Here is a 123,354-nt window from a genome sequence, read left to right as displayed (position 1 = left end):
TGTGTGTGTTGGTAGTATGTGTGTACACGTGTATGTGTGAGTGTGGTAGTATGTGTGTGTTGGTAGTATGTGTGTACACGTGTATGTGTGAGTGTTGGTAGTATGTGTGTGTTGGTAGTGTGTGTGTACACCTGTATGTGTGTGTTGGTCGTATGTGTGTGTTGGTAGTATGTGTGTACACCTGTATGTGTGTGTTGGTAGTATGTGTGTACACCTGTATATGTGAGTGTTGGTAGTATGTGTGTGTGTTGGTAGTATGTGTACACGTGTATGTTTGAGTGTTGGTAGTATGTGTGTGTGTTGGTAGTATGTGTACACGTGTATGTTTGAGTGTTGGTAGTATGAGTGTGTGTTGGTAGTATGTGTGTACACGTGTATGTGTGAGTGTTGGTAGTATGTGTGTGTTGGTAGTGTGTGTGTACACCTGTATGTGTGTGTTGGTAGTATGTGTGTACACCTGTATGTGTGTGTTGGTAGTATGTGTGTACACCTGTATATGTGAGTGTTTGTAGTATGTGTGTGTGTTGGTATGTGTACACGTGTATGTTTGAGTGTTGGTAGTATGTGTGTGTTGGTAGTATGTGTGTACACCTGTATGTTTGAGTGTTGGTAGTATGTGTGTGTGTTGGTAGTATGTGTACATGTGTATGTGTGAGTGTTGGTAGTATGTGTGTGTGTTGGTAGTATGTGTACATGTGTATGTGTGAGTGTTGGTAGTATGTGTGTACACCTGTATGTGTGAGTGTTGGTAGTATGTATGTGTGTGTGTTGGTAGTATGTGTGTGTTGGTAGTATGTGTACACGTGTATGTGTGTGTGTTGGTAGTATGTGTACACGTGTATGTGTGTGTGTGTGTACACTAGGGGGCTTGGAGCTTCCATTCCAGGCCTCTAAAATAAATCTCCCCGTGTTCCTGGTGCACATTCTGTCCTGGTGCTGCGCTGTCCCACACGGCAGGTGCTGCTCTCTGCGTCTCTCACGTGGCGGCCCAGGGCACATAGTTTTCTACCATAAATTGGGGGGGAAAAAGAGAGATAAAACATTCTGACTTTTAGTTATGGACTCATCTTTTACTGGAGGCATTCTTTCCAGCAGCGTAAACCAGGGCGGCCAACTCCAGTCCTCAAGGGCCACCAACAGGTCAGGTTTTCAGGATTAACCTGCTTCAGCACAGGTGGCTCAGTTGAAGACTTCACCACTTGTGCTGAAGCAGGGATAGCCTGAAAACCTGACCTGTTGGTGGCCACCCTCCCCCCAGCATACTGTCTTTTCTTCACTCTCCACTCCAGCGGTGTCTGCACGCTATTCCTACTTTCACAATAAGAGTATTAATATATAGTGCAGCGGGTGTAGGCAGCGCTTGTATATTATTACATAGCACTAGGAAAAAAACCCATGCCCTGAAGCGCTAATCTCATTTTCAGTAACAGTGACAACTTGACCAAGGTTCTCAAAGTTGGCAAAGGTTTCCACATTCCCACTTCAGAGGCCAGCGCCTTAAACCCTTGACTGACAGAGAGGCCAGCAACGTGCTAGGCAATGCCCCGCTGGCTCCTCTGGCAACCAAGGGGTTAATCCAACTCCATCTGGAATGAGCCTCTCGGACTTCAATAGAGAGTTTCATTCTTTGAAGCCAGAAGTCTGTCATTTTTAAACCCAAAACCCTGCCCCACTAATGAAGGCCCCTGGTCCCGGACAGTGATGGATCGAGCCCTTTGTAACGGAACGCCCTGCAAACATTGTCTGAGCATTTACATGCTCCTTGGGTAGTCAAAGTGTAAATATGTGCCATGCTAATGGTGGCAGCGGTAGGTGTTATGTTCAGGAGGGGTGGGCTGTTATTATCCGGTTTCTATGCGCAGGAATTGCCACCCGTAGGAGGGTATTTACCTCCAGAACAGCAATGTGACCATTACCAAGCCTTGGCTTCATCGTCCCATTTCCTGGTCTGTGGGCAACTTTAATATAACTTATTAGGGTCCGAAGAATGGACTGTCCGGCGTCTCTGTCAGTTGTGAGGTATTTGGCTGCATTTAACTTTCATTGCGGGTGTAGTTCCCTCACTGCTACAGGTGCCTGAGCGACGCTGGGGTTGCTCAAGGACCAGGGCCAGGCCCCTGATTGAGCCTCCTGTACTGAAGCAGGGATATCCTGTACACCTGACATGTTGGTGGCCCTTGAGGACCGGAGGACATTGCACGTACAGATGGCCATTCTGACTCCCTGGTCGGCCCCCCAGAGCAACATCTCAGCCGCAGTCACAATCACCCCTAGAAATCAGCCACTGGGACCACCAGACTCTGGTCCCAACCTTGAGGATGTTCCTTGAGTGTCACCACGCACCTAAAGGACGATTATAACAGCTGTAACAATGCACTAGTCCGTGACACCGTCATCTGCTAAACTGCCCGCTAACACTGTACAATTGAACAATGTTAGGGGGCGCTGAAATGGAATTAAAGCCCCGGTTCAACGCAGTGAGAAATGAGGTAATATAGTTTACTTAGCAGTAACATCTATTAGAACTCATAGAGGTTGGTTGTCATTAACTGTGTGTTACCCAATGATCCCCACATTAAATAGTTGGTAAGAGTACTTTCGTTGATTCTGCTTGGTTGCACGGGTGGGTCAGGCGGTGCTGGTCCATTGACCACTGTTTGCTCCTTGAAAATGTTGTTTGCCTATGAAGAGCTTCTCGGGTGATGTGTGTCTGTGTATTTATCCACCTCGGCTCTTCTCCCGCCTTCCCTCCCCACTGACAAAGCAGACTTAACCCCTCCACTTACACTGGCACTTACACACATGCAGCTAGGGCCTGTGGCATGAGCCAGTCTCTCCTTTCCCAGATGTGCAAACAGAATCTCCCTGTTATTTTGGGAGTTGCCAAACCAGTTCTGTGTTTGTTAGCAGAGACATGTCTGCAGGGATTGGGAGACGGTGGGAGGGGGGTAGGAGGCGTGTGAGTGGGACCAGGCAGGGCATGTCAGCACAGCTCTGGGATCCAGCTCTCCCTCCCTCCCGCACTGTGTCCCCAGTGTGCAAACAGAAAGGATATTAGAATCTCACAGACACACACAGACTGTACACACACACACACTGGGCACAAACACATAGCTGGTAGCAATGCTCAACAGATGCTAATGATGACATAACTAGAAAGAGGGGGATAGAGAGAGAGAAGAATGAGGCAGAGCAGGGGACGGAAGGAAAAGTGAGGAGTAAGAGGGGCGGAGAGACAGGAAAAGAAGCCAGAAGACATCTTAAAAAGTTGGTGGAAAGAGAGAGTGTGCGGGGATAGAGGGAAAGGGAGTGAGAGCGAGGGATGGAGAGAAGGGAAGAAAGAGCAGGATAGGGACATAGAGATAGAGAGAGAACGGGGGAAGGGAAGGAAAGAAAGTAGCATCAGACAAAAGGGAGAATGTGAAAGGGGTTTTACATGGAGAACAGAGAAAGAGACTTTACCAAACACCTGCCAGGACACAAAGAGGGAAGGAGGGAGGGACAGAGCCAGACAAAGAGTGAGGGCCAGATAGCCCGGCAGAGAGGCTGCATGAGACAGATACTGTGGGCTTGGAGTTTGCCTGGAATCTCGGGGCACACTGCTGCTCTCTCTGTGTCCCACATCTGATGCAGGCAGAGCTGTGCCTGGGGCCCCCGCAGCGATGCCACGTTCTGCCTGGAGAGAGAGGAGCGTGATGTTGAAAGATTCACTAAATGAGGTATTGTAACTTTTCTGTGGTGCTCTCCCTGCTGGGCGGGGGACATCAGGAGTCACATTAAGGGGGATATCCTTTAAACGGCGATAGTGCCGAACGCACAGAAACTCCTATTGAAGTCAAAGGGAGCTCCCGTGGGATGGTGGTCCCCGATCGGCACTGTTGCAGTTTTAATGAATAGCCCCTTAAGAATCTCAAGTTGGTGCTGTGTCTATATGCGCGAATGGCGACTATTGTAGTATTAAAGCAGGGGTGGGCAACTCCAGTCCTCAGGGGGCCACCAACAGGTCAGGTTTTCCGGATATCTCGTGACTCAATCAGTGGCTCAGTCGAAGCAGTGACTGATAGAAGCAGGGATATCCTGAAAACCTGACCTGTTGGTGGCCCTTGAGGACTGGCGTTTCCCACCCCAGTATGCAAAACGGGGGGCCACGAAACTGCATTCAACGTATCAAAGAAAACGGTCCTACAGGATACAATGGGATTCTGTGCTGTGCTAAACATGGGGCATTTTCCTGGCTCCAGTTTCGCAGCCACGTGAATGGAATACACAACTCCCGATGCATCAGCACGCTGCTTCACGTGTGTGGCGCTGATCCTGGTAGGGATTGGAGCAGCCCGCGCAGGAGTTACTCAGTGAAAGTTTGACGGTGCCATTTTCCTTTCACCCTGCATTGTCTCGGGCGGCCAGTTGGCATTTTCTCCTTTGCCCAAGAAATCAGCATCAAAAAATAACAAACTCAAGTAACGAGTTTCATGCGTGAAAAATACCCCCCCCCCCATCCCAACCCCCAAATATTGTTTGCTCAGCTATATATAGCTAATTGCGTCACCCGGAGTGACATCTCCCAGTGTATATATAACTCACACCGTGTGGCAGGTTATCACATGTGCACCAGACACTTTATTGTTGCATTGTAAATATTACAGAAGGGCCAGCAGTTGTGGGGTTAATATATGATGGTTTGCGGTTTCTTTGCTGATTGCGCTAAGCGTGCGCACTGCAGTGAATGGCGGGTTTCATGGAAATACAGCCCACCTTTCTACCAATCTGGGGTACGTCGCACTTGTTCCCCCGTCTCCGGGCACCAGATTTAAAGCTGCAATCGCGCCCAAATAACCGTTTTCTTTTGGAGGGGGTTGCGTTGGGCCCGGCAGAGATAGACCCCGTGCTATTTTTAGCTCAGGGGACACCCTCCCCCGTTCCCGGGGTGCTTACCGGTTTAGTTAGCGGTGTTTAAACGGCTGTACAATAGGAAGCCACAAGCGGTGACGCTGCAGCTCTCTCTTGGCCCCCAGGACACGCAGGATCTGGCAGCCGGGTTCGTGTCCTGAAGGAGAAGGGGCCCCGCGGTGCGGCTGCAGGGGGTCCCCCGGCCCCTCTGCTGCAAAAATAAATGTTATTGCTTTAAGAGTTGTGCTGTTACATGAAGAAGTGGCACAGAGCCATACAGTCCTAGAGGTGACACGTCTGTATGTATCCCTGTGCCATACAGTCCTAGAGGTGACAGTCTGTGTATGTATCCCTGTGCCATGCAGTCCTAGAGGTGACACGTCTGTATGTATCCCTGTGCCATGCAGTCCTAGAGGTGACACGTCTGTGTATGTATCCCTGTGCCATGCAGTCCTAGAGGTGACACGTCTGTGTATGTATCCCTGTGCCATGCAGTCCTAGAGGTGACACGTCTGTATGTATCCCTGTGCCATACAGTCCTAGAGGTGACACGTCTGTGTATGTATCCCTGTGCCATGCAGTCCTAGAGGTGACAGTCTGTGTATGTATCTCTATGCCATACAGTCCTAGAGGTGACAGTCTGTGTATGTATCTCTATGCCATACAGTCCTAGAGGTGACAGTCTGTGTATGTATCCCTGTGCCATACAGTCCTAGAGGTGACACTGTGTATGTATCTCTATGCCATACAGCCCTAGAGGTGACACGTCTGTATGTATCCCTGTGCCATGCAGTCCTAGAGGTGACATTGTGTATGTATCTCTGTGCCATACAGTCCTAGAGGTGACATTATGTGTATGTATCTCTGTGCCATACAGTCCTAGAGGTGACATTATGTGTATGTATCTCTGTGCCATACAGTCCTAGAGGTGACAGTCTGTGTATGTATCCCTGTGCCACACAGTCCTAGAGGTGACAGTCTGTATGTATCCCTGTGCCATACAGTCCTAGAGGTGACACGTCTGTATGTATCCCTGTGCCATGCAGTCCTAGAGGTGACACGTCTGTATGTATCCCTGTGCCATACAGTCCTAGAGGTGACAGTCTGTGTATGTATCTCTGTGCCATGCAGTCCTAGAGGTGACAGTCTGTGTATGTATCTCTGTGCCATACAGTCCTAGAGGTGACACGTCTGTATGTATCCCTGTGCCATGCAGTCCTAGAGGTGACAGTCTGTGTATGTATCTCTGTGCCATACAGTCCTAGAGGTGACACGTCTGTATGTATCCCTGTGCCATGCAGTCCTAGAGGTGACACGTCTGTATGTATCTCTGTGCCATGCAGTCCTAGAGGTGACAGTCTGTGTATGTATCTCTGTGCCATGCAGTCCTAGAGGTGACAGTCTGTGTATGTATCCCTGTGCCATACAGTCCTAGAGGTGACAGTCTGTGTATGTATCCCTGTGCCATACAGTCCTAGAGGTGACAGTCTGTGTATGTATCCCTGTGCCATACAGTCCTAGAGGTGACACGTCTGTATGTATCCCTGTGCCATACAGTCCTAGAGGTGACAGTCTGTGTATGTATCCCTGTGCCATACAGTCCTAGAGGTGACACGTCTGTATGTATCCCTGTGCCATACAGCCCTAGAGGTGACAGTCTGTGTATGTATCCCTATGCCATACAGTCCTAGAGGTGACAGTCTGTGTATGTATCCCTATGCCATACAGTCCTAGAGGTGACAGTCTGTGTATGTATCCCTATGCCATACAGTCCTAGAGGTGACAGTCTGTGTATGTATCCCTATGCCATACAGTCCTAGAGGTGACACGTCTGTATGTATCCCTGTGCCATACAGCCCTAGAGGTGACAGTCTGTGTATGTATCCCTATGCCATACAGTCCTAGAGGTGACAGTCTGTGTATGTATCCCTATGCCATACAGTCCTAGAGGTGACAGTCTGTGTATGTATCCCTATGCCATACAGTCCTAGAGGTGACACGTCTGTATGTATCCCTGTGCCATACAGCCCTAGAGGTGACAGTCTGTGTATGTATCCCTATGCCATACAGTCCTAGAGGTGACAGTCTGTGTATGTATCCCTATGCCATACAGTCCTAGAGGTGACAGTCTGTGTATGTATCCCTATGCCATACAGTCCTAGAGGTGACAGTCTGTGTATGTATGTATCCCTGTGCCATACAGTCCTAGAGGTGACAGTCTGTGTATGTATCCCTATGCCATACAGTCCTAGAGGTGACAATGTGTATGTATCCCTGTGCCATACAGCCCTAGAAGTGACATTGTGTATGTATCCCTGTGCCATACAGCACTAGAGGTGACATTATGTGTATGTATCTCTGTGCCATACAGTCCTAGAGGTGACAATGTGTATGTATCCCTGTGCCATACAGCCCTAGAGGTGACATTATGTGTATGTATCCCTGTGCCATACAGCCCTAGAGGTGACATTATGTGTATGTATCCCTGTGCCATACAGCCCTAGAGGTGACATTATGTGTATGTATCCCTGTGCCATACAGCACTAGAGGTGACATTGTGTATGTATCTCTATGCTATACAGCACTAGAGGTGACAGTCTGTGTATGTATCCCTGTGCCATACAGCCCTAGAGGTGACATTGTGTATGTATCCCTGTGCCATACAGCACTAGAGGTGACATTATATGTATGTATCTCTGTGCCATACAATCCTAGAGGTGACATTATGTGTATGTATCCCTGTGCCATACAGCCCTAGAGGTGACAATGTGTATGTATCCCTGTACCATACAGCCCTAGAGGTGACATTGTGTATGTATCTCTATGCCATACAGCCCTAGAGGTGACATTATGTGTATGTATCCCTGTGCCATACAGTCCTACAGGTGAAAGTCTGTGTATGTACAGTATGTATCCCTGTGCCATACAGCCCTAAAGGTGACATTATGTGTATGTATCTCTGTGCCATACAGTCCTAGAGGTGACATTATGTGTATGTATCTCTGTGCCATACAGTCCTAGAGGTGACATTATGTGTATGTATGTCTATGCCATACAGTCCTAGAGGTGACAGTCTGTGTATGTATTCCTATGCCATACAGTCCTAGAGGTGACAGTCTGTGTATGTATTCCTATGCCATACAGTCCTAGAGGTGACATTATGTGTATGTATGTCTATGCCATACAGTCCTAGAGGTGACATTATGTGTATGTATGTCTATGCCATACAGTCCTAGAGGTGACAGTCTGTGTATGTATGTCTATGCCATACAGCCCTAAAGGTGACATTATGTGTATGTATCTCTGTGCCATACAGTCCTAGAGGTGACAGTCTGTGTATGTATCTATATGCCATACAGGCCTTGAGGTGGAAGATACTGCACAATTACAGACTCTACAACCCGGTTGCATTGTGAGATACAATAACACATATGTGCATCTTTCTGTCAGAGGGGCGACACTTTGCACCTGTTTGCGGCTCTATAATTGTATGTGACCCCTGTGTCGTATCCTTGCATTGCTTTGCATGCACACGTAGTGGGGCAGAGAGGGGAGGGAGTCCTAGAGGTGACAGGCTCTGTAGCCCTGCACCTTCCTATCCTTGAGGTTGCAATGTGCTTTCCCCCTGTCCCATGCTGTATCACAGCCCTTAGTTCTTTTGATCTCCTCCTTCACATGTTGCTCTCCCTTCCCTCTGACTCCCCCACCATGCTTCTCTCCACACATCACCAGACATGGCCCGGGGGGGAGCTTTCTCTAACCTGCCAGTCAGAGGGAAGGGCAGGGGAGCGTGCCAGGGGCGGGCTGCGGGTAGAACAGGAGATACCCACTCTGAGGGAGCAGGACAAAGAGCTCGGAAACTCATTACCTTCTAAACCTGCGGGAGGTGGAACAGAACAAGCACGTTTTGGGGACCTGTGGAGGACCTCAACATCCATTCAAGTCACTTGTTTTAATGTCGTTAGCATCAAAAATCTCCTCCAAGTCGGGCCTGAGATAAATTCAGCCTGCGTTAAAAAAGACAGTCGTTCAACACATTGTTGATATTTGGCACATCTGCAGAAAAGAATAAATATATATTTTCTGAGCTGTGGAACTAATCACTTATTTGGACACTTGGGCCCATATTTACTACACACAGTGTTCTGCCACAGGATCCCTTCTAGGGTTGCCAGGTGGCGTCTCCAAAAATACTGGAAACAATGGTGAATGGTGCAACACGCATGAGGCATGCATATACACATATACACACACACCCCGCTGCTCCATACTGCTTCCTCCTCTCCTTGGCCACACTCCTGGCTCCTGATTGGCAGCATTACCCAGCAACAGTCAATCCGGATTGTGGAAGCTGCCCAGCCCCCTAGCAACAGCCCGGCTCTCTCCTTGCTCTGGGAAATCCTGTGGCACCCCCCAAGCCAGTCAGGTCACTATGTCCAGAGAGGTAATACCGGTATACACATAAATGTCCAGATAGATAATACCGGTATATGCATACACGTCCAGAGAGGTAATATCGGTATACACATACACGTCCAGAGAGGTAATACCGGTATACACATACACGTCCAGAGAGGTAATACCGGTATACACATACATGTCCAGATAGATAATACCGGTATATGCATACACGTCCAGAGAGGTAATATCGGTATACACATACACGTCCAGAGAGGTAATACCGGTATACACATACATGTCCAGAGAGGTAATACCGGTATACACATACACGCCCAGAGAGGTAATACCGGTATACACATACACGTCCAGAGAGGTAATACCGGTATACACATACATGTCCAGATAGATAATACCGGTATATGCATACACGTCCAGAGAGGTAATATCGGTATACACATACACGTCCAGAGAGGTAATATCGGTATACACATACACGTCCAGAGAGGTAATACCGGTATACACATACATGTCCAGAGAGGTAATACCGGTATACACATACACGCCCAGAGAGGTAATACCGGTATACACATACATGTCCAGAGAGGTAATACCGGTATACACATACATGTCCAGAGAGGTAATACCGGTATACACATACATGTCCAGAGAGGTAATACCGGTATACACATACATGTCCAGAGAGGTAATACCGGTATACACATACATGTCCAGAGAGGTAATACCGGTATACACATACACACCCAGAGAGGTAATACCGGTATACACATACACGTCCAGAGAGGTAATATCGGTATACACATACACGTCCAGAGAGGTAATACCGGTATACACATACATGTCCAGAGAGGTAATACCGGTATACACATACATGTCCAGAGAGGTAATACCGGTATACACATACATGTCCAGAGAGGTAATACCGGTATACACATACATGTCCAGAGAGGTAATACCGGTATACACATACATGTCCAGAGAGGTGATACCGGTATACACGTACATGTCCAGAGAGGTAATACCGGTGTATACACATACACGCCCAGAGAGGTAATACCGGTATAAATATACATGTCCAGAGAGGTAATACTGGTATACACATACACACATACATGTCCAGAGAGGAAATACCGGTATAAATATACATGTCCAGAGAGGTAATACTGGTATACACATACACACCCAGAGAGGTAATACCGGTATACACATACATGTCCAAAGAGGTAATACCGGTATACACATACATGGCCAGAGAGGTAATACCGGTATACACATACATGTCCAAAGAGGTAATACCGGTATACACATACATGTCCAGAGAGGTAATACCGGTGTATACACATACACGCCCAGAGAGGTAATACCGGTGTATACACATACATGTGCAGAGAGGTAATACCGGTATACACATACATGGCCAGAGAGGTAATACCGGTATACACATACATGTGCAGAGAGGTAATACCGGTATACGCATACATGTCCAGAGAGGTAATACCTGTATACACATACATGTGCAGAGAGGTAATACCGGTATACACATACATGGCCAGAGAGGTAATACGGTATACGCATACATGGCCAGAGAGGTAATACCGGTATACACATACATGTCCAGAGAGTTAATACCGGTATACACATACATGTGCAGAGAGGTAATACCGGTATACGCATACATGTCCAGAGAGGTAATACCTGTATACACATACATGTGCAGAGAGGTAATACGGTATACACATACATGGCCAGAGAGGTAATACGGTATACGCATACATGGCCAGAGAGGTAATACGGTATACACATACATGGCCAGAGAGGTAATACCGGTATACACATACATGTGCAGAGAGGTAATACCTGTATACACATACATGTGCAGAGAGGTAATACCGGAATACACATACATGTCCAGAGAGGTAATACCGGTATACACATACATGTACAGAGAGGTAATACCGGTATACACATACATGGCCAGAGAGGTAATACGGTATACGCATACATGGCCAGAGAGGTAATACCGGTATACACATACATGTGCAGAGAGGTAATACCGGTATACACATACATGGCCAGAGAGGTAATACCGGTATACACATACATGTACAGAGAGGTAATACCGGTATACGCATACATGGCCAGAGAGGTAATACGGTATACACATACATGTACAGAGAGGTAATACCGGTATACGCATACATGGCCAGAGAGGTAATACCGGTTTACGCATACACGCCCAGAGAGGTAATACCGGTATACACATACATGCCCAGAGAGGTAATACCGGTATACGCATACATGGCCAGAGAGGTAGTACCGGATACATACATGTCCAGTATTATCGCTCATTTTTCACTGGACAAGTGTCCAATTACAGGACAGTCTCGTTCAATACTGGACCCCTGACAACCCTCCCTTCTGGTGCTGGGAGATCCCTCATTGACTTACGGCAGAAAACTGCTTAGCAGATGTGGCCCTTAATGTTTTGAAATGCTGGCACTGGACCCCTTATTGAGACTGTTCAATACCTACACCTCCTTGAAAAAGCGCCATAGGGGGCGTGAAACGCGTGGGAGGAGGGTTTTTTTTCTTTCTGTCTATGGTTTTTCTGTAGTTCAATAAATTGATTTGAGTTCATTTTGCTGGCGAGTTTCCCGATTTGTCCACGGAGCGGCAGTGCCTTTGATCTACCTACCTCTTCAATATCAGCCTGGCGTGTCCTCCCCGTCTCTCCTGGGTAGAGAATGATGGAAAAACATTCATTCTTCTGATGGAGAGAAATTAAACGTAATGCAGGCAGACATATTAAATATGACCCTCGGAAATAGGCACAGTGTTCCTTGTTGGGCCAGATTTCAGTTAAAATTACAGCCATTTAAATTCTGGAACCAGCACCAGTATTTGGTATTACTTTTTGATTTTCTTTTCCAGGAGTAAATGTGAATTCTTCCCTAAAGGTGCAGTTCCACTTATCAGCATATAACGGTGTGGCAGCAAAGTGAAAACACTCAGCTTTGTAACCTTCTTTATCATTTTAATACAAGGTGATAATTGCCCCAAAAAGGTGTTTTGTAAACTAGTTTCAGGGATTTCACCAGAAAAAATGCCAATGCACATAGGGGTGCCAGGCGGCTTCTCCAAAAATACGAGACAATGGTGAAAGGTGCGACGCGCTCGACACACACACACACCTCTCTGGTCCATGCAGTTTCCTTCTCCCCTTAGCCCTCCCCAGCCTCCGGACACCTCCTCCTGATTTGCTGCATTAGGCCGCGCTTATAGTGCTGGCGACAGCGACATCGCGGCAAAACAAATACATTGCCGCCGTCGCGTGCGCTTATAGTAAAACGCGACGGAGCGGTCACAATCGCTGGAAGTTATCTCTATTTGATTTTCCAGCGACCGTCGCCGGCACTATAAGCGTAGCCTTACCCGTGAGGCTGGAGGAAGCTGCCCAGCCCCCTAGCAACAGTCCTACTCTCTCCCTGCTCGTTGAAATCCCGCAGCCTCCCAAGCCGGTCAGGTCACTATGACTTCCTAGGGGTGTCCAGATGTCCCGGTTTAGCCGGACAGTCCCGTTTTTTCAGGCTCTGTCCCGGTTTTGTATCCCCCTGGCGAGCGCCGACTGTGCATCCACGAAGAGCACTTACCGACCGGGCATGCACAATCGTGCGCATGCGCGACCGGCTTGCTCTGATCGCTCATGCGCATGAGTGATCGGCAAACGCCGTTCGCACATACGCAGTCGGCAAACGCCATTTGCACACGCGCAGCCGGCAAGTGCCGATTGCGCATGCATGGTCAACAAGCACTCTTCGCGCAATCTGCGCTCGCCGTTCACGCAGTCGGCGAGCGCCAACTGCATGCGCGACATTTTTCACGGTTTTTGCCAGGACAAATATGATCACTAATAATACCGGTATACACATACGTGTCCAGTATTACCTCTCATTTTTTTTACTGGACAGTGTCCAAACACAGGACAGTCCTGTTCAATACTGGACACCTGGCAGCCCTTGCAGCTGAGCGCTTCCACCAAACGCCTCCAGATGTACTGCAATGCATTGCCATTTAATTGCATTCAGTTGCTTTATTTGTGTAAGTGACACCTCTGTCAGTAAAGCCATTAGCATCTCGGTAACACAGTCTGCATGTGAATGTGACACCTCTCACCATCAGCCCGGCTCGGTCAGTGAAAGAGTTAAATCACTGTGCACGGGTAGGAGTGCTGGCACAACCAGGGAACCGGCCTGCTTAGAATAACAGACCTCAGGTTCCCAGCTATCTGTACAGGTCAGTAACATAAAAGCACATGATGGCATAATAACCCAGTCACCTGTAATGGGATTTTATATCCAAGTGAAAGGTGCCACGTTTAGAGCATGTGTTTAGTAAGTATGTGACACCCCTATCCCACCCGGCTGTGTACAGATAGGGTGTGCATGTATAACAGTCTCATACTCTCCCTGACAGGGTTTAGACCTGCCCATAGAGTGTCAGCTCAGTTGGTTACCTCTTATCTCAGGGTCTACTCTCCTTGAGGTCAGGCCAAGGCTGTAGAGGAGAGGGGTGTAGGTGCAGGACAAATGGAAAGGGCGCCAGGAACTTTTAACTTGGTGGTGTTTGTTGTCAGCAGGATTAGCATACAAAACAGCAGTAATCAGGACAGGCTTTAGTGAACGTAACAGTAACCTTTACTCCTCCAGACAGGAGTTCCCTGTAGGCATTGCAGAACCAGAACGTCACGCTATTCATTGAACGTGGAGGCTGGCTTCACCACCTAACACACAAGAGCAGCCTCTCTTGGTCACCTAGCTCAAGGACCCCACACTCAGGAATCTCATCCCCATCTGTTGAACCAAGCAGAACGGCTTCCCTTTATCTCCCGGCCTGAGTATAGAATAGCAGCTTTGGGTGCATCCCCTGGAGACTGGAGCTCACACCTTACCTAAGGGTAAAAAGAAGGGCCCCCCACCTTATATACCACCCAGGGGGTGTGAACATTCTGCCCCCGAGTCTGTCACCCCCCCACCAACCACATGACCTCCTACAGTAGCACGTTCCAGGCCTTGCCAGACAGGGCATGTGCCTGAAACTGCAACATTATAACATACACAGGAGATAACTCACATGCACAGCCTCGTGCTAGTTGTTAACTGTGGCACTGCCAGCAACGGCCATAGGGTTACATGTAAACAGGGGCCTAATTTAGCAAGGGGGCTACAAGTAGCTCGCCTGAGGAAGAGAAATTGTACCAGGGTGATCTTTATGGTTTTGTTACGCTCTAGCTCAGGGGCGGGCAACTCCAGGCCTCAAGGGCCACCAACAGGTCAGGTTTTAAGGATATCCCTGTTTCAGCACAGGTGGCTAAATCAGTGGCTTTGACAGTGACTTTATTGAGCCACCTGTGCTGAAGAAGGGACTCTCCCTGCCCCTTTCCCCTTATCAAGTACTTTCAGGATATCCCTGCTTCAGCACAGGTGGCTCAATCTGTGGCTCAGTCGAAGATTTGAAAGGGAAAAGGTGATTTTGACTAACTATTCTTGCACAGGATATATATATATTTTCCTTTTTATTAATTTGTCCATATGATTAAATGATTAACTTGTCAGCGTGTGCTCCTGTCTGCCATTGAAATAATAAAAAGATAAAATCACGTTTCGGGACTGTCTTTGGAGTGGTGTGTTTCCTTCCGTTTCCAGGGACTGGTTTTTTTTCCCTCTCCTTTTTTTGCTTTCATGAAACAATCTATGGAGTTGAATAAATGAAAAACAATAGCAGAAATAGGAAAGGCATCGGGATGCAGAGAAAAGACGGGAAGGGCAAGGGTAACCATGATACAGGTTTATACAATAATATGTAGGTGTAATTTAGACATAATAATAGCAATAATAATAATAATAATACAGTATGTAACTCTCTCGCTGTATATATAGGAAGGTAGGTTACTGGCGTGAATGATCTATGGCAAGATAAATTAGGATTTGATCTAGTTGATGCCCTGGAGTTTTGATAGTACTTAGACAAGGGAGCTCAACTCCAGTTATCAAGACCCCCCCCCCCTAACAGGTCAGGTTTTCAGGATATCCCAGGTTCAGCACAGACGGCTCAATCAGAGGCTGAGTCAAAGACAGCCTCTAATTGTGCCACCTATGCTGAAGCAGGGTGGATGAGGGAAACAAGTCCCTAATTGGGGGCTTTAATGCTGGTAATTGGCTGTGGAAAATAAAGTCCTGATACATTTATAATAAGAGATGGACCACACTCCCCTTCTTCTCTAGGAAACAATCTTCTGACCACAACGTAACTCCAGCCCTGGTATAACCCAACACCATAATATAATAAATGCGGGGAGGAGCTCCAATATTCAGGAGACTGGAGACCTCTGACCTGTCCGACGAGTAGTGTACTCTCCTTGGGTAGTCCCTCTCTGGGTGGGTCCGCTGTCATCCCGTGGCTCCGTGTCATCTCCCAGGGTTCGGCATACCACATTGGCTAGGAAGTAGTCAAGTAGGAAGGAAATCACTATGAGTATACTCACAATGCCGGTACTAGTCCCTCTCCCCGGTGTGTGATTGTTGGGGGAGGATCCTTCCCTATCGCGTGCTTCAGTCCCGAAGGGGACGAAACGCGTCAGAGGATCCTCCTTTGTGCGTTTTTAATTTTTGGCATATATGCCGTAATAACGTTTTTTGCGATGCACACGCCTGCAGCCTGATTCGTTTTCGCAGTGCTCACTCACACACCCCTCCTATGTTGAAGCAGGGACTTATTGAGCCACCTGTGCTGAACAGGGATATCTTGAATACCTGACCTTTTTGGGGGGGGTGGGTTGGTTTGGGGGGGACTGGAGTTGAGCACCCCTGACATGGCGATCTGGTACATCCCATTGATAAAGTCTGGAGTGAGTGTTCCCTGTTTTTCATTAAACAAAGTGATGGTGGGTAGAGGTCCATGTTATAATGGATGAGGAGTAAAGAGTGACACACAGTGTGCTCATTTGGTTGTCATTACCCACAATCCCTGGCTGCAGTGGAAGCATTGCATGCTGGGAGATCATAGGGAAAAGCGTGGCCGCAGACCTGTCTGAGACGTGTGAGTCCTCACAAGTGCACAGGAACAGTTTGCCACTCACATTATACTGTATGAGAACGGTAGATAGTAATCTATCCCCTGAGGTAACAGTTTAAACTTTAAAGCATTAGTCTCCCCACCTCTAGATCATAAACTCTCTCACGAGCAGGGCCCTCATTACCTCTTTGCATCTGTTTGTGCATGTCTGTCCTCACCTGTATGTAACTGTTTATGTTTTTCTAATATACATATATAGCGCTGCAGAATATGTTGGCGCTGCACAAATAAACGGTAATAACAATAATAATTCTTAATTTTTTTCCCCCCCTCATAATTTGAATGAAGCTATTTATACGCCAGGGAATCCCCCAGTTGCAGAGATACCAGAAGAACATAAATATTGTGGCCGGCTCACTCAACCACCACAACAAAGCTTCTCTATTGACCTGCCAGAGTGTCTGACCTGGTGGCCGCCATCTTGTTTCATTTGAACTAGAAAAAAAAGTCCAGCAGGGAGGGGATTACTAAAATGGCGGGAATTAAAAGTAGCATGGTGTATAATAAATCAATAAAAACTGCGGTTATTGCTTTCTTTCGGCCGATTGCGGCGCCCATACTTTCCTCCTGGACAGCTGGTCTTGTCTGGGAGATTCAGGACGTAACCCTTGCGGTGGCAGAGGGTCGTGCCACCTTCCGCTGCCACGGACCCTCCGGCACTTCCTGATCACGTGACCGCGCTTCGCAGCGTTCGCGTGATCGGTTCTGGGTTCCCGGCTGTCGGATTCGGATGTGATGGGGACGCGGGCAGGTCCTCCCCCTTTCAGTGTGCATCGCATACGGCCCTCTACAAAACTAGCAACGGGTAATGGCGTACGGCAGGAGTGGGCCAACTCCGGGCCACCAACAGGTCAGGTTTTAAGGATATCCCTGCTTCAGCATATGTGGCTCAATCATTGACTGAGCCACTGATTGAGCCGCCTGTGCTTAAGCAGGGATATCCCTAAATCCTGACCTGTTGGTGGCTCTTGAGGACTGGAGTTAGCCACTCCTGACATTCACCCAGTAGCCCAAGCACGCTGCCTAGGGGTCACACTTGACTCCTCTCAAATTCAAAAGGTAGCAAAAAGCTATAGTTTCCCCCCCGCAACATAACAAAGATACGCCCTTTCCTCTGCTGCTCGACTGCAAAAACTCTGACTCAGGCCCTCATTCTCTCCCGTCTCGACTACTGTATCCTCCTGCTGTCCGGCCTTCCTGCCTCTCACCTGTCTCCCCTACAATCTATCCTAAACGCTGCTGCCAGAATCACTCTACTCTTTCCTAAATCTGACTCAGCGTCTCCCTACCGAAATCACTCTCCTGTCTTCCTATCAAAAGCTGTATCACACACTCAATTCTCCTCCTCACTTTTAAAGCTTTACACTCTTCTGTTCCTCCTTACATCTCAGCCCTAATTTCTCGTTATACACCATCCCGGCACTTGCGTTCTGCTCAAGGATGTCTTCTCTCTACCCCCTTTGTTTCCAAAGCCCTCTCCCGCCTTTAACCTTTCTCACTGACTGCCCCACACCTCTGGAATGCCCTTCCCCTCAATACCCGACTAGCACCCTCTCCATCCACCTTTAAAACTCACCTTAAAACGCACCTGCTTAAGGAAGCATATGAGTAGCTCGATGGCTTATAATTAACACCTCATACATAAACTTTGGCCCCCCGCATACGCACTTACCAGAACGCCCTCCTACTGTCTCTGTACGTTCTTCCTACCTACCAATTAGATTGTAAGCTCTTCGGAGCAGAGACGCCTTTTCCTAGATGTTACTTATGTCTGAAACACTTCTCCCCTTTATGTGTTATTTGTATTATTTGTTATTTATATGATTGTCACGTATATTACTTCTGTGAAGCGCTATGTACGTTAATGGCTCCATTTAAATAAAGACATATGTAACGGTGTTTCCCCCACCTGATGGGAGATTCTCTCATTACAGCGTGTGTGGTGCATGCTACCTGTTGGTAAGCAGGAGGGCTGAGTTGTTCGCCGATGTTTGTGGCGACACAGGACAGATTTCTGGGTTACATACCCAGCATGGTTCTCTAGCAGTGCAGCGCCTCCATCTGCCGCAGGCTCCAGATGTATGGAGGCGATCTCCTATGATAGAAATGGCTACCTCTTCCCCCAGTAAGATCACACACCAGGCAGGAGGTATATGAAACTGGAACGGTTTATTCTGTTCAGCTCAATGCAGTCACAGCAGGCCTCTGCCCGATGCAGTCTCTGGTGTTGTATCCAGCTGTAGGATGGTCCCTGGACCTGCAATACGGGTCAAGGGTCCACACAGCAGTCCTTGCTCTTCCCTGATCCTCTATCAGGGAAAAGGTGCACACTCACTCTCCCCCAAAGGGAAGAGGAACAGAGAAGACCAGTCTTCAGGCATGCTGTGTGTGACCTTCCTCTCTCAAGTGGGGAGAGGCACTGACTCAATTTGGGCGGAACTCACCCCTTAAGGGCACCAGGTCTGACCCAGGATTGGGAGAACCCAGGCCTGGTTCCATCCCCCTCCCTCCCTGTCACTCAAGGGCACTGCTGGGAGTGGGGAAAACCCATGATAAGTACTGACAGTCCTGCTCTTACCAGGCCATACTTGTAGCCAAGAACCAGTCCTGGCTACACATACAATACAGTGTGCGTCATAAGGGCCCCTGGGGCGGCACTGTTGAAGTACACGGTACGTCAATACGGCACTGAAGGGGTTAAAGCAGGAATCCCACAATCCCCTCCCCCCTTGTAAATCTGTGGGAGGTTGAACCACCCTGGGACCCCCCCAGGTCCAGGAGAAACGTACCTTTGAGAACGCAGAAGCAAAGAGCATATAAGCAAAATAATCTCACTGGAGTTATTCTTACAGTTACATCTCAATGACGAAACGTTAATAGCACAAACATTGGTTTGAGGACAGATGCGTTAATGCCGCATTAAATGATGATTGTACAGGCATTGATTGTTTTTTTGCTGTTTATAGATAAAAATAAAAGGAAGACCTGTAACTTGTGCACTAAAGTCCTTAAAAGAACAAAGGGAAAGAAATGAAAGCCTTCTCTGTGTGTTGTAATAATAATAATAATAATAATAATAATAATAATAATAACAGCTTTATTGCTTAAAGGAGCAATTCCGGCACTTTTTTTTAATGATTATTTCTTAACATTGCACTGAAGCAGGGGGTCTCTGGAGCTGAACCCGTTCATTTCAGCTCTGAGGACCCCCTGCTTTGTGAGATACAGACCCCCAGAGGGGGTGCCGGTATCTCAGCAAAGTTAAAAGCCCCCGCGTCTCGTGGGCCAATAGGAAGCCGAACCTGATGATGTCGCGGCTTCCTATTGGCCCGCAAGGCGCGGGAGCTTTGAAACTCCGCCATTAAGTCAGATCTGCTAGCCGAGCAGAGCAGCTACCGGCACTCCCTATAAGAAGCAGTGGTCCCCGGAGGTGAGATTAGCGAAGCTCCGCTCCAAAGACCCCCTGCTTCAATGCGATGTTAAAAAACAAAAAAAAATGTGCCTGCTTGTATTGCCTCTTTAAGTGCGGTAGCAAAGGGTTAATCATTTCTGCTCTGACGGCCTATAGTACTTCAACCTCTTTTGTGCAAGATGGGGCTGTACAGCATTGCTTGGCTTTGTTTGCAATGCGGTATCCCTCTGGCATAGGGGTTAATTCCCATGTTTCCATTCTAGCCGGTTACTGCACCGCATTCAGCACCAGTGCGGTTACTGCACCGCATTCAGCACCAGTGCGGTTACTGCACCGCATTCAGCACCAGTGCGGTTACTGCACCGCATTCAGCACCAGTGCGGTTACTGCACCTCACTCAGCACCAGTGCGGTTACTGCACCGCATTCAGCACCAGTGCGGTTACTGCACCGCATTCAGCACCAGTGCGGTTACTGCACCGCATTCAGCACCAGTGCGGTTACTGCACCGCATTCAGCACCAGTGCGGTTACTGCACCGCATTCAGCACCAGCGCGGTTACTGCACCGCATTCAGCACCAGTGCGGTTACTGCACCGCATTCAGCACCAGCGCGGTTACTGCACCGCATTCAGCATCAGTGCGGTTACTGCACCGCATTCAGCACCAGCGCGGTTACTGCACCGCATTCAGCACCAGTGCGGTTACTGCACCGCATTCAGCACCAGCGCGGTTACTGCACCGCATTCAGCACCAGTGCGGTTACTGCACCGCATTCAGCACCAGCGCGGTTACTGCACCGCATTCAGCACCAGCGCGGTTACTGCACCGCATTCAGCACCAGCGCGGTTACTGCACCGCATTCAGCACCAGCGCGGTTACTGCACCGCATTCAGCACCAGCGCGGTTACTGCACCGCATTCAGCACCAGCGCGGTTACTGCACCGCATTCAGCACCAGCGCGGTTACTGCACCGCATTCAGCACCAGTGCGATTACTGCACCGCATTCAGCACCAGCGCGGTTACTGCACCGCATTCAGCACCAGTGCGGTTACTGCACCGCATTCAGCACCAGCGCGATTACTGCACCGCATTCAGCACCAGTGCGGTTACTGCACCGCATTCAGCACCAGCGCGGTTACTGCACCGCATTCAGCACCAGTGCGGTTACTGCACCGCATTCAGCACCAGCGCGGTTACTGCACCGCATTCAGCACCAGCGCGGTTACTGCACCGCATTCAGCACCAGCGCGGTTACTGCACCGCATTCAGCACCAGCGCGATTACTGCACCGCATTCAGCACCAGCGCGGTTACTGCACCGCATTCAGCACCAGTGCGGTTACTGCACCGCATTCAGCACCAGCGCGGTTACTGCACCGCATTCAGCACCAGCGCGGTTACTGCACCGCATTCAGCACCAGCGCGATTACTGCACCGCATTCAGCACCAGCGCGGTTACTGCACCGCATTCAGCACCAGTGCGGTTACTGCACCGCATTCAGCACCAGTGCGATTACTGCACCGCATTCAGCACCAGTGCGGTTACTGCACCGCATTCAGCACCAGTGCGATTACTGCACCGCATTCAGCACCAGTGCGGTTACTGCACCGCATTCAGCACCAGTGCGGTTACTGCACCGCATTCAGCACCAGTGCGGTTACTGCACCGCATTCAGCACCAGTGCGGTTACTGCACCGCATTCAGCACCAGTGCGGTTACTGCACCGCATTCAGCACCAGTGCGGTTACTGCACCGCATTCAGCACCAGTGCGGTTACTGCACCGCATTCAGCACCAGTGCGGTTACTGCACCGCATTCAGCACCAGTGCGGTTATTGCACCGCATTAAGCACCAGTGCGATTACTGCACCGCATTCAGCACCAGTGCGATTACTGCACCGCATTCAGCACCAGTGCGGTTACTGCACCGCATTCAGCACCAGTGCGATTACTGCACCGCATTCAGCACCAGTGCGGTTACTGCACCGCATTCAGCACCAGTGCGGTTACTGCACCGCATTCAGCACCAGTGCGATTACTGCACCGCATTCAGCACCAGTGCGGTTACTGCACCGCATTCAGCACCAGTGCGATTACTGCACCGCATTCAGCACCAGTGCGGTTACTGCACCGCATTCAGCACCAGTGCGGTTACTGCACCGCATTCAGCACCAGTGCGGTTACTGCACCGCATTCAGCACCAGTGCGGTTACTGCACCGCATTCAGCACCAGTGCGGTTACTGCACCGCATTCAGCACCAGTGCGGTTACTGCACCGCATTCAGCACCAGTGAGGTTACTGCACCGCATTCAGCACCAGTGAGGTTACTGCACCGCATTCAGCACCAGTGCGATTACTGCACCGCATTCAGCACCAGTGCGGTTACTGCACCGCATTCAGCACCAGTGCGGTTACTGCACCGCATTCAGCACCAGTGCGGTTACTGCACCGCATTCAGCACCAGTGCGGTTACTGCACCGCATTCAGCACCAGTGCGGTTACTGCACCGCATTCAGCACCAGTGCGGTTACTGCACCGCATTCAGCACCAGTGCGGTTACTGCACCGCATTCAGCACCAGTGCGGTTACTGCACAGCATTCAGCACCAGTGCGGTTACTGCACCGCATTCAGCACCAGTGCGGTTACTGCACCGCATTCAGCACCAGTGCGGTTACTGCACCGCATTCAGCACCAGTGCGGTTACTGCACAGCATTCAGCACCAGTGCGGTTACTGCACCGCATTCAGCACCAGTGAGGTTACTGCACCGCATTCAGCACCAGTGAGGTTACTGCACCGCATTCAGCACCAGTGAGGTTACTGCACCGCATTCAGCACCAGTGCGATTACTGCACCGCATTCAGCACCAGTGCGGTTACTGCACCGCATTCAGCACCAGTGCGGTTACTGCACCGCATTCAGCACCAGTGCGGTTACTGCACCGCATTCAGCACCAGTGCGGTTACTGCACCGCATTCAGCACCAGTGCGGTTACTGCACCGCATTCAGCACCAGTGCGGTTACTGCACAGCATTCAGCACCAGTGCGGTTACTGCACCGCATTCAGCACCAGTGCGGTTACTGCACCGCATTCAGCACCAGTGCGGTTACTGCACCGCATTCAGCACCAGTGCGGTTACTGCACAGCATTCAGCACCAGTGCGGTTACTGCACCGCATTCAGCACCAGTGCGGTTACTGCACCGCATTCAGCACCAGTGCGGTTACTGCACAGCATTCAGCACCAGTGCGGTTACTGCACCGCATTCAGCACCAGTGCGGTTACTGCACAGCATTCAGCACCAGTGCGGTTACTGCACCGCATTCAGCACCAGTGCGGTTACTGCACCGCATTCAGCACCAGTGCGGTTACTGCACTTCTGTCATTTATCTTCACTTAGTAAGGCATTGTTTCTCTTTTAAGGAGAAAACGAGTTTGGTTGTAATTATAGGGTCTGTGAATGAGGTCTGGAAGCCGACAAAACGCACAGAAAGTCGGGAGAGAATGAGCTCCGGTGCGAAGAGCTGTTACTGAGATTACAGCGTCCAGGCGGTGGGGAGGTGTGTAAGAGCGCTGCTGGTGGTGGGGAGGTGTGTAAGAGCGCTGCTGGTGGTGTGGAGGTGTGTAAGAGCGCTGCTGGCGGTGGGGAGGTGTGTAAGAGCGCTGACAGTAAAAACAAAAAACAAAAACTGTGCGCTACTACCTAACTACCTATAAAGTGTAAATGTATAAATATATACAGTGCAGTGACTATACCATCAATTTAGTGATAATTTTTTTTTTTTTAAATTAAACCACAACTCCCACAGTGAGATAATTATACATTAAATAATAAGTGCCACATAACCGTGTTGGGGATAATGGCGTCTGCAGCTGTAAACGCAGGGGTGGCTCAGCACCCCACACACACTAAGAGAATGGAAACAAAAGAAAACAGCGCACAACGCCAAATAGTGAAGCAAATTCAACAATATATTATAGAATTAAAAAGGGGGTAATATATCTGCGTACATGAAAAAAGTTGGTAAAAGGCATGTAGTGTGTATCACACTGTTTACCACTCGGCAGCTGTTAACTGTAGAATCGGGTGCTTGCTTCCCTCTGCTGATGCAGCTCAGTTGATTCTGGGGCAGGACGTCAGTCTTTCACTCCCAAGGGGATTTCCCTTCATGCAGCCAGGTTCAGCAGCTGGTACTGGGGCTCGGTGAAATCGCTCCTGCTTCCTGGCCGATATGAAGCTGCTCCTGTACCTCGGCAGGTGTATCCTCTGCACAGAGGTTAAAACGCAGCTTGCTGGGGTGCCCTCAGCGTGCCACGATGCCGCTCCGTCGCGGGACGCTGTGTAGTGACGTCACTGTCTACACAGCAGTGGTGGATTCAATAGGGAAGTTTGAACAGTCTTACAAAGTCTCTCACAAGTGTCCAAAACAGCACACAGGATGAAATAAAAACAGGACAGGCCAATACATAGACAAAGGCCAATGTAGGCAGATATAAGGCAATAGAATGTTACATCCAACTAGTTTCGTAGAATTAACTACTTGTTCAGTGTAAGAGCGCTGCTGGCGGTGGGGAGGTGTGTAAGAGCGCTGCTGGCGGTGGGGAGGTGTGTAAGAGCGCTGCTGGCGGTGGGGAGGTGTGTAAAAGAGCTGCTGGTGGTGGGGAGGTGTGTAAGAGCGCTGCTGGCGGTGGGGAGGTGTGTAAGAGCGCTGCTGGTGGTGGGGAGGTGTGTAAGAGCGCTGCTGGCGGTGGGGAGGTGTGTAAGAGCGCTGCTGGCGGTGGTGAGGTGTGTAAGAGCGCTGCTGGTGGTGGGGAGGTGTGTAAGAGCGCTGCTGGCGGTGGGGAGGTGTGTAAGAGCGCTGCTGGCGGTGGGAAGGTGTGTAAGAGCGCTGCTGGTGGTGGGGAGGTGTGTAAGAGCGCTGCTGGTGGTGGGGAGGTGTGTAAGAGTGCTACTGGTGGTGGGAGGTGTGTAAGAGCGCTGCTGGCGGTGGGAGGTGTGTAAGAGCGCTGCTGGTGGTGGGGAGGTGTGTAAGAGCGCTGCTGGTGGTGGGGAGGTGTGTAAGAGCGCTGCTGGTGGTGGGGAGGTGTGTAAGAGCACTGGTGGTGGTGGGGAGGTGTGTAAGAGCGCTAAAAAACAGAGAAAATACTGTGCGCTACTATCTAACCCAGAATTTAGAATATAAATATAGTGCAGTGACTAAACCACATAAATAAGTGACCAAGAAATAAATCACAATAACCACAGTGAGGGTGTATATATGAAGAAAATTATATCACATAACCGTGTATTTGTAGAGGCGTCTGCTGCTATAAACACAGGGGGTGGCTCAGCACCCCCCACACTCTAAGAAATGGAAACAAAAGAAACAGCGCACAACGCCAAGTAGTGAAGCAAGAAATGCTATGTATTGGTAATTACAGGGTAATAAATCTGCGTACATCAAAACAGTGGAATAGGTGCATTTAGTGTGTTTCACACAAGTTACCACTCAGCAACTGTTGTCAGAAGAGTCTGCAGCTTGCTTCTCTCAGCGGGGGCGCTACGTTGGTTCAGGAGCAGGATTAATGTCCAAAACCCCTCATCCAGCAGTACATCGCTCCCAAGGGGATTTCCCTTTACAGCAACCACGCTCCGTTGCAGGTATTGGTGCTTGGTGGGACCGCTCGCGCTTCCAAGCCGTCTGGTGCAGCTCGTGTTTCTGGGTTAGATAGTAGCGCACAGTATTTTCTCTGTTTTTAACACGAGCTGCACCAGACGGCTTGGAAGCGCGAGCGGTCCCACCAAGCACCAATACCTGCAACGGAGCGTGGTTGCTGTAAAGGGAAATCCCCTTGGGAGCGATGTACTGCTGGATGAGGGGTTTTGGACATTAATCCTGCTCCTGAACCAACGTAGCGCCCCCGCTGAGAGAAGCAAGCTGCAGACTCTTCTGACAACAGTTGCTGAGTGGTAACTTGTGTGAAACACACTAAATGCACCTATTCCACTGTTTTGATGTACGGTGGGGAGGTGTGTAAGAGCGCTGCTGGCGGTGGGGAGGTGTGTAAGAGCGCTGGTGGTGGTGGGGAGGTGTGTAAGAGTGCTGCTGGCGGTGAGGAGGTGTGTAAGAGCGCTGCTGGCGGTGAGGAGGTGTGTAAGAGCGCTGCTGGTGGTGGGGAGGTGTGTAAGAGCGCTGCTGGTGGTGGGAGGTGTGTAAGAGCGCTGCTGGTGGTGGGGAGGTGTGTAAGAGCGCTGCTGGCGGTGGGGAGGTGTGTAAGAGCGCTGCTGGCGGTGGGGAGGTGTGTAAGAGCGCTGCTGGCGGTGGGAGGTGTGTAAGAGCGCTGCTGGTGGTGGGGAGGTGTGTAAGAGCGCTGCTGGTGGTGGGGAGGTGTGTAAGAGCGCTGCTGGTGGTGGGGAGGTGTGTAAGAGCGCTGCTGGTGGTGGGAGGTGTGTAAGAGCACTGCTGGTGGTGAGAGGTGTGTAAGAGCGCTGCTGGCGGTGGGGAGGTGTGTAAGAGCGCTGCTGGCGGTGGGGAGGTGTGTAAGAGCGCTGCTGGCGGTGGGGAGGTGTGTAAGAGCGCTGCTGGCGGTGGGGAGGTGTGTAAGAGCGCTGCTGGCGGTGGGGAGGTGTGTAAGAGCGCTGCTGGTGGTGGGAGGTGTGTAAGAGCGCTGCTGGTGGTGGGAGGTGTGTAAGAGCGCTGCTGGCGGTGTGGAGGTGTTTAAGAGCACTGTTGGCGGTGGGGAGGTGTGTAAGAGCGCTGCTGGCGGTGGGGAGGTGTGTAAGAGCGCTGCTGGCGGTGGGGAGGTGTGTAAGAGCGCTGCTGGCGGTGGGGAGGTGTGTAAGAGTGTAAGAGTGCTGCTGGCGGTGGGGAGGTGTGTAACATTGATTAATAACTTATAACAACTTGTGCCAAGCTCCAGCAGTAAAAGAGTGAGCACGCATAGGGGATAATTCAGTAGGTTATGCCAATTCTGCACTACTGCACGCAATCTCAGGTCATTGGGAGTTTTTGTGCAGTACTGCTTAATTGGCTCTATCACACCTTACTTAAATACCCCCCATATTCTGTAACTAAACAAGGTATGAAAATGTGGAATTCACTCAATGTTCCGTGTCTGTTTAATGAGTCTCTCTGCAGTATTAGTAATTCCTGGCTGAAAATCTCAATATATAGGCAAACAGACAAAATAAATATATATCCAATAAAACCTGCTGAGCAATTCTGTCTCTGCCAGAAATTAGGGGGAAGGGAGACCAGGAGTTCTGTTGATCAAAGTCACGAGTGCAAAACCAGGCAAAACAACTGTGCACAAATGATCAAGGAAAGCCATTCCCACTGAAATCAATGGGATATTTTCCTTTGATTAATCTGGTGCAGTATTTTTTAGCACCACGTTTTCTCCAGTTTTGCAGCTGGGAGACTTTAAGATCTAAAAGTGAAGCTCCGAATAATAGTTTGGTAACAGCAGAAGGTGGCATCCCTCACAATCTATGGAAGATGCATTAAAAATACAAAAGACTACGGTAGATATAGTATAGCAATGGCTTAAGTCCTCAGTAAGCTTCATTACCTTGTCAAACAGCTACACCAGGAGTGGCCAACTCCAGTCCTCAATGGCCACCAACAGGTCAGATTTTAAGGATATCCCTGCTTCAGCACAGGTGGCTCATTCAGTGGCTTAGTCAACGAGTCTAATGAGCTACTGCCTCCATATATAACATATATGGTACATTCATTTAGAATGAAAAAGTCCACTGTCGTGTGCTCTGGAGAAGGCCTAGTACTAGTATTTTCATATAATATTGAATATCACATAAGGATAGTTAATTCAAGGTCCATCCACCTCTCAGACATCTGCATGGGTTTTGGTGGTAGATATGCAATGATCTTACCTCCTATTGTCTTCGTAATTCCCTGATTGCATGCCTCCAGGATGAAATGATGACGTAAACAAACAATGGAGAAACTCCGGAGCAACAGCGGCGTGAATCACGCCAAAATTAGCGCTAGAACTCAGGTACGTGAAAAAATATATAGCTTTATTAGGACATACACAGAATAGTGGTCTTAGGTGCGAAACGCGTGGACGTTTCTTTCTCTAAGTGGCGCTTTCTCAAGGAGTTCTCTAAGACCACTATTTTGTGTATGTTCTAATAAAGCTAAATATTTTTTCACTTACCTGGGTTCCTGTGCTAATTTTGGAGTGATTCGCATTGTCTGAATTCATTTAGAAACCTACAGAATTCTCCTCCAGAAACAGAACACATATAAATCACGCAAATTACAGGTTCAAGGTGGCACTGTATATCTCTCCTGTAACAGCAATCTCTGGACTTCTTGTGCTTGGGCACACGTTTGCATGCTGCCCTGGGGTCCAGGGAGGCAGGAAGTAGTCACAATGAATAAAACATTCACACTAACAAACACACTCACGTATCTAAATGTAGCAAGCAAAATTGGTTGGAGAATAAATTCCCTGAGGGAAACCATTGCTTAAAATAAAGCATGAGGAGACCAAGTTACCAAGAAATGAGAAGACTTGGGAATTGGCAACGAGACATGTAGAGCAGGAAGGATCACGCCATTTAACAACAGCAAGAGAAACAGAGAGGTAACGAGAGGTAACGCTCAATGTATTCTTCCTGGTAAAACATTTTATAAATAAATAAATCAAATCCAACTGGTCACAGCAAAACAACCTCAGGGTGGGGATCCAGTGACGGGCCAGATTAGGGACTTGGATATACTGTATCGGCAGCATTCTGCTGGTTCCTGCTCTTCATGGTCAGGCTAATAAACTATGGTGTCATCTTCACTGCGTGCAGAGGACCATCGGTCTCAGCTGTAGAGCCTGAGGTTATGCATATCTGTGCAATAGATAGAGAAAATAAAACCATTGATTGGTCTCCCTTCAGCTTGCCGATGCCAATATATGCCAGTCAAAAACAATATTGTGGCTGCAGATTGTTTTTGGAGGGCAAAGAATTTTATTAGAGATTCCAAAATATACCAGAACCGAACACCACACTGATACTGGGCATCGATTTTGTTTTTGTTTTAGAAAGAGGAACGATTGTTATTCATGCCAGTTCCAGGAAATGTATGTATGTACTGTATTTATTTATGTGGAGGAGCAGTTGAATTTAAATTCTAGGAAACAGATAAAGGTAGAGAAACCAACCTGATGACACAGAATAACTTGTTGAATTTTGTGTATTACATATCTATCTCAGCCAGTACTGTCAATACAAGAAAAAGTCCTGTCTTCTGATCTTAGTCCATAGAAATGTGAGCACAGTACAGAACTTTTAACATTAATTCAGTGGTAAGATCAGTATGACCAATGTTGTGGTCATGGACATGGTGAGATAGACCTTCTGCTGGACCCCCATCTCAAGTTTCACATGCCAAATAATGAATTTCAGAGGAAAACAGTGAGTCCATAAAGAGCCCATGGGTTACTCATTTTAAAACCAGGAGCAGACCCCAGGTTCTGTGTGAGCTACAGACATTTCAATAGTGTAACAATGCATGACTCATATCTATTGCAAAGAGTTGATGGCTCTGTAATGTTCTTGCATGTGCACACTACATATCTACATTAGATATGGCACAAGGTAATTGGCTGGTGGAAGTTGCCAGTGCAAAGACAGCTTTCATTTGCCACTGTGGTCTGTACCAGTTCAGAGTAATGGCATTATGATGTGCACCGGCAACAACCCTGCGTCTGATTATTACTGTGTCAGCAGGGTTAGTCTACCGGTCTTGTATGCTAGTCCACAATAATACTGTGTTTGCATCACATACATTTCAGCAACTTTCCAAGACCTATAAGAAGTCTTACTACACCTTTCAGAGGCTGGTCTTACCACTAAAATTGCCAAGTTTCACTTTTGCCAAAAAGCGGCACTTGGGACATGGAGTGGCACAGTCAGGTATACAGTTTGTGACATGGAGTGACACAGTCATGTATAAAGTTTGTGACATGGAGTGACACAGTCAGGTATACAGTTTGTGACATGGAGTGACAGTCGGGTATAAAGTTTGTGACATGGAGTGGCACAGTCAGGTATACAGTTTGTGACATGGAGTGGCACAGTCAGGTATACAGTTTGTGACATGGAGTGACACAGTCAGGTATACAGTTTGTGACATGGAGTGGCACAGTCAGGTATACAGTTTGTGACATGGAGTGGCACAGTCAGGTATAAAGTTTGTGACATGGAGTGGCACAGTCAGGTATAAAGTTTGTGACATGGAGTGGCACAGTCAGGTATAAAGTTTGTGACATGGAGTGACACAGTCAGGTATACAGTTTGTGACATGGAGTGACACAGTCAGGTATACAGTTTGTGACATGGAGTGACACAGTCAGGTATAAAGTTTGTGACATGAAGTGGCACAGTCAGGTATACAGTTTGTGACATGGAGTGACACAGTCAGGTATAAAGTTTGTGACATGGAGTGGCACAGTGAGGTATAAAGTTTGTGACATGGAGTGACACAGTCAGGTATACAGTTTGTGACATGGAGTGACACAGTCAGGTATAAAGTTTGTGACATGGAGTGACACAGTCAGGTATACAGTTTGTGACATGGAGTGACACAGTCAGGTATAAAGTTTGTGACATGGAGTGGCACAGTCAGGTATAAAGTTTGTGACATGGAGTGGCACAGTCAGGTATAAAGTTTGTGACATGGAGTGGCACAGTCAGGTATAAAGTTTGTGACATGGAGTGACAGTCGGGTATAAAGTTTGTGACATGGAGTGACAGTCGGGTATAAAGTTTGTGACATGGAGTGGCACAGTCAGGTATAAAGTTTGTGACATGGAGTGACAGTCGGGTATAAAGTTTGTGACATGGAGTGACAGTCGGGTATAAAGTTTGTGACATGGAGTGACACACTCAGGTATAAAGTTTGCGACATGGAGTGACACAGTCAGGTATACAGTTTGTGACATGGAGTGACAGTCGGGTATAAAGTTTGTGACATGGAGTGACAGTCGGGTATAAAGTTTGTGACATGGAGTGACACACTCAGGTATAAAGTTTGTGACATGGAGTGGCACAGTCAGGTATAAAGTTTGTGACATGGAGTGACAGTCGGGTATAAAGTTTGTGACATGGAGTGACACACTCAGGTATAAAGTTTGCGACATGGAGTGACACAGTCAGGTATAAAGTTTGTGACATGGAGTGGCACAGTCAGGTATACAGTTTGTGACATGGAGTGGCACAGTCAGGTATAAAGTTTGTGACATGGAGTGGCACAGTCAGGTATAAAGTTTGTGACATGGAGTGACACAGTCAGGTATAAAGTTTGTGACATGAAGTGACACAGGTATAAAAAAATTGAAGCAGTGGCCATATTTTGCCCGTCCCAAAATGTGCATCAGATACATCCGTTTCTTAAACTAACTGCTTACTACAGGAAATGTATAACAATGATGCTATGATCGTTGACCCATTCACCTACTGTATCTCACTCATCCCAATGTCAGATGGCTGTTCCACAGCCTTTCACCTGCTAAATAACTGCATATTATGAGCTTCTGTATTAATCTTGCCAGATCTTGAAAGACCTTTTACTGGACCTACAGGCATTAGAGCAGTGTTGATGCCGAAAGAATGATCGGCAATCTGATATCTTGGTGGCCTAGGCCAGTCGTACATTGTGCCGGTCAGAACGCTGGTACTTTACCAGTGACAAGGAAATGCCTGGCAGTGATCTGGGCAATTGAACATTTACGAACTCACTTGGAAGGAGGACAGACCGCCATGCATTATAATGGCTGAGCCGTCCAGATCCTTACCCCATGGAGTTTACGTCTGCAAGAATTTGACTTTGAAATTGTCCAAAGACCAGGCAAAAAGAATATGGTTTCAGATTCACTCTCCCAGAATCTAATACAGATTTGCAAAGGAACCAGCCATTTTATCTCTCTCCAGTGTACAAATAGAGGCACTCAACCCCGAGAGGCACAAAAGACCGACAGCAAGTTGTCTAAATTGTTCTATATTATGGCGATGCAGAAGTACAGTATCCTCTCCTCGTACAAGGTGTATACAGTATGCCACAGGCAATAAGAGATACTATCTTGAGATATGACCATGATCACTTTAAGGCTGAGTTTATAGTGGAGAGTGGCTGTGCTCTCCAGCGCTGATGCTTGCTGATGCTCATCTCAAGCAGCTGCTTTTCATGTTCTTGCCCATCAGACAGAGCGTGTGCTCTGGTAGGCGGGGCTTGTGGGCGGAGGCGGGACAGGGATCTGTGTGATAGATATGTAAGTATGCTATGTATGTATGTGTATATATATAGGATATATATAGATAGTGTTCGACAAACCTATACATTTGCTCGCCCCGGGCGAGTGGATTTAACATCGTGGCGAGCTCCTATTGGCCCAAGCAGCACACGTGTGGTACTAGGTGGCGAGTAGATTTTTTTGTTTGGCGAGTAGATTTTTTGGTGATTTGTCAACCACTGTATATAGATATATCCAAAATATATATATCATATATATATAAAATATATATATCTCATTTAATATATATCCCCTATATCCATGGATATAATGGATATTTATATATATATATATATATATATATATATATATATATATATATATATATATATATATATTTTTTTTTTTATATATATATGGACCCCGAATTAAAAAAAAAAAATTATTAAAAAAAAATTGTACACTGCATACACTGCACACACACAGCACACTGCACACACTCACTACACACATCACAGCACACACAGCAGCAGCACACAGCACTCTCACAGCACACAGCACACTGCACACACTCACTACACACACTCACAGAACACACAGCACCAGCACACAGCACTCACAGCACACTGCACACACTCACTGCATACACTGCACTAGCACACTGCATACACTGCACCAGCACACAGCACACTGCACACACTCACAGAACACATAGCACCAGCACACAGCACTCACAGCACACTGCACACATTCACTGCACCAGCACACAGCACACTGCACACACTCACTACACACACTCACAGAACACACAGCACCAGCACACAGCACTCACAGCACACTGCACACACTCACTTCACACACTCACAGAACACACAGCACCAGCACACAGCACTCACAGCACACTGCACACACTCACTGCATACACTGCACCAGCACACACACGCACTTTCCCATACATACACACACACACACACTCTTTCACACACACACACAAAGTGGGGGTGGGGGGGGGAGGGAAAGAGAGAAGAGTGGCCGGCTCCTCGCCTCCATCGCCCGCCCGCACACCACCCCGCTCCCACGATGCTCCGGGCACCCCACCCCCCATGACCCGCCCGGGCAGGCAGCCACGGGGATCGGGGCTGAAGGGGGACAACGATCCTGCTCCCACCACTGCTCCGGGACCCCCCCGTGGCCGAAACCCCCCCACCCCCTTCCATCACCCGCCCTGGGCAGGCAGGCAGCCACGGGAACCGGGGCAGAGGGGGGACACACTGTTTACCCCCCCCCTCCATCACCCGCCCCGCAGCTCCTCTCCAGCAAGCACAGAAACACAGATTTGCCTGTAGCTTGAAGCTGAGCGAGCTTCAGCAAGCGTGAGCAAGCAAGCGGAAGCTTTCACTCAGAATGGCACCATAACATATAATGGGTCTCTGAATGTATGCTAAGCGAGCCTCAGCGAGCATGAGCAAGCACTACGCCACTATAAACTCAGCCTAAGGCCTCGGCCAGGGTTCCCGCTGGCGTGCTGAGGCGCGCTGAGGCTCAGGGAAAGCGGGTGCTTTCCCTGGCCTTGCGGTTGCTTTCTCTGCGCGCCGTCAGGGGGCGGGCTTGGGGCGGGCGTGTCAGTGACGTCACAGAGCTGGTTCGCCCTCATTGGGCGAACCGCCCACATGACCGGCCCTGCGCGCCAGCAAGCGGGAAAATGTTAAATTCTGGTAAGACCTACGCTTCCGCACGCTTGCGGAAGCGTAGGCGAGCCCCTACTAAAGCCGCTCTAATTGCGGCTGTAGGGGCTCAGTGCTGAGCGGGAGCGAGCGTCAGCACGGTTCAGCAAGTAAGCGCTTACCATGGCCGAGGCCTAAGGCCTCGACCAAGCTCCCCGCTGGCGTGCAGAGGCGCGCTGAGGCTCAGGGAAAGCGGGTGCTTTCCCTGGCCTTGCGGGTGCCTTCCCTGCGCGCCGTCAGGGGGCGGGATGGGGGCGGGCCAGTGACGTCACGGAGCTGGTTCGCCCTCATTGGGCGAACCGCTCACGTGACCGGCCCTGCGCTCCAGCAAGCAGGGAAATGTTAAATTTCCCTAAGACCTACGCTTCCGCGCGCTTGCGGAAGCGTAGGCGAGCCCCTACTAAAGCCGCTCTAATTGCGGCTGTAGGGGCTCAGTGCTGAGCGGAAGCGCGCCTCAGTGCGCCTCCGCCAGCAAGCAAGTACCTTGGCCGAGGCCTAAGTCTAAGTGGTCATTTACAGGCAGCAAAGATACCCCAGCGATGCTAAGAACCCAAGCTTCTTGAACAAGGAAGTGCAAATAAATGAAACCTATGTGAAATCTTTCCGAGTCTGACAAACATGTAAACCAAGTCAGCAGTGTTCAGCAGGATACATGGTACCTATGGGAATGAATGTCGTGGTCTGGATTGCATTTGGCCTCTGCCTAGAACACCACGAGGAGACCTCCTTGTATTGCTTGATGTTTCGCAAAATGGGTGGAGATCTTTGCTGTAAAAACAGTAACTGCACAAGTAGCAGCTTCAACATTTGTCAAAGATATCATCTGTCAGCATGGAGAGGCAAGGTGTCTTAGAGGACCTCCTTTCATAAGCAATCTTTTTTTGCAACAGCTCTGCAGATTTTGAGAACAGAGCAACCACTAACCATAGCATACTACCCACACACGTTGTGTATTTTATTATTGTACCCTTGGTGGGAAGCAGGGGGTCTCCGGAGCCAAGCCGCGTTAATTTCCCCTCTGCGGACCACCTGGTTCCTGAGATACATACCTGTGAAGGGGCTGCTGGTAGTAGCCCTGGCTGGGCGAGGAATATAGATGATTAAAGGTCCTGCATGACGCCGGCAAATATGTCGCAACGTCATCTGCCGCGACTTCCTATTGGCCCGCGTGACACAGGGCTTTTAAACAGGATTGAGCTACTGGCAGCACTTTTAAGGGTATGTACCTCGGGGACCAGTGGGTCCCCAGAGCTGAAATTAACACGGTTCAGCTGTAGAGACGCCATTCTACACACCTAGGAGAGTGGGGTTAAACAAATTAGATGCTCCAACATTAAAGCTCGCAATTGGAACATGGTGGTGGTGACTGGCGCATCAACTGTGGTTTGTATATTCTATTCTGGATCCAGGGTCATGTCTGGGGTATGAATGAACCCAGCTAGCTTCAACTCAGCCCTCTTTCTAAAGCACAACAAGTCCTGTATATTTTCTTCACTTTATTTAGGAAAACAGCAATAAAAACCGCCACTTGTGGATAAGATTTTTGTGTTGGAAAGGTGTATCTCTGTGGGTGCTTTGTAGTAAGGGCAGGTGAAAAGAATTGGCCTTGCCATAGGGGTGTAACATGAATGTACTCACTCTGCCAATGTCAGGAAGTAAAGACAGTGGGTACTGCTTGGGACACAGGGATAGGGGTCAGGCCATACTAACTGTCAGCAGGGACAGGGGGGAATGGGAAAGCCCATTAACTTGGAGGACTGGAGATGTTGCCAGGGCAACCAGGGGTGTGACAGACTGGAAGGAAAAAAGGCAACATAATGTATCCATTCCATCTGCACTGGGAGTGAAACTGCAAGGAAAGTAACATCCAAATACAGCTAGCAGGCAGAACTGCCAAGGAAAGGGGGGGGGGGGTGAAACAGAGAAGAACAGAAATGGGTATTTCTGTTCCATGACATATTCCACAAATTGCATTTGCCCACAGGGCAGTTCCTCGTGTCAGTACAGGTGAGACACCTACCTTCCTGCAGTATGGCTGGGACATCACAGCTCCTCCCCATGGTTATATAACCCCCAACACCTACTCCAACACCATCAATAGATAAGCTAATTTGCAAACTTCTCATGCAAGAAAGGAATTGGAAAGAAGTCATTCCAGTTTCAAAACACTATTGTGACCAGAAGAGGAGAGCGTGCTCCTTTAAAATAGGGGATTTAATCCACCTTAAATAACACACCCCAAGTCTGATGCTGGTGTGGCACCCGGCTAAAATGTCCCCTTACTCTGCATGTCAGCCCTGGTAGCTGCAGGCAGTGCCGGGGTTACACAGTGCTCACCAGGCTAGACGTGAGGCAGTAGTTGCTACTATAAAGTGTTTACTATGTTGCCCCTTTCAGCCACATGTTTGGCCCTGTCACCTCTGGACATCTATTCTGCCCGGATACTGGAGGCAGACTGTTGGCCACACCCTAGATATAAAAGAGAGCACCCATCTTTTATTCCTCAGTACCAGGGAGTTCCTCCAGGGGCCCAAATACAATCAGGGTACCCCAAAGATCTCCAGGCTATGTGTGCCTATAAGACAGCAGGTGACACCTGTATGTGTTTTCAGCTAGGGAAAGTATTCCAATTCAGGCCCTTAGATTGTATTGTATTGTACAGTATGTCTTTATTTATATAGCGCCATAAATATACAAAGCGCTTCACAGTAGTAATACATGTTGTAATCATATAAATAACAAATAATATAAATAATAGGTCATGGGAATACGTGCTTCTGACACACTGTAAGAGTGGAAAGGTGTGGATCATCAGGAAGCGCAAACATGTGAAATAAAACACAAATACTGATGGTGCAGTATAGTAGTGATAGTGGCGTGGGTAATATATTAGCAGGTCTATATGCAGAATACTCACAAACGTGAGGTGATAATGGACACGTAAAGGTATCTTTGGGAGGTGTGCTGCAAGCAATGCAATCTGAATGGCAATCTGTCACCCACCAAATGAATCACTCCAATGGACCTTAGTAAAAGATAAAGCCGGACATAGTGCAGACTGTACAGGATAATTCACTACACACATACGTCCACGAGTGGCGGAATGCGCGGAGTGTATTGGTAACAATAATAAATAAAATCCGCAAAACGCAAATCTCCTGAAGAAACCGAGAAGGTGAAACGCGTAGAGTGACGTCGTTGCATCAACCGGAACCTCTGGAAGCGGATGTCGTCACTTCCGGTCCTCGATGAGACGCATCCGTGACACGCACGCCAGCACAGAGGGATAGCAGAGATACCACTCAACCGGTTGCAGAGATCCACTGCGTGAGATCTAAATGCTTTTTTAAATCTTTGACCATGTGAGTGAATTGGATTTTATCTACCCTTATAAATTATCCTGTACAGTCTGCACTATGTCCGGCTTTATCTTTTACTACGGTCCATTGGAGAGATTCATTTGGTGGGTGACAGATTGCCATTCGGATTGCATTGCTTGCAGCACACCTCCCAAAGATACCTTTACGTGTCCATTATCACCTCACGTTTGTGAGTATTCTGCATATAGACCTGCTAATATATTACCCACGCCACTATCACTACTATACTGCACCATCAGTATTTGTGTTTTGTTTTCACATGTTTGCGCTTCCTGATGATCCACACCTTTCCACTTGCCACGAGGACTGAGAGAGAGTCCTGCACCGGGTTACAGCGGCATTTGTTACATGTGTTTGTATGAGTATCACTAATTTTTAAATTTTTTATTAAGTTGATTTTACACCTCACTGTTGTATTTACTCACTTCACTTTAGTATACAGAGCGCCACGTTTGATAAGGTTTTCTTCTATACACACTGTAAGAGTAACATTAAGGAAGAGGAGTCCCTGCTCCGAGGAGCTTATAATCTAATTGGTAGGTAGGGGAACGTATAGAGACAGTTGGAGGGAATTCTAGTAAATTCGTCTGCAGGGGGCCAAGCTTTATGTATCATGTGTCCAGGATTATCCACAGTGCTATTCATATGCTTCTTTAAGCAAGTGTGTCTTAAGGTGGGTCTTAAAGGTGGATAGGGAGGGTGCTAGTCGGGTACTGAGGGGAAGGGCATTCCAGAGGTGTGGGGCAGTCAGTGAAAAAGGTTTAAGGCGGGAGAGGGCTTTAGATACAAAGGGGGTAGAGAGAAGACATCCTTGAGAAGAACGCAAGAGTCGGGATGGTGCATAACGAGAAATTAGGGATGAGATGTAAGGAGGGGCAGAAGAGTGTAAAGCTTTAAAAGTGAGGAGAAGAATGGAGTGTGAGATGCGGGATTTGATCGGAGGGATAAGGGGCTGAGGGAGTCTACGTTGCTGTAGGAAGCGATCCATGCCAGGGTTAAGTAGGGGACCTGGACGTGGGGTGACCGGTGTGAAGTTTCAGGTATAGGGTACTGAGGTGGACCTATCCTGGGTTCCAGTCCCCGATTTAAGTTGGGATCAGAAATGGACTGACTCACAATGGCAGATATTGAATACTGTAATACTGTACTGAAAACCTGTCCTGTTATGGAGATGATGCTGATCAATGAACGACCACGTTATAAAGTTCCCGGTGCCGTGTTTCTATTACCTTTACTACAAGCCGGCGCGGATCCACCAACAAACCCCGAGAAGACTAAGGTAACCGCTGAGCTAACACCTTTTTTGAGCAGGTATAAACCCTGTTAATGCACCAAGACTGCTTATCTACCTCATTTTTCACTGTGGGGTGGAGGGTGAGGGGGGTAGGGGTGTTACACTAGTACTTTATATACCGGGGTTTACAGCTACATTAGCCCCAGTATATGAGGGGCCCTACAGAATTGCCCAAGCAGTGTCTGAAGGATCACTACGCTGCCAGAAAGACAACATGAAGGGATTGTTCCTATGGTAAATCTCTTATTATACTTGGGAACCCGCAGCAGGCAGAGAAGTGCTCTAGCCAGTTACATGCAGACAGCAGCTCAAGTGTAATACAAAACTCTGATGACTCAGATACAAACCATGCGCTGATCCCTGAAAGTGAGCCCGCTGGGAGGCCACGGAGGTCACCGTTAACCAATTAATTAGTGCAGTAAAAAACTAATATGAATTAAGTGTTTCTTATCGTATAAAACCTTAACTTCAAACAGCCTTACAAGGTGCAAAGGGTTGCCAAAGCTAAAAACACCATCTAAAATGAAAATAACTTGAGTACGCTGCATGTTCCCCACGCAGTCTCAGAGGTGCGTCCCTTCCGGGTTCGGCAAATTCGGCCGATGACGGGATGGGATGATCTGGATCCGCAGCGCATCGGCCGGTTCCTTTGGTCCGCGGATTTCAGCGGATCAATGGCAAAAAGGGGCGATTTGCGTTTTGCGGATTTTATTTATTATTGTTACCAATACACTCCGCGCATTCCGCCACCCGTGGACGTATTTGTGGAATCCGATCCGCAGATTCAGCGATCCTTTGGCGGACAGCGAGTTGCTGAATCCGCGGATTGGATTCTACAAATCCGGCCACAGGTTTTATCCAAAGGCGGATTTTGATGAATTCCGCGAGGATTGAAACCGCCCAAATCCGTCTGCAGATTTTACACCGCGAGTCGGATTTTGGGGGTAACATCATTGAAAATCCTGGAAAACCATCTCTAGTGGTGGGCAACAGCGTTGCGCAATGACTTGCGTGAGCAGTAGTACGGACACACAAGCAGTCAACGCGTTTCGCGACACTGGCCATCGCTTTTCCAGAAGTCATGCTACTCACTATTTGCCAAACTATTTGACGCACCTCTGAGACTATTTGAAGAACACGTGGTCGGACAGTCACGTTTGGAGCTGGAGCGCAGCGGAAAGCGGACTTTTACATATGAGATTTTGACGTATGTTATCATACCAGTAAATACCGGCTTCCCTAAGGCAGGGTTTTCAACTCCATTCTGCAAAAAAACCCCAACAGATCAGGCTTTGCGGATATCCCTGCCTCAGTGCAGGTGGCCCAACCAGTAGCTCGGCCCGATTGAGTCACCAGTGCTGAAGCAGGGATCTTAAAACCTGACCTGTTGGGGTTTCCTATTTCCTGCGGAAGGAAGGAAGCGTTTGTGCCCTTGATGTGTTTTTTTTTTATTTGATTGGCAATTGCAGACTGCAGATCGAGACCCTGAGCTGCTCCACAATGACTGACCTGTCCGTCACCACTGCGACCAGCAAATTCGCTCCCCATCATGCTTTGTGCTTGGCTCCAGGGAGGCCATGTTTGCTACTGTGGTTAAGGAAGGGCGGGGCTAATGATGTTTTGGGGTGGGGTGCAGTCAATGATGCCATATGGGCAGGGTCAAACCTCCCAATATTTACAATGATGGCATGTATGCCTTTAAGTATGTGTAACCCTGTTTCCCCCTACCCAATCTCACATAGGGTCTCCTAAGAGAAATGGCTCTCTGGTTACCTCGGTCTTGTTGGTGCATACCTGCTGGTAACAGGGTCCCCAGGGTCTCCCACGGTGTCATGGGGGATAACAGGACAGGCTTCTGGGGTTGTGCCCGAATTCTTCTTGCTGATGCAGCGCCTCCATCTTGTGCAGCTCCCAGGGGTATGGGGTGAAGTATCTGCAAAAGAGTTATGTTCCCCTCCTCCCAATATACTGCACTCTGAGGCAGGAGGTAAAGGTAAAATGCAGATGGTCTTTATAATATCTTCTCTGTTCAGCAGCAGTCTCACACACAGCAGATAGATGGTGTTCACCCTCAGGATGTCCTGAACTCACTCCTGACCAAGGGCACCAAGAGTGGTTCTTGCTCTTCCCCTACCCTCTTTTAGGGTAGGAGTTATGGGATTACCCCAGACTCCCCTAGGGGAGGCCTCAAGCCTACCAGAGCCCTGGCAGCTTATCACAGGTACCCGGTCTCTCTCAAGGGTAGAGACCAACTGACTTAATGGAAGTGACAACACAGTAAGCAGCTCCAACAGGCACCGCCCCTGTGTCTTCTAATTGGACACAGGGCCTGATAACACAGCCTTCACTGACTCACTGCACTGCATGAAGTGGGGAAAACCCATAATTACTCCTGGCAACCTGCCCTTACCAGGTATTATTGCACAGGAGGAGGACAGAATAATAGCCCAAACCTACCAGGGCTATATATGTATTCCTTGAATAAGGAAAGTATGTATCCTGTTTAGTTAGTTAGCCTGCTGGGAGGTAGGGGTAGAAGTAGGACTGTGTGTAAGACCAGTGTTGGTATTCTGCATGGCCAGGTTAGTTAGCAGATAACTGCATGTTGTGCTATATGTATGTAATACAGTTTCCCCCCCTCTCTGGAAGATGTCACTACTGTTTACTGCTGTTGTGGTGCGGTCATACCTGTGAGGGTCCAGGAGAGCTGAGTGGTCTGCGATGGTGTGGGAAACAGGACAGGCTTTTGATGATCAGTTTTCACCCAGGGTGTCAGCGTCTCCAGCTTCAGTGGGCTCCAGTATATCCACAGCCAGCCCCCCACCAAAGCAGACTTCTTTCACACCTCTGCCCAACAGACTGTAAACTCAGGCAGAGGTATATAAAACAAAGGGGCTGTATTTGCTGTCACTGTAGATGGTACACACAGCGGATGCAGATGGGTCACAGAGGATTCCAGGCCTCTGGATGGTGCTTGGCATGGAGGCCTCTGATCTTTCTGCCTCCTCACCAGAGGTGTGGGGCATCAGTGAGAAAGATTTAAGGCAGGAGAGGGCTTTAGATACCAAAGGGGTAGGGAGAAGACATCCTTGAGCAAGACGGATAGTGCATAGCGAGAAATTAGGTCTGAGATGTAAGGAGGGGCAGAAGAGTGTAAAGCTTTCAAAGTGAGGAGGAGAATTGAGTGTGTGATACGGGATTTGATCGGAAGCCAGGAGAGGGATTTCATGAGGGGAGATCCTGAGACAGATCTAGGAAGAGTAGAGTGATTCTGACAGCAGTGTTTAGGATAGATTGTAAGGGAGACAGGTGAGAGGTAGGAAGGCCGGACAGCAGGAGGTTACAGTAATCAAGACGGGGGAGAATGAGGGCCTGAGTCAGAGTTTAAGCAGTCGAGGAACAGAGGAAAGTGCGTATCTTTGTTATATTGCGGAGGAAAAAGCGACAGGTGGGAGATGCCTGAGAAGCAACTGAAGAGTACCCCAGAGACCCCAGAGAGTCTTGTGTATTTGTGATGGGACACGAGTAAGAAGAGAAATTCTGCCCTTGCTCAAGGTCAAATCCTCACACTAGGGTAGGTGACCTTCACTCCTTGGTGACTTGAAGGAGCGGGGAGAGAACCATTGCCATAGTTTTGATTCCTCTCCCTGGAGGCGATACAGGCTCAGACAGTGAGAGAGACAGCTGAAATGTCTTCTGTTTGCATTTACAGTAAAACCTGCATGTTTCTGGCTATATCTGTTGGCGGGGAGTGCGCTCTGAGCATCACATTATTCCTCATGAATAAGCATTTCATACGAGACGCACATGTATCGCTGCCAAAATATAAACCCCATGAGCATAACAAATCCCATTCACTGCTGGGGGATCTGCAGAGCATTACGTTCGCTATTAGAACTGCAGAGCATTACTACCTAACCCCCTTACTGCTAGGCGCTCTGCAGAGCATAGGCTGAGCGAGTAGCTCAGAGGTAAGTCCCCTTGAAGTGGGGTGACTCCAGGTTGAAGTCCCAGCGTCAGCTCTGGGATGGGTCATCTCACTGTCCCAGGCCTCCAAATTAGAGTGCAAGCTCTGCATGGCAAGTACAACCCCGCAACATTTTATATACAGCACTGTAAGCACTATGTAAGGGAAAAAATATATTGCATTATTACTTAACCCCCTAACTACCAGAGGGAAATGCAGAGAATTACTATGTAACATGTTTACTTCTTTTCACCAAAAAGCTACAATCTCTCCTAAGACAAAAGTAAATCAATGTTGTGTGGCATGATCAATAATTGAATATGGAACCAGTTGATGCCTTTGAAAAAAAATATATCACACAATTACAAGTCTTTTTTATTTTTATTATATAAACTTTTAATGTTTCCATGGCAATCAAATGCTTTGTAAGGTTTATCTAATCTTTTTGGCTAATAAGCGTGTTCGTTGATCTTAGAATCTGTTTTACGTAATTTGTCTTTTGTTTGTAAAGAAATTATTCACACACACACACACACACACACACACACACACACACACACACACACACACACACACACACACACACACACACACACACACACACACACACACACACACACACACACACACACACACACACACACACACACACACACACACACACACACACTACGAGGACCTGTGTATACCACCACCTGTAAAGTTCGCAAAAATGTGAAATTTAAGAGCAATTCATGAAAAATGTTGTGAAGCCCATAATATGAAGATATTCGCACATCGCTACTAATCACCCCGTATTGCTTAGTAAATATGGCCCCGTTTCTACCTCCAACCTCTACGAGGTCCCATTTGTAAGATTATATATCTGTGCACGCAATGAGTGACACAATCCCTTTTTATTGAGTCCGGTCACAAAATCAATTCTGACGACAAAGCGACGAAAGCATTTGATTAAATTGATTTTGTGTAAAAAAAAATGTCTTGAGACAGGCCCCAACAGTAATTCTGGCAGCGAAATGACAGTCATACTTTGAAAATTGTAATGTCACCAACTGCCCACCCCCCCATACTGCCCCCCATACTGCCCCCCATACTATCCCAACTTTAGATCTGCAGAGCATTTCTCCCATACTGACTTACTTCTTGCAAATGTATCATGTATACGTCCTGAGTTATAAATGAAAATATCATTTTTCCGCGTTCCCCCTGAAAACAAATTCCTCGTCCCAACGCGTGCCAAAGGATGTTATAGGAATCTCCTGCGTGTTCATCTCATGTCTCAGACTAATGCTAGCTTGTGTTTTTTTTTGTTCCCTACCCGATTGAGTCCTGCTTGGTTCTTCTGTTTGCCCCTTACTATGCAGCACTGAAGGGGTTGGATGCAATGCCCATAAATCAGTGTGTGCGTGTGAGTGTCTCTCCTGCTTCTCTGATTCTTTTGTGTTGTGTTGGTGCACCTGTTCTGTGCTACCAGGTGATACCATGTATGTGTCTCAGGGATAACACCAGTCAGGCTACCAGCAGAGCTTGGAGGCAGATGCTCTGCAGACATGTGGCAGACGTGTGCCCAGGAACACGGCATCCGATACCCACAGGCATATTCTTATCATACCTCGTCCAAAAGTACAGCCCAAGTACGGCAACTCAAGTAGTATCTATGAAGTCCAATTTTATTCCCAATATTTATAACAAGCCACAACCAAGATAATTTGACTACGACATAAGAACGCTAATGTCGAGCAGCCGTTAACTAAATAATATGCTTTATCAATGTAATAAATGTGCTATTGTTGTCTTTGTAACAGCCTCGGAAATAAAGATTAACTTAAAAATATTGGGCCACATTTTCTAAGCTGTCTTCAGCCATAAGACACCTTCCCGTGCCAGAAGACACTTACAGCTGATTCAAGTCAATGGTAGGGATCTTCCAGTGTCTGAAGAAGTCTTATGGGAGGCAGGGCCGGTGCAACCACTAGGCGACCCAACGGCACATTTTGGGGGGTGGTGGGAACAGAGGAGAACCACGGCGATGGGTGTGGAGGAGGATGGTGTGCGATGGAAACAGAGCGGAGGAGGTGGGGGGCGGAGGAGGGTGGCCGGGGAGGGGCGTGCCCCAGCGATTCAACCCCGAAATCTTGACTGCCCAGCGCAGGTCCTCCCCTGCTCTACTTCAAGACTGCAGCCAGCCAGGCATTTTTTAATTGGGGGAGTGAGAGAATGAGGAGATGGGGGGGGAGAGAGAATGAGGAAGGGGGAGAGAGAGAATGAGGAAGGGGGGAGTGAGAGAGAACGAGGAGGGGGGAGTGAGAGAATGAGGAGGGGGGAGTGAGAGAATGAGGAGGGGGGAGTGCGAGAATGAGATGGGGGGAGTGTGAGAGAATGAGGAGGGTGGGGGTGGGAGAAAGAGGAGGGGGTGCAAGGCTAAAGGTTCACCTAGGGAGCTGAATACCCTTGCACCAGCCCTGATGGAAGGAGACTGCTTAGGCTGCGCTTATACAGCCGGCGACGCGACCAATGACGTCACCCGTCGCCATTGCGACAAATTGTATTTGGACGTTTAGGCGAACATCGCTGGATGATGTCATAAAAGGGGAGGGCAGAGGCACGGAGAAGCACCTGATTGGCCGCAAAGGGAGACCGTCGCTGAAAAAATCAAATAGTGACTACCAGATTTTTGGTAGCACCGTCACTCCGTCGACGGGTGCACTATAAGCGCACGCGACGGCGACAATGCATTTGTTTTGCCGCGACGTCGCCAGCACTATAAGCGCAGCCTTTGCAATGATGGTCCGTTATCTTTCCGTGTATTATTCTTCTGTCGGCTGCCTTGTCTGATATCACAATGCTGTTTGGTTAACCAGCAAATTGTGGATTGTTCTTTCAGTGCCGTGAAATGACCTTCCTGGTGATGGCTTTTTATAAACACATGGAATAAAACAATGCCTTTAATATATCACTGGAGGGCCCACATTTAAGCAATACACATTTTGGTTGTGGATTGTTATTATTTGTTTTCAATACACCTCGTTAATGCATTGGGCTGTGATATGTCATTAATTAGTAGTACCGTCTAGCTCGTTTTCTAATGGCTTATGATGTTATACTTCGCTGTATGAGAATAACACAATGATTGTACATCACAGTGCGTGTTTTGCTGCTGTGTCTGTTGCTCTGACGTTGTCCTTATTCTGCACTGCACACGTTAGCACAGTCTGAAAAAGAAAATCATTTACCAACCATGCAAAATACAGGGAAACCTTAATGGGGTCACTGTGTTACTGTATCAAAGAGCGTGTATTAATGCAAAGAAAGGTGGGCTTTGGTGCAATGCTACAATTGTTGCTCTCTGTCTTGTCATGTGGAAGGAACTCGCTGAGCTTCTTACATCTGGCCCAGATTGGTGAGCAGACGGGAGGCGGGGGGGGGGGGGGGGGGAGAGGGGAGGGGGGAGGAGGGAATGATAGAATGTGAAATATTTGATTATATTATGTGCTCCAGGTAACATTCCCCAAATCTCAAACAGGTGCTCAGGAGGCAAACATTTAAGGACACTGCCTGGATACATTGATGGGCAAGATAAAAATGCCTCTTTGTCCCAGTTTTCTCCAAACTCCTAGACCCCAAACTGGATGTTGGGAAGAGTAAATCGATGTAAAGTGAGTTGGGGCGGCTCAGAACCAGCCCTGCTTTTAAAGCCCTGTGCAGTTTCCCATATGAAAAATCTATTTGCATGAGAGGCCTAAAACCTGCACTGCCTGTGGCTGTCTGCTGGCCAAGCCCAGGCTACTGCTTAAGCATAATGCAGACAGACATTGTGACTAATGAGATGCTTGCCCAGGGATTATCATAGTATATACTAGATTACATAGGTGTAACGCTCCACTCATATTTTCCTTATATTCCAACGCCTGCTTGCAAGATCCTTAGAAATTCGTCTTTTTTTCCAAACCTAATGCCAAGTATCACATACATGTTAGAAAGCATTCACGTGATTTAACGAATCCTTGCTGCCTGCAGATGGATTTATTCTTTGTCCTTTGTTTTTCCACAGGTGTGGTCTCCTTAATACCCTGGTCATGGAGTACCAAGCTCTCCCTGACTTCCAGCCTCACCGCAGTCCACTGCCCTATGGGCGGGAAGGTAGCATGGTACCAAGCCTGGGAGAGCCACCACCCAGAGGAGAGAGGCACAGAGTAATGAGACACATAGCTGTGTATCAGCAGGAGAGCTTGGCCTTTGGAGGGGTGCCCACTCTGTGTACTGAAGGCCAGCTGGGTTATAGGACTATGCAGGGTCCCCATAGCACCAGTACCCCTGGAGTAGCTGACCAGGTCCAGGATCACTGGGTCATGAGATACGAGAACAAAGAGGATGACAGGATCGAGGAGCCCACAACCCCACATGAAAACAGAGAGCAGCCGCAGGGAGATTTCACCAAAGTGGATACGAGGAGTGCAGAGGATGACGGTGTCCAACCCCAAAACTCCTCGTCATCCTACTATGGAGACTCGTCTCCCCATCCTGAGAGCCCCCGACCACTCTGCAGAGCATCACAGGGATCGGAGAGAGCAAAATCCACCTGTGAGTACAAGGTGTCACAAACACCACCTCACCCCTTTGTACCCAGAGGAATCTTGAACGCATTGCCGCATAGGGGATAGATCCTTATAATCCATCCTCCCGCACAGCCAACATGGTTTAAAATCCTGAAAGATGCACATTTATTTAAATGGCACAAAAACATAAACGCATGGGGGAGAAGACAGCAGCTATTACATACACACCAAAAGAGCTAATAGAAAACAAAGAGTCTTTGTAATAGCTGTAAAATCATGGGTGTTTCAAAAACGATATCAATGACGTGTTTTAGAACGTCATGCTTTGCATGGTTTTACCGGGAGGATGTTGTAGATGCAAACACATCACCTGTTGCTCGTACAGGTTCTCAGGGTCTCTAATAATTCTGTATCTCCGTCTCGCAGGGCGTAAAATCCGTCTGTATCTGCCAGATGCCATTGCAGGGGCCACCACTTGCACCCCAGCAGTGGAGGATGACAATGTGTTTACAGAAGATCCTGATCCTGCAGTGACCGAGGTGAAGGAAGCTCCCGACGTGCTAGATTTGGCGGTGTCCCCTGGCAGGGCGGAGCAGGAGAGGTGGAGATTCTCCGCTTCGGAGCTCATCAGCAAACTGCAACTCACGCAGCGTAGAAACAACTTCACAGCCAGACTGGGCAAGTCCCTCTCCACCAAAATCACCCTGAGAGAGAGAGGGGCGGCTGCCGGCCAGGAAGGTGTGTACTGCGTCCCTACAGTTCCGACCAAAACGCACGTGGGCACTTCACCCTTACTTAAACGGACAGGCAGGAGATAGACTTGGCACAACCTTTTCTTAGTAAGTGACCATTATGTGTTCCAGTACAAGTGGAGCTGGGAGCAGAAGAGGACAGTGGAACCCTTACCTGTGTGACATTCCATCATGCAGCCTGTAAAAGGATCTATGAAACTCCTCAATCATTAATAACATAGGGTCTAGGTCAGGAGTGGCCAACTCTCGTCCTAAAGGGCCACCAACAGGTCAAGCTTTAAGGGTATCCCTGCGTCAGCACAGGGGGCTCAATCAGTGGCTCAGTCTTCAATTGGTGGACCTTGAGGACTGGAGTTGGCCGCCCATGCTCTACGTTTTACAGTCACATCGACAGTGTAGTGACTGTTCTGCTTCTTTGGGTATACTGTAGATAAAGTTTGTCACTCATTGGATATAGTGAAAACATCATTTACTTAGACATTTCTTCACTCTTTTTAGTTGGCTGATTTGCCCACCAGTGTCTTTACTTAATTAATTATGTCCTGAATATTTTTTTTTTTTTAGAAGTGTTATTTTTAAGTTGGTGTCTTGTTCCCGGGATCACTGTTAATGACATCACACTTCCCTTCCACGGTGAACACCCTCATTTCACCCCGCAGCTGCCAACATCCAGGGACCCCACATAAAAGGGAGGGGAGTGTTAAACGTGGTGTTACTGTTGCTGCAGGTAAAAGCGGGAGGAGGGAGCGGAGATGTAACAGTGCAGGGGTGGCCAGCCTTCTCCAACCAGTGGCGGGATGTCCAGGAGACACCGACAACACCTGGCTCAGGTAAGGACATAGGAGGCAGTGACCTAATGGCCATGGCGTGTTTAATATATTAAATGTAGGGGATCCAGCTTTTAAAATAGTAAGCATTTCAAAATATATATTTTTTAAATCTTCAATCCTTCTATAGCAAGTATATATTTTGAGGAATCTGTATCTAATCAATGTGGTGATAAGACTATTTGTCAGTTCTGAAATATACAGGTATATCTTTTGTTCCCATGTTTGTATAGTAATTAGAAAGCAATTATTAGTCAAGACAGATAAGCATGTGTAGCTGGTGAGCCTGAACCAATGGAACCAGAGAAGGTGGAAAACATTCATTTTTTACAACATTGAAATAAGTTAAATATTTGCTTTACAAGTTATTTAATCTTTCTATAGAAATGGATTGGGGTTTTTTTTAAATTGATTTTCTAGCTTGCTATGTCAGTGCTGCTCAACGCCAGTCCTCAAGCTCCCCTCCCTGCCCCTCCCCCCCCCCCCAACAGGTCAGGTTTTCAGGATATCCCAGCTTCAGCACAGGTGGTGCAATCCTCGACTGAGCCACCGATTGAGCTACCTGTGCTGAAGCAAGGATATACTTAAAACCTGACCTGTTGAGGACTAGAGTTGCCCACCCATGCATTAACAAAATGGGGGAGGGGGCTTAAAAAAAATGTAGCATTTGGGATTGCTGCTTTAACCTCCTTAGATAAGGTCCTCTGAGGTCCGTTAAGCCAGGGGAGCGGAAACTTTTCAGTCTGCGCCCCCATGTCTGCTCTCCCCCCCCCCCCCCCCTTACCTGGTGTCCGGTGTCATGACGTCGCGGCGTCATGTGACCCCGCGGCGTCATTTAATGCCGCGTTACCATGGCGATGCGGCGCTGAAAGCCACCGGAGACCAGGTAAGGGAGGTTACAGAGGCCTTGCGCGCGCTCCCTGGCATTTCATGTAACTGCCCACCCCCCAGAAAATCTTGCACCCCCTAGTTTACGCACCCCTGCGTTGAGCTATTTATACTTTGTTTGTGCGCTACGCGGGACTGTCCCTTTAATTTTCAGTTACTCAGAGCTGGTAGTGTACATTTAAATGATTCTCTTTGTTCATTTTAAGGAATTTTCAACACTTGCCCTTCAATTGTTCTCATACAAAGTCCATTCTTCCCATACAAAGTCCATCCTCTGCCTCCCCTCCTTGAGCCCGCGCCAGGGCCAGCTCTGTGCCGGTGCTGCTGTGGCTGACGGAGCGCTGTGTTTAACTCTCAGGAATGAACTCACGGAGGGGCGGGAAGATAGTCCTGTGAGACCACCCAGCGAGGAGAGACAGACCCAATCAGGAAACAGAAGGTCACATGGGCAGAGAAGGCAATCGTACTGCGAGAGGAGACAGTCACGTTTTCTGTTGAACTGTAAGTGTCCCTCATTAAAACAAAGCAACGTTGCTCATACTGCTGCATCACAAGGTCTACAGTGTGGAGATCGCTAGAGAAGAGCAGTACGACAACAACTAGTGTCAACAACAGTGCTTTCCAACTTTGTTTGGTTAAGCAACCCTATGTAAAATTCTGAGGAACCCCAACCCTCTCTAATAGCGCGTCTGGGATCAGATACATTGTAAGGAACCCCAACCCTCTCTAATAGCGCGTCTGAGATCAGATGCATTGTAAGGAACCCCGACCCTCTCTAATAGCGCGTCTGGGATCAGATGCATTGTAAGGAACCCCGACCCTCTCTAATAGCGCGTCTGAGATCAGATGCATTGTAAGGAACCCCGACCCTCTCTAATAGCGCGTCTGAGATCAGATGCATTGTAAGGAACCCCGACCCTCTCTAATAGCGCGTCTGAGGTCAGATGCATTGTAAGGAACCCCGACCCTCTCTAATAGCGCGTCTGAGGTCAGATGCATTGTAAGGAACCCCAACCCTCTCTAATAGCGCGTCTGAGGTCAGATGCATTGTAAGGAACCCCAACCCTCTCTAATAGCGCGTCTGAGATCAGATGCATTGTAAGGAACCCCAATCCTCTCTAATAGCGCGTCTGAGATCAGATGCATTGTAAGGAACCCCAATCCTCTCTAATAGCGCGTCTGGGATCAGATGCATTGTAAGGAACCCCGACCCTCTCTAATAGCGCATCTGAGATCAGATGCATTGTAAGGAACCCCAACCCTCTCTAATAGCGAGTCTAAGATCAGATGCATTGTAAGGAACCCCAACCCTCTCTAATAGCGCGTCTGAGATCAGATGCATTGTAAGGAACTCCAACCCTCTCTAATAGCGCGTCTGAGATCAGATGCATTGTAAGGAACCCCGACCCTCTCTAATAGCGCGTCTGGGATCAGATGCATTGTAAGAAACCCCGACCCTCTCTAATAGCGCGTCTGAGGTCAGATGCATTGTAAGGAACCCCAACCCTCTCTAATAGCGCGTCTGGGATCAGATGCATTGTAAGGAACCTCAACCCTCTCTAATAGCGCATCTGAGATCAGATGCATTGTAAATTCTTCTGTATTTGGTCCAATTTTAAAATGACCTCAATATTACAGGGAACCCTTTAGGGATATGCCCGGGGAACCCTGGTTGAAAAACACTGGTCTACACGCTGCTCTACAAGACCTGATCTACTCTATTTGTAACGTCGCTCTTATTTTATACAACGGAGAGATGCTCAAATAATCCCAGTGGCACATGGTGCACAGTGGTTTTTAATCTGCGTTCTGTCCCTTGGCTGACTGAACCCCAAATGTACCTGTTGTTCCCCCGAGCCAAATGTGTTAATGATTGGCATGGCATTGTTCTAAACACAATACATTTATTTTGCAATATCATTTCTAACACATCTTTTTTTTAAAGAAGCTCTACGTTTTGTTACAATAAAATATCAAGTAAAAAAAAAAGAAAAGAACCAGAATCGCATCTCCACATATACAGATCTACTGTGATGTATGAATCACTTTGAGTGCCATATATATATATATTTTTTTTTTTTTTTTAACTTACATTTTATTGTGACGAATCAAATAAAGACATAGAAGGAATGCAGAAAGTAATAAAGGGAAATAATACTCAAGGGCGGACACTAAAAACCAAAAGGTTACAGTGTTTAAGCCATAAACACATTACATTTAAGGTACAGCAGGGGCGGCCAACTCCAGTCCTCAAGGGTCACCAACAGGTCAGGTTTTCAGGATATCCCTGCTTCAGCACAGGTGGCTCAACCAGTGACTCCGTCATTCTGAGGCACTGTCATTGTGGCTCATTCTGACTGAGCCACTGATTGAGCCACCCGTGCTGAAGGAGGGATATCCTTAAAACCTGACCCGTTGGTGGCCATTTGAGGACTGGAGATGGCCGCCCCTGTTTTTATAGGGTTTAACCATACAGATAGATACATATTGTTACTCGTGGCATTTGGTCAAAGCCCAGAGCCGAAAATAGCCTGTACCTAACGACCAAACTCCACACAGATCCAAGTGTTGGCAAAAGTGGCACTGGTGAGAAGGGCCGTGTATACCCCCAGCTCCCTGGTTATAGTTACAGAAGGATTTTTGGCAGATTATCTACACCAGGGGTCTCAAACTCAGTCCTCAAGGGCCACCAACAGGCCAGGTTTTATGGATATCCCTGCTTCAGCACAGGTGGCTCAGTCTTTGACTGAGCCACGGATTGAGCCAGCTATGCTGAAGCAGGGGTATCCTCATGGCCCTTGAGGACTGAGTTTGATACCCCTGATCTAAACCCCTATACTCTCCAGGACTCCCAACGCCATCTTTTTTTAATGTAATAATTTAAAAAAAAAAGTGTTTAAATGTTATATTATTGTATTTTAAATTATAAGTGATAGACAGCTGGTGGTTTATTTATTTTTATTTACAAACTATAAGCCCTACCACGACAATCACATTTGTACATACTGCATGGAGGTTAAATTAACGGTCCTTCCACACTCATGCTCCTTTTTAAGGAGTTCCACCGTACACTTATGGAGGGTCTTAGGATTCAAAACCACAGTCCAGTCGGTTCTCGCTTATGCGCCGGAATCCGTCCCGCAAACTGCCGTCGGATAACGGACTGTTGGATTGCGGGTCCATGTCTGTCCGCGGCGGTGAGCATCGGATAAGCGGTTCTGACGTCGGATAATGCTTCCAGCTGGCTGCATTTATGCGGCGTGGATAGGCGGTTCGTCGGGAAACGGACTGTCGGATACCGAGGACCACCTGTACTAACACTATCGTTTAAGGACACTGTCCTGAAACCGCCACCCCTGCTTGGCCTTACAATCCTCTCTGCTTTTTTCTCCTTAGCAATCCTGTACCAGGAATACAGCGATGTGGCCATCAACCGGGAGATCCAGAGGCAGAAGCGGGAGGACACCACAGGGGACGACGATGAGTTGTCTATCAGTCCCAAGAGCAACCTGTCCCCCAGCAGCTCTTTCCGCTCCCAGGGCTCCTCCCGAGGCTCCACCTTCTCCCTCTGGCAGGACATCCCTGATGTGAGAGGCAGTGGCCTTCTCAAAACACTCAGCGCCCAGGAGCGTAAACTGCAGGAGGTGAGAACCGGGCTCCTTAAATATTACCATGCAAGGGCAAAGCTGTGGGTCAGTGCCGGATTTCAGACTAATTGTTATGGTCAGTCACTTGGGACCTTATTCGATATCCACCAAAGCGACTGTCTGGGTTGTTTTAATCCTTAAATATCCGGCCCGAACTGTGCTTCGGTGCTTATAGAATGTACCCGTTAGAGGGATATGTACAAATCAGACACAATTTACTGTTTGACTCTGTGCTAACATTTCCCCCATCGTAAATTTGCCCCGCCACCAAACACACAAAACGTGTTACTTCCTTTACTGACATGTGACATTAACCTATTACACACCGCCGCTAACGCCCCCAAACCACAGACCATAGAAATGTAACTGATGCAAAGAGAAAAGAATCCTGTGCCAGAAAACTGTCATACATCCCAATATATTACTGTGCCAAGCAATAGCCACCGTTAGGAAAAGGGCAAAGGCAAGAAACATGACATCCGCGCATCTGTAGATTGATTGAAAGTTATATCCAACTCTGCCATTCCAAGCTTTGAGCTCGCTTCTACTAACACGGTTTTGCATCTTGAGCATTTTTGAATAGAGCTCAAAAGATAAGTAGCACCGCTGCCCCCAAGAGCTTACAGTTTAGTTTTTTGTGCAATGAATCACAGGTGATAACGTGACTTAGATATGGTCACAAGGAACTGAAAGTGGGTGTCAAGTGGATTTATCTACTTCAAAGACAGTACGTCCCTCCTTCACCTCTCTCATCATATTTCGCCCTGCCTAGCTCCATAGCAACATGCATCCTGCTTTGAGCCAGTAATGCGATATCAGCAGCTCCGTTTGTTTCCCTTCCCAGCTGCTCTGCGCCCCTTTTCCACTCTCCTCCTCCGGTATAGTGGTCATCGCTCCTTGTCTTCACAGGCCAAGTTTGAGCTGGTGACCTCCGAAGCCTCCTACGTACACAGTGTCTCTATTGTGGTGGATCATTTCCTCAACTCTCCTGAGATCAACGAGTGTCTTGGTGCCCAGGAGAAGCAGTGGCTCTTCTCCAAACTACCAGAGGTGAAAGACATCAGTGAGAGGTGCGGGCAACCTCCCTCCATCATCCTTAGGATATCCAAAGCTCCTGGCCTGGTTAATAACACTTGTGTACCAGTGTTGATACAAGTTTCCGTATATAGGACTCCTAGCAGCATAATGGGAAGTTACATAGTAACAAGACAACATGGCGGCAGAAATAATGTATAGCATTTCAAATGTGTTCATCACATATTCTAGTGTCACGTTCAGCAATAGAGTAGATATTGCAGTGTGCTATTTTAGTAAAACACCAACCAAACACTGGAAGGTTTGTAACCTAAAAGTAAACATTGTAGATTAGGGAGTACATATCGAGTGCCTGGAATATAATTTTGGTGTCAGCCAACTATAATAGTAGAGTTCCTGATGAAGGGTCCATATGGGACCTGAAACGTTGTCCTTCCACTGTTCCTGGTTTTCACATTTAAGGAGAATTTAATTATGAACTTGTGAGTAGAGCTCTCCTTTGTATCTCTATCTTTGAGAAGACTTGCACTTTGAAGAAATTGTTCGCCAACTATAATAACCTATAACTTTTATGATCAAACTGTGATAAAGAGCTTACAGTATAGGTGTCCCGTTTGTGTTTCTGGCTTTCGCCTCTCAGGTTCCTGCTGGATTTGGAAGAAAGGCTTGAGGAGGACATCTTGCAATTTGATGTCTGCGATATTGTCCTACGTCACTGCCCGGAGCTGCGTAGGGTGTACCTTCCCTATGTCACCAATCAGGCCTATCAGGAGCAGACCTACCAACGCCTGCTGTATGTGCTTCACCCAAATAATCTTTGACTTCTTGTCTCCTGAGTTGTTTGATCTTTTCTATTTTACCACTCTTTTGCTATATTTCAGCAACATCTAGTCCATCTAAATTTCTACACACCATCCATTTGCTTATCTATGGGTTTCTCTATCATGTGTCAATTTCTTTGTGGTCTATCTCTTCGTGCTCTACCACCCATCGAGGTTTGGTTCTTTCTCATCATTCATTTATCATCTTGCCCACACTACCTCTGTGTTACTTCTAGGCTCTTACACCTGAAATCCCCCCTGACCCTGTTAATCCTTCTCTTCCTCTCTTATCTTTGACCCCTATTCAATACACTGTCAAGCCATCTTCTCTGTGTTAGGGAAGACTGAAGCCTAATTCAAGTAATTTACCCCCATTTGATTGTGGCTTTAAGCTTCCCTGATAAGGAGAAGGTGTCTTCAAAGCATATTGATTCTTGAACTCGTCCTTCTCTCTCTGTCCTACCCAGGCTGGAGAATGCTAGGTTCCGAGGAATTCTGGCCAAACTGGAGGAGGACCAAGTTTGCCAGCGTCTTCCCCTCACATCCTTCCTAATTCTGCCCTTCCAGAGGATAATGCGCCTGAAAATGCTGGTGGAGGTACGGCTTCCTCACATATTTCATATCTATAGGCGAAGCGTGATGTTATTGTGGTCCTATGGTCCTAAATATTATGTGAAGCTGACTTGCACATGATGGAGAACGAGCTCTATAGTGTATTGATGGAGAACGAGCTCTATAGTGTATTGAATAATGGTCTAGAAGGTATAGATAGAGTACCACTAGTTTTTATTTACAGACACATAATATCACTACGTTTAAATTTATAAGCTTATTCTGTAGTTCCACCTCTTTGGAACAGTTCCATCCTTTCTGTTAAAGCAAACATATTGTATAAACTTTTCTAACACACACACACACACACACACACACACACACACACACACACACACACACACACACACACACACACACACACACACACACACACACACACACACACACACACACACACACACACACACACACACACACTTGTTATTGCTTGGTCTGCAGCTTTAAAATACATGTTTTTTCTGAATATAATGATTGGACTAAGGGTGGTCTCCTTTATTAACATATGTCAAAATCATCACAAGAAAGAGAGCCCAGGGCTTGCATTTTCAATGCATCCTCTTACTTTCAGTAGTTTGTGAATATATTACTATATTACTACTAGTGTGTGTGTTATTTATACATGTAGATGTTGGTGACCTCTGGTGGTCAGAGCATACATTGACTTCCCATTAAATTTCTGCTAACATGGCTGTTATATTCATGTTAAAGAAGCAATCTGGGTTGCATGGCTTGGTTGTTGTTGTTACAGGATTTAAGCAGGAGGTTTCCGGAGCTGAACCCCATTAATTTCAGCTCCGGGGACCCCTTGCTTCCAGAGATACTTACCTCCTTAGTGGTACTGGTATCTCTCTGCAGCCAGGGAATTTGTATGCCTAACATAATGGCGGCGTGCAAATGTCCCACGTCACGCGGGCCAATAGGAAGCCGTGACATCATCCGGTGCAGCTTCTTATTGGCCCGCGTGATTAGGACCTTTAAACTCCACGGAGACACCAGCACCCCCTACGGAGGTGAGTATCTCTGGAAGCAGGGTGTCCCCGGGCTGAAATTAATGGGGTGGAGACCCCCTGGTAAGAAATATAACAAAAAAACAAGACAGGCCCCTGAAGTGCTGCTTCTTATCAGCAATCCCATTATTTCCGTGGCTGTGGTAACACGGACGCGGGAGTTCCTGTTAATTACTAACTATTCATTGAACTTACCTTTTATTTGTTGTACAAGTTCAAGGAAAGGAATGTGTTGCGGATAAAGAAATGTTACATTCAAACAACGTTTTGACCAAAGTTTAATAGTTTAGGTTTTATATAAAATAAAATAAAGCGAAAGTCATGTAGACCTGTAAATGGAAAATAACCTGTAATTACCCAAGAAATATTGACCATTGATGATCTTAACAAATGTTGACAAATATCTGCAATGCAAGGCTTTCAATAAAAAATACTACGCAAAAAATAAATCCATTATTGTACAGCATTGGACGCGGGAAGCCACTGGGGCTGAATTGCGCTCATCTCAGCTGTGTGGACTCCCTTGTTCAATAAATACTTACCGGTTTATTTACCAGTGATTCTTCAGGGGATTTAAACTGGCTTTCCAATGGGAACCTGCAAACGATGTTATGGTGGCTTGCTATTGGCTGGCGGAACCTGCGAGATCTGGCGGCCATTGTGATTTCCCTGGCGGGAGCAAAAGCACCGCTAACTAGACCCGTAACTAAAAAAATAATAATGCGGATTCAGCTCCGGCGGTACCTGCAACGCCGTAAAAATAAATACAGTCAAGCAACAAGAGAAAATGGGGAGCGTGACGCCTTCTATTGGACCTTCAAATATTTAGCCTTGTGCCAGCTTTGAAACCTCAGCAGGCTCTTTCTGTTATAATAACTCGCCTGCCTGTCTCTGCAGAACATTCTGAAGCACACAGCTCCAGGATCCCACAATGAAGACACAGCTAGCAAGGCATTCACCGAACTGAAGAAGGTACTCAACAGAAGCAAGGGCCCTATTTGCTAAACAGTGCTAAGCTGTATGGCAGCTTACAGCCCATACTATAATGATCCATGAGATGCCGTAGCACTGCTTAATAAATATGGCCCTGAATATGTTTTTTTTTATGTGTGCTTAGCTTTTGTCTGACCGAGAAACTAAATCGCGAGTTGAAGTGTGCCGGCACTTTTTAGGGAAAACGCGTTTGTTTTTATTCTCAAATGTAAACATCGTAAGCGTCCACTTTTTTTTAACCCCTTCTCTGCCCGAGTGGCACGCATAGCACCGATTGGCAATGCTGGCCTCTCCGGGATCGGAAAGGTTAACAGAAAAAGAGAAAGGATTCTCTATTTTATTGACTTTTTTTTTTTAAATCATCCATTGAATTATGTACAATGCTGCAAAAATATTGAACGAGTTTAAACCGCTTGTTAGAACTGGATTAGCGTTACTCTCCGGCAACTGCTGGTTCTGTATCGTTACATTTTCTTGTGGCTATTTAACCATTGACTTCAGCGAATCACATTGGTGGGTTCTGGGCTAAAGCAAAGCGTTCCACAGTAGCAGGACAAAAATCGCCGGAGCAAAATGAGCGCCGAGCTCGAGCGCCAGCGCGCTCTCATTCACCCTGGCTGCAACCTGGTGAAGAACTCCTAACCTAGCTCTCCTTCACAGATGTGAGCGCACTGGCAGACATGCGGGCGCCATGCCGTGCAGGGTTTCGTTGGCGTGACTTGGAATGGCGGCAGCAATATTTAAACAGGGCCGCATCTAGGTTTACCCAACAGTCAGGATCATGTGTGTGTGGGATTCATTCAGTGGGAGTGAAGGTTAACACCGTTTTCATCATTTGCAGCTGGTTAAGGACTGCAATGCCAGCGTGCAATCAATGAAGAGAACCGAGGAATTAATACATCTTAATAAGAAGATACACTTTGAAAGTAAGGTGAGGATGTGTGTAACTACAACCGTATTTATATGTATGTGTCTTTATATATATATATATATATATAAAAGAAATGAGACATGCGCACCATAGCCATATATCAATAGGATGTATTATTTAAAAACAAATAATATCAAACACTTACAATCAGGTAAGTACAGAAGAACATCATGGATGGCGCCTGCCAATTCCCCCGAACAACCGTCAGATTCCCCGTCCAACAAACACGTTCAAATGATGTAATGTCAACGCGTTTCACATGTTATACCTGCTTCATGAGGCAGTATTGTCATAGGAGCCAGACGCTCCTTAAATACCATAGGGTATATTAACCCTTAACCGACATATCGTGATAACAGGAAGTTTGTTTTTCAGTGGTGACTATACAAAAATAGAAATTAAATCGCAATTTACAGTAAATAGAATATTTATAGATAATATATAAATCAAAATGACTAGTTAGAAATAGGAAGGGCATTATGAAAAATATGTGAAATAGACTCCTAAAAAGGAGATGTATGTTATTATATAATCTTAATTTAGTTCAAAATACAATATGTGTAATTTTAGACTGTTGACAGACTCCTAAAAGGACTCCTTAAAAATTGAATTATTGACAGTATATATAACTACAAAAATCTTTTTAAAATGATGAATAAAGTGTGAAAAATACGATAGAATACAATATAAAATCAATCCCGACACCAGGATCAGATTTTCTTAGCAATTGTTTACAATAAAAAAAAAATATATATATACAGTATATGCATCGGATAGTACTATAAAATAAATACGATATAAAAGAGATAAAGTAAACTAAAAAAGGGGTTATATCTACAGAATCATTCAATCCACGAGGGTACTTGGTTTTCAAACGATGGATCCAAATTTTTTATTTCTATTACCACTTCCTCAATTTTCCCCAACTACATCGATTCCCAAGAAACGCAGCGGGGCCGGGGAGGGGGGCAGTATTATGACCCTCATGAGGATGAGAAAGGAGATATGTAAGAGATTTTCCCTTATCTAGCCAGACTTTCTAATACAGTATTATTTATATTTCTCAGGTGTTCATAGATCCTTATCTTCAAAGGTCTTATCGTCTTGCCTATATATTGTAAGCCACACGTACCTTGGATTAAATAAACCACACAGCGGGTATTGCAATTAATGAAGGATCCAATATCAAAAAGATTTTCCAGTTGTGTAAGACCTGAAAGTCTCACAGACCCGCGGGGCCTTACCGTTTGAACATTTAAATCCGCCCTTAGGTCTAACAACGGCGCCAAATGGTGACTTATTTATTACACAGACTTTTTAATTGGCTAAGTGCCAAAGTACTCCGAAGATCCTTAGCTCTGCTAAATACCGCCTTGGGTTTGATAGATAAGATGCTATTTAGTACAGAGTCTAGTTTAAGAATACTCCAATGTTTACAAAGGATATTTTGTATGCTACGATGTGCCTCATTACATTTAGTAATAAAGAGCGGGGTATCAACATTTTTAAAAATAACTTTATTTTTTTTCTTAATTTGATGAAAACGACACCCTCCCCGCCCCGATATGAACCCTCAGTTCAATGCTATCCTGTCTCAAAGAATCAGATGTGAGCCCCTCATGAATCAAAATTCCCATCATTCTCGTCTATTACATTAGTATTTTTATCACCATTATTTTTATTGAAGTGAAACTTCTTTAGTGGCACCTCATTCGTAATGGGACAAAAATGCATTGTGGAGACAGAAAATGAAACGGATGTGACGTCATGAAGTAAGTGCTGGCAGTTGAGGCCGGGCTGTGTTCTGGCTCAGCCCGACCCCAACACCGACATGCTCCCACCCGCTCCCACCCGCCCTGCTAACCGAAAAATCACATGCGGCGGCGATAGCTGCCGGCGCCGCTCCTAACGGCCGCCGCTCCCCCCACACGCCTGCTGACATGCGGCGGCGACGCGCTCCCCCCCACGCGCCTGCTGACATGCGGCGGCGACGCGCTCCCCCCACACGCCTGCTGATATGCCGCGGTGGTGCCAGCTGCCGGCGCCACGCTCCCCCACCCGCTCAACATCCATGATGCCGGTACTGCTGCCACTGCACTGCTGCCAATAAACATGACCCCGCCAATCAAATTTACTCATGCTCTAAGCAGTAATAATATTATTGTTACTTTATATGTTGCTGACAACACACAAAGAAGTTTCACTTACTATGTGCGTGCACAGCACACACAGCTTTTTTTTTGTAAAAGGGAGGATCTCTGTTTTTTACTGGGTTTTGTTAAAGCATCTTTCACCCCCTTTTTGTCATGAGGGGCTCATGTCTGATTCCTTGAGAGAGGATAGCGTTGATCTGAGGGTTCATATCGGGGGTACGTTTCATCAAAATAAGAAAAAAAGATAACATTTTTACAAATAACTTAAATATCCCGCTCTTCATTACTAAATGTAACGGAGCACATTGTAGCATATGTAACCCCCTTTGAGATTACTAGGGCCTTTAGGGGTTAACTGGGTGGGCCCACACAGAGTAACGCCCCTTCTCTATCACATGGTGATGGGGTGAGTCAGCAGAAGTTATGCCCGCCTCCTTTCCGCCTGGAGACAGTGACATCAAAAGGCTATAAATAGTAAGGGGGAAGCTTCTGGAACTCAGATCCCAGGAGGAGTTGAAGAAGAGGGATCTCACTGTGAGTAGTTATTTAAGTTCCTATGGACATGTAAGTTCCTAGGGCAAGTATCCCTTTTATTGATTTTCGGTTAGGGAGAGTACCCTGTCTAGATAGCGTCCCACAGAAATGGTTCCATACTACTTCAAAGGTTTATCAAGAGACAACATATGCCTGTAGGGCATCTAGACGGTCCGTAGCTGGCTTTTATCCTGAAGGCCACGTGTGTGGCAGGCCGCCCCAAGGTCGGGAGGCTGATTTAGAGAAGGGGTAGTACCAGGCCCATCAGGGGCCAAGGGGACATGGAGCACTACCAGCGCTATGGAGCAGGGAGAACTACAGATGAAACTGTCGGTTTTGCACCAGATTCTGAGGAATTATATGAACATGTCGGGAAAAATCCTCAGCATAGTCAATAGACGCTGTAATGGCCCATCGGATTAACACAGTGGGGGTCCCCTGCATTTGAATGGGACTCACTCTGTGTGAATCCTACTTGGCTGCGAGTCCCATTCAAATGCAGGGACCCCCACTGTGTTAATCCGATGGGCCATTACAGCGTGTATGGACTATGCTGCAGACTGTTTGCGAGATGCTTGTGGATTTTCCTCAGACGCAGGGCCAGAACTGGCAGTTGCATCTGTATAGGTAACATGATAAGTAAAAAGCCTCACCACATTCCCAGCGGGCCGAGATGGGGGGCAGCTAGGGAAGCCCTACAAACAGCCCAAAGGCACCTCATTGGATATACAAGATGCACGGTGTGTAATAACTGCGAGACTGTGTATAAGAGACAATAAAGCTGCTGTTTGAGGGAATAAAGTTCCTGGCGCCCATCATTGCATGAAGCCTGCACCCTGAATTAGGATAATGCACCCTGAGTAGCTAATATTAGAGACACTGATGTAAGCTCCATGAGCCGGGCAGGGAGGATCACACATACAAAATATCCTTTGTAAACATTGGAGTATTCTTAAACTCGACCTTATACTAAATAGCATCTTATCTATCAAACCCAAGGCGGTATTTAGCAGAGCTAAGGATCTTCAGAGTACTTTGGCACTTAGTCAATTAAAAAGTCTGTGTAATAAATAAGTCATCATTTGGCGCCCTTGTTAGACCTAAGGGCGGATTTAAATGTTCAAACGGTAAGGCCCCGCGGGTCTGTGAGACTTTCAGGTCTTACACAACTGGAAAATCTTTTTGATATTGGATCCTTCATTAATTGCAATACCCTCTGTGTGGTTTATTTAATCCAAGGTACGTGTGGCTTACAATATATAGGCAAGACGATAAGACCTTTGAAGATAAGGATCTATGAACACCTGAGAAATATAAATAATAATGTATTAGAAAGTCTGGCAAGATAAGGGAAAATCTCTTACATATCTCCTTTCTCATCCTCATGAGGGTCATAATACTGACCCCCCCGGCCCACTGCGTTTCTTGGGAATCGATGTAATTGGGGAAAATTGAGGAAGTGGTAATAGAAATAAAAAAATTGGATCCATCGTTTGAAAACCAAGTACCCTCGTGGATTTAATGATTCTGTAGATATAACCCCTTTTTTTAAATGTTATTAAATATGCCCTTGTCATTTATAGTCCCCTCCTGGGGTCTGGTCCTTCACTGTTGATGAGGTTGATGTTATATTATATACTTTTGTATTTTTCAAATTGTATTCATCTTTTGAAAAATATTTTTGTAGTTCTATATACTGTCAATAATTGAATTTTTAAGTTCTGATTATTGATAATATACTGTATACCTCCTTTTATGAGTCGATTACAAAATTCTGAAATTACACATATTGTTAATAATTGTATTTTCAATTAAATTAAGATGATTCAATAATATATCCTTCTTAGGAGTCTATTTAACATTATTCATAATGCACTTCCTATTTCTAACTATACATTTTTATTTATATATTACCAATAAATATTCTAGTTACGTTTCAATTTAATTTATATTTTTAAATGGGCTCCACTGAAAAACAAACTTCCTGTTATCGCGATATGTCTGTTAAGGGTTAATATACCCTGTGGTATTGAAGGAGCATCTTTCTCCTATGAGAATACTGTCTGATGAAGCAGGTATAGCATGCGAAACGCGTTGGCATTACATCATTTGAACATCATCACGTTTCCACACGTGGACGCTGAGTGGTGTTTGTTGGACGGGGAGTCTGATCATCATTTGGAGGAATTGGATGGCACCATCCTTTTCTGTGTTTACATCACGGACGATCAAACAAACATCCATGATGTTCTTCTGTACTCAACCGATTGTAAGTGTGTGACATTATTTGTTATTGTGAAATACATCCTTTTGACATTTGCCTCTGGTGCGCTTGTCTCGTTTCTTCTTCTCTACTTGAAACCCGGTTGGATTTCGTTCCTTGGGCCTTCGGAGCGCCCATACAGACAAAGCTGCAAACAGGGAATTACGGACAACTACACAACTACACACTGTCAACAAGTCTGCACGAAGGGACTTTCCTCCATTTATATGTATATATATATACTGTATGTATGTGTATATACACAAACACACACGAGTCTGCATGTCCTCCACAAGTCCCCAAAGCTGCTTCATACGCCCCATTGTTACATGTCCTTTAGTGGTTGAGCTGCAGACGGGTAATTCTGGGTAGTGTCATGCTTACAAATGAACACTCAGTGGGTGTGTCTCCTCCTATCCACTTTATTACGTGGATTCCCTTGAGCTTTTGCCGGCTGCATGAACCAACGTGTACAGGAAGCCTGGGTCAAGGAAGATACCGCACCAGTAGAACCTGCTCACAGGCAGATTGCTCTCATAGAACTCCATGTGTATTTTAGATAACTAAAAGAATTCTTCTGTACTTGTACGAGCTACATTTTTGTCTGATGGTCGGGAGCTGACACCTTTTGTAAAGTAATAGTGCATGTCGCAGTATAGAGCCCTCACCTACAGAGAACATACTGTCCTTTCATCCCAATGGTTTCCCACTATCCACTAAGGCAGTGGTGCCCAACTCAATACCCAACAACTCAAGTGGTGCTTAACTCCTGTCCTCAGGGGCCACCAACAGGTCAGGTTTTAAGGATATCCTTTATTCAGCACAGGTGGCTCAATCAGTGGCTCAGACTTTCACCTGTGCTGAAGCTGGGATACCCTTCAAATCTGACCTGTTGGGAAATCTTGAGGACTGGAGTTTAGTACGCCTGCACTTGAGGACTGGAGTTTAGTACGCCTGCACTAAGGAGCCAATTCAGTATACCCCAGAGTGGCCAAGTTCTCTGCTATCGGTCAACAGACCCCATTTCATTCCCTGCGGTCAGCTGTTGTAACACATATTGAATTAGTCCATAAGTCTGTCTTTCTGTGTCCTTTCCCTGCAGATTTTCCCCCTTATCTCTCAGTCCCGCTGGCTGGTCAAACATGGGGAGCTGGTGGAACTGGATATGCAGATCCCAAACACGGCAGGGTCAAGGTTTAAACTCACCCCAAAGCCCGTCTACCTGCACCTGTTCAATGACTGCCTCTTACTGTCCAGGAGGAAAGAGTGAGTGTGAGAAGATATCCCTGCTTCAGTACAGGTGGCTCAGTTGGTCCCTGCTTCATCACAAGTGGCTCAATCGGTCCCTGCTTCAGCGCAGGTGGCTCAATCAGTGGCTCAGTCTTCGACTGAGCCACTGATTGAGCCACCTGCGCTGAAGCAGGGATATCCTGAAAACCTGACCTGTTGGTGGCCCTTGAAGACTGGAGTTGCTCACCCCTGCTCCTATCCCACCTCCCCCCTCCCTTACCCCTCTCTGTTGTTCTTTCTGTTGCAGGCTGGGCAGGTTTGCAGTTTTTGCTCACGCCCAGGTGTGTGATCTGAAGGTGACAGATCTGAGCTGGAAGCTGCAGGGGGTCCCAGGAGAAGTCTTCCACGTCCAGCTATGCCACGAACAGCGGCTCAAGCACCAGATTCTGCTACGGGCGCAGAGCGAGTGAGCAGGGGAAGGGAGAGATGGTGTGAGGGTGTTTGGAACATATATGGGTGTTCTGTGATGTTCGTCGCTGATCACTTATCACCATTGTTAATTACTCATTGTGCCGCTGGCAGACGTGTGTTTTATCACAGGTAGATATTGGGGATAATATCTCTGGTAAATTGGGATTTTTAGAATAATCAAGAGAATGAGAGAGAGATGAGAGAGAGATGAGAGAGAGATGAGAGAGAGATGAGAGAGAGAGATGAGAGAGAGAGATGAGAGAGAGAGATGAGAGAGAGAGATGAGAGAGAGATGAGAGAGATGAGAGAGATGAGAGAGTAATGAGAGATAAAGATGAGAGATAGAGATGAGAGAGAGAGGAGATGAGAGAGGAGATGAGAGAGGAGATGAGAGAGAGAGGAGATGAGAGAGAGAGGAGATGAGAGAGAGAGGAGATGAGAGAGAGAGGAGATGAGAGAGAGATGAGATGAGAGAGAGATAGGAGATGAGAGAGAGAGGAGATGAGAGAGAGAGGAGATGAGAGAGAGAGGAGATGAGAGAGAGAGGAGATGAGAGAGAGAGGAGATGAGAGAGAGATGAGATGAGAGAGAGATGAGATGAGAGAGAGATGAGATGAGAGAGAGAGAGGAGATGAGAGAGAGAGGAGATGAGAGAGAGAGGAGATGAGAGAGAGAGGAGATGAGAGAGATGAGAGAGAGAGAGAGAGAGAGGAGATGAGAGATGAGAAAGAGAGAGGGAGAGGGGGATGAGAGAGGGAGAGGGGGATGAGAGAGGGAGAGAGAGATGAGAGAATTTATTAGGGAGGAGCGGTTCAGTGAGTAAAGACACGGACTTCGTTAACAATGACACCGAGTTTCAATCGGGAACCTGGTTCAAGTCCCGGTGTCAGCTCCTTGTCACCTTGGAAAAGTCACTTTATCTTCCTGTGCCTCAGACACCAAAAACATAGAGTGTAAGCTCATCTGGACAGGAACTGTGTCTGGAGCAATCCTATGTGCTGCGTATCGCGCACTGTACTGTCATTGTGACGCGCTTTGCGTCCCATTGGGAGAAAAGCACTATATGAAAAAAAAGTTATTATTATATTGGAACATTATCATTATTAGCAGTTGTTATCATGTTCCTGTGTATCACAGACCCAATATGGTCTTTCTCCCTCCAGCAGAAAAGAGAGGTACATGAGAATTTTACCAGGTAGTGTTGGACCTGCACATTGGTCATGCCTTGATGTTGGCTGCAGGTTTATAACGCCTTGGCCAAAGGGTTTAACTAAATGACCCTTACTCATGAGCAGATTAGCACGGAAGTATTGTACTACTGTATATGTGGCGTCACTTTGTATGCTGTGCTGGGCCTGTCTGTTTTTATTATTAAAGGATGTGTCATCTTGCTGGATTATCCAGTTGTGTGACAAGGGCAGATCAAAATATGAACAAAAGGTATTTTTAGAACAAACTGGAAAACATTAAAGTTACATCAACACAAAAAATGTACTTAAAAACCGAGATTGCAGCTTTAACCATGTCAGTGCTGGAATGGCCTTCAATGTATAGTTGAATGCTGTTGTAAGCAGCAGTAGGCTGCAAATTAGGTTTAAGTATAAAGATTGCTAGCGAAATGCATGCGTTAACATCCGTTTTTCTTCTGTGTAGGAGTGAGAAGCAGCGCTGGATCTCGGCCATGTGTCCTTCCAACCCCCAGACTGACCTTGAGCATCTCACCGAGAGTGAAGGTACATCCTCACTGGTCATTACACTGCTAACGTAACAATGTACGCCAGGGAGATATATTCAGATAGGGAAGGTGTGTGTCCTCATTTGCAAACCTTCCATGCTTATGTCCAGGCTTTTGCAGCAGGGAATCCTGGCTAAAAAACAAACACACCTCCTGTAATTAATAAGACTAATGATAAATTCCTTCTGATACAAATAACCTTGAATGATGATCTTTCCAAAGACAGAGGAGACTTGTGTGTGTTTGATTATAACAAGGGTTTTCTGATCCTGCTATTCTCTCTGAGATATTGGACCATATTTAGTCAAACAGCACCCTTACTTTCCATGTTATCACTTTATCTTCTGGGCAGAGATCTGCCAAACGTCACTGGTCTCTGGCCCAACGGCCTTAGGCTACAGCCCCAGTCACTGCGTGCACACACGTCGGAGCGCCAGGCGGCGCGTGCACCAGTTTCAGCCGCGACCTGTGGTCTGTGGTTGCGCGTCAGTCAAAGAGCAGGAGACCGCGACATGGGGGTTGGGGGGGAGGGGAGTGGTGGGGGCGCGGCCATGATGTCACGCGGCTGGTTCGCCTTCATTGGCTGAACCGCTGCCGTGATGTGCGCCCGTGCACACACGCCGACTGGGGCCTGCCCCATAGAGGGCACGCACGCCCAGCCGTGGCCACCGGGGACGAAGCCTTATGCTCTGACGTTTATTCCTTGGCTGTGGCCGGTATAGTCACTTTGTTCTAACCTTTTCCTTTACAAAATGGGCCGGCTTCCCCTTTGCGTCAGTAAATTAGACTGCATTGCTTAAAATAAAAAAAACATGCTTAATTATGTTCCATCTGAGAAAGAATAAGGACCGGGAGGAATGTGGCCGGGTGTCTGATCTTGGGATTAATCGGGGGTTCTGTAGGTGTAGTTCTGCCTGGACCATGGAACAGATTTGTTTGATAATATTTTGCTGTGTCCCCCTCAGATATTTCCCAGGTCCAGTGCATCAAGGGCTACACCGCACAGGAACACGATGAGCTGACCTTGGAGAAAGCCGACATCCTCGGACTGACAGCCAAAACAAGCGACGGTAAGAGACCTCCACCATGGGGACAGAAAGTGGGGGGCCCACAAACTGGTGATCCCAACCAAAGCAGATGTTCCCCTGTGAGGGGAGAGCTAGAAATACCCCGACAAGGAAAAACGAGACCAGCGGACATCACTTAATCTAAAGACAGAGCTGAAGCCTGATCGTGATACTGAGAGAGAAGTCCAAACCCAGAAAGAGAATGTGTAACCTGAGTTCTGTTCAGTTTGCATCTCCCTTTCAAATCAATAGAACTTAAACCTTCCCAAGCAATGGGAAGACAGCTGCACAGCATATCGCTTGTGGGGGGAGAGAGAGGTAGAAACCACAGTGGCCAGAGGCATAGAGAAGGCTAGTGTACAATACGGATAAGAAACCCAGACACTGAAAACGATCATTTTTGATTCACTCGCTCAGTTTTTAACATTCTTTGTGAACTAAACTGTACGTTGTGATTGATTAAATCCAGGAGATATGAATGACGTGTTTCAAACTGGAACATTGCACCAAAAACAGGCGCAAATGGCGTTATTCTGACTCTGCATCCCTTTGTATCAAGGTGCTTTGCTCCCATTTAGCTCAGCCTGCGCCAGTGAGTATTCTGTGCAGTGGTTGTAGGAGGAATTGGTTAGTTCCAATAATATGAAATGTATTACCATTGGCTTCTTTAACTGGTGCAGTTTTAATTTATCTTTTACATCAAATAAAACCACCAGGTCGGAGATGACATTGTCCTCTGCTCCTGACAGATCGGTGCCAAATGTGTGAAGCAAGATTAGCAAGCTTCATACATTTGCCGCTGGCACAAACTGACGCACGTTTTTGCTCCGTGATTTGGTGCAAATTGCAACGTCTTGATCCATGTCCGCCCACGTGTTGCTTCGGGAATGTTGTGCCATCGATACCATTCATGTACCTGTCCCTAGCTTATCATATATATATGGCTTTTGGCAGGATGGATGGAAGGCATTCGCCTGTCCGATGGAGAGAAGGGGTGGGTGCCCGCAACACACGTGGAGGAGATAACCAGTAAGAACGCTCGGCTGCGCAATCTGAGGGAAAACAAGCGCATCAAGCACGCTACCAGCAAACTGGAGAGAGAACAGCCTTAAAACCCGGACACGCCTCCCTCATGTACCCGGTTAGGGTTCCAACCTCATATGTCCTGCACATTTCATTCAGTCCATCCATTCAATGGGAACACTTCCCGATGTGCCTCCAAGGGAGAGCGTTACGTCTAATTTTGGGGTAAACCCGTTGTTGGCTTTGTGAATCCCAGATATAGAGAGCTTTCCATGTCCGATCAGATCGCTGTACCCATCACAAATGACAACTGTGGTGTCCTGCTTCATTCACAGGAAAATGCAAAGAAACAATCCTCCGACTTAAACCGGAGGAAGGGCAGAATGCCATTTTTTCTACAGGAACACGCTGGGTATTTTCAAGATTTTTCAAGAAAGCTGAAAATTTTCATTGAGAATTTATATCCAATAAAGATTTAATAGAGGCTGATCAATTCAGTAACTTAAAGAGTTCGTATCTAAAGAGCGTCTCCTGGGTTCTGACAACTGCGTGCTAGGTCAGAGGTGCTTAACTCCAGTCCTCAAGACCCCCCAACAGGTCAGGTTTTAAGGATATCCCTGCTTCAGCACAGGTGGTGCAGTCTTCGACTTAGCCACTGATTGAGTCACCTGTGCCAGCACCGGCCTTACCTTTGGCGGGGCGCAAAGCAGCATGCTGGCAGCGGGGCCCCTCTTCCTGCAGTGGCATGGTGCAACGACTTTGTGTTGTCATGGCAACGTGGCATGTCACCATGATGTCACGGCGTAATGGCAATGCGTCGCCATGACAACGTGATGCAGAAGGAAGGCCGCTCTGCATAATGCCTCGTCCAGGGTGCAGCTCCACGCAAGCACAGCGCTTAGCTGCTTGCAGAGAAAGCAAATTTGATTTGCACGCTCGTTGGCGCGTCACGTGAACGGCTCTGTGACGTCATGACCGCGTCCCCTGACACCCTCCCCCCCCCCACGCGCGCACACCTAGCCGGCCACAAATCGCCCGACTGAGCAGAGTGCGTGATGTCACTGCGCACGAGCGCCAGCGAGCTCGCTCCCTGCCTGGCCGCAGCCTAAAGAAAGAACTGCCCCACCTATATACACATGCACACACACCTCCCCCTCCCTCAGATGCAACACCTCCCTAGCTATAGACACTTCCCCCAGCTGCAGAAACACCCTTCCTCCCCCCCCCCCCCCTACCCTGGAGTTTGGGGGACTCCCTCCTCCAGCTCTCCCCTCTCCTGCCCATCAGAATTTGGATCCCGACAGGAGGAGGGAGCCCGTGGCTCCCCAAAGGTGCGGATCCCAAGGCAACCGCTGTGCCCTAAAGCTGGTCTTGATATCTTTAACACCTGACCTTTTTTTGGGTGGGGGGTCTTGATAACAGGGGATGAGCACCCCTGCCACACAGCACGAAAGTGACTACCTATTCCGTGCAGGAACATCTCCTCACGCCTCACATTGAATTCAGACGGGTTTATGACAGATGGTTCTATTTATATTCTCCAAACACACAGGAAATGATGGCAATGGTGCATTGCTTCAATTGGGTATTTTCTTTTGATAGTGTTTGTGGGTTTTTTTGCCCCAGGTTTGGCTTTACACGTAGATACATTGTGTCATTTTAATGTCCAGTTTTGAAGCATTTTATATGATTGTAAATGAGAGATTGTTCTGTCTCCACAACGGGAGACCCACGCCCCAAGGATTTCCAAACTGTACATAAATAAACCTGGGAGTTGGTGCAGAGTCCTTTTCTCACTCCACTTCTTGTGGATACACGGGGTCAGTCTGAGACACTGTAAATATTTCTACATTTCTTTGTAATTAAACTTTGTTCTGAACAACTGCTCCCTTAGGACTTTTATTTTCCTCTGTACCCTATTGCTGCCGGAAGTTTCTAGAGAAAATAAAATAGAAGGGTGGGGGAGGAGTGGGCAGGGTACACTCTAATACACTCTAGATTCCTACAGTGCATCATTAAAAACAAAACTTAGTCGGCAACATGAATTAAATACTTTTTTAAATTGAATATCATGTATTATAGGCTAAAGCTGTTAAATTCCGGGCATTATTGAAATCCCTGCTCTCTGATTGGTTAAAATTCCGGGCATTATTCAATCAGTAATGGGCTGGAATTTTTGGCACCTTGCCAAGTTTTTCAGCCAATCAGCTTTCAGTTCTCATTCACAAAGAGTGAGATCAGCTCTTAGACAGGGGAGGTGATTGGACAGGAGGCAGCAGCAAGGCACTGACTCCTCCCCCACCCTGCCTGCAGCTAGGCACTGACACCTCCCCCTCCCTGCCTGCAGCCAGCGCTGACTCCTCCCCCGCCCTGCCTGCAGCCAGCCACTGACTCCTCCCCCTGCCTGCAGCCAGGCACTGACTCCTCCCCCACCCTGCCCACTCCTCCCCCACCCTGCCCGCTGCCAGGCACTGACTCCTCCCCCACCCTGCCTGCAAACAGGTACTGACTCCTCCCCCACCGCAGCCAGGCACTGACTTCTCCCCCTCCCTGCAGCCAGGCACCGACTGCTCCCCCTCCTTGCCTGCAGCCAGGCACTGACTCCTCCCCCTCCCTGCCTGCAGCCAGGCCCTGACTCTCCCCCTCCCTGCAGCCAGGCACTGACTCCTCCCCCTCCCTGCCTGCAGCCAGGCACTGACTCCTCCCCCACCCTGCCTGCAGCCAGGCACTGACTACTCCCCCACCCTGCCTGCAGCCAGGCACTGACTCCTCCCCCACCCTGCAGCCAGGCACTGACTCCTCCCCCTCCCTGTCTGCAGCCAGGCCCTGACTCCTCCCCCACCCTGCCTGCAGCCAGGCACTGACTCCTCCCCCACCCTGCAGCCAGGCACTGACTCCTCCCCCTCCCTGTCTGCAGCCAGGCACTCTCCTCCCCCTCCCTGCAGCCAGGCACTGACTCCTCCCCCACCCTGCCTGCAGCCAGGCACTGACTCCTCCCCCACCCTGCCTGCAGCTGGGCACTGACTCCTCCCCCTCCCTGCCTCCAGCCGGACACTGACTCCTCCCCCTCCCTGCAGCCAGATTTTGACTCCTCCCCCTCCCTGCCTCCAGCCAGGCACTGACTCCTCTCCCTCTCTGCAGCAAGGCACTGACTCCTCCCCCTCCCTGCAGCCAGATTCTGACTCCTCCCCCTTCCTGCCTCCAGTCAGGCACCGACTCCTCCCCCACCCTGCCTGCAGCCAGACACCGACTCCTCCCCTTCCTGCAGCCAGGCACTGACTCCTCCCCCTCCCTGAAGTCAGACACGGACTCCTCCCCCTCCCTGCAGAGAGCTCCGCACAGGAGAGTGAGGGGAAAGGTTGGATGAAGAGGGGGCAGCAAAGTCTGTTTTGTTGGTGTGTGTCTTCAATGTGTGTTTTGTAGGTTCAGAGGGGAGCTGCAGTGTGTGTCTTCAATGTGTGTTTTGTGGGTGGAGGAGGGGTGCAGAGTGTTTTGTGTGTGGTTTTACAGGGGTCTGCAGTGGGGGTAGGGAGGGGGCTGCAGGTGTGTTTTGTGGATGTAGAGGTGGCAGCAGTCGGTTTTGTTGGTTTGTGTGTGTCTCTGCAGTGTGTGTTTTGTGGGTGGAGGAGGGGTGCAGAGTGTTTTGTTGGTGTGGGTTTGCAGTGTGTGGGTTTACAGGGGGCTGCAGTGGGTGTAGGGAGGAGGCTGGGTTACCTCGGCTTCGCCTTGGGCCTTCAACTCTTCCAGCCAGGGCGTTATTGGCCAGTAATGCCCTGTTCTTCGGGGTTTATTACACGTCTGAAAGGGGGGGGGGGGGGTGATTGTATTTCTTTTCACTAGTGTTGTGTTGAATATATTGCCAGTTGCAGAATATCACAACATGTACAAACCGAGGAAACAATAATTCCATTTGCATCTGTAGGATACAGAAATTGGCGTTATTTTAATAGCAGACCACTTATTCCTTAAAATAAAGAGGATATTCATTAGAGCAGAGACATGGCCACCTGATCCTGATTGCCAAGTCTGGTTTTATCAAACAGATGTACCTGCTCTAAAGGGAAGGAGGGCTGCAAAACCAGGGCCGTGTGCATCTGAGGATCAGGTGCTCACATGTCCCCTGTATTAGGGGTGCTGGGGCCCCCTCCCTCCTGTATTAGGGGTGCTGGGGCCCCCTCCCTCCTGTATTAGGGGTGCTGGGGCCCCCTCCCTCCTGTATTAGGGGTGCTGGGGCCCCCTCCCTCCTGTATTAGGGGTGCTGGGCCCCCTCCCTCCTGTATTAGGGGTGCTGGGGCCCCCTCCCTCCTGTATTAGCGGTGCTGGGGCCCCCTCCCTCCAGTATTAGGGGTGCTGGGGCCCCCTCCCTCCTGTATTAGGGGCCTAATAGGGGCTCCTCCACTTAATTGACTTTAAGGACCCATTACAGGAGGGAGGAGAAAGGGAGGTATGTATTTGCGTTTAGAGGTAGGATGCTTGGGTGCTGGGAGATGGATGTCTCCTGGGTATATATGTGAGATATGTAGTCTATAAATGAAGGTGTGTGTCCCTGGGTAGTCCTGTAAAGGGGGAGGTGTCCCCCTCCCCCCCCCCCATGTAGTCCTGTAAAGGGGGAAGTGTGTGTCCCTGGGTAGTCCCGTAAAGAAGGAGGTGTCGTCGTCCCCCGGGTAGTCCCGTAAAGGGTGAGGTGTCTGTGCCCCCCCCCCCTGGGTAGGCCCGTAAAGGGGGAGGTGTGTGTGTCCGCCTTGGGTAGTACTGTAAAGGGGGAGGTTTGTCCCCGCCCTGGATAGTACTGACTGTAAAGGGGGAGGTGTGTTCCCCCCTGGGTAGTCCTGTAAAAGGGGAGGTGTTCCCCCCCCCCTGGGTAGTCCTGTAAAAGGGGAGGTGTTCCCCCCCTGGGTAGTCTGTAAAGGGGGAGGTGTGTGTCCCCCCCCTGGGTTGTCTGTAAAGGGGGAGGTGTCCCCCCCCAAGCAGTCTATAAAGGGGAGGTGTCCTGTCCTCCCTGGGTAGTCCTGTAAAGGGGGAGGTGTCCCCCCACCCCGGGTAGTCCTGTAAAGGGGAGGTGCCCCCCCCTGGGTAGTCTGTTGTAAAGGGGAGGTGCCCCCCCCCCCCGGGTAGTCTGTAACGGGGGAGTTGTGTGTGTGTCTCCTGGGTAGTCCTGTAAGGGGAAGGTGTCCCCCCCCCCGAGGTAGTCCTGTAAAGGGGGAGGTGTCCCCCCCCACCGGGCAGTCTGTAAAAGGGGGAGGTGTCTCTCCCCCCCCCCCCCCCCCGGTAGTCCTGTAAAGAGGTGTCCCGTCCCCCCGGGTAGTCTGTAAAGTGGAGGTGTGTCCTTCGTCCGTCCCCCCTTGGGTAGTCTGTAAAGGGGGAGATGTGGGTCTCCTCCCTCCCTTGGGTAGTCTGTAAAGGGGGAGGTATGTGAGTGTCTCCTGGGTAGTCATGTAAAGGTGCCCCCCCCCCACTGGGTAGTCTGTAAACGGGAGGTGTGTCCTCTGCCCCCCCCCCCCAAGGCAGTCTGTAAAGGGAGAGGTGTGTCTCGGGGTAGTCCTGTAAAGGGGGAGGTGTGTGTCCCCCCGGGTAGTTCTGTAAACGGGAAGGTGTGTCCTTCGTCCCCTCCCTGGGTAATCTGTAAAGGGGGAGGTGTCCTGTCCTCCCTGGGTAGTCCTGTAAAGGGGGAGGTATCCCCCCCCCCGGGTAGTCCTGTAAAGGGGAGGTGCCCCCCCCGGGTAGTCTGTAAAGGGGGAGGTGTGTCCCTCGTCCCCCCCCCAGGTAGTCCTGTAAAGGTGGAGGTGTCCCCCGCCCCCCCCCCGGGCAGTCTGTAAAGGGGGAGGTGTGTCCCCCCGGGTAGTCCTGTAAAGAGGTGTCCCGTCCCCCCGGGTAGTCTGTAAAGGGGGAGGTGTGTCCTTCGTCCGTCCCCCCCTGGGTAGTCTGTAAAGGGGGAGGTGTGGGTCTCCTCCCTCCCTTGGGTAGACTGTAAAGGGGGAGGTAAGTGAGTGTCTCCTGGGTAGTCATGTAAAGGGGGAGGTGTGTCCCCTGCCCCCCCCCCCCACGGCAGTCTGTAAAGGGGGAGGTGTGTCTCCCCCCGGGGTAGTCTGTAAAGGGGGAGGTGTGTCCGTCGTCGTCCCCTGGGTAATCTGTAAAGGGGGAGGTGTCCCCCCCCTGGGTAGTTTGTAAAGGGGGAGCTATGTGTGTCTCCTGGGTAGTCTGTAAAAGGGGGAGGTGTGTAAAGGGGGGTAGTCTGTAAAGGGGGGTAGTCTGTAAAGTGGCAGGTTTGTGTCGCCACCCCCCCCCCCCCTCCATGGGCAGTCTGTAAAGGGGGAGGTGCCCCCCCTCGGGTAGTCTGTAAAGGGGAGGTGTCGTCCCCCCTCCCCCCGGGCAGTCTGTAAAGGGGGAGGTGTCCCCCCTCCCCCGGGTTGTCCTGTAAAGGGGAAGGTGTGTGTGTCCCCCGGGTAGTCCTGTAAAGGGGGAGGTGTCCCCCCCCCCCCGGGTAGTCCTGTAAAGGGGGAGGTGTGTGTCTGTGACTAACATGCAGGTGGAGGAGGGGATAGGGGGGGGATGCCTGTTTGGAGGGAATAAGAACCTTTATCCAGACTCCACAAACATACTGCGGATTGTTTATCCGTCTCCCTGTCTGTTCCCTACTGGAGTAAATAAATGCACCATATTTGTCAAAGGAAAAGATGCCACAGAATACAATGGGAGTTTTTGCTTTTATATATATATTTTACATATTTTATTTCGGATGAAATCCAATTGATAAAAAAACATTTCAGATCTAATGATTTATGAAAAACAAAAACAAAAAAACCACATGTAGGCTATTGCTTGGTTTGCAGCTTTAACACCTGCAGGGTCAGCGGTCCTTGAGGGTTGGAGTTGGAGTTGCAGTGGAGGAAATACAAAGGATACTGTATAAAATCGGTAGTGTGGGAACTCGCAGGGTTACAGATGCAGCGGCCATTATTTTAACGAATCACGGCGCAATTTTCGTGTGCGCTGCTGTACTCCACGCGGCATGAAAGCGGGCAATCGCCCCAGGCACCCACGCTTATCGCGGTTGCTTTATTTAAATTTCATGGATTGTGTGCAATATTATGCAATGAAATGAATGAATTGCAATGTGTACAGTACTGTGCTACTGTGTCAATTTCAGGTGTTTAAAAACCAGAACACTAAAATGCCATTTTCTGCACTCGCCTGCACTCGCGTCTTAAGGCGGTACGGTTGGAAGCAATCCCGCGCCATGACGTGGGTATTCTGAGGTATACACCGCGTGAAGTGTTCGAATAACGGCCGCTGCATCTGTACCTTGCCGTGGTTGCAGGATTTACTGTACATCTCCCCCACCCTCACAAAGATTGAACTAAATAATCTTCTCTTATGATATAAGAAAATATATAAATGAATAAAATAATTTGTCTTATTGGATGTGCATCGGGGATGCTTTGCTAAGCTACAGTATTGTAACACAGAATAAGTTTCCATAGGATTCAATGTCAGCGCAGAATATCCTCACATATTCAAACCGAGGAAACCATAAAACCATTGGCACCTGTCTGGTAACAGAAATGCGGGCACTTTTAAAAGCAAATGATTGGAAAAGGGGATGTCCGGTAGTGCAAAGAAAAAAAAGAAACAGTAGTGGTACAGAGCTCACTCCTCATACCATTAACCGTTGTGGTACAGTACCCTGTACAGTACGTGTCTCCTCTGCCTAGAGCTGCCCGTACACATGGAGCTGTTCTGTAGGAAGCGCTCCTGCTCAGACTCTCCTCCGCCGGTGGAGGTGATGGTGAAGAGATGTTCCTCCTGTCCCGAGACCTGCAAGCCCCTCGCTGCTAAGCGCAGGACCGGCGAGCCGCTCGGTTTGCTGCCGGGCTTCTTCCGGGCCACGCAAGCCAGCAAGCGGATCTCCGGCGCCAAGTCGAACTCCTCCGATGATGTCAGCCTGCAGTTCCTAAACCTGCAAGGACCAGAGAGTTTGGGGCAAACAAAAGGTGAGATTTCACGTGGGGGACGTTGCAGGTGTCTTATTTGTGACCGTGCAGCTCTGGAGATCATGAGGGCTACTTTCACTCCTACATCTGCACCAGTGCAGACCTGTCCATGGCTTCCTTCTCCCGACAGTATGGGGCACTAGAAGGTCTAGGGTATCACTGTTTTGACACACCTGGAGAACCACAACGTTTTATTTTATTTACGAGTCATTTTTTTTACATTTTTTATATGCTCTCCTCGTTTTTTTTTAATAATAAATGCTGTATACATTTTTCTAAAATGCAGCCTGAAGAACCTTACCACAATTGTATTTAATTTGACCTCTGTCTTCACCTGCCTTTTTTTTTGGATGGCCGGCAGTGAGGCTTGTCTGGTTTCAAACAAAACATTACTGGGTGCTATTAGAAATGTATCTCAATGCATAGAATCGTAAATCTAATTTTGTGTCGGACCTACAGTACAGTGTACATATAAACTTAAACATGTTACACCTAGATTTTAAGGATACAACCTGCTTTTAACCCCTTGGCTGTTATGAGTCAGAATATGTTCCGATCCCTTCTGACATCATTGGTATCCTGTGCTTTGTTTGCTCTCTTTTATTGGTCCAACATATAAATCTTTATACACTTTATAATGCATGTAGCTGTCTGCCAAACATTCTTCACATATTTTACTTTGGTTTGAAGCCCAGAGTATGTCTTACAATATTTATGACTAGCAATTATATGGGTCTAACAACCTGTTAAAAGCATGTCGTGTATATGGAACCATAGGGAATAGAACTGTTGGTGAGCATTAGTGCCTGGCCCATATTATCTCATACGGTGTTCGACTAAATACCATTTGTATATAGGCTACATGCACGGTCTACTGCATGTGTTCAAATTATGAACGGACAATGGATTTGACCAGTTACACATCTTGAGACGAGTAAAATATAAGACTAGGTTTAACTTTTTTATTTGGCTTCGCCAAACTCCGGTGCTCAAGGGCCACCAGCAGGTCAGGTTTTCAGGATATCCCTGCTTCAGCACAGGTGGCTCAGTCAATGACTGAGCTACCGACTGAGCCACCAGTGCTAAAGCAGGGATAACCCGACCTGTTGGTGGCCCTTGAGGCCTGGAGTTGGCTACCCCTGCTTTAGACTAGAGCTATTTGGTCCATTGTTCTTTCTAACTGTGGTTCTGAGGCTTTATTCACATTGGTGAGATCCACTGAATTTATTGTCATACTAGTAGAGCAAGAATAAAGTTTGCGGTTAGCCCTGGATTACCGCTGAAATGCAATGCCTGGCAATGTAGACAAATATGGTAGACTCGCCTAAGTGACCAGCGACCATGCGAGCCTACTGATGCCATGCGAATGTTTCTGTGCCCGCTCCCTGGGCTTTCATAAGACCGCATCTCAGTGTCTGTCTGTAAAAAAGATTTGTTATTTTTTTTTTATCAAGCTAACATAGTCTGTAACGTTTTTCTGTAGTTGAGCGGTATTTGAAGAATCTTGTCCATGACAGAATCTAACCGCCTATAGAGTTCCCTAATGGCATTTACAAAAACATTTTTGGTGAAAATCTGTGACTAGCTCAAGTCTCGTTAGTGTTTCGTTATTAAAATCATCCTGATTGCCTTTTTCTGTGGATGATCAGGGCACTGTTAATTACCTAAGTTGTCTTTACATTAAAGACAGAAATGCTCAGGAACAAGCCTGCTTTTCTCATGCAAGGTTCCCATGACAATCACGCACTGTTAAACACGGAGAAAGGATTGTAATTTAGTAACGACCTTAATTACCTCATTTGCATGGTCCTATTCCCAGTAATACAAAGTATTGTGTGGCGCTCCATGGAAAAACTCTTATTTGTAACACTGTGACATGTAACATTTCCACAAACATTCTAATGTCTCTAATTGTTTAACTGTTCAGTGCCATATGGGATTGTGTTGCAACAAGTCTCCTCCACACAGGTGTGTAGTGCAAATCCTCACTGCCCCGAAGAGCTTACAATCTAATATTGGTGCATGAGGCACTAGAAGCTCACATTGTGAGTTGAACTGGGTTCAAATGTAAATTACCAGAGGGGGTCTGTGTGTCTGTCTCTGTGCGGCTGTCTGTCTTTGTGCGGCTGTCTGTCTCTGTGCGGCTGTCTGTCTCTGTGCGGCTGTCTGTCTCTGTGCGGCTGTCTGTCTCTGTGCGGCTGTCTGTCTCTGTGCGGCTGTCTGTCTCTGTGCGGCTGTCTGTCTCTGTGCGGCTGTCTGTCTCTGTGCGGCTGTCTGTCTCTGTGCGGCTGTCTGTCTCTGTGCGGCTGTCTGTCTCTGTGCGGCTGTCTGTCTGTCTGTGCGTCTGTCTGTGCGTCTATATGTGTATATTCCCAAAAGTCTTAACTCAAACTAGTTGGATGTTGGCATTGTCTCCTGACCTATTAAGCCTATAATTTGTCCTGAATGACCTCTCCACACCTCTATCATCAGAAGATGAACTAACTGGCTGCAAAGTCTTCTCAAACCCGCTGTACCAGCCTCCGGAGATTGCGGTTACTTCATACTGCCATGCCAACCCCACAGAAGCACAGATCCCAGCTCAGGCTAGCAACTACACCTTCAAACCTTTAAGTCCCCCATTACAGTATCTGGTTGTAAAGAACCAAGAGAGCGAGCAAGATGTGGGAGAGGATGACTTTTTCCCCAGGAGCCTGTATGTGCAGGCAGCTAGTTCTGAACCGAGGTATGAAATGTACAGTAACTTAATAGGGTTGCAGATGTCCAGTATACTGTACACAGGATTGTTCCTTATTTCATAGACCATTCCCATTGTCCTGGAAAGGTCTATCGGGATGGATAATTGTTCTGTATTTTAGTATCTTGATGTGAAATGCCGGACTATTGACATCCGTCATAAAAACGTAATAGATTTCTACCTGTGTAACCGTGACCTTTTCCGATAGATGTCGCCTTACTAAATTATAAAATAGTTGTTGGGACACTGCCTGGTCATCTTGTACCGTGACACCCACCCCTGTAGGCGTTACTTTTTCTCCCACCGCTACTTGCTAGCTCAGTGCGCGTCTTTCCCCGCCCGGCCGAGAGCAGAGATGATAAAAAGCCAAAGTGGGAAGTAACATTCAGCTCGAAGCGTTTGCAAATAATTCATTACTCATTATGACATCACACTTTCATACTGTATTTCAGCGTCCTGTACTATAAAAACATAAATGTGGGGACCCTAAGTAACTTAAATACTTGTTTAACACCTTCCCTGAGCAGTGCTGTGTGGGGTCATTCTGGCAGCGAAAGGTTTAATTTGGGGGTTTGGAACGTTCTATTCTCCAGCCCTCTGGTATCTATAAGCTGCCTCACAGCGTGTGTACCAAGCAGGCAGTCAGACGTTGTAATGAGTAGTATAATTGGGCATGTATGTAAACACACCGTTCTTGATTTACCTGTATTTTGCAGTCTAATTGGCAGACTTACTAGAAAGGCTTCCAGCAAGTGGAAAAGGAAAGAGTCCAAGTTTGTGCGCACACGTGAGTAGCTTCCAGTTCATGTAGAAACTGTGTGTATGTCTCCGCTGCCCCAGACAAGGGCTTTTAGCATAACTTGTGTTGACGCTTTGGGATCCCAAGGATGTTTTATTCATGCAAAATATTTAGTGAGCTGGATAAATGTGCGCTCCTGTTTTGGAATTCGTTTGGGGACTTCTTGAATAGAGTCGCATTTTTTATGGGAGTGTACAGTAATGTATGAAACATTTATGGGTGCTTTATGCCACTTATAGTTTTTCTTGTAGCCACTAAGGTGCATGAAGGCTAATTGGAAAATGTGAATTCTCCTAGTGTCAGTATAGCCTGTGCCTTGTTGCAATTTTTGTTATGCTTTATCTATGTGCTTTGCCCAAGTGAAGCTCATGCCCCGTCTCTTCTCCAGAGCCCCTTTATCAGGATTACTGGGTGCGTTGTACAATGGGGGATCATGGCGTGGCCGGCTCCAGCTTCTCGGTGGACAGCTCCCTGTCTTTCGCTGGCCTAATTTCCTCCTCTCTGCTCGGGGCTTCTTCCAATCACACGCCTCCCCGGGATTACACTTCTTCCTTGTGGCAAGAGCTCCCAGAGGTGAAGAGCAGGAGACTCCTAGAAAGTATCCGGCCTCCACAGCGGCAGCTTCAGGAGGTACCAGCCCTAGGGCACATATAAGGGGCTGGGGGCAGTAGAATCCTACCTGCCAGGGTCTGGGTTCCATTTATCGGTTTGCGCTAACATTGTAATTGATAACGCGCTACAGGAAAAAAATCTCAAATCAACGTCCACCAGCTGTGTTATTTTAAAGACTCTGCTAAAAGAAGAATGCACTCCATGGACCTGCATCAAAGTGGCTTTATTTTCCATGGGTCACCTTATCCAGTTATTTTCTCCCTGGCCCCAGGCGAGGCTCGCTAGCTCTTCAGAGATTTCTGCAGCAACTTTGCAAGAGAATGGGGGATATTTTTTTTAATTTCTTACCTGGGTTTTTATAAATCTCTTTCCCCCCCCCCCCATCTCCCCAACTGAGATGGATTTAATTCAGTAAACGACCTCCAATCTGATCATGGAGACTGTCACATTTGTTTGATATTAGCTGGGCATAGTCCACATAACTCATGATACATTTACTGTCTGAATTTTATACATTAAAGCATATTCCGAACTGCGCTAAAAAGACATTACATCAAATAAGAGACCTGTAGTCTGTACCTATGGTGATTTTACTCCCATTTTATGAGAGTAATACAGGCATTTCGGTTGTTTTGATGTAACCAGCTTATAAGGTGTGATGCGTCGTCAGTCAGACCCTCAGGTTCAGGTAGTGGGAGGTTCAGTCCAGGAGGAAACCCTTATTCTTAGTGAACCTTCGTGGTGGCCATCCACATAAAGGCACTTGGTGTAAGGCTACACATGTCCTGGGTGATCCTTTCACACTTCCTCTGGTTCAGCAAGCGGTGCACAGTCTCTGTAGTGTGGCCCAACGCGTTTCGTCAAACGTGACTTCTTCAAGGGGCATTCTAATGAACGTGGGAAATTGAGCTCCATTTGTGTTTTTGAACCTGGAATGATTACACTTGGCTTCAACCACGATAGGTAAAACAAGCTAATAAGAGGAATAGGTTCAAATGAAAGGGAAGGAAGAGGGACAAGAGTATCATGCAATACGAAAAGCAGATTAGAAGTGATTAAAGTGAGCCGGTGTAACATGGCATGTGGATGACCCGCATGGAATTCCGAGGTGGCAGTAGTGATGTCCATGCTAGATAGTGTGTTGGAGCCCCTGTGAGCGAATGCCACCCTTATCCTTCAAAACAGAGGGTGCTGTTGTAGTCTTGTTGCCCTGGATCTGCGTTCTCTGGTCGCAGGTTGTTTTTGAGGTGGTGACATCCGAGGCGTCCTATCAGCGCAGCCTGTCGGTGGCTGTCAGCCATTTCCAGAAGTCCCGCAAACTGTCCGACTGTCTCGGCACCACGGACATGCACACGCTCTTCTCCAACCTTCGCGGGGTCAGGGAGGTCAGTGACAGGTACGTGCAGTGGGATCGCAACTCCTGTCCTTACTACGTCTTGCGTTCTTGCTTCTGGCTCAAATATTTGCTCTACTACTCTGCCTTTCATCTGCTACAGCGCTCTGGCACCCTGTGCTATTCCAGAACAGAACCATACACCTGTCCCAATGCTCTGCAGAAACAGTAACACACTATTTCAATGACATATTCATTTGCCCATTTTCGTACAGTATACACCCCTTAAGCCAGGGGTAGCCAACTCCAGTCCCCAAGGGCCACCAGCAGGTCAGGTTTTCAGGCTATCCCTGCTTCAGCACAGGCACCTGTGCTGAAGCAGGGATATCCTGGAAACCTGACCTGCTGGTGGCCCTTGGGGACTGGAGTTGGCTACTCCTGGCTTAAACAATGCTTCATCCTGCGCTATACCTCCCTCTTGTATTTAACCCCATGCTCATGTCCGGCTCTCCTTGTATTTCAGTCCTGTCTTGCAGAGCCCCCCTTCCCCCCCCTCCCCCGTCCCATCCTCTCTCCCCTCCCCCCCCCTCCCCCGTCCCATCCTCTCCCCCTGCCACACGTGCACACAAACTGTGTACATTGTAATGTGTTCAGATTCCTGCTGGATCTGGAGGATGGGTTGGAGAGGGACGTGTTCCTGACTGACGTGGGAGAGGTGATCCTCCGGCACTGCCCAGCCTTCCAGCGGGTGTACATTCCCTACGTCACTAACCAGATGTACCAGGAGAAGCTGATGCAGCAGCTGGTGTAAGGAGGGGGCGAGGGCAGGGGTTCTGGTTCAGGACATGCCTCCTATATGCATTGTGCTCCCACCTGTCGCTTACACAATTTGTCCTTGGGTTGGCTTCCTAACAACTTTGCTTAATTGAGAACGGTATCTAAAATGTTTGGTACAAACCCTACAACCAACCATGCACCGCGCTAATTACTTGTTGTTATATTTCACCGTGTGACGTTCCAGCGCTAGGTAACATTGTATTCCCTTAGTTATCGTTTATTTGTGAAGCGCCAACGTATTCCGCAGCGTGGTACAGAGTGACATCCGTTACATAAACTGCAAATACAAATAAGGACAGACAAGGGCAACCAGATACAAAGCAGTAACGAGTGCCCGGCTCCTGAGCGCTTACAGTATAGGGGGAATTCATGTTGAAACAAAAGGTAAAAGTGGCTGCTCACTGTGGGACGGAGTATGGTAAAATTGCACCGCTGGACCTCTTGAGGTTTGGGGGGGGGGGGGGAGAGCATGGAGTTTGTATATGAATTGGTTAAATACCAAAGTACTACAGATATGCGTTGATGCTGAGATGTGCTCCTGTCCTGGAGAGCTAACAATCAAAAGAAGGGTATTTATAATATACAAAATCTCTCCTTTCCGGGCACCTCCTGCTTCAGCATTCATTAGGCCTTTCCTATCCTGGTCGTAGTGGCTGGACAGACTTCAACAATCTTGTTTAAGACAAAAGTAAAATGTCTTTGTATCTGGGTTGGCAGAGTCATGTTAGTGTTACAGACCCCCACCCCCACCCCACCCCCCTTAAATTCTTGCTTTGTGCTGACACATCTCATGCAATCTCGCTTGCTTCCTCTGCTGTTCACTTCCGCTCGCCCACAAAGCCGAGAGAACGTGAAGTTCCTGCAGGTGCTCCAGCGGCTCGAGGAGCAGCAAGTGTGCCGGAGGCAGCCCCTAAAGTCCTTCCTGGTCCTTCCCTTCCAGAGGATAACCCGCCTAAAGATCCTGCTGGAGGTAAAAGGAAGCAGCACTGTTCGGGGACCACTGGCGGGGGCCGTGCAATACCCAGGGACACCATACTGTATGTGTGGGTTCTGATGAGCTGCTTCTCCTACAGAACATCCTGAAGTTGGCGCAGGGCAGCTCAGATTTGGCGCATTCTGTCAGCAGCGCTCTAACTGCGGTTGGCCAGGTAAGCGAATGCAAATGGGATTTATGCCATTTTCCGGCTTATTCTAATATCCCAATATTTAACCCTTTTCTGAACTGGAGCCGCCTTCAGTCTGGTGGTGCGTCCAGCTTTTTAAGGGTCTAGTACAGGGGTGACCAGCTACCGTCCGCAAGGGCTAGCAATAGGTCAAGTTTTAAAGATATCCCTGCTTTAGCAAAGGCGGCTCAGTCTTCTGACGGAGCCACCTGTGCTGAATCCGGAATATCCTTAACCTGAACTGTTGGTGGCTCTTGAGGACTGGAGTTGGCCACTCCTGGTCAAGTATCATGGACTTACCAGTATGTTTTAGCCTTTTGGAAATCATAGAGCTGCACCTATAAACAATCAAACAGGTTTATCTTTTTTTAAAGTGGGGAAACCTGATAACTGGGATCCTTGGGGGCCCCAATCCGTTGCTTTTTCTGTAGCGTCGCCTCTGAGTGGTTTGCAGGGGCTGGAAAGGTTGGCGACTCCTAATTTTACCATTACAATCACCGGGGCAGGTAGAGATGTGTTGTGTATAAAGCCACACTGCATGTTTTATTTAAACTTGTTGGTATAATATTCTCCAATTTTTAAATAAATTCAAATCCTGCCCCAGAACCTGGCATGTTACTGTGTCTCACTGGAAATCCAAGTGGGAGGGTCTGGTGTGGCTGCAACATACTGTGGTTCTGCGGCTGATGAGAGCGGAGGCGTCCGCGGTATATTGCGAGCTACCAGATCTTTAATATCCCATCCAATGTTTGAATTGTCTTCGACTGTTCCCCTTTAACACTGTGCTACCCAAACTCGTTTGAAACCTGAAGCTCACAATCCGTGACCCCTGAAGTCTTGGTGTGCCTCCCTCAGATAGTGACTGCATGCAACGAGGGGGTGAGAAGCATGATGCAGACAGAGGAGCTGGTGCTGCTAGAGAAACAGGTGGCGTTCATGAACACCAAGGTGAGATCAGGAAAGTAAGGAGCCCATATAGAAGAGCTACTATTGGGAGAGCTTTTTGGTTGCGAGATTCTGATGGTTACTTTTGTATCACGCTGGAAGGGTGTGCAGTATATAGAATTGTTATGCATAGTACTTTGTGACTACCAACCTGTTATAACTTAGATTTTCTCCATGGATTCCTGCTGTGTTGGGATCACTTCTGTGAACCCTAATTTCTAGGAATTATCTTGCGTTATTAGGGTTTGCATCTCTGACAGCAAATGGCTAACTCAACATGGGGATTAAGATTTAGGTTTCTAACATGGAAAATAAAAAGTGGATTTGGTTTAAAAGGTAAATTTTGAAATGCTAAATTTATAATTAGTATAAATATGTTAAGACCATATGAAACCATCAACCCTGAGGTTCCTCCAACTTTCACTCCCAGGAACCTAATTCTACAACCTTTGGAATTTGGCTATATATACCCCGATAGTCACTGGCCACCAATCATACAGTGGGGCTGCTTTCCTGCCAGGTCACACTTTACCATGTGAAAGGAGAGACACTGTGTGAGCCCACAGTAAACCTGTTGGGGCCATTAACCCAATAGTAGTCACAAAGGGGGGGGGGGGGCGCTTGCTTCATAAGAAACATTCACAATCGGTGAGAGATGTGCCCTGAAACCCTACTAGATTGCATGCTCTTTGGTGCAGGAATCTACACTAGCAATATTCACTTTTGTCTGCTGCTACTAAAGGCCCCTTTTTCAATATATTCTCAAGCCATCTTCCCCTTGCTTAAAGATTTTAGCTCTATTTACACGAGTAGAGCTGAAATCTTCAGTACAGGGAAGACTGCTTCACAGCATATCGGAGAGGGACAAAAGAAAAAGGATACAGCGCATTCAAAAAACTTGTGTTTTAACCCCTTTGCTGCCAGTGTGGTCAGCGGTCCATTGAAGTACAATGTGTTTCTTGCCCCACTGGTGGAAAAAGGAGGGGCACATTCGCTTCATACACTTTGTATACATAAGCGCTATGTACATTAATGGCGTTAAATAAATAAAGACATACAATACTTTTTTTTTCTTCCCTACTGCACACGTGTGACTCTATACAGGCATACCCCGGTTTAAGGACACTCACTTTAAGTACACTCATGAGTAAGGACATATCACCCAGTAGGCAAATAGCAGCTCGCGCATGCGCCTGTCAGCACGTCCTGAACAGCAATACCGGCTCCCTACCTGTACCGAAGCTGTGCGCAAGCGGGGAGACTATAGAGCCTGTTACACATGCGTTATTTACATCAGTTAGGCACGTATATGACGATTGCAGTACAGTACATGCATCGATAAGGGGATAAAAGCTAGTGCTTCACTTTAAGTACATTTTCGCTTTACATACATGCTCCGGTCCCATTGCGTACGTTAATGCGGGGTATGCCTGTGTTACATACATGCTCCGGTCCCATTGCGTACGTTAATGCGGGGTATGCCTGTGTTACATACATGCTCCGGTCCCATTGCGTACGTTAATGCGGGGTATGCCTGTGTTACATACATGCTCCGGTCCCATTGCGTACGTTAATGCGGGGTATGCCTGTGTTACATACATGCTCCGGTCCCATTGCGTACGTTAATGCGGGGTACGCCTGTATACAAGCATCAGATTCGTCGTCCCCCCTCCTCTCCTCTCTTGCAGGCCCTTCCTCTGATCTCCCGAGGCCGTGTCCTGGTCGAGCATGGAGAGCTCATGCAGATATTTTTCCAGGAGATGGGAGCTGGTCATCGGCCGCGTCTTACCACCAAGCCCCTCTACCTCCATCTCTTCAGTGACCTGCTGCTGCTGTCCCACAGGAGAGAGTGAGTCTCAAAGGTGGTCAGTATGGGGATAGAATCCTACCCCGCCAACAGGGAAGTGGCTGGGAGATCTCTCCTTCTTACATGAACTTGTTTGGGGTGAAAGGAACTTTAATCTGGATGAAAGTTAAAAAATAAATAATAATAATAATTATAGATATATCCATCAGCTAAACTACTTATTTACATTGAGAGGGAGCGGATCCCTGATGTCTGTCTAGTAAGTTGAGCTATGGGCTGCAGCTTTGTAAGAAATGTCCACAATCAAACTGGAGCAGTTGTTAAAGGTTACTGATCAATAGAACATCAATAGTTAACTTTTATATAAAGCTTCTAATTGTTTTGGTTTATCCAGAACAGGCCCCGTTTGTCCAGGTCACGAATAATTGTGAACCCCATGAAAGTGTCACACACACACACACACACCACACCACACCACACCACACCACACACACACGTTTCTTTTAAAGCATTAATCCCCCAAACTGATTTCTTTTTTTTTAATTTCTTTTTTTCCCCACCCCCTCTATTTGCTTGTGTCCCCCTTGGCAGCCAGATATTGGTGGGCAACATCTATCTTGGGGTTAGGAACAAATGTGCCCTTTGAGTATAAAGGATTTGTTTGTGGTGTCTGGTTCAGGTTAATTGTTTGGATATATAAAGGGATATCTGTTGGGTTATTTTGTCCTACTTGAGATGGGAGGTAGTTCATCCTGTCTTTTTATTTTTGGTCTATGTGCCACATTCACACCGCCTTCATGGGATTGCTTCATCCCTCAAGAGCACTAGCCTTGCAGCAAACTGGCATCAACACAGGGACACTACAGTGTGAGGGTCTCATCCGGTGCGGTCGTGATCACGCTAGTTAGGCCTTGCATTCATGGCTTCTGCCAGTGGGGGGGAGGGAGAGGTACAGTATGAAGAGACTTTTTTCTGGTCAGGTTCCCACCTGTGCACCTAAACTTCTGGCCACGTGTTCTGGTTGCCAGACATGCCCGCTGAGGGATCAATCCTCGGGCACCTGGAACTTCAGTTTTCCCATGTTTTTTTACAGGTGTTTTGAGTGCTTGTCAACCTTTCCTCCTCCTCCTCCTCCTCCCTGATTCCCATCTGTTAATCCTAAATAGCTTCTCTCTAGCAGTCTCAGACTTTAGAGTGAGGCTATTACGTTGAACACTCGAGGGAACCATCCTGAGGGAGAACCCTGCCTTGTAGGAGTCTCGGTCAGTTAAGCCCAGTAAATCACTGTGCTACTTGTCATTTCTAGCGGTGATCTTTTGATTCCATGTAGTAACTATTTTAAAAAAAAAGCAGCTGCTGAAGGCCTCGCTCCAATATAAAAATCATAAAATCCTAGTGCGCACAGAATGACCACTCATAAGGAAGCAAATGCAGCATAAATTAGAGCCGCAGGAATTCTATCTTTAGAAATGTCCTTCTACCCAGGTCCTATATAGGCAGTAGTGATGCAATATTCCGCGTGTCTGCATTCAAACGCCTACTACATCTTCTCCTGCTTCGTGTGCCAACCTGTACACTGTATCCATGGATCATAAGAAGAAATGTAAGGGGTAGAATTCACAAATTACATTTCTTTTTTACATTTTATTAGAGCATGGTAAAAAGACTACCTGTTTTATTCATCTAGTGTTCATTCTAAAGAAGTCCTTCTCAATGGCTAGGCTAAAAAACAATGATCTGAGAAGCATTGGGCCCTGATCAGTCATTCCCAAAGCCACAATCTTCTCAGCCATCCTGGATTTACTGGACAATGCTGCAATTCAACCAGGAGACTTCTGAGCCGTCTCAAATGTATCAAGCTGATGCGATCCCCAACATTGGTCGCTCAGTGGCTATGGGTTACTTTACAACATCCATAGATCAAAAAGGTGTATACCTTCATGTCCTGACTAGACACCCCCATCAAAAGGGCCTACAGTTTTTCTTTACAAAATCAGTATTTCTAATTCCATTCCCTATTGTTTGGCGTCTCAACAGCACACAAGGTTATCACAAAGCTAATGGAGGTGGTAGAGGCTCATATCTGGCAAAAATAAAATACATATTCTTTCATACCTAGACATTCTGATGGTAGTAACGTGTGTGGATGGTTCGGAAAATATTCTTCAGCGAATAAAAATACCACTTGCGAGCACATTCGTAGGTCTGCAACCCTGCCTTCCCTGACTATCTCTTGGCATACAATGCTTTCACTGCGGCCAAGGATTCTCGGTAATAACATGCAAATGAGCACTGGGTGCAACTCTGGAAATGTAGTTGGAACACTGCTGGCTGATAGACCTGAATAAGGAGCAATTTGATCCAATATCAAAACAGATTTGCTTCCAAGGAGTACATTTCAACACTGAAAAATGGATATTCTGTCCCAATTGATGAACGAAAAACTGTCGGCAAATTTAGGAAGTAGATGAGACCAAGTCAGGATTTCATCGGCCTACTCTATAAATGGTTCCACGGGCAAGATTCCACCTGAGTTCTCCCCAGATCATTTCTTATTCTGGAATTTAATGAGACAAAGATCAGTCTCAAGTAGTGGCCAAATCAAAATAATCTTGCTCATGTAAGATCAGAACCCCAAGCTGGACTATCTTCACTAAATGGACGTTCCACGGTTTGGCGAGGTCATTTCCAGAATACTCGCGCTCAACGAACCTGGGAGAAACAAACCAGGTTACTAATCATAAATATTCTAGAAGCCAGCGCTGTATGGTGCAGCATTCTGACATTCAATGACAGCTGACTGGTCACCTGACTTTACTGTACTAGCAGAAACTGTCAGTACTATAATGCAGATTGACAAGCAAGGACGGCCAAGTGTTAAAGGAGCAAAGCATTAAATATCCTACGTGTTGTTTTTTTGTTTCTTAGTATTGGATAATGCTTAGAGCATTTTTTTTTTTATTATTCAACTCCTATATTATTATTTTTTAATAGGTTTGAAACGGGTTCTCCAGAGCTGAACTGTGTTGCTTTCAGCTCTGGGGTCCTCCCTGCTTCCCAAGATAATTACAACCGCATAGGTGCTGCCAGTAGGAGCCCTGGCTGGGTTCACAATATGGCGGTTTGAAAAGTCTCGCCTCCTGCGGACCAATGGGAAGCTCTGGTTTCCTATTGCCCCACGTGACACGGGGGCTTTAACCTGCAGAGACACCGGTAGCACCTACGGAGGGAAGTATCTCGGTTTAGCTCCAGAGACCCCCTGCTTTAAACCTGCAAAAAAAGTCGCCTCGAGTGCTGCTTTTAATGCCATTTGTAATGGGTTTTTAACACACTGAGCACACTTTTTGATTTCTATAACCGGTTGTAGCACCCTTCCCTGGCAGTGCAAGAGCTTTGCAACACTTTCCCAAATATGTATGTTGGCTGCTCTTCAAGTGAAATTCCAAGGATTTTGAGATGGATAGAAACTCTTTAGTCCATTTCATCCCAGGCACGTCGGACATCCAAAGTCAAAACAAGACGTCCTAAGTAGGATGGTCTGAGCCACAGATTTGATCAGATTGTCCTTTAGATGGCGCTGTCCTATAAAAGATACAGCAGACCACTGCAAACTAACAATCTACTGTGAAAGATCAGCAAGAATGCTTCACAAATGTCTCACAGGTGTAACCTTCCTAGTCTGGCTCGAGACTCCTTTAAATGGGCTGACTGTATACAGTACATGGCTTCATTCAGCCTGTGACCTTGTTAGGGTACTGGATCGGCAAAGGCTGGGCATGTATGGGGGTGGAATAATAATGGGTGCCAGGAACTTTATAGTACAAACAATAAGCCTTATTAACATCCATTTGATAATGTTCTCACCACTCACATGCTGTATATTTACAGGTTACTTAAACATTGTTTCATTGCTTGTACTATTATCTTATGCGTCCCTAGGTGCCCTCATCTTAACATCTCAGTTGACCTTTCCCTGTTCTGCATAACAACATCTGTAATGCTCTGTCACTAGGGAGCTCCTTTTGGGCTCTGGCCGACATCACTATCCTGGGATCCATGTCCCGGTTCTGTATCCTAACTGCCACTTCTGGGAAGTTGTATTGAGGCCGATCCTGTTGCACCCTGAAATCCCTCTCTTGCAAACATGTGTAGGGTATACATTAGATTTAATATTGTACATCTGATAGGATATACGTCTCCATCTGTATGGTACATGCCGCCATCCTTACGGGCTCTATCTGAAGGGACACTTGCCCTAGCTACACCACACTGGGACAGATCTTTCTTCACTCGCTTATATACTTCTGGAACATATGTACTACATATACAGTGAGGCTCCTCCTATTACTCCCCCAAGAACTTGAATTAGTCTTCTCCTTCGTGACGTCACCAACAGTGTGTGTATATATATATATATATACGGTCACCAGGCAGAAAGTTGGTGTGGCTTAATTTCCGCCAAGTCATCCAGTAGCAGGGGGGGGAGGAGGGGGGAGGGAGAGAGAGGGGGGGGGGCGTTGCACAGTATAAGCTCACACATTTCACCCTCTATGGCTGTTAACCCGTCACACCAACTAGTAGTTCCCAAAGGGGGGGGGGGGGGGGCAAGGGTTACACGAGCATACCTCTTGTGAGTGAGTATAGGGTCCTCTAGAACTGAACGTGTGTGTGGGGGGGAGGGTCCGTTTTTAAAGAAGCCCCCTACTCTATCCATAATTACTGGCTCATGAAACTGTCCCTTGAGCCTTTAGTAAGTTAGTAAGTTTACAATGATAACCCTATTATGCCACAGAGGCGTGTAAAATATTGTGCAGCCATGTGTTTCAGGTCCCACTCCACAAGAAATCCCATTTCTGCCACCTTTTTTTTTTTATAGAAAGTTGGCAATCTTTTCCAGGATTGGGATGTGGGGGGGGGGGGGGTTGGGGGGGCAGGGGGAGAGCGGAGGGGGTCCTCCCGAGATGAACCATGCTATTTTCAGCTCTTTGCTCCCCTTCCTCCAGTTTCTGAGAGATCTATGAAGTTACTAGTATTACTTTCCATTTTAAATGACCTTTTAATAATTGGCTCAAGATTTGGTGGCCATTTTGTCTCGAGCAGAAAATGATGGTTCAGCTCATCCTGTTCAAAAATAAAAGGAGTAGGGAGGGGGAGGGGGATTGCTGCCAGAAATACTATTTATCGTGCTGCTCCTTCCTCAGTGATGGTCGCTTCTTGGTGGCTGATTACGCTGACAGAGTACAGGTGAAAGCTGATCACTTTAAGGCGAAGGCACTGGGTCTGCCAGATCTCGCCTTCCTGCTGCGGCTGCGACAGAACCATGCGGGGACCAGCTGTGAATTCATCCTCCAAGCCACCAGCGAGTGAGTGAGCTGTACTTAGTATGACTGTCCCTAATTTACCACCAGAAAAGGCAAATATACCTTCACATAGAAATCAGCACGGCATTGAGGGCTGTTTGACATAATCTGTCCGTTTTTCCTACTTTCTATAAACCCCAAGATTTAAGTGTTTTGCGACGTTCTCCCTAGAACATGTAACCTCATTGAGTGCACTTATCCCCAGCACCTCTGCTGGAAGGCTGTTCCACGCACCTACTACTGTTTCAGTAAAGCACTTGCTCAAAATTCCTGTGAGTTGACCAGCCTCTTGATTCCAGCCATGACCCCTGTCCTGTTAATTTTCCTGTTCTCTAGAAGTGAGAAGGAGCGATGGATTTCTTTAATCACCAGTCCGGTGTTACATGGGCGAAGCTTCTGAGCAGGTGAGTGCTGGGTCAGTTCTATTCAGTCCGGTGTTACATGGGCTAAGCTTCTGAGCAGGTGAGTGCTGGGTCGACCGCTGCCGCCAGTGCTGGGTCGACCGCTGCCGCCACCCGGAGATACGTATCTCTGGGTGGCGGCAGCGGTGTCTCCCGGCATCTCCCCCCCTGCAACTACTGCCAATATGGCTGCGCGGCGTCAAATGGCGCCGTGTTGCCATTCTAACGGGAATGCTACGTGATGTCACACAGTACCGCGCTGCCATAACAACGTAGCACCATAAGGCATCCTGTTGACGTGGCAAATTGACGTCATCACGTAGCGTCCCATTGTCATAGCAACGGGACACCATTTGATGCCGCGCAGCCATTTTGATGGGAGTTGCAGGTGGAAAAGCCGGGAGGACGCCGCTGAAGGCAAGTGCAACATTTAAAAATAAATAAAATGTCTCCGGGTTGGCCTTCAGTAGAAGGTGGCAAACCTGCCAACAGCTGACAAAGTGGGGGTGGAATGGATTTATATACTTGTATAAATGTACTGCCCACTGTTTTGCTGCAGGACGGAGTCTGCTATTCATAACCATCGCAGGAGCAGCCGGCAAAGCGCCGACCATCTTCAGGAGCCAACAACCAGATACCCTGCTGGAGCTAGGCCGGAAGGCTGTCCTGCCAGAAGGTCCTGCGATGTACGTGCTGCAGTATGCTGACAATCCCTGTAGCAGAGGGAGTGAATACGGTCTTTACACGAGATGGGTGTGGGTGAACTTCTCCAAATCTCTGCACTCCGTTTGGATAGTTGGCGTTGGTGGGGAACAGAATCACATCTTTTTCCCGGTTCGGTGTTTGTTTTCCGATGTCCGTTCTGCAAGATTTCTTCTGCATCCAATCGCTTCCTGGCCCCGGTTAGTTCCTTGTCTTTCTGGGAACGGAACTGTTATTGACTTGACCTCCGTCTCCTGCCCAGCCAATACTTACCCAAGTGCTGCTAGTTCCTATAACTCGAGGCATCACGGAGTATTGTGCCACCGCACAATCTAGTACCACATCTAGCCACATCTAGTACCTCATTATAGAGACACATGGGCTGTTACAGAAAACATATAGCTGTAATCTGACACCTTACGTGGCGATCAATACATTTTTCCAGTTGACAAATCTATTTTAAAGCGTTCAAATGCCTCTGAGTTGACTGGGCCGTTGCTTGTAGAACATCTTGGGATCCAAAATTGAGAGATCGCTTGCAACCAAGGGGTTAGCCTTACTTTTTGTTAACGCAGTTTAATGTCAGCACTTTTGTGTTGTATACGGGTGTCTACATGTCGAAATAATAAATCTTACTTTTATGAAGTCTAGTGTCTGGTTTAAAATGGTTTTGATGCATTTCCCAGATGTGCTGTGTGAGCCAGTCCTGAGACACACTCAACCCATAACTGGGCTCCTGAGACGTCTTCCATTTACCCCGACAACTCTGGTACAGTCGTCCAAATGCCACAAAGAAGCATTTGAATTTGTAGGTAACGGTCAAGCTTTCTTTTTTAGTTTCCATACTCCCGTATGTTGCCTTTTCGTCTTCTACCTGTGGCAGGGCTGCTATAGAAGGTGGCACTCGCCAGGAAATGCGTAATTTCTGGTTAAACCCTTTTTTGGGGGTTTTTTGCGCACGATCAGTCGTCTTTCGCTTAAAATAGGGCTGAAATAGGACCATATTTCACCATTCCAAAAAAGAGGACAACCATCGCGAAAGTGCGGTCGGCGCTCATCGCTCGCACATGCACACTCGGCTATCAGAGATCATGTAATGGTCGCTGTTCAAAGCTCCTGTGGGCCAATAGGAAACTGTGACATCATCAGGTTCGGCTTCCTATTGCCCACATGACAAGGGAGCTTTAAACTTTAAAGCTTAGCTAGCTCAGCCGGAGCAGCTACCGGCACCTTACAGATCTCCATTGTATCTCCAGGAAGCATGGGGACCTTTTTCAGCACTTTAGTACCTCGAAGACACTAGATGGCAACAGCGAGCTGTCTCAGCGGTGGGATACCACACCTGTGGTAGAGAGAGCCAAGCTCTTGCAAGCAAAAGGGCTAAACCATGTGACCTACTTTAAAGAAAAAGAAATAATTTATGGGCCCGTCTAAATTAATATAGTAGCTTATTTTGCTACGTGATGGTGGGCCTACATATTTAATTGTACAAGGCTTTCTTGTTCATAAGCACCATTTCACCATGGATATATATATATATACCAGGCCTGCACAACTCGTAAAGTGCGGAGGGCCGAACTGCTCCAAGGAAAAAAAAATTGGGCCGCACGGGTAAAATCATCATCATCATCATCGTCTCTCCTCCAGCACCTCATCATCATCCTGCACCTCCCATCACTCTCCCCCCCCCTGCACCTCCCATCACTCTCCCCCCCCTTCATCTCCCATCACTCTCCCCCCCTGCACCTCCCACCACTCTCCCCCCCTGCACCTCCCACCACTCTCCCCCCCTGCACCTCCCATCACTCTCCCCCCCCCGGCACCACCCATCACTCTCCCCCCTGCACATCCCATCACTCTCCCCCCCTGCACCTCCCATCACTCTCCCCTCCTGCACCTCTCAACACTCTCCCCCCCCCCTGCACCTCACATCCCTCTCCCCCCTTGCACCTCACATCCCTCTCCCCCCCCCTGCACCTCACATTCCTCTCCCCCTTGCACCTCACATCACTCTCCCCCCCTGCAACTCACATCACTCTCCCCCCTGCATCTCCCATCTCACTCCCCCCCCTGCATCTCCCATCTCTCCCCCCCCTGCATCTCCCATCTCTCCCCCCCCTGCATCTCCCCCCCCCCTGCATCTCCCATCTCTCCCCCCCTGCATCTCCCATCTGTCCCCCCCTGCATCTCCCATCTCTCCCCATCTCTCCCCCCCTGCATCTCCCATCTCTCCCCCCCTGCATCTCCCATCTCTCCCCCCTGCATCTCCCATCTCACTCCCCCCCCTGCATCTCCCATCTCCCCCCCCCCCTCTTCATCTCCCATCTCTCCCCCCCTGCATCTCCCATCTCTCATCTCTCCCCATCTCTCCCCCCCTGCATCTCCCATCTCACTCCCCCCCCCCTGCATCTCCCATCTCTCCCCCCTCTTCATCTCCCATCTCTCCCCCCCCTGCATCTCCCATCTCCCCCCCCTCTGAATCTCCCATCTCCCCCCCCCCTCTGCATCTCCCATCTCTCCCCCCCCTGCATCTCCCATCTCACTCCCCCCCCTGCATCTCCCATCTCTCCCCCACCTCTGCATCTCCCATCTCTCCCCCCCCCCTCTGAATCTCCCATTTCTCCCCCCCCTCTGCATCTCCCATCTCTCCCCCCCCTGCATCTCCCATCTCTCCCCCCCTCTGCATCTCCCATCTCTCCCCCCCTCTGCATCTCCCATCTCTCCCCCCCCTGCATCTCCCATCTCACTCCCCCCCCCTGCATCTCCCATCTCTCCCCCCCCCCTCTGCATCTCCCATCTCTCCCCACCCTCTGCATCTCCCATCTCTCCCCCCCCCCCTCTGAATCTCCCATCTCTCCCCCCCCTCTGAATCTCCCATCTCTCCCCCCCCTCTGCATCTCCCATCTCTCCCCCCCCCTGCATCTCCCATCTCTCCCCCCCTGCATCTCCCATCTCTCCCCCCCCTGCATCTCCCATCTCACTCCCCCCCCCCCCTGCATCTCCCATCTCTCCCCATCCTCTGCATCTCCCATCTCTCCCCCCCTGCATCTCCCATCTCTCAATCTCCCTCGCCCCCCCAAGCTTCTTTGCCCCCCCAATCTCCCTCTCTCCCCCGCATCTCCATCTCTCCCTGGTCCCACGGGTCCCACTCCCTGCCTATGCGACCACACTGCCGGGGTGCAGGAGGGAGGGCCAGAGGGAGAGTCTGGGTGCCGGATGGGGAGTTACAGCGGGAGGGCACGTGGCAGCCCCCACCCCTCCCCCCACCCCCAATCTCCCTCACCCCCCCCCCCCCCCCAAGCTTCTTTGCCCCCTCTCTCCCCCGCATCTCCCTGGTCCCACGGGTCCCTACCTTATGCGGCCACGGGTGAGGTAATGAAACAGACAGAAGCTCCAGGTGCTGCACTGGCTGGTGTGCAAAAGCGCGGGAGAGCGTGGCTGCTGCTAGCCCTGCCTCCCATCCAATCCCGGGCCACGGCTCAGCTGCCTCTGCATATTTCCAGGGGGGGCCATGCTTCCGCCCCACGTTGGGAGCAGGGAAGGGGGGGTGGGCTGGAGCGGGCCGCGCCGGGACCGCAGGGAATAGGCGCCATTTTTTTTTTCAAAGTTTTTTTTTTTTTTTCAAAAAAAAAATTTTTTTCAAAGTTTTTTTTTTTTTTTTAAATTTCATTGAGGGCCACACAGAGAGGCCAGGCGGGCCGCGTGTTGTGCAGCCCTGATATATACTGAGTTAAGTTATGGTGAGTAAAAAAAGTGACAAAAACCCTCCACAGGAAAGCAAATATGCAAATATAGCTGTATGCTCATCTGCATCTCTTAGGCAGGTCTGCAACCCCGCCTTTCCCCATTATCACCCAGCATACAGCACTTCCACTGCAGCAAGGGATTCTGGGAAATGACATGCAAATGAGCACACAGTGTCACTTTTTGACTCAATAACCATTTTTAACATGGTTCCCTATAGGCTTAAGCTTGCTGCATTGTCACAGCTTTGAGCACAGCCAGGGTTAAGGTGCATACCCAGAAAACCACCCACAGACAGCTATAGGGAACCATGTTAAAAATGGTTATTGAGGCAAAAAGTGACACTGTGCTCATTTGCATGTCATTTCCCAGAATCCCTTGCTGCAGTGGAAGTGCTGTATGCTGGGTGATAATGGGGAAAGGCGGGGTTGCAGACCTGCCTAAGACATGCAGATGAGCATACAGCTATATTTGCATATTTGCTTTCCTGTGGAGGGTTTTTGTCACTTTTTTTTAGTCACCATAACTTAACTCAGTATTATGGTTTAGCCTATCCCACAGCCTCTCTTGCATTCCCAGTAAAATCAACCCCACACTGATGAGACCCATCAAGGTCGAAACAGCTGTCTGTGGGTGGTTTTCTGGGTATGCACCTTAACCCTGGCTGTGCTCAAAGCTGTGACCATGCAGCAAGCTTAAGCCTATAGGGAACCATGTTAAAAATGGTTATTGAGGCAAAAAGTGACACTGTGTGCTCATTTGCATGTCATTTCCCAGAATCCCTTGCTGCAGTGGAAGTGCTGTATGCTGGGTGATAATGGGGAAAGGCGGGGTTGCAGACCTGCCTAAGACATGCAGATGAGCATACAGCTATATTTGTGTATATATATAAAAACATCACAGCTTGCACTCAATGTACTGGTTCATATAGACAGGTGCTAGTCTCAAATAATAGAAAAACAACATTACCATTCTCTCGTCCGGTAAAGAAAGACTGCACTCGGTTCAGTAATCATGAAAAACTGTATTGGGCATCTGAATAAAAAAGATAAGTCACCCAATCTGACGTTTCGGTCCTGGAATAGGACCTTTCTCAGGGGTGTGTATATGTATATATATATATATATGTATATATGTATATATGTATATGTGTATATGTGTATATGTGTATATGTATATATGTATATATGTATATATGTATATATGTATATATGTATATATGTGTGTGTATATATATATATATATATATATATATACGCGTTGGAGACTGCAGCTGTTTCATCGGGTAATCACATCTGATGAAGAAACCGCCTGCAACGCAAGGAAACCGTGTTATTATTGTAATATTGGTTCAAAAAAATTAAGTTGTGTGCTGAGCACGAGTATTATAAGTGAAACTTCTTTGTGTTTTGTCACACAAATTGTATTTGTGATGTTTTTAATTCCATTAAAGATTTGAGTATAATTTATTTTTGTGTTGGAACTTCCATACTATCACTTTGAATACATGAGCCATGTTGTTTTATGATCACTAAAGTAAGATGCATATATTTTGGATAGTAAAGTATCTAAATGCCGTTACTTTCAAGTCTTTCATTCAATGTAAATCATAAAAATCAAAACACCATTTCAGTGACAAAACCCAGAGAAGTTTAACTTAGAACGTGCGTGCTCATCATGCGCGCGCACACACACAGACACACACACACACACACTCACTGTGTTTTTGCTATTTACACTTCTATATTTATACTTACTGGGAAACTAGGAATTCCTCTAATAACTGTGGTGTGTCCTCTCTGCGCATGTGCCTCACCCGGCAGACACTACTGCGCATGTGCGCCCCTCAGTAGCCCATGTTGTAACTTCCGTTACGCATTTTCATTACCAGCCAAGAGATTTTTCCCATCAAAAGTCTGTAGGTGCAACCAAAGAAGTTTCACTTCAAAAAAGCATGACGACCTCAAAAAGTATTGGTCCCACAAAGAACGATTTCGAACAATTTTTAGTCCGAGACCAAAATGGCAAGAAATGCAATTGGCTGTGATCCAGTAGATCAAGAGCCACCAACAGGTCAGATTTTCAGGATATCCCTGCTTCAGCACAGGTCTCCGTCTTTTGATTGAGCCACCTGTGCTGAATCAGGGATATCCTTTAAAACCTGACCTGTTGGTGGCCCTTGAGGACTGGAGTTGGCCACTTCTGCAGTAGGTGGTTCATCCTCCTCTCCCCACCCCTCCCCCAATGGTCCAGACCGCCACAGGTCTCTTTGCAGCTTGTCTTTTGGGGCGGTCCTTACCCAAACAGAAACTTGAAATAGTGCAGAAAATAAAGACAATATTGCACGGAGGTAAGTACAGAAAATATAGTTCAAGTATAGATCTATATATATTCCCACTTACCCATAAGTAAATAAAAACCGACTTTTTGATCTGCAGAGTTAGGCAAGTCCAATGAGCAAGTCTTCAACAGGTGACCCACGCTGTCACCATGTGGACACCCAGAAAATATAGAATTCTAACAGATGCATAGCCTGGTCGGAGAGACGCAAGTGCTCTCTACGGCCCAGAATATAGCCATGTAGGTCACCTAATGATTTGCCCATCGGACTTCGCTACATTTGCAGATCATGACTGGAGTCGGCTTTTATTGTGTAAGTGAGAATATATCTGTCTATACTTTGAATATATTTTTCTATACTGGCCTCAGTGCGCTTTTTGTCTTTTTTGTACTATTACAAAAAGGTTTATTGCTATAGATTGGCTATCCCTTGAGTCTAGGTGCAAAGTACATTTTTTCCTGTCTTGCCTTAAACTATTTTCTGAGCAAGTTACCCACCTATCTGAACAAGCCCCTCAGCCCTACCACGTGCAGCACATCATCTGAGATCTGACTCCAAATGAGTGTTGATGGTCCCAAGGTTCAACAAAGAATTTGTCTGCTCCTCTTACCGTGCACCCCAAAACTGGAACAATCTACCAGAGACTCTCAAACCTGTGTCCTGTTTAAGTTCTTTATGACTTCAGCTGTCTCACACTTGAACTTGTCTGTAACTGTAACATATGCCCATAATCATCTCTAACTGTCCTGAATTGTCTCCAACTTGAGCGTATAACCTCTGTTCATTTAATGTAACGGTGTTGTCTTCAGAACTCTGTGCCCGGGACATACTTGAAATAACGAAAAGTAATTCTCAATGTATTTCCTCGTAAAACATTTTCTTAATAAAATTGCAAGGTAATACACCTGATCTGCTATGCAAGTCCATGGCAGCTGACACGGGAGCGGTGTTGGCCTGCCGAGCACCTTGGTGAATCTCTCCCTAAAAGAGAGGATGTTGGTGGTTTATTTAAGGAAGGCTCCTTTCTATATAGGGCTTTGAACTCCGTATTGGTTCTTTGTGCAGATCGGCTCTCCTCATGCAGAATTCCAATGGAAGAGGGCCAGTGAGACATTTGCATTACCCAAATTGCCTCAAGATGTGCTCTTTCTTTCCTTCTGGCTGTGTTCATTAATGCGGGAGGGGCTGCTAATGGATAAGGGGACAGTTCTGTGGCAGTCATTGATGCCCCAAAGTTACCTTCAAAAAGGTGGCTGGTGTTGCCACATGGGGTCCTACTGCAGGGTGTGGATAAAAGCTGTCAGTATTTAGGAAGCCAGGGGGGTTACAAATGACATGGTTCAGTTGCAGGCTATCTCCACTGCAGAAAATGAAGAAAACAAAACTGGTCTATGGGGAATTGCTACATCCTGAATATACATTTTGATGGGATTCGCTGTTTTTAAATAGGCCAGTATAACCCCAGAAATAGTTTTTGTAAAGTCTGAGACACGCCAGCTAGAATAGAACAGCTACTGCAGTTGCTCGGATCGTACGATAGCCCATTAAACATGTTCACTTTCAGTACTGTAGGGACTTGCAGCATTGCTGAATGAGTTAACCTGTTTTGCCGTTTATATTATTGTTTTTTTCCATTGGATCCTCTGCCATCCTGATTTCCGAGTGGTGGGTGAGAGGACACGGCATTGAGCAGCACAACATCGGCCATATCCCAATGTAGACCGAATTCTGATCTGACTCCGCCCCCAGCGGAATCTGCCTAGCAACCACTTTCTCTGACTTTTTTTAGGGGGAGTGGCGAGGGGTGCACATGTGGAGAAGCAGTCAAGTGGTTAAGCACGGATGTAGGGCGCTTGTGCATGCCGAGAAGAAAGCGCAAAGAAACGCCTCCATGGTGAAATAAGTTTGGGATTTTAATGGATAAAATAACAATTATAATACACTCACACAGTGCAACTCGTCCTCCCTTTCCTCCTACGCATTTCGCTAGAACACCGCTAACTTCAGGGATGTAAGGTATATTTATGTTTAGCTTTTATTTAAATGGCCCAACATCTTCCGCGGGGCAGTACAAGGTGCGGGTAAGGACAAAGAGAAAACCTAACCCCAAACCTAATGCAACTATGTAACAACGTGTGCAGATATACAGGCTGTGTAAGCTCTCGTGAGCAGGATCCTCATTACAGTTTGTCTGTATTTGTATGTAGCTCTGTCTATGTCATTATCCAATCTCTACTGCGTGGTGGAATATGTTGGCGCTCTACAACTATCTCGCCCAAATCTCTGATCGGACCTCTCGTATGTTAACCCGTAAAGGTTTACAGACCTATACACAGTGGCCCTCGGCGTATGTCCTGTGGGGCTGAGGTGTTTTGGGGAATGTCGTCCATGGTTCTATGAAAGTACAATGTAACAATGATGGATATTATGCGTCTTAAGATACCACCCGTCATTCATATACAACAGGGGTGCTCTGCACCCCACAACAGGTCAGGTTTTAAGGATATCCCAGCTCCTGATTGACCCACCTGTGCTGAAGTTGGGATAACTGAAGACCCCACAACAGGTCAGGTTTTAAGGATGAGTCCCCCTGATATAGAAAGATGTTCACTTGTAAAATAACCTGATTTCCTGTAATAGTAGTTTTGGGTGCAAAGTAAGGGTAGGCCGGGGGTTCAGGGAAGTCAAAATCTGTTGTTAAAAGGTTTCGCCCGTTCTTGAAAAGGTCAAGACCCCACTGCAGCATATCCCACTCTATGGCACACTCGGCGGGGGTGCTGAAATGGTTAATACAAGTAGAGCTGTTGGAAAAAAATGATATTCGGCTGAAATTCATCTTTTGAAGTCAGCTTGGCTTCAGGCAAGTAGTTTTCCAGCTTCCAATTCAATGTGAACAACATCGTCTGCACAGTAATTTTCAGCAGCTGCTTACTTAATCAGCTTCAACTTTCTTACCAGCAGCATCAGGACTGTCAGGTGTTTTCCCCCTCCCTAAATTTGGGTCTGTAATGCGTCTGCACCAGGGCTGCTGGTAAATTCCTAGGATAAAAACTTTTTTTAAAAATTTTTTTCAAGAAGAGTGGTAATAAATCTTTTGTGATAAAAAAAACAAAAAAACATAGCAAACCTGATCTAAGCTCCTGTATATATAAATGTGATTTATGTATGTAGTATACATGCCATAAATCCTGCATCTGTTATAATTAGCTGAAGTTTCTATGCTCCAGTCTGACCAACAAGTGTAGGGGAGCCTTTTTTGGGGGGTTTGGTCCTGAACGGCTTGCTCCCAGTCCTTCCGTTCTATTAAGCCCTTCACTGGCAACAAGGGGGTTAATGTACTAATTCAGGGCTACAGCGGCCTGTGGAGATTCTTCACGGGTTGGAATGTCTGGTAACAGCACATAGATCAGATACGCTTGGATTTACTGGTGCCTCAGTCTGCTTCATTGTGATCTGTTTGTTCTTCACTCTGCGCACACACTCACTCACTCATTCACTTTCCAGCTCTGGCACACACTTCACTTCTTTTCCCCTTTCATGTCTGAGCTGTACAGGGCAGGCTGTGGCCCTGCAGGGAATGCCCTGTGTATGATGGAGCAGGGCCGCCTGCCTCATCCATCACTCTCCCATTCTTCCAGCATTGAGATTTCACTCATTAAATCAGCCGCTCTCCTCTCCACAGGTTGTAGTCTTCAATCATAGCCTCTGACAGGCTCTTCCCTGCTCCTCCCATCACCCAGCTCAGTGCTCTCCTCTCTTAGGCCCGGGCCATGGTGCCTTCGCCCGCACGGAGACGTGCGGAGGCTGTGGGAAAGCCCTTTCCCTGGCCATGGTGGACGTGCCGTGGGGGGGCGTTCCTGGGGGCGTCACGGAGCTGGTTCGCCCTCATTGGGCGAACCGCTCACGTGACCCGCGTGTCGCGCCGAGAAATCAGTTTCAACTGATTTCTTGCGCAAGGCGGACCCCCTCCTGCCTCCGCCCACATGCGCCCGCACGGTCTATGGGCGCGATCACTGGGGGCAGTCTGATCGCGCCCCGTGCGGGCACCTCAGTGTGGTTTCCCACACTATGGACTCAGCCTTAGGCTGCGTCCATAGGACTGCAGCCGTGCGGAGGCTGAGGGAAAGCGGGTGCTTTCCCTGGCCTTGGTCCGCGCGCTGTCCGGGAGCGTGTCGGGGGGGGGGGGGGGGATCTGTGACATCACGGAGCTGTGACCGGCCCTGCGCTCCCGTGAGCTCAAAAATCTATCTTTTGAAAAGCGTGCGGAAGCGTGCGCGAGCCCCTGCTAAAGCCGCTCTCATTGCAGCTGCAGGGGCTCACTGAGAAGCGTCAGCGCGCCAGGGAAAGCCGTTTCCCTGGCCGTGGGGGGCGTTCCTAGGGGCGTCACGGAGCTGGTTCGCCCTCTTTGGGCAAACCGCTCACATGACGCATCAGCGAGCAGCCATATCAAATTTGGTTGTCTCGCCAAGCAGCAAGCGCACGGGCATGTACACGCGCGCGCGCACGCACCCCCACCCTGGACGAGGGCATTCAGAGTTATCACTCTGATCGCGCCAGGCGTGAGCGGTTCACTCAACCCTGGCCGCCGCGCGCACAGGGGCCGCAGCCTTAGGCTTTGTCCCCGCTGGCCGCAGCTGTGCGCTCCGCACAGAAAGTGTACAGCCCTCTATGGGGCAGGCCCCTTTCGGGGGCGGGTGTGTGGGTGTGCGCACAAAGCGCAATGCGCAACCGCCTTTGCCAAAAGACAAGTTTTTTTGTCTTTTTGCGCGGTGACCACAAAACGGCAGCGGTTCAGCCAATGAGGGCGAACCAGCCGCGTGACATCATGGCCACGCCCATGCCAAAAATCTTCTCTTTGCTGCCCCTGCTCTTCCTGGACGCGCGTCCCATCGCGACCCTAGGACCGCAGATCGCGGCTTGGCTGCACGGCCGCCTCAGGGCTGGTTCAATACGCCTTGAGGCGGACGATCGCAGTCACAATGAAATGACACTTTCGGCCAGTCCGTTGCTCTGTGATCAGCCGCTTCTTGAACCGGCCCGGTAGCTCTGCTCCTTTACATCAGAGATCCATGTAAATACAAATGCAAAAACTCCTCACGGGCCCTTCTGAATCTCCTTTTAAATGACCCTCTTTTAATGCTGAACCTTCTATTGTCATAGGGGCTAAGCCGTGTCCTGCATGGAAAGCCGCGTGTGCTGCCCGCTCCTCGAACTCTAGAGCAGCGGTGCGCAATCTGTGGGGCGCGACCCCCAGGGGGGGCGCGAGACTGCCGACGGGGGGCGCGGGGTTTACAGAGGCCCCGCGCGCTTCCCGAAGGCACTTAAATTAAGTGCCGGGGGAGCTGCAGGGCCTCTGTAAACCATACTTACCCGTGGCTCCGGCGGCTTCCTCCCGGCGTCGCCATGGCAACGCGGCGTCAAAATGACGCAGCGAGGTCATGTGACGTCACGTTGCTATGGCAACGTGACGTCATTACGCCGGTGCGAGGGTAAGTTGGGGTTGGGGGGGGCGCGGGAGTGAGGGGACAGCCGGCAGGGGGGCGCAGGGAAAAAAGTTTGCGCCCCCCTGCTCTAGAGGTTCCGATTTAGAGAGAACATGATCTCTAGTCGCAGAGATAGGTAGAGATATCTAGAGATAGGTAGGTAGATAGATTATATATCTATACCTACCTAACAATTGGCCAGCAGTAATCTGACGTGGCACTGGGTTCTCCCATTTATGCTCCAACATGCACAACATTTGCGGCTGCCTGAATTTCAACGTGACTTCAGTTGAACTAAAGGGGTCCCCAGACCTTGTACTTTACAGCAACCAGCTAGGAGTAATAGAACCAGCATGGTTTCAAATACTCCAACCAAGCCCCTTAAGGCACGGGTTCTCAAGCCCCTCCCAACAGGTCAGATTTTAAGGATATCCCTGCTTCAGCACAGGTTGCTCAGTCCAAAAGCCTCTGTTGATTGAGCCACCTGTGCTGAAGCAGGAAGGGGGGGGGGTCTTGAGGACTGGCGTTGAGCACCCCTGTCTAAAAGGAAATGTGGCCTGCAGGTAGCAGAAGGCACTCATAAACTGCAACACATTGTGCTTCTTTCACAAGCACTTGTTAGGAGAAAGCGGGGGAGGGGGGGGACGTCTTTCTTTAAAGGTTTTTTAGGGGCACTTGTTAAATTTGGGATACAAGGCTGAGCATGTGGGCCACTTCCTCTCAGTCTGTTGTCTGCAGCAATAAAGTACTTTGTAAATTGGGCGGCAATCAGTTCATCATCACACTGTTACAGATAAATGCAATGGCAGATTATGGAAGCACTTGACTGGAATTACTGATCATATCCGGATAACATTGCCACTTTGGCTTCACTGGGGAGAAGGTGACGGATTTTATATGGTGCTGTATCATACCCCAATTACTGCTCGGGGGCTGACCGTGCCTCTAATCCAGGAGTGGCCAACTCCAGGGCCACCAATAGGCCAGGTTTTCAGGATATCCCTGCTTCAGCACAGGTGGCTCAATCGAAGACTGCACCACCTGTGCTGAAGCAGGGATGTCGTGAAAACCTGACCTGTTTGTTGAGGACTGGAGTTAGCCACCGCTGGTCTCATCGTTCTCTTCAGTGGTGAAGGGTCCGGCTGTTTTATTTTTAAGCAGAATAGGAAGCGGAGGGTAGCACAGTGATTAATATTACGAGTGTGTTAGGCGAGAAGTCAATGCATTTGTGTACAATGCTATAAGAGGAGGATACGTACTGGAGCTGTTTAGGGTATAACTCATTATGCTGAGAAGCAGCTAATTGCACGCTGGCCCTGTAGAAGGAGCAGGAGGTTTGTGCCTCTGGCACCTCACTTTTTATCTGCTAGAAGCTGGATTGTTATCTCTCTGGGGCAGAGGTTGTCACTTTGTATATTTGGCTTCTTTAACCCAGGCTGTGCTGAAAAGCTGTATAATGCGGCACACACGTGTACAGGGCTCTGGGTTAACAGGGAAAAGAAGTAAAGAGTGGCGCACTGTAATCATTTTATTTATTTTTATACATAGCAGGGCCCCCCTTCCTTGGGTCCCTTGACCTCCGTGGGGTTCGCGGGTGCCAGCGGCAGAGAGCGTGCATCCGGCGGGTGCCAACGAGATGCGGACAGCTGCAGTCGGGAAGGTGACCGAGTCGTGGCAGGGCGCCGCCATGTTGGGTGGGCGCACGCATGCGCGGAAGTTTGGCATGCGCAAAGATTGCGGTGGCCATTACAGATGCGCACAGGTGCAGTGGAAGGACACAGGGCTCTGAGGGGAACTACAACACGCAGCAGCCCCTGGGGCTGCAAGATCACCTGGCTACGCTTGGCCAATAGGACTGCCAGAATCCCCTGCACAGAGATGGATACATTTGGTGCGCTGCAAGCCACGCTAATCAGAGCTGGGACAAGGAAGGGGTAGGTTGTGTGTGCAGGTGTCTGTGGCACCTGCACTAGGCCAGATACCCTCTGTTAGGCCCCAGCTAGGCCCCGACTCCCCTCAGTTTGTGGTTGCTGCAGGGACAAGCCCATAGATAGGGACACTGCCCCTTTCCTGGAACCAGGGTCACGAATGGTGTATGAATGACTCCAGTTAGCTTAACTCATGTCTCACCTCTTCCAAAGCACAAACAAGTCCTTTTCTCTTTCTTAATTTTATTGAGGGAAAGTCACAGGGAGATAGGTGCTTGTAGATGTAATGTAGATAGAGAGGGCTTCTCTGTCTGATGTGCAGTGTATCAATGATGAGACAGTGTAAAACAAAAAGGCCTTGCTGGGGCAAATAGTAGGCAGTTACTCACTCAGAGTCCAGGGTGAAAAGGAAGTGAGGGGTAAGGGTCACACTAGATAGGAAGTGGGACTATACTAACTGTCAGCAAGGACAGGGGGGTAGGAATAGCCCACACTCAGCTAGGAGAATAGGAGATTGCAGGCAACCAACACTGACTAGGGCTGTGTAAACAACATGTAGCAATAATGTTGCATTTTACATGCAGCGAGCTGCTGAGACAGGGAAAATAACAGACAGCCAAACTAGGGAGAAATTAATCCCTTAGGCTGTAAGGGAGACAGAGGAATATGGAATCTAGTTCCAGGACAGCCCCTGTAGTACCAGTGTGAGGGACACCGCAGGACATGGCGGTCTCCTGTTCACAGGTGGTCTGGGACCAGACACCTGCTACCAAAGAGACTCCTAAAGGTGGTACCATCCACGCGGGACCCTCCCAACGTAGAGGGGGAGGCGTCGCACGTTACGGCACCGGATCCGTGGATCCCATCATCCGCAGTACAGCATCAGCACGCCCGGGTGTGGACACCCCCGGCAGGTACCCAACAAAGTGCACCAACTCACTCTTACACCTAACCGGGCAGCGCTGTACCATACATTGGGTGGAGGGGGGGGGTTGGGGTATTGACCTTGTGGACACCGGGTTGGTTGGGTGCCCAAGGGCCCCTATGTACTTTGGGGGGGTACGGCCGTGCGAGGCCTGGAGGGTAGGTGTACTTTATTAGTGACATATAGTAAACTGTTATGCTTTCCACGTGTGTATTCTTTATTGTCCTGTAACGGGGCAATTCCACACAGCAGAATCCCGCACAGGTGGAGGCGCTACCGAGCACCAACTCAGGTGCACCCCAGGTTCCCAGCAGCGGAGGCTCAGCTTTCCTGTGAGCCACAGGTATCACAGCGTACCACATACACCGTAGCCACACATCTCCCATGTGGTGGGGGAAAGTGCGCTACATTTAAAGTTTTTTTACCAGGAAGTAATACATTTGAGAGTTACCTCTCGTTTTCAAGTATGTCCTAGGCACAGAGTTATAAAAATACATGGAAGCATTAAAAGATTAGAGGTTATACAGACATTTCATGGACAGATAGAGTTGGAAAATTGGGTACAGTACAAGGGATAAAGGGCTGGTGAGTTTCAGATTGAAATAGAGCAATTTTAACAACTGTAAACGGCCCATTTTGCATGTCATTACCCAGAATCCCTGGCTGCAGTGGAAGAATTGCATGCTAAGAGATAATGGTGAAAAGCAGGTTGCACACCTGTGAATGTGCTCACAAGTGGGTTTTTTTTTTTTACTGTACATTTCATGGTGATTTTCATTAGAGTAAAATAAACTTCACGCCAAATGCATCCTATGAAAGAGCGGCAAATGAAAAGTTATACGCCATTTTTGGTTAAAAAATTTGAAATACTTTACAGCTGATGGATAAACCCTTTTCGCTTTAAGGATTGTCGCTGTGTAAGGGAGACTCGTTGCTTTCCCGTCTCCCAGAACATCCTGCTTCAGTCATCGTGTTTATTGGTTCTCCCTTCAAAGTGAGGGCAGTGACATCATCAGGCCTGAATTAAGCCCTTATCTGGTACTATCTGCCATGTTGTATCCTAGATGGACTTTTCCCATTTAGAAAGGTTCAAGGCAGTTAGAAGGGACCTGCATGGGTTCGCTTTCACCAAGATATGGAGAAATATATATATGTATTTTTTTTTTTTAAAAAGGGAATTGAACATTTATGAAACAAGGATAAAAAAGATGGAGCAAATATTAGGCCACTATCAAAGAAAAATATTCAGCACTATTTTGTTATTTTTCTCCATTTGCGATCACGTGATCCGTCTTTCATCAGGAGGCAGCAAAACTATGACTTCAGCATAGAGAAAATGGCAGCCACCACACCTATGAAACGTATATAATCAAACAGCTCTGACGTGGCAGAATATAATAATAATAATACAAAAATAATAATAATACACAAATAATAATCAGTATGGGCAGTATAAAATACCTTATTAGAAATCTAAATCAACAACAGTGTGTATTTTGTAATGGCGTATATCAGATATAGAACCTGTTTTACTAAGTGGTGCTAAGCAATAAAGCACCACATTACCCATTAAAATGAATAACCCTCGGAGTGCCTTATAACTGAGTAACGATAGTAAATGTGACTCAGGGTCCCTAATAGCTGCATTAAAAATGCACACGCACCCCTCAGTCATGCAGTCTCCTCGCAGTTGGCATCTGCCAGTACAGGCGGTCCTCGGTTATCCGCCGGAATCCGTCCCACAAACCGCCGTCGGATAGCGGATCCAACGTTAATCCATGGCGTTGAGCGTCGGATAATCCGTTCAGCGGAATGCATTACCCGGCGTCAGATAATCCATCCCACGGATAGCGAGGATCACCTGTACAGCAGAGGACGTGAGGTGGTGTGCAGGGTCTCCCTCACCCTGAAGAGAAATGCATGAAGCGGAAAATCCACAGCCTGCTGACCTCACACTGGTCTCTGCGGTTCATTGCCCGAGCTCTAATTCCCGAGAGGGGGATCTCACATGCAGAGCACCCTGCAGTGCGGAGTAGGAGGCAGCCACAGTGACATCCCATCGGGGGTTAACCAATGAAGGCTATCACAGGGAGATAACTACCTATACTGTGGGCTTTGCCAGATTACTGTGAGATTACAACCAATAATGGGATGTTACGGCTATCAGTGCAAGCACACAGATCAGGCATACCTTGGCCGAACGTTGTGGCTCTACCACTGTTTGGCTACGGCCCCAGTGAGCGCATGCGAGCAACGGAGCGCCGGGCGGTGCTCGTGTCCTTCGCCCGGCGATCTGAGGACTTCAGATCACTCGCGACGGGGGAGGCGTGGTGAGGGCGCCGCCATGACATCACGCAGCTGCTTCGCCCTCATTGGCTGAACCGCCGCCCGTGACCATTGCTCGGCCGTCGCCGACTTATTGACTTCTCAAAATGTGGTTGCGCTTTGTGAAAGGGCGCACGGACTGGGGCCGGCTCTTGTTCGCGGTCGCGATCACTAGACCGAGGCATTTTTAGGAGAATTCCTCTAGGACCAAAGTTAACTGATGGTAGTGGCATGTTTAATAGGTTAAATGCTTTTACTGAGAAGCAGGGGAGAGTTTGTACACTATTTACTCCTTGGCTAGTACGATGATGCGTCAGTTCTCAAATATAGCAATATCTAAATTTAGCACGGGTTGAACTGGGTGTACGTTTGTCTTTTTGCAATCTCATCTACTAGGTAACTATGTAAATATACTGGAAAATATATATATTTTTCTTTCTTTTTACCGTAGTAAAAAAAAAAACAAAGTGAAATCAACCATTGGATCAACAGATAATTCTTCATGAACCTGATGAAGAACCCAGAGGTTCGAAACCGTGTAACTTATCAATTATAAGTTGGTCCAAAAAAAAAAAACCTATCATACTCTCTCTCTCTCCATCTGTTGTTACTTCAAGGACTGATGAAGGCTACCTACATACCCTTGTTTTTACAGGAAACAGATAAGCCCTGGTAGCTGATAAGCATGAATTCAGCAAAAACACAGACAAGGAAAACATCCAAAAAATTTTAAAGGGTACAAAGAAACTTCTAAGGAAACCAATTACACAGACTTAGTTTTCTTTAAATGTGGCTGGGGGCACAGCATTTTCAGTGCGTTTTATAAGGAGGTCTGTGTTTAAGCTCGGCGGCATGGTCAGAACGACAGCGATACATTCTTATTAAATTAACTTTTCGCCTGAGACACCAAATCCCTGACCTTTTTGTTCATTCTGAACCATAGAAATTGTCTGGAATTATTCTGATCCCCCACGAGTGCGACATTGTTAAAGTCACTGATGCTTGTAACGAAACTGACTTCCAATGTGTGAGACTTGACAAACATCAGGAGGGGTACACATGTCCCACCCCACTTTTGAGGCCATCGGGTGCAGTGGTGCCTTTGAGCAGATCTTGGACACTGAACAACCTTGAATGGAAGTGAATGCATTGTTAACGGGATCTTACTCTGTTTCTCACCATGATTGATAGGGAACTATCAGGGGTTGAATAATGCCAGAGAAAAAGTGCAACCACTGTGCCAGCCTGTTCGGCAATGCCACACATATCCTCCAAGGAATAAAATAGAAGTTATATTTAGAGCACCAGGTGTCCAGCTCCCGTCCTCAAGGGCCACCAACAGGTCAGGTTTTCAGGATATCCCTGCTTCAGCGCAATGGGCTCAATCGTTGAATGAGCCACTGATTGAGCCACCTGTGCCGAGGCAGGGATATCCTGAAAACCTGACCTGTTGGCGGCTCTTGAGGTCTGGAGTTGGCCACCCCTGCTTTAATGCTGCCTGGCACCGAGGGGTTAACACCTGGATTTCTCAATGTCATTACGAGACAATTAGAATCCCTGCTGATAAATCATTTGAGGCGAAGTTACAAGGTTTGCGTTAAAATCTTGGACCAGATAAAGATGGTGTGTTTGTTCTGGAGCCGGGAGGCCGCAGTCTGCACAGTGAACACGAAGCTTATTGTCTTAACTACCTGAACACAAAAAAATAAAATGTGGTTTCACTTATGCGTCTCTTTAAACAGACTCGCAGTGTGCACAAATGTACAAAACCGCTGCCTCGATTTATTGCTGTGCTCTCAAGTATGTGCCAGGGCCTGTTAGACAGGCTGTGCCCAAACCCTGCAGGCCTGTCCAGTTTCCCTTCTTCCTGTATGGACAGGAGGCAATTTCTCTAGTCTGTTTATAGAGGAGCACATCTTGTTTGAGCTCACTACTTCCTCAATCTGCACCCTGGAGGCACTCCCAGGGCTATCATTTAGGGCAAGGGTAGCCCAGTCCAGTCCTCAATGGGCACCAACAGGACAGGTTTTCAGGATGTCCCAGCCATATGCACGTCTGCTCTCACCTACACCTCCCTGCTACCTCTTCACCTGCTAATGTTGTTGACCTATCTACTGACGAACCTTAAAACTCGCCCCGCAAATCATGCATCCCAATAGCCTGCACTCATAGCTACTGTCCCACACACACAGTCACTCGTACCAACCATTGTGGCCAAGCACTGCCATCCACAGCACTTATTCCCTCGCCTGCTGTCTCTGTAAGGCTCCCATCATACCACTTAGATTGTAAGTTCTTCGGGGCAGGGATTTCCTTTCCTATTGTCTAATTTTGCTGCGCTTAATGTATTATTATAATTCCCTGTACTGTTTTCTTTGTGAAGCGCTGAGTACACTTTTGGCGCTATATAAATAAAGATATACATACATGCTTCAGCACAGGTGGCTCAGTCGAACTGAGCCACTGATTGAGCCATCTGTGAAGCAGTGACTGAGCCACCTATGCTGAAGCAGGGACTGATTGAGCCACCTGTGCTGAAGCAGGGCGTGATTGAGCCACCTATGCTAAAGCAGGGATATCCAGAAAACCTGACCTGTTGGTAGCCCTTGAGGACTGGGGTTGGCTACCCCTAATTTATGGAATGGCAGGGGCCAGTATCTCCAACCTGTTCCCTCCTCCCAGTGAAGCCAGGGAGATTAGATTGTAAGCTCTTCCGGGCAGGGATTTCTCTCTCCATTTTTTCTTTTATGCTTGTGCTGTATCTCACAGTTCTGACTGCAAAGAGCTACGTGACAGTAAGGCCGCGCCTATAGTGCCGTCGACGGCGACACGACGGGGTGACGTCACCCGTTGCCGTCGCCACCGGCAAAAGTTATATTTCGCCGTGCGGCGGCGGCGCGGGTTTCTGGCCATTTGATTGGTTCAAGGTCCGTCACATGAGGCGACAGCCCTTGAAAAATCAAATTTTGCCAGCTACCAGTTTTTGCGACGGTGACGTCGCATTGTCGCCATTGCGCGCACTATAAGCGCACGCAGCAGCAATGCATTTGTTTTCGGGCGACGTCGCCGGCACTATAAGCGCGGCCTAAGACGGCTGGTGACCATTCGGTACTATCAGCCTGCAGGTGCCATATTGTGATAGGAGCATTTTTAATGAAAAGTGATAAAGGTCCAACAAACGGGACACATTATTGTGTCTTCGTTTTGACAATCAGGTGCCCACATTTTTGCATCCCCAGGCCTGATGTGCCTCTCGACATGTTAAAGCAGCCATCAGAGGAAGTGGCTCAGTGAGTAAAGACACTGACTGGCACTGAGTGTGAAGCAAGGGAGCCTGGTTCAATTCCCGGTGTTGGCTCCTTGTGACCTTGGGCAAGTCACGTTATCTCCCTTTGCCTCAGGCACCAAAAACATAGATTGTAAGCTCCACGGGGCAGGGACCTGTGTCTGCAAAATGTCTCTGTAAAGCGCTGCGTACAATTAGCAGCGCTATAGAAGAACATGCTATTATTATTATCTTTGCCCATGTTGTTTTTTTTTTTTGTTTCAAACATTTTTATTGTTTTCTGACAGGGGTACATTCACATCACATGGTTGTTTATAGACAGTAAACTTAATTAACATATACATTTAAAAGTGAACAACCCGAAGCATCTCAAGGTTGATTGATCGAGAAGAGGCGATCTGCCCCTAGTATTTTGTAACCTCCTATGCATTTAGATTCTACTATGTAGATCCCGTCCGGGAGAATTAACAGTTTTAGGAGGATCTTAGATCAAACCCCTTATATTAGTACTGTAAAGGATAGGCCCATGTTGTTTTTAACCACTTCCTTATAACAGGGGCAGGTGAAACCAGCCCCTGTTCCGTACACCCTTCATTGCTGTGTTAATGGTGCATTGGCTTGCTGCCTGCTATTCTGAGCATTTTTAGGTGAACAGGAAAATATTTACTGATACCTCGGGGCATATGTATCAAGGTAAGAGAGGAGCAATTCTAGTGCAAAATAACTGCAGTGCATGCATCAAAGAAGAGAATCCTATGGACAGCTGGACAGCTTCCTTCATCCTGATTGGCTGGTGCTGGGTAATGCAACCAATCTGGAGGAGGTGTCAGGAGCCTGGGGGTGGGGCCAAGGAGAGAAGGAAACAGCATGGAGCGGTGAAAGGGGTGTGTGTATATCTCAAGCGCGTCGCACCTTTCGCCATTGTGTCCAGTGTTTTTGGAGACGCCGCTGCGTTACAAACACTTTGCGGGGGACTGTTTCTTGAAACGTTTATTGTTATTGTTTGACTTCACGTCAAATGTAACCGGTCAAATAGCATTTCTTACGTCTGATCTGTTCGCTTGACAGATTTAGGCCTCGGATATAGTGGGCACGCGACGGAGCGCATGGCGTCACGCGTGTGCCTGTCGGGCCGAGCGATCTGTGGCCTGAGATCCACAGTGACGGGGAGGCGTGGCCGTGACATCACGTGAGCGGTTCACCCTCATTGGCTGAACCGCTCACGTGACCCGGCCGTCGTGCGCCAAAATCAAAAAAAAATTGGCGGTTGAAAACGTGGTCTCGCGGCGCGCTTCATCGCGCGCGCGGTCTGTGGCCTGCTTCATAGAGGTGCGACCTGTTGTCCGGGCCGCGCGTATTATGGACGCGGCCTTATAACAACTTTGCAAGCGTATATTAACTACGCGGTTTTTCCTAGCCCAGCAGCAATTCCACCCATTATTTTGGACATTGATTTTTCTCGGCCATTTTTTATTTCCTGAAGGGGAGATTTAATACCGGCAACTAAAACTGGAAGTATCTTGGGACCAGGACGCGAAAGGTTAAAAAAAATAGCACGGAGGATCCTCCCAGTTAGTATTTTTTTTATTTTTTTAAATAAAATGGGGGAAGAAGGAAGAACATTAGGTGGGATTGCAGCTTTGCGTAAAATGGGCAATAATATGTATATCAGTTATTTCAGTTAGATCTGAGGTGGTACAAATTTTCCAACTTCCCAACTCTAACTGCCCATGCAATGTCTGTAAATATAATGTATAACCTCTGTTCATTTAATGTAGCCAGGTATCTGTCATTATAACACGGTGCCCGGGACGTACTTGAATTTGAGAGGTGACTCTCAATGCATTACTTCCTGGTAACACATTTTTATAAATAAATCAGTTTAACCTTTCATTGGCTATGTCCTCCGATTATTAGTTATTTTTTGGTGCTGCTAATCATGTTTACACCACATCAGATGTAGCAGAAATAAATGATGCCGGAAAAGGGATACAAATTGCAGTTCATGCCAAATGATATCATGTGCCCCAAGCTGTGTTGATATATAAGAACTATAGGTGAACAATGCCATCATTGTTTAAGTTTGAGAGATGGAAGAGGTGAGGTTTTCAGGAAATCCCTGCTTCAGCACAGGTGGCTCAATCGAAGAGTGAGCCACCTGTGCTGAAGCAGGGATTTCCTGAAAACCTGACAGTAGCTTTTGAGGACTGGAGCTGGCTTCCCCTGGTATAAACTATTTGAAGCAGCCATACAAATGACTGTTTTAATCCTTTTTTTTTTTTGTAGGCCTTTCCGGCACAGAAAGCGTTAAAAAGGTGTATTGTAAAGTCATTGGAGTGAAACCCAGAGAAGTCTGAGTGATAATGAGGTGTGAAGAACATCTGAAAGTGATCGTTACAGTACGTCTGCAATAGTGATCGCAGCTTTAGTAGCAGAAACGGCAGCCCCTGCTCTGTGCGTCCACATGATCTTCCCTGGAAATGATGTAGTGTCTTAAAAATGTGAGGCGTACAGCACTCCCTTCCCCGTCCCTCCGAGCGAGCGTGGGGCAGAGCTGGCTTCAGAGTGATCATAAGTCAACCTCTTGCTTCTCCTGTTCTTCCTGTGTGTATCCCCTGGCGCAGGGGTCTCTCAACTCCAAGATCCAACCCCCCCCCCCTACCCTAAACAGGTCAGGTGTTCAGGATATCCCTGCTTCAGCACAGGTGGCTCAGAGGTTCAGTCTTTGACTGAGCCACCTGTGCTGTAGCAGGGATATCATGACAACCTGACCTGTTGGGAGGGGTCTTGAGGACTGGAGTTGAGAACCCCCTGACCTGGCGTGGTGGCGCGTTTCTTCTGGGCCGTGGAGCAGGTCGTAGGAGCAGCTGATCCGGGCCCGGTTTTGAATTCTCCTTAAAGCCGGTGCATCGTGCCAGCTGAACCTCTGCCCAATAGGATGGCAGCTTTAAAGAAGTCTGGTTATGACTTGGGAATCTATTTACTAATGTCTCCCGGCTGCAAAACTGGGACGAAATCAGTGTAAAAAAAACCCAAAAAAACCACAGCACCAGATTTATCCAAGGAAAGGAAAGTAATTGGAAGCAATGAGAGTTGTAACTTTTTCTGGTGAAATTCTTATGCACTGGTCTGGCCCCTAGCCGGGAGACGTTAGTGAATAACCCCCCTGGAGTAATTTCCCACCCTACTTGTAGAGAGGGGGCTCAAAGGGAAACCGTTTTAGTTTTGCTAATAAATTATATTCTGTAGGCAAGAGAGTGTCTGTGCTAAGCGTTGGCACACGGGAATCTCGGTTTAAATTGGGCTATTGTGCGCTTATGGGCTAACCGGAAATGTCTCAATCTGCGTCAACAGCTTCAAAAGAAACGGACTGCGCTTGGCGCACAGATCTAAATGGTATGCACCCCCCCAAAAAAAGGAGGAAGTGCATCAAAATCGGACACCAAGTTCAACTATGGCCATTCTCCCTCCACTGCAGAGGTTAATGAGAATTTTCACAGGTAGTGGTAGGACCTGCATACTGGTCATGCCGTGACGTGGCTGCATACTGGTCATGCCGTGACGTGGCTGCATACTGGTCATGCCATGACGTGGCTGCATACTGGTCATGCCGTGACGTGGCTGCATACTGGTCATGCCGTGACGTGGCTGCATACTGGTCATGCAGTGACGTGGCTGCATACTGGTCATGCCGTGATGTGGCTGCAGGCTTATAACACTGGCCAAAGGGTTTAACTAAATGACCCTTACTCATGAAAATATTAACATTGAAGTATTTGTGTTTTGTCACATTGGATGTAGCATTGGGTATTTTTGTCTTTTGTGCCATGGTTAATACCAGATTACTAGCCGTGTATAAAAAGTGGCCCCCGTAGTTGGTAATAGTTTTGCGTGGATGAAGATACACATTGGACGTGAGCTTCCCACTGGGAAGGATCTTTCTCCGGCTCGTGAACATTCCATCCCCACCATCACTGGCGGCCCCGGCGCTTTGTTCGGTGAGATGTGCTTGTGAGCTGGAATTCTTCATCCCCAGCTTCCTAAGAACTGTCAATCAAAGCAGCAATCCACTCTATTCAGCATCCCTCGGGTCTGATTGTCCCATTCATCTGAGTCCTTTTTTCAGTACCCTTGTGCTATCTTCTATGGCTGAGAAACGGAGCTAAGAAATATTGCCATAGAAACTATGGCAGCCCAAAGAAAAATATCAATAACTTTTTTTTTTATGGTGAATCATTTTAATTTCACAATGCTTTGGGAACATGGTTGTTAGGTCATACTGTATAACGCAAGCGGTAAATGCATTAAGGAATCTGTCCCTGCCCTTTCCAACACAGTTAATATTTAAAAAGCTTAAATCTCCGGAAGGGAGCATCAGGTTACCATGATCTAGAGAAGTAGAAAAACATGATTTTAACACTAGAAAATCTATTTTTTTTTTTTTAAAGGGCAGGGAATGCTCAGGGCACAAGATTAAAAAAAAAACATGGCGAGCCAAGTGCCCACTTTCCACCCACCAAAGAACGACTAACCTAGTATTTGTGGACAAACCAGGCCACACAGCTTTATTTAATTTTAAACCAGAGTTTGTTACCAAAACTCTTCCTTACCCCCTGCCAGGCAGCCCGACCGGAGTACAGAGCCCAACGGCATCGCGGTAGCTCTTGACTCCCGCTGCTGACTTTGAAGCAGGTGAGCCTGGTTCAAATGTGTCCGTGTGACCTTGGGCAAGTCACTTCACCTCCCTACGTAGCGCCAGAAACACTCAGATCCGTAAGGCTACTCAACGTAACGCTGCAGTAAACTAAGGGGCGGAGAGAGATGCCTCGTTGTCATTGTGAAGCACGTTTGAGTCCATTGGCAGAAGTGCACTACACAAGATAAAGTTATTATTACAAGTAGTATAGCGAGCGCAAAGTCTCCCTCCATATTCTCGAGCATTACAGCATACCGGCCACATGGAAGAAGCCAGCCCCAAGCCTCCAAGTGGTTATAGAAAGAATATGGCAGACCCTATGCTATGAAATAATGACCGCGATCCGTAATGACTCCTTAGAGAGGTTCATGGCAGTGTGGGAACCATGGTTCAATACGAGGAGAGCAACAGAGATTGATTCGAGATTCTGTACTATAGAAGAATATACTGGACACCTAACAAGCTCCTATTGAACCCCCAAAATAACCACACCATATATATAAGCATATGAGTGTCACAGAGGAGTGCTACTGAGAAGAAATATGAAGAGTTGTATAGCTGCAATGATAATGTCATATTGTGTTGTATCAGATAAATATAATGCTACGTGTGCCTCCCCTCTGTACCCCCATACACCTCTCGTGTTTTATTATTTCTGTATCCTCCTAAACCCCCCCCCCCCCCCCCCATCCCACCCCCTTCTTACTTTGTGTGCCCCCTTGGGACTGAGATGTATATAATATGCAGTGACAGCCTGTTGATACTGTCCGGCTGTCGTGTGATGGAGATTTGGAGATTCCGAAATGAAACTAAACGAGGCAGTTCTCGTATTTGACGTACGAGGGGTTAAGTTGAAAAATGACCGTGTCAGCTAAAAAAAAAGATTAAATCTCACTGATCAAGAGAAACATTTAGGCCATTATAATGTTCCCGTTAAAAAAGGGACCTTTTTGGAAGCAATATTGTAATGGGAAAGAATCAAATATAGATCCCAGATCAGGGGACCGGTAAAAGGAAACAAACTGAATATGCAGCAAATACAGCTTCCTGAAGGGATCGTCCTCAGAAGTATATATCCCCAGTATATATTTTTATATTTTTAATGTGTATAATGTATGATTTTGCACATTCTTTGTGTCTATGGCCAGGGTGCTCAACCCCAGTCCTCAATCAAGACCCACCGCCCAACAGGTCTGGTTTTAAGGATACCCCTGCTTCAGCACAGATGGCTCAATCAGTCCGTGCTTCAGCACAGATGGCTCAATCAGTCCGTGCTTCAGCTCAGATGGCTCAATCAGTCCCAGCTTCAGCACAGATGGCTCAATCAGTCCCTGCTTCAGCACAGGTGTTCAACTGAGCCATTGATTGAGCCACCTGTTCTGAAGCTGGGATATCCTTCAAACCTGGCCTGTTGAGGGGGGTCTTGAGGACTGGAGGTGAGAACCCCATGTGTATTGGACACTCCGCACTGGAGTCTGACGTGCGTGTGCCTATGTTTCTTGTATGGTAGGAGTGGGTATGACTGCTGAAACCCTTTGGGTGTGCCCCAGGACGTAGTCACTATATCATGGGGACTGGCACGTGCGGGGGCATAGTGACTACATCATGCCCAAAGAGGTTTGTTTTTCCTGCTTATATCCCGTCCTGCGTTCTCCCGGAGCGCAGCGAGTGTTCTGCCCCGTAGTGAACCGGAGGAGGACTCCACCTCTTCCGTTTCCTGGGAAATGGCCGCCGCGGTCACTCCGGTACCGCGACCCCGCCAGCGCTCAAAGTGTTAAAGCAGCGATCATTTCCCCCCCCCCCCCCCCCCCAGAAGCCTCTATGAGTAGCTCATAATGTTAGTATCTCACCCCCTGAGCATGGCCTGCCCGTTTATAGGTATATATGTTTTTCTAGTATTAAACCCCCCCCTTACCCCCCATGATTTTATTCACTTCTGCGGCTACCATGGTAACCATTGAAATGGGCTCCGGGAAAAGCTTCATTTTAAACTCCCAGATACGGATTCAAATGTATACAGTATGTCTTCTCAACAAAGCATCAGATTAAATAATAATAATAATAAAATAAATCAGCTTTGAAAAGAGCAAGAAGAGATTTCTTCAAACAATACATAAAAAGCAAAATAAAACAATGACCAGCGCAGGCTTCTGCTTTTCCTTCTTTCTCAGGGGTATGTATGTACTGTATGTACGTATGTAATGTACGTACGTGCTGTATGTATAACTTTATTTATATAGCGCCATCCATGTATATAGCGCTTCACAGCAGTAACACACGTGACAGATATCACACATAATGGGAATAAGCGATTGAGACATAAAAGTAAAATTAGGAAAAGGAGCCCCTGCCCCGATGAGCTTACAATCTAAGTGGTGCTGATTTGTTCATTCAGGCCCCCAGGCAAAGTCATCAGACTGTGTTGAGCACTTCAGTGCTAAGGATGACCGCTGTGCTTCCCTTGGCATTACATGGCATGATCCCTTGGAGCAGGCTGGGTTTGGTGGGGGGTTATCACGCTGTTCCCTGCCCAGATCTCCACACCCTGTGTTATTCAGGGAACATTTTTATGAGTTTCCAGGCGGAAAACAACAAAAGAAGAAAAATCCCCAGGGAGAATTTCTTGTGATTATATACAACCGGCGCTGGAACACAGCCAAGACAATATGGCCTATGAATCAACTTTACTGCCTCCCCCTATATAAAGCCTTGTAACCCTTTGCTGCCAGGGAGGGGGCATTATGCAGGGAACAGACAATTGATTATTGTCAGACAGAAGATATTGATTAAACAATAAGATTGGATTATTAGGTGTTAAGGCAGGTAATCCTGCCAAATAATGTTTTTTTTTAAAGAACCTGGGAAATGAAGAACCTATTAAAAAAATATTTAGTGACTTTTTTTTATTTTCTCTCAGAAATAGTATAAATAAACATTTATTTTTATTAATTTGATTATGCAAAACTTGGCTTTCTTGTGAGAGGGAAGGACAGGAATTTCTCATAATTACCAGATCAAATAATAATGAAGGATAAAAAAAAAAAATAAACAAGTTTTCCAGCATACAGGAGGAAAATGTTAATCTCTGAACAGGATAAAAAGAATGAAACCAGAGGTTCTCAACTCCAGTAATCAAGACCCCCCAACAGGTCATGTTTTAAGGATATCACTGCTTCAGCACAGGTGGCTCAATCAGTGGCTCAGTCGAAGACCTGTGCTGAAGCAGGAATATCCTAAAAACCGGACCTGATGTGGGGGTCTTGAGGACTGGAGTTGAGAACCCCCTGACTTAAACATTATTTAATGTTTTATTGAAACCTTTATGGATGTCAGAGGCAATTCATTAATTAAAGTCCTGATTATTTCATTCAATTGTCATTTTAATGATACGTGTATGTGTGTGTGTGTGTGTGTGTGTCTGCGAAGCACTGGGTTGCAATAGGTAGGGGACCCCCCTCAGCAGTAAAAGGGTTAATGGGTGAATGAGTGTGATGTTCTAGAAAGGCAGAGGAGATGGATGGAGCGCCTGTTGAAGCCGCAGTGCATGCTGGGATAAACTGATCTCCTGTTTTGTTAGAGGACAAAGGGCTGGAGGCTGGTGGGTTTATGCCTGTGAATGGCTTCAGCCCAGCACATGGGATCTGGCTGACTCCCCATCCCTGGCACGAAGGCTTTACACATTGTCAGCCAAACTCAATGAGGCATCCACTTCTTTTGGAGCCATAGTAACATAAACAGGAAGTTCAAAGGTCGGACTGGGATTTGGACTACTGGCCTAGGGACCGATGGGGACACTGGATGCTAGACAGTTTTTAGTGATAAATAGGGTGACGGTGAAGCAGGTTGTAATCATAAGTGCCAACCACTCCTAAATTCCAAGGGGTGCCTACTGAGAATTCAGCCAGTTGTCCCCTATTTCTCTCCTGTGTATTACACCATAGGTAGGGTTGCCAGGTGGCTTCTCCAAAAATACTGGACTCAATGGTGAAAGGTGCGTCAGGTCACTATGTCCAGGGAGGAAAATACCGGACACATACATGTCCAGTATTACAGTACCGCTCGCTCATATTTTATTGGAGTATCCAAATACAGGGCAGTCCGATTCAATACCGGACACCTGGCAACCCTAACCATAGGCACAAGTATGGAGAGCGAAAAGGAGTAACCATTTGATAAGGAATTCTAAGGGACAAGGTTGTCTATTTAGTAAAGTCTCCCGAAACGTCGGCACAGCCAGTGCAAGAGGTTTCAACCGGATTTATAAATGAAAATAAAGTCAGTTGTTTTCAATGGGAATTTTCTTTTGACAATTCGAATAAATACAAATATCACTTGGATTGTAAGCTGTTCGGGGCAGGGACTCCTTTTCCTAAATGTTACTTGTATGTCTGAAGCACTTCTCCCCTTTGTGTGTTATTTATATTATTTGTTATTTATATGATTATGTCATGTGTATTACTGCTGTGACGTGAATCTGGTAGTGGTATGATGGAGGGTTTACTCACCGTAACTTTCTTTGTGTATAATTCCAATAAAATTTTTTGCACATATACATGTTGCAGGTATAGATGTTACAATGGATAAAGCAGAAAAGGTTTGTTATATGCTGTATATATATAAATGTGTTGTGGTTGATGCCTTTTTCACACTTTGCCTACAGTGACGGTTTCCTTTTTTTATACTGCGGTTTAAACCCGCTTGTGTTTTTTCTCCCAGAGCATATAAAATGGCCGCCGTATTCTCTCCTCAGAAGTGATGCTCAATCAGTCAAAAGCTTTCACGCATCTTGTCCTATTTCTAAGCAGAATTGGAAGAAAGAAAGAAAAAAATGGAAAGAATGCTAAATATTCATGAGGGCTTTCATTGTTTTTATCTTAAAAACGCTTTTGAATTATTGAATGTTTAATCCCATTACTACCAGGGGGTTATTTTTTGATTGTT

General features: G+C 47.6%; 2 protein-coding genes and 1 long non-coding RNA gene across 7 annotated transcripts; 2 read left to right on the top strand and 1 right to left on the bottom strand.

Moving 5' to 3' along the window:
- Positions 1-3,001: 3,001 nt before the first annotated feature.
- On the top strand, positions 3,002-70,883 carry ARHGEF19 (Rho guanine nucleotide exchange factor 19). Of its 4 annotated transcripts, none has more exons than XM_075605946.1 (16): positions 3,002-3,719; positions 46,502-47,031; positions 47,433-47,744; positions 48,486-48,588; positions 49,832-49,974; positions 52,870-53,117; positions 54,030-54,190; positions 54,796-54,948; positions 55,444-55,573; positions 57,496-57,570; positions 58,433-58,522; positions 64,575-64,738; positions 65,010-65,168; positions 66,827-66,906; positions 67,874-67,978; positions 68,930-70,883. In XM_075605946.1, exons 1-16 carry the CDS (start codon positions 3,715-3,717, stop codon positions 69,085-69,087), a joined length of 2,616 nt encoding a protein of 871 aa, XP_075462061.1. In that variant the 5' UTR covers positions 3,002-3,714; the 3' UTR covers positions 69,088-70,883. The 4 variants fall into 4 exon arrangements, with proteins under 4 accessions (XP_075462061.1, XP_075462062.1, XP_075462060.1 ...); XM_075605945.1 differs by lacking the exon at positions 3,002-3,719 and adding an exon at positions 38,096-38,468; XM_075605948.1 differs by lacking the exon at positions 3,002-3,719 and adding an exon at positions 45,990-46,106.
- On the bottom strand, positions 4,513-14,244 carry LOC142497725 (uncharacterized). Its single transcript, XR_012802309.1, has 4 exons — positions 13,823-14,244; positions 12,005-12,042; positions 8,759-8,897; positions 4,513-5,101 (listed from the first exon to the last, which is right to left on the bottom strand). It is a non-coding gene; the product is annotated as an uncharacterized LOC142497725 (long non-coding RNA).
- A 1,243-nt stretch (positions 70,884-72,126) lies between the features above and the next one.
- LOC142497722 (rho guanine nucleotide exchange factor 19-like) lies at positions 72,127-94,330 on the top strand. 2 transcript variants are annotated; one of them, XM_075605944.1, is made up of 14 exons: positions 72,127-72,356; positions 76,679-76,989; positions 79,462-79,714; positions 80,443-80,513; positions 80,914-81,155; positions 82,373-82,533; positions 83,125-83,277; positions 84,148-84,277; positions 84,381-84,455; positions 85,326-85,418; positions 87,104-87,264; positions 92,424-92,585; positions 92,919-92,986; positions 93,543-94,330. In XM_075605944.1, the coding sequence occupies exons 2-13, from the start codon at positions 76,725-76,727 to the stop codon at positions 92,980-92,982; spliced, it is 1,830 nt and encodes a 609-aa protein (XP_075462059.1). In that variant the 5' UTR covers positions 72,127-72,356; positions 76,679-76,724; the 3' UTR covers positions 92,983-92,986; positions 93,543-94,330. The 2 variants fall into 2 exon arrangements, with proteins under 2 accessions (XP_075462059.1, XP_075462058.1); XM_075605943.1 differs by having other exon boundaries at positions 72,127-72,393.
- Positions 94,331-123,354: the final 29,024 nt, after the last annotated feature.

Source organism: Ascaphus truei, chromosome 6 (assembly GCF_040206685.1).
Source record: "Ascaphus truei isolate aAscTru1 chromosome 6, aAscTru1.hap1, whole genome shotgun sequence".
NCBI classification, from domain to species: Eukaryota; Metazoa; Chordata; class Amphibia; order Anura; family Ascaphidae; genus Ascaphus; species Ascaphus truei.
Note: the sequence above shows the minus strand (reverse complement) of the source record. Positions and strands in the feature narration are given on the sequence as shown.

Coding starts and splice junctions, on each gene's coding strand:
- ARHGEF19 (XM_075605945.1), top strand. CDS start 38,374: ATGAACGACCACGTTATAAAGTTCCCGGTGCCGTGTTTCTATTACCTT. Junction 49,975..52,869: donor GTCACGTTTTCTGTTGAACT/GTAAGTGTCCCT, acceptor TTTTCTCCTTAG/CAATCCTGTACCAGGAATAC. Junction 64,739..65,009: donor TTACTGTCCAGGAGGAAAGA/GTGAGTGTGAGA, acceptor TTTCTGTTGCAG/GCTGGGCAGGTTTGCAGTTT.
- LOC142497722 (XM_075605943.1), top strand. CDS start 72,362: ATGAAGAGGGGGCAGCAAAGTCTGTTTTGTTG. Junction 83,278..84,147: donor AAGCTGATGCAGCAGCTGGT/GTAAGGAGGGGG, acceptor TCGCCCACAAAG/CCGAGAGAACGTGAAGTTCC. Junction 87,265..92,423: donor CTGCTGTCCCACAGGAGAGA/GTGAGTCTCAAA, acceptor CTCCTTCCTCAG/TGATGGTCGCTTCTTGGTGG.